General features: G+C 39.0%; 3 protein-coding genes across 8 annotated transcripts; 1 reads left to right on the top strand and 2 right to left on the bottom strand.

The window, feature by feature from the left end:
* Positions 1-37,649: 37,649 nt before the first annotated feature.
* On the bottom strand, positions 37,650-85,545 carry SH3YL1 (SH3 and SYLF domain containing 1). Of its 5 annotated transcripts, none has more exons than XM_032104556.1 (10): positions 85,443-85,545; positions 72,180-72,290; positions 71,004-71,117; positions 70,433-70,497; positions 67,738-67,850; positions 64,464-64,592; positions 63,588-63,750; positions 62,848-62,920; positions 62,072-62,128; positions 37,650-38,242 (listed from the first exon to the last, which is right to left on the bottom strand). In XM_032104556.1, coding segments are annotated over exons 1-10 (1,026 nt in total). In that variant the 5' UTR covers positions 85,444-85,545; the 3' UTR covers positions 37,650-38,042. The 5 variants fall into 5 exon arrangements, with proteins under 5 accessions (XP_031960447.1, XP_031960450.1, XP_031960449.1 ...); XM_032104559.1 differs by having other exon boundaries at positions 63,606-63,750; XM_032104558.1 differs by having other exon boundaries at positions 85,420-85,509.
* Positions 85,546-85,746: 201 nt separating this feature from the next.
* Positions 85,747-107,608, top strand: ACP1 (acid phosphatase 1). Of its 2 annotated transcripts, none has more exons than XM_032104563.1 (6): positions 85,747-85,853; positions 96,816-96,889; positions 97,162-97,275; positions 102,094-102,155; positions 104,386-104,491; positions 105,381-107,608. In XM_032104563.1, the coding sequence occupies exons 1-6, from the start codon at positions 85,811-85,813 to the stop codon at positions 105,456-105,458; spliced, it is 477 nt and encodes a 158-aa protein (XP_031960454.1). In that variant the 5' UTR covers positions 85,747-85,810; the 3' UTR covers positions 105,459-107,608. The 2 variants fall into 2 exon arrangements, with proteins under 2 accessions (XP_031960454.1, XP_031960453.1); XM_032104562.1 differs by lacking the exon at positions 97,162-97,275 and adding an exon at positions 96,993-97,106.
* Positions 107,609-109,970: 2,362 nt separating this feature from the next.
* On the bottom strand, positions 109,971-123,725 carry ALKAL2 (ALK and LTK ligand 2). The gene is made up of 6 exons (XM_032104564.1): positions 123,440-123,725; positions 122,230-122,553; positions 119,799-119,852; positions 119,609-119,689; positions 117,147-117,213; positions 109,971-110,642 (listed from the first exon to the last, which is right to left on the bottom strand). The coding sequence occupies exons 2-5, from the start codon at positions 122,486-122,488 to the stop codon at positions 117,149-117,151; spliced, it is 459 nt and encodes a 152-aa protein (XP_031960455.1). The 5' UTR covers positions 122,489-122,553; positions 123,440-123,725; the 3' UTR covers positions 109,971-110,642; positions 117,147-117,148.
* Between the last annotated feature and the right edge of the window lie 20,454 nt (positions 123,726-144,179).

Genomic DNA, 144,179 nt, shown 5'->3' with positions numbered 1-144,179 from the left:
ATTAATATCACAAAGGGAGAAGTAGCCTCTCCACAAAAAGCAGAAGATATTACTGCAACAGAAATATTTAAGGCCAAACTATGCACTTAGTTACTCTTTCGTAGGTTTATTACAGATTTGTGCTGATAAATGATATGTGAAAAATGGCTCATTTTGGTTAAATAGCACTGGCCTGATTTTCAGAGGTGATTTTCAGCTGTGGGCATTTAATACTTCTGCAAAGAAATGTCCAATTTCTCCATAGTATCCTTTCATTTGGAGTTGTATTTTTTTTTCTTATACATTTTTTCCCCCCAAATTCTCTTTTCCTTTGAAGCTTGTTACATGGAAAAAACAAAGCTGCTTTATGACATTTTTATTATGATGTTGCCCTTTGCATGGTGAATTTGGGACTGAAAGACAAATCTAATATGTCAGTGCAGCAATCAGGTGTAAAGGAACTACATTGTTGTGTCTTTGATCCCAGATCATCTGCAGTCTCAAAGTGGCATGGATGATTTTACCTATAAAATGACAGTTTAGATCTGAGGATTTGCAGTCCAGCATTAAGTGCAGTGCCTCATGTGCAGTGAAGCTGCAGCACTGGCAGAGCCAGGTGGTGAAGAGTAAGAAAGACAACAGTTGTAAGGGATACGGTGTGGGCGCTTGTTGGGTTTTGATTGTTTTTTTAAAATGATGGAATATATATAACACTCTAGTTTTTGCACAGTGCTTTTAAGGTGATGATTTAGTAAGGCTTTAGTAAAATGCATGTCAAATTGAGAAGAAAAGCAGCCACTACAGATAGAAGCAAACTGCAGTTAAGATCAGTTTCCTTCAGATTGAAATATTTTCTCTTTAAATATAGAGGTGGTATCAAGTTATTATGAGATTTGAAGTGAAATGTGAAAACAATTTAAATTTACAATTATTTGACATCATTAAATCACAGAATCATAATTACTAGACTTGAAAGGGACTGGAGGAGGTCATCTAGTCTATCCACCTCTCCTCATGGATATTTCCATCAAGCCACCTCTAATCATGCAGGCTTCACAAACATCTACATAATCATTGCTTCACTACTGTGATGATTAGAAAAAGAAATTCCTAACGGTAAATGTAATTTTTTCTTGCTGCCTCTTCAGCACATTATAGAAGCATAAACTCATAAAATGGTTTGGGTTGGAAGGACCTTAAAGACCATCTAACTCCAACCCTTCTGCCATGGGCAGGGACACCTTCCACTAGACCAGGTTGCTCAAAGCCCCATCCAACCTGGCCTTGAACATGTCCAGGTATGGGGCATCCATAACTACTCTGGGCAACCTCAGTGCCTCACCACCCTCACTGTAAAAAAATTCTGTCCAATATCTAATCTAAACCTGTCCTCTTTCAGCTTGAAGCCATCCATTACCTGCCCTTGTGAAAAGTCCCTCTCCATCTCTCTTGTACACCCTCTCCAGTACCCTTTTGGTGCTGGAAAGTGCTCTAAGGTCTTCCCAGAGTCTTCTCTTCTCCAGGCTGAACAACCCCAACCATCTCAGCCTGTCTACATAAGAGAGGTGCTCTAGCCCTGTGGTCGTCTTTGAGAACCTCCTCTGGTCTTTCTCCAACAGGTCCACATTGTTCTTACATCTTCTATGTTTGGGATCCCAGAGATGGATGCAGTGCTCCAGGTGGGGTCTCATGAGAGCAGAGTAGAGGGGCAGAATCCCCTCCTTTGACCTAACGATTACACTTCTTCTTTACAACAATTTTTTGCATCTTCTTATCTCAAGTATTCCATTTTTTTTTTTCCACAGGGCATAAGTTTCCAGACTTTTCATCATTCTCACTGCTTTTCTCTCAGCCATCTTCATGGAAGGCACAGCTCCAAGTGCAACAGTCAAAATTCTAGATGGGGCCTTAATGTACATTGGATTCTTTGGAGGCCAAACTCTTGTTCAAACAGGAGTTTGCCTCTCCTGCAATGGCAAGACACCACTGTTTCAGCCTGTGAGCTGCTAAAGACCCTGTTCTGCTTTTTCTGGACTGCTACACATTGCCCCATTTGTAGGGCTGGTTATTTCTGCCTCAGTTAAGGACCTGAAATTTGTCATCAGAATTTACACAAACACTTTTCAGATGGTACAGGTCCTCAGGGCTGGATGCTTAGTTCACAGGCAGCATTATTCCCAGAGCCACAAAAATTTGGAAATTGCTTTTTGAAAAATGCTCATTACATCTGTTGGTGAAGGGCAGAAAGGAGGCAATGCCAATATCTGTAACAACACAAACTTGTGCTTCTTCCTTTATTCAGCTGAAATGTCAAGATTCCTCCCTGAAATACTACTCAGGTCTAACAGTACCTCCTCGTCCTTGGTGGGTTTTCACGCATACCACAGCACAAGGTATGTGGTATTTCACCTCACTCTGAGCATGCTTAAGTGAAGTGTTTACTGTAAGGTAATGTAGGAAACAACGTTTGTGCTAAAATAAGGCAACCTGAGCAGTACTTTGGCTTGTATGGGCAACCACTGCAAGCATCCTCTGCCACCACAGCTTTTGTTAGGGTAATGGGAAATGAGATGCCACAGGAACTCCATAAGTCAGAGGCAGAAACGACACAGGGCTTTCTGTGAGCAAACAGCTGGAAAACCAGTCTGTTTGCTGTATAGTCAAGAGGTATGATTTTCCCCATTTTTTACTCTTTTACCTTACCATTTTCACTTACATTGTATAGACCAAGATAATTTTATATTGGTGTCCAAGATAACGAAAAGTATGTCTACTGCTGACTTGGTAGCTGTTCTCATGTGATTATTCTTATCTATAGATACTAAAAAACCATAAAGTTGCCTAAGTGAAACAAGGTTTTCTGTTCTAATAACACCCTATTAAAATAACCCTTAATTTTGTAGAATTTTTTCTTCCTTTTACGCCTTCTTTCATTAAATAACTATACAATAATTGACTGCATACATTTTTTATCAGTGTACTATGTATGCTTTATATGCCACAACTCTGCTGCATTGCTCTCTATTTTTTCATTGTACTGCCTATTTAAAATATCAAATACACTTTTTTAAATGTACGACCAGAAAACTTTTGGGACAAAATACTTGAATCATTGCATCCTGAATTCTGTGCAAGAGATCAACAAAATAAGACAGAATGAAAGAACAAGGTCTGAACCTGTTCATTGATTCAAAATAAATACAATTTTTTTCAGTAAGTAGAAGACTGAGGAGTTCTGGGGAGGAGCAGAAATCCTCCACCTGTGTTCAAGTGTCTGTGACTAGCTGTTGTCAGAGAACTGGATGTAACCATGACAGAGTGACAACTGCAAATACCTGGTGATCTTTTCAAACCACTCTCCAGGAGCTGGCAACAATCGCCAGTTGATGAGTGCATCTCAGACTTCTCATATAGTCCCATTTTTAAAGTGTGTACACAAAAATAATTTCCAGTAATCTCCCTCATTAACATAAATGTGTGTTGGAGACTCGAGAATTTTACTTCTCTGCTCTGGAGCCTTTCATGCCTGCCCAAACTCAAAACACAGGTCTCTTCATACCTCCTGGGAATATATAGATGTTGAAATCAGTACAGCCCAACCCACACACTCCCTGCATATGCATTCCTCCATCTTCTCTCTTCGTGATTGGGAACTCATCTTCCCTATCATTCAGGCCCATAACACTTAATTTCTTTTACTACTTTGGATCCATATATTCATACTGAGCTTGTCCCTGAATTCTTGTGACTGTCTGCATCTGTTGAAGTAGACATTTTCTGTCCATCCAGCCAGACAAGTTTTCATTCAGGTTTCCACTATCTCTCAGTAATGGCAACATTGTCATCTCTAATGCATTAGTGACATATTTCCATAGCCTTCCTTACTCAGCCAAAAATTATAGTCTCAATTATCTGATCTTTGTATTTTAAACACTTTCTTTCTCCTGTGATGCCAGGAGATCCCACAATACCAGGACTCCCTAGAAACACCCTCAAACTTTCCCTGTTGCTCATTAGACACCTCCTGAGCGTTGCCACAGGGACAATGGGTGACCTGCCAGTGTAACCCACAGCAGAATATGCAGCTGTGGTGCTGAGACCTTGAAGGCTTCAAAGGTTATTGGGTGAAACTGGCATTCTGTCATCTGTTTGTAGAGCACTTAGAGCAGCTAGGTCCACTTTTGTGGTTGAGTTCTATTACAGCACCAAAAATTCACTATTTTTAATAATTACAGTGTCCAAAGGTAGTGATGGCACAAGAGCTGTAGAACAGAGTCATGCTTTGTGTATACTCTTGCACTGCTGATGTTTACAATGAATCCACACCTATGGAAGGGAGTAGCTTTGATTTCCTATGGTTCACCCCATGCCTGCTTCCTCCCAGACATCTACTGTATTGTTTTATTTCCATTTGATACATAAATAATACAACTATATTAAATTGCTCTAATTTTGTCTACCTAGACTCAAACTTGTCAGAGAAAAACTAAAAGCTTTGCTCCAGGAGTGCTAAATACATACAAGCAGAGGTAGCAGAATTACCAGTGAGGGGTAAGGAAGGCAAGTTAAAAGGGAGCCAAACTTGTGCCATTCCAGTAGACTGAACAGACCACTGAAGTTGTCAAGACTGTATTGGTTCAGGTATGATTTAATGTACTCTGCAGAAAGTTCCCAGATTTCCTAACCTTGTGTCTTAGAGTGACTTTATGATGTGTATCCCCTATCGCTGCCCTATGCCCAGAAATTAATTTTGTGCCTTTTTGTGCCTTTAAACAGAGCCTGAGAGGGGGAAGAGAAAAAACTGAGCAAAACTTTTCAAAGCAGTTTGTTTCAAGGACACAGAGAGAGAGACGGCTCTCTGCGTTCAGCTGTGGCAGCAGAGCGAAAGTGGAGGAAGCACCCTGCTTGCTCTTCAGCCAGCTTTCCGCCCTTTTTCTCTGGAGGGAGACAGAGAGTTGAACTTTGTTTTCCTGGGACTTCGAGTTTTCCCTTCTTCTTTTCTGGACTGTTTCAACATCAGAACACATCGGGAGGATTTTTTTTATCAAGACCCCGGAGGAGGGCTCACCCTGTCCCAGCTCTGAGGAGGAGGAGAGAGGCTACCTACGGAAGGACTCTGAAATTTTCCCAGGTTTCCTCTCCACAGCGAGAGGTTTTATTATTCAGAATTATTATCCTTTTCCTGTGTGTTTGTTGAAGAAATAGTTTTTACCTCTTTCACTTTCCTCCGAGGAAAAAAATTATTCTTTTCCAGAACCTGGTGGGGGAAGAATGGTTGTAACCTGCCTTCTATCCAAGGATATTTTTCCTCCAAATTTGTTCAAACCGGCACACCTTGTAAAATAAATCTTGTGACTCAGCTGTTTTTCTGGCAGAGAAGGCAGTGCTGTTTGACTAAGAGGAAGCCTGCAGTAGCAACCGCAAGACCTACCTGGATTTACTGGTGGAGCATGTTTCTGGTTTGCAACCTCTCTTCTGTAAGCACAAACATTATGAGACCTTTTTTGTTGTTGTTGCTTTTCTTTCTTACTTTAAATGTAGTCTGTTCTCACTTTCCATTTTAAATTGAACCTCTTTTCCACTTGGGAGGGTTTTAAATGTTTGCAAGTATTTTTCATTTTTATAAGGAAAAAGCCACTTGACTAACACAGTCCATGCCAAAAAAAGATTCCTCCTTTTAGGGCTGCTTTGGGAGTCCAAGGAAATACTAGACATCAATGTGTAGATGACACCAGTTTTTATATAGCACAGTTTACAGTATTGCAATATAAAGGCAAATGATCAAAAATATTACCTGTCACATTTACCTTTGACAATCTTCCCCACAGGCCTTCTGTTTGGCAAAGGCAGCATCTTAGCTGAAGTTCTTGCTATGAGGGGCAGTACTCTGCTTTCTTGTAAGACCTCTTTAAGTACTGGAATGTGCTCTAAGGTTGGCCTGGAACCTTCCCTTCTCCAGGCTGAAGAACCCCAGTTCTCCCAGCCAATGTTCATAGGGAATGTTGTACTATAATGGTGATACTCATTAGGCAGCCATGGCACTGAAGAGGCTGTGTTGATCTCACCTGAACTGGTTTCAGAAGGTAAGAACAGACCAGCTCCCACAGTCACCACCCCAAGAAACTAAGACAAAATTCAGACTAGATTTAAAACTGAACACAGCTGCTGGGCAGGGCCACGGCTGGTGGCCCTGGCTGCTGCTCCACACTGTGCTCAGCCCTAGGGACTCTTATGGGACCAAGTGCCTTTGATGAGTAAAGGAGAGCAAGAGGTATAGGCAAGTTTCTGTGGAAAAGTAATTTCATACAAGAAAGACAAACGGAGGGATTTTCAGCAGGACTAAAGGAACAGGAGTTTTCCCTCCTAAGGCCAATCCCTGCTGGATGGGCCCTAAGTCACCTCCAAAAGGGACACAAACCACCTGGCAGGTCTGATGTAGCTCAGGAGCAAACCTAGCACTGGTGCCTGAGCAGCTCATTATGCTCCAAGTTTCCTAAATTTTAATGTGGAATTATTTCACCACTGAAATTGAAGGACTGAATGTATAAAGATTTTTTTTTGAAAGCCATAATTTTCTAGCTAGCAGAAATACACCGTGTCTCTAGCATGAGAAGGACGTGCCCGGTGTAAATTGTCTTGGTTTGTATTTAAACCAGCCGTGGTGTTCAGTGACATCTAGGGACTGCCTTCAAGAATTGCATTGCCTGGAAACGACATCCTCTCCAGAGTCTCCTTCAAACAGCAACCAGGAGTTTGAACCCTAAACCATCGCTTCCAGCTGCAGTGGGCATTGCTGTATGAAGACATTTCCATCTTCACAGTGACTGAGGAATGCAATGTCATGACCTGTGGAAACAGATAAATTATGAAGCACGACTTTATATTTTCAATGAAACATTCTGAGCTACTTAAATATTGCATGTTTTTTAATCTGAATATAAAGTTTGTGCTCACCCCTCCACAAGGCCCCATGGCCAGGGGGAGATTTGTTTACTCAATACATAGCAAATATAGAGGGGTGCAAGCAGTGTGTTTTTGGTCACATTTTAGAGTATCTAAGTTATGAACTAAGTTACAGTATTATTAGTTAAGAAACAAGATTCTCGTTGATTAATTTATCCCTTTCCCCCCCCCCCCCATTCAACAACTGTAAGTGAATAAACATCACTTCCTTCTTAAGCAGCATTTCTCCTCTTTCAATCCCAATTTCGAGAGCCAGGAAAGCTATTTTTAATTCAATTTACTTTTCAAATCCTTGTTGTTGGTATTTCTAGGCATCAACTGACTTGGAGGAACAGGGTGCCAGCTGTGCTTGGCATAGGAGTGCAGGAGCAGCAGGGCATGGGTACCACAGGTGCTGGGGGCTGTCAGTGCCTTCCTGAAACAGGCTGCTGAGGGAGACAACAGGAATAGGGCAAAGTATGTTCAAACTAAAGCAACTCTACTAAAAATTCTTCCCTTTCTTCCACCAAACCTGCTTGGGATTACAGAAATGAATGGGAAAAACCCAGATACCAAAGGGGTCATACTGTTCTGCACAAAAAATGCTCTGGGATTTAGTTCTCATGACAGGATTCGCTCAAACTCAGGATTTCTTGCGAAGAAGCCAGCTGGGCTATAAAGGCAAACAAGTCCATGCTTGGTGGACTGAACCGCAGCATGAGCCGTGGTGGAGTTATGGGATTTTACGCCGTCACTGTCATTGTGTTGCCAGCACCTGCAAACCCTGTTAACTGCATCCAAGGCTGTTCCAGCTAGGAAGTCCACTAGTTAAATAGAGAGAAGGGCACTAAAGGGCCTTGTAATCTCAGGTCCCAGAGCAGGCTCTATGTAAGAGCAGTAGACCTCTTCTATCTATTCCCCTTCTCAATTTATTGAGGAATGTCAGAGCATTCCAGTGGTTTCCAGCTATCTCAGCTGTGGAAGAGTCCCCTCCAGAACATGGCTTGGGTATGTTGTGGACAGCCTTTCCTCTGGGTGTCAAAGGAACTCAGATGAGATGATGTGTAAACAGGTACCTTGATCTCCAAAAAAATGGTGGTGAACTTTGACCTACATTTCTGTCCTGGCAACCTCAACCAGCTCTGTTGGCAGCTCATTTCTCAGTAAGAGATTACGTTCTGAGGAGTGGTGGAGTGTGACATGCTTACTTGTTTATTTGCCTTATTTTTAAACTCAGATACATTTTTTGAATATTGCCTGTAACAGTACGCTGCTGGGAGGGATCCCAGTGCCCTTCATTCCTTGAGGTTTTTGGATCTGTGGTTACTCTGCTGGTTGCTGGAAAGCATTTACTGCATGTCCTTATGACAAGGAAGCCATTTGTGCTGTTACAAACATATTGCTAATTAAATAACCCTGTTCTGTTTTGACTTCCATGTTGCACGTCTTCACAGGGATACCCCTGGTTTCAGCACACTCCAGGCAGCCCTGGCGATGCTGCCCACCCCTGGAGCACCCAGCTGAGCACTGCTTACACCACAGGTCCATGCATTGTCACTCCCTTTGCTGTCCTGCTGCTCCTCTGACAGTCTCACCAAGAGAGTGGCTATGTCACAACAGCCCATGCTCCACACAGACGTGGCTCCTGCGCCTTCCTGAGTGAAGCAGCTTTTTCCTGATTGACCTTGGGTGGGGGTGGAAAGGGCATGAGGCTGCAGACACCAGTCCATGTGCCCTTGTCCTTCTGTGTGGTGGTCACTTGAGGTTCCAGCTCTTCACCTTTCTGCCATCTGTTTCATATAGGCCTTTCTCATGTTAATTACTAACCTACTTATTTGCTTATGAATAGGATAAATCATGTTTCTCCCTGGAGAAATCAAATGCTCCCAATCTACAGTTCCTTCAGAGAGAAACCTGTGCCTAGGCTCAACAGAAATAATTGCCTTTGCCCCAGCGTAATGACAAAGAGATAAGCAGTCTCTGTGGCCCAGCAGTTTAGTGAATCCATCTAACAGCTGGATTAGAGGCTTTGTGCTCCCAGGCTCTGCAATAGTTTCCATCTCTCAGAGAATACAAATAATTGCTAAGAACAAACCATGCTATCACAGTTGTCATATATTTCTTGGTTGAGTTATCAGCAACAACTTATCTATTATCCAGGGTTTATTGTTTTGGCACCTTTGGGAGACATACATGAAGCACAATGAATATAAATCACATTGCATTTTGACAGTATCTTAAGATTTATGGAGAAACTAAAGAGAAAACAGAACTATTTTGTATGTGGAAAAGATGGGAAAATTATTGATTCAAGACGTGGTTAGAATGGTCTCAGTCTAGTAAGACAATGGGAGATAAGTTTACCTTCAGATCTATGGAATAGTGACAGTGACCTGAAAATAGTAAAGGGTTTTTAAGCAGCTTCACTGAAGTCAATGGGGGGCAGGGACAGAAGCATTTTTTATTTCCAAAGTCATGAGTAGACTGACAGAGAATGCTTTTGAAAATCCTGCCAATAATTTGTACTGTTTATAGCAACTTTACAGTGACAAGAATGTCTTTTCTATTTGATTTTAGAGGAAAAATGTTTGCCACCATAACAGCAGGAACGGATAAAATACAGGGAAGCCCTATTACAACCACAGATCTCTGTTTGACCCAGAGAACCTGCAGATGTAACACCACTAACATTTTCCATGAAAAACACTTGATTTCTAGTCTCTCTTGTACAGATTCTTTATTTCCTCCTGGGTTCTGTAATATGCTTCTAACCATTAAGGTGATTCTCAGAGCATGGAAGTGAGTGAGCTAACTTGTTATCAACTTTATTCAGCCCACCTGGGTCCTAGGCAAATCTTTCCATTTCAAATCAGATGGAAAATGCCTTGTGGCAGAAGGTTCTACTTCTGTTGTCCCAAGAGAAAAAGGACAAGTTGGCTGTCAGTCCTGCCCCTGGCTGCTCTCACAGCTCCAGACATTGGTCTCAGGAAACCATCTCTGATGGCAGCACAAATCTGCACCCTCAGGAAGACACGATTTATTCTTCCATTGTTGCCCCAGTAAGGTGTCACCTAGAATACCAGGATGATGTATTTTGATGAATTAAAATTTGATTCCCACTGAAAAAATGCCATTGTGATAAAACCTAGTTTGAAGCAAATTAAATTGCTTTGAGTTGGATTAATGCCTGGCTTGATCAAAAGTGGTCTTTAAAAAAAGAAAATATTTCCATCTCAAAATTGGTAATTTTATTAGGCCAACCGTAAACTTTCATTAACCTATATTTTAGAGGTCAGCAAGTTATTAATTATGCACATAGACATAATTCCTAATTTCTAAAATAGTGGCAAAATAGAGTTTAATGTAAAAAGCAAAATGAAGAGAGATTGATTAGGAAATTACTAGCAAAACAAAATCAGTAGAAAAAAATGTCTTAAAGAGGTGATTATCACAGAAAAACATAGTCCCAAAGAAAGAATACTGATGAAGTTTTAAGCATATACACTTCTACTTTCTGTCCTCTTCAATAATACTGATGATCAACAACAGAAAAAGTAGCATTAGGGATTTCTGACTGAACTCATGTGGAAGCAGAAGCAATACCAAGTACAGGACATCAAGCCCCAGGATAACAACTTGCCCAAAGGTTTTTGTGCTGCATGAAGCAAGTAGTTTAGAAACACAAGACTTTAAAAAGTGATGGTGACTGATGGTTCTTTTAGAGCACTATGCAACCAGACCTTTGATCATCATTAACAGAAGACTTCTAAAGGGCAGATTTAAGCATCAAATATCACTTTGCCTACTCAATGGCAGTTCTATTTACGAGATTATTCCCATTATTTTCACTATTTTATAATCTTCAGGTGTTATAGGAACTAAGATCTAGGCTCCCCTTGTCATGAAAGATAGGATCAGATGAGCTTTCAAGGTCTTTTCCAGCCTGGGGTCTTCTGTGATTCTGTTATTCTATATTTCTTTTTTTTTTTTTTTCTTATATTTTAAGAGGTTCAGTTTATATGTACTATTAAAATAGTGAAATTCTTCCAAAAAGATTTAAAGATCCTGGCTGTGTGTCTGCACAGGTGAAACAAACATAGCATATGGAATAAATAACCCTTCTTTGTGTCTGAGGTAGATGAAGCAAATGTGAAGTTAAGGAAGGTCAAGAACAGACTAAGAAAGGCTGAGAACAGAACAACGGCTCTGAGTTCAATGTAATTGTTTTAATAAATGAGACAATTTGAAAAAAGGAGTAAAGTGGTAAAGGATTTAGAAGAGGACAGAGATCATTAGTCCTAGTGGAATAAAAAGAAAGAGATTTGTGGAAGAGAAAGGTTAAAATGAAGGTTTTCTATTGTCTATAAAGCAAGTGGAATTATGAATTTTAAAGTTCAACTTTTAAAGGGGAACACGGCTCAGAGCTCAAATTTTATGAAAATGATTTTCCCAGTGCTAACCTGATCTTTATGTATTTTAGTGAGGGTGTGTTCACCTTGCTGTCTGCAGCTTGGTTAGTTTTGTCCTGATAGCACTATTCTCTACTTGATGTCAGGATGAGGCGCAGGACATTCAGAAGAGGACCTAGAAGAGGACAGTCTATACTTTCCTTTAGCTCTGTTGGCAAGTGACACTTACTGTGATGGCTGCAGAATGGTGTTGACTGATTCTAGCACTTAACAGGCATCACTGTGCATCTCAAAATACAGTATATTTTCCTACAGGCTTTGTCTTTCCCATGTCTCCAGTTTGCTAGGGATGTAACAATACACAAAAAAACTTAAACCAAAAAAACCCTCTACTCAACCAACCAAAAACCCCAAATGAGAATAAGATATTTGGTGTTTTATCCTAAAGAGAGCAAATACACGTATTTTCAGATACAGCCACCAACTTATGGTCCTTCTCTCTCACACAGGCACAGTGAAATGTTATTTCTCCTATATATTGGACTTCTTTAGCTTTTGGCACAGTTACATGAAACTGTGGGAGTTTTCTGGCTTGCTTTACAGCTTGAAATGTGGGCACACGACCTCCTTCTCATATATAACTGACACTCTTAGCAGCAGCAGAAGCCCTACTGAGAAACTTGCTCTCAGAGGCTGCCACACTGTGCTGGTGGTGACTAAAGCTCTGAAATATGTTTCAGGTGTGGTTCAGCGGGGTAAAAACTGCTTCTTGTCTTGTGCTGACCTTCTGAAAAAATTTTTCGCTGTTTAAATCCATCTGACAGTCTTGTCTAGTGGAATCAATTGTGCATCATCTCTACTAAAGCCAAAAATAGGCATCAATGTCTGCAGAGTGCCTGTGTTAAACACCTCTTATAGTCAGCCCTTATATCTTAAACTGAGGTCATCAAATATTTCACCCTGCACAGATGTAGCTCCAGCTTTATGTGCTCCCTTTATCTCTGCCCCTCAGTGTAAAAAGAGCTCAGGCACTGGGTAGCAGCCACTGATGTTACACTGTGTTGTCTCTGCAGCCCCAGTCCTGGAGGGTTTGCTGCAGGTGAGTGCCATCTCCAGCCATTCAGTCCCTCCTTTTCTTCACCCAGGTCACCGTAGCCTTAGGCACCTTGGAGAAAAAGAAATGGATGGCAGCCTTTGGCAGGTGTTGTCAGGCTCATCAGCATCTCACTACATCATTGAGGCGTTGCAAAGAGGACACAGAAGGAACTTGGATCTATCCTTACACATTTGGCTTGTTGCTAGAGAATAAAATAGCTAAAGTAATTAAAAACAAACCTTGATCTAAGACAACCCCATAAATTATCTTTTTTTTTTTTTTTTAGAGGAAAAGCATATTTGTAACCCTTTTGATCAACAGTTTTAGCTACAATGACTTCATGGCCATTTGCTAAACTCAACATAATCTGTGCATCCCATAGAGACTGGGCACCTGTTTGAATAACCAAATCTTTCCTTTTTTTCCCACTAAACAGTACTAGGGATCTATGCAAAATTTGAGAGAAATGGAAACTAAGACCTATAAGAAAATTACAAACTTTTCTTAGATTTTAAAAAGAAGAGTTTCTCAGAGGGTAAAAATCCCAACCAAACTTAAGCAGCATTTTTCAGGGTCAGCTATGAACTTCTGACACAAACACTGCCCACTTGCTTGTTCATCACATCAGAAAATCTTCTTTGTGGTGCAAACACTATATTTTTTAAGAAGTTGATGCCTTTTATTTACCCATGCCTGCACTAAAGAGATTTTTCAGTCTTTTTCAAGCATTTACTTACATTACATTCAAGCATTACTTACATGGTCTCGATTAATTCTCCTTAATTTTAGGGTATCAACTGAATTAAGAACCTAATGGCTTGAGATGCTGTGAGACTGCTAAAACTGTCCTCCAGATATTTTAATTTTCTTGTGAGGCCATGGAGGGGTCTTGGATGCCTCAGACACAAGCCCAAGCAAATCTGGAGGACCCCGGTTCAGTGTTGAAGGTACAGGGAGGAAGGAATGGGGGTTGAATGTTTTTGCTCTTCTTCAATAACCTTTTCCTTTGAGACTCCTGATTAACTCGGTCATTGATAGCAGACAGTGTTTTGCTTCTGTCACTGATTAAAGCAACCAATGTCATGCGGCCCTGGAGGAACAACCAACACATAAACATTTGTTCTCCTTTGTTACCTCTCTAAAAACGGGACTTTTCATGTCTGCTGGAAAGGAACATGGAATAGGGAGAAAGGGGGCGAAATTCAAGTGGATGCAGTATTCTAGAGACTTGTTATGTTCCTTGTAACTTGAGTCTCTTCAGATTAAATAAAAGAGCTGGTAAGGCTACAATCTCATGTTGAATGTCGTGCATACCAGCCTGAAAACTTGTAACCTTTATTCAGGCTATGAATCAGATTGCGAAAGCGATGTTCTCATAACTAAACATTTTCCAAGATGAATGCCATCCGTGGCTGCTGCCTGCCTCAGCTTGCTGTGCTGGAGGCGATATTCATAGCACTGACCCCAGGGGGGGCTTGGAGGAAAGATACTCCCTAGCAGCTGAGGAATAGCAATAAGAGAATTTCATGGCATGCAATGTAATGTTGGAGCCTCAGGCCTCTGAAAGGAGGAAACTGTGGGGAATTTCTGTAATATTGGGTCCACTATCATTCTTTGTTGCCTGCATTTCCTTCCAATTATAAAAATTACCCAAGAATGGAATATCAGTAGAGAATTTCTGTAGCTTTCCTTCTGGTATGGGAAGGTTTGGGTCTCCTTGCCCATAATCTCATGTTCTGGGGGCAGTGCTCTTGTGCCTCAGGAGCTGTTAGCAAAGCCTTACCAGAAATATGCAGGATTCAAGCATGTGATACAAGATTGCAAATGCAGTCCTGATGCTTTGGGGCTTCTTTGTGTCTGTTGTTTCTGCATACTCCCAAATGTTAGGATGCTCTTTGTTCACATTCCCTGTTCTTGTTGAGAGGGCAGGATGCAAGTACTTGGGGTGCAGTTGACTGCCTGAACTATGCTTAAACAGAGGTCATTTGAGTTAGAGCTAGGTAAACAAACTGGCTGAGGCTGCTAAAATGTCCTTAAAATATTTGTTTACTTACTGCATTCCGATGGTGTGGCTTACACACTATCACATCTACTTTTGTCAGTACAGGAAGAAAAGAAAACCATTCTCCTCTGCGCTGAGAGTCTGGAAGCCAAGTATCTGTCTGGAACAGTCTTGAGTGGCCGATTTATAGACATCCAGAAATACACATTTATTAAGAAGAGGCAGAGGGTCCCATACATAAAAGTGGGGATTGCCACAGTGCCTTAAAAAGCAGAAACACAACACAAAACAAAATCATCTAGAAGACATTAATAGTAAGGTTTTAATCTGTTCTCTTAGAATTAATTGTTTTCCTTAAATAAAAAAAGGGTAAGGAAGATTCAATGTCTTACTAGGTATCAAGTTTACCTGTCTGAACACTATTTTCCTAATATTTGTGTTAGGATTTACATATCCTTCCAAGTACAACTATTTTTCTCCCAAAAGTGCAGTCTTTTGGCAGCAATCTCACACAATTTCATGAGACAGTGTATGTGAACATAAATTCTTCTCTTAAAATGAAGTGGCTCATCATCTTTCAATGGGAAGTTATGGTAGAAAACAATAAGAACTGATCTATGCATATGAACATTACTGACTACAAGATGGCAGACAGTCTTAAATAGTTCACCACAGTTCAGCCAGAGGGAACAGATGATCCCAGAACACTGAGAGAACTGGCACACAGAGGTAGAAGTCTAGTAGAAACCATTATAAATACACCCATCATGTTGACTGTGGTAGCTTTTGACTAGAGAATAACAAACTTCCGAGCTATGTTTAATGAAAGAAAAATATATGGCAGGCATCTACTGAGCCATTTGTCAGTATTCATGATTTCTGAACAATTTTGAAGAAAAACATAAGTAGAGATGTGGAAGAAATGCAACAATACTTACCAAATATGGATTGTGAGAGGCTTATCTGGCAATATTTGTGCTAAGCTATTCCTGGGTAAGGGGAACGAACCAGAGCCAAACCATCCGGACTTGTCTAAAACATGCCTTTGGTATGGTATGGTAACTGAACTGAGATGGAGAAGATGGGGAAACTGGAAAGCAATCATCAGGAAATACTTCATCAGGAAAAAATGGGGTGTTGCTTCGAGTGGCTATCTATGGGGCTGAAAAGTGCTTTTTTATTTTACAGATATTGGTCATGAGATGGGGCTGATTTAACATTTTAGTTGATGGTCTTCCCACACAAAATGGGTGCTCACAAACTTTGCTAAAAACAGCAGGGAGTAGAGGTAGAATTACCTTCAGAAATAACATGTTTTAAAGATTAGGCACTGGGAGGTCCCCAGTGTTCTGATGGCAAAGTTTATGACTTTGAAAAGTCCAAATGCATGTTTTCTTTCTTGCCAAACTGTTCTCAAAAATGTAGTTTTGCTGAATAAGCTTGAGTTCCATGATACGTTTACCTGCTCTTCTGCTTTCCTTCTTCAGCACTGAATTTTTCTTTTTCTCAGCTTCTGAGCGTTTTGAAGTGATTTTCATTACAATCATTGGAAAGGAAGACAAAAAAACCCATAAAGAAATAAGAGGAAAAGCTCTTGTGTTTCAAGATAGTGACAAAAATGGTAGCTGGCTCACTGAATTTTCCTTCACTTTTTGGCAGGATTATGGAAACTTTTTAAGAGTTAAGGCAGATTCCTGCAGGAAAAGGGAGCTCCTACACAGGGTTTCAGTTAGCTTGAGAGGATAATGTGTTCTCACTGATGCTATGCAAAAAACCCTCAACGTGTATCAGTAGCAGATACATGCCCTTGTTTGAAGGGAAAGGGTGCCAGTGAGCTCTGCTGCAAACATTCAGCTTGCACAGGGCCTTCGCAGCAGCTTGTGCTTGAGGAGAGCTTGGGGCGGGGGGGGGGGTATCTTGCCACATCATCCAGCTCTCATGTAACACAGTTCCTGGACCTCAGCTGTGGGAAAACTAGTCTTTGGGGGTACCCACAGGCAGTCAGGAGGATTACACTAATCAGTGCCGGTGCAGGGGACAGGATCTGAGTCTCTTATTGAAGAACATGCTCAGGAAGAATCAAGGGGGTGTGTTTTCTGACTGGGATTTTTTAAGGGCAATTCGCCAAGCATTTCAGCAGCTAATTATATTGGGAGTTTATTTTTTGAAGTGTTTATAAGTGATCCAAAAAGAGGGAGGTTTGATTCTTCCACTTGACATGTGCCAAATATAATTGGAATGATCACACACTGGTCAGTCTGTGAACAAATTGGATTTGCAATTTTGGCAATCACTCGGCTTTTGAAATGCACTCTGGAAATCAGGATGGTTTGTTTCATGCAATGCTGACAGTTCGTGCACAAAAACGAATAGAAAAACAAGCACTTTCTTGCTAAACAAATAAGATCGAGGATGAAATTTGAATCTTCTGAAGTTGATGGCAAAATTCCCGTTGGCCACAATTTACCCCAAGTCTGTCAGCAGTGAACCTAGTAGTTCCTAGATTTGCAGAAAAAATGCTATGAAAAGTAATCTGGTAAGTTACCTGCTCTCCTTGCAAAAATTACCGTGTATAATCAAATTGACATTGTTCTTCTATAAAACCCCCCCTTACAGAAATTAGGAATCGAGGGAAGTCAGTGTTTTCTTTAGGTCAATAACATAATGGCAAAGGAAATGTCTAAAAGTGCTTAAAACAAAGGCTGAGGACTTCTTCTGTTGTATCTTAAACATTCTTGAATCTAGTCCCTTAATTTTATCAGCCTGTCATTCTGAAAATCTGGCTCAAGGTCAGTTTTTTCTAGTAAATTCCTTACTTTTACTCCTTATGCACTCTCCCAAATTGTCCTTGTCCTTCCGTTTTAAAGTCTGTGGGGATTGCTATTTAAAAAGCTAAAAGAAGAAATGAGGAAATAAGCAATAATTTCTTGGTTTTAATATTGACATTTCATCTGTTGCACTTATTTATAATTTTAATTGATATATTTTTATTAATTATTTTTAATTTGATGATTCTTAAAATATATTAATTAGCGATTAAAAAACTGCAAGACTAAAATCTTGGGGGGAGGGGTGGTTAAATGATTTACTTTGGCCCCTAGTTCCACAAAGAAACCCAATTCCCCATTAAGTGTAAACTTTTATTGAAGTCCAGTGTGACTTCAACATCTTATATGTATTTCTCAATAAAAATGGAGTATATAACTAGATCTTTCACCTATAGAGCATCAGACTCTGAATTTTAGATTGCCACTGCCCTTATCAAGTAACATTTACTCTAGGTTTTTCTATTATCAGCACTTTTGACTTTACTGGCAGCAAAATACATTGCTTTAGATACTTCTCTCTGTGTCAGATTCTTTCTAATTCAGACTTTCAGTTTCAACGATTATAAGTTTTTTTCAATGTAAAAGTGGATAAAAATTGCTTTCAAAACAGTTTATTAACCCAAATGGCTAAGAAAAACCTCCATCTTTCAAAAGCCAAGTTAGCTATTGCTTGGTTGCTGCCACTGACCAAGTTTAGCTTGTCTCAGAGCAAGACTCCCACTGAAATGGACTGAGCCATCAGAGTTCTGAATTTTTGAATGTCAGCCAAACTATACTCAAAATGTACTTCTTTCATTAATACTCTCCCTACTGTATATTATGTCCTCAGTAAATTTTATTCCATAATATGAAGTACAGATGCTCACTTAATAAAACATAAAAATGTAAAAGCATATTAAAATCTGTGGAACTCATACTAATGTTAGCATTTGAACCTCACATAAATTTGCAGAAAGGACCACCAGGTCATGTAAATAAACAAATTATGTTGATTTTCTGTATTTATAGAATCACTTGAGATGTCAAGATTTTCTTTGTGCTTCTTTGCAAAAAAATCTGGGAAGCTCGGTGCAGCCCCTGTATCATAGTAGTGATGTGCCACGCAAACATCTACGAAGAAAAGTATCAATGACCATCTTTGTCCCTTTCTTGCCTGTGTACTGGATTTTGTATTGAGCTAAAAAGTGTATTTTTCTTTGATTCTGCTGAGTTGATGCTCAAAAGCAAGGGGGAAAACAAAAATTCCAGGAGAGTGAATGAAAATAAATAGGTGCTTTCACTTGTTTCTGTGGATTTTGGAAATCACATGCATCGGGGATAGGTGTGCAGAGGCCAAAAGGAGAACTGCTTCATTGAGCATGGTCCACTGCTGCTCACCACTGAATGCCTCTGACTGCTGTTGCTGCTGCCATTCCTGCTGCAGGCTCACCCTGCCCAGCACTCGGGGTGGGTCTTAACAATCCACAGAAAGGAAAGTTCTGCTACCAAAAATTACAAACAGCTTTGCCTGTGACACCATTTTTCTTGAGAGGGCTTTCAAGTTTTAACCGTATTTCTGGCTTCACAGACCAACACTTCACAGGTCTCTGTGCAACCCTTCTGGGGGGCCTCGCTAATGTTTGTTCTGTGCCAATGTTAGGCTTTTGGGTTTATCGGAAGAGAATAAGGAGAAATAAAAGGATGTTTAATATAATTTGGAATTCAAAAGAACAACAGACATCTCTTGCATTAATCCTTAGTTTATGGGAACAAATGGATTGTTCAGTTCTTCTGCCATCTTCCTCCAAATTTGCTAAAGCTGACTCCCAAAATAAAATGAGGCTGACGCATGAACCACAAAACATTTGGATTAATTAATTGGTGGTACCAGTCTTCTGATAGAAACCTTTTTTCACCCTCTATTCTACAGCTTCTTCCCAAGTTCATGCCTTTCCTTCCTTTTACTTGTCTAACCTCTCATTTTCTCACACATTCCAGTGTTGTCTGGCAGTGCCACTGCAGTTCCTCTTCACTGAAGCAGACTGATGAGACCATGTTAACTAGTTACATATTTATAAACCCTCTGTATTTATCTGGAATCACAAGATCTTCTTCCAGGACTTACCTATCCCTTGCTCCTTTCTCTATGTCCAACAAGACTTGGGCTTTGACTCTTCCTGCTCTGTATGCATAAGAAACTATCTGGGCAGTAATGACTTGTATGTCTCACAAACACTTACCAAGAAGCCTTGGTAAGCTTTTCATACTGTCCCAAGGACATTAATTTCATTTAGAATGTACAAAGTTTCAGGGAAAAAACCCTAAAAAATAAGAGGATGGCAAACACAGATACTTTTGAGCAAATAGAGAGCCCATTGCTGTTCTTGCTGATGGTTTCTTTTAATCTGTAATTTCCTTGGGGCTGTGGCTGCTATAACCCTATGGCTGTTGACACATTAGCCAGTAGCTCTGTAATTCAAATGCCCTTTACTTTATTCTAAACTCTTCAAATATGTTCAATGAAGCAGCTAATTTCTTAAAAGAAGAATGTCCTTAGGCATTCAATATAAAGCTCTCTAAAGTTAATTCCTATTGATTTCAAGAGCAATTGGATCAAACCTTTTTAGCATAGAAGGTATTTTAATGTAGGTTCCTTTTTGTTTTGTTTTCATTTTAGCATTTACTAAAGGACCACAATGGAAAAGCAGGAAAAATGAGCCTTTTTTTCTTGTATTTTCTTTTATTGGCAACAAGAACCTTCGATTCTGTATTTGTTATTCACGTGATATTTCTTTCCCCGGATATTTCAAATTAGATAGGATATGTAGCATCTGTGTACTCTCACCAGCAAACAGCCAGCACCCAAACTTGCTGAACAAGAAGGTGCATTTGCTTGGCCTGGTCTCCTGTTGGCTTTGGACCTAGTAAGCACAAACTGTGGCCATTTTTAATGTCCCTAAGAGAGACCTAGTTGCTGTCTGTTTGCTTTAGCGTAAGTCAGGCAGGTGATTAGGCAACAGTGCCTTTCTGAAAAAAACTGGCATGTTAGCAACAGAACCTTGCACAGAATGAGGGAGAGCTGCTGCATTTACCACTCTTCCCCCACCCTGTTCCCACAGTAAGGATGCTTATTTTTAACCTTTTTTTTTCCCTTTCCCATGTTCTTACTTCTTTTTGATAACATACGTATAATTGTGAAAATATAAAGGGGTCAAAGGTTTGCTTTTGGAGTGGTAGATGCCCAGGACAACTGGGGTTCATCCAAGACAGCAAGTCTTTAGGATACAGCTTCAATTATTGTGTGGGCACATACCAATATTACAAATAATTTGCTTTTACTTTCTTTAACACCATGGAGACCACAGGAAGCTCAGCCTGTTACCATGCTGTCCCTTTAAGTAAGGGAGTAGTCCAAAACCACTGTTCATAAGCAGTAAATTGAGTAGGCTGCCAAGGTACCAACGCAGAGAATCTAACAGGAGTGGTTTAGAAATAGACTTTCTTCTCTCAAACCTGCTCATGTTCAGTTCCTTCCATTTATTAGTCCTTGCAGTGTTTTAAATACGGGTGATCCTCACCTTGCACATGGAAAAGTGGTAAGGCTGGCTCAACCAAGAAATTGCATACAGCAAGTGGCAGACTGGGGAGCTGGATGGACACAAATGCCCAGCTTCTTTTGTCTTTGTCTGCTGCTTTGCCATTTTCTCAGCCTGGCAGCCTGGTCCTTGATAACTTATGTTTGCAAAAGAGTGAACCCAAAACTTCATGTTCCTTTTTAGTGAGATGATGCTTAATTCTGTACCACGTCTCTAACATGAAAGCTGCATATGACTTCTGAATTTGGGAGTATAAAAGACAAGGTTTTCAGACTTCGAGAACAAACTTAACTATGTTTGCCTAGAGAAGGCATAATTTTAGCAATTTACATTGCCTTAGAAAATCATTTTATTCTTACTCATATGAATTTTTCTCTGCTGGTTCACTCCTTGGCCTCCTTCTGAGTACACAGATCTGGAAGTTTGTTTCATATTCAGGGACAAAATATACTTTTACAATAGAAAGCAACATTATTTGCATTGGTTCTGTTTTGGTTTCATGGGGTAACACTAGTGAAGGATATACACCCAGGCACTCAAGTTAAATCAGGCCTACATCATATCTGTACCCTGAGTTATATTTGGCAATGTACAAATATGTTGAAAGTCATGGGAAGTGAACAGACCTTGAAAAAATATGGACCCTCCAAATGTTGATATCATTGCTGTAAACTTTTTCATTGCTCTGGTATTTGGAGTACTCTACACTGTTTAATTTGAGCTATTAACATTCCAAATGAAAGTAGCAAGAACTCCACCATAAGTTTATCTTTCTTTGACTAATCTTAACATGCACCCAAGTGTCTGTCTCGCTTTCCAAGAACCACATGGTACGGTTATATTTCAGAAGCATGTTATCTATGCTGTCTGCTTTAGCCATTTTACTGACACTGCCTAAGTGGCCCCCCTGCAAGCACTTACCTCTCTCCAGTGACTATATAGGGAGTTTGCTCTTCTAATTTTTCTCTTCTGAATCAGAGCAAAATTAGATCTTACAGTAGACTTAACCAAACTATGCCAATAAGTCCACCAGTATCAAGTTATAGTTTTGATCCCTTAAATCTTATTCATGCAAGTAAATCAGCAGTGCTGTTTGTGGAGTGGAAGAGTAGCAAAGCTATGTTATTAAAGGTCACGAGACCAGAACTTCAGAACTTCTATGGCTTTTGCTCCACTTAGCCTTAAAATTCCCATGCTCAGCCCCGTCCCTCCATTGCTGTAGTTTAGCCAATTTTTAAGTAATATTCCCAGTACAATATAATCCTGAACTTCAAAGAAGGCTCTTTTTTTTTTTTTTTACAGCTATAGTGAAGTGAAAGCAGAGTTATGAAAATAAGCATAAGCTAATAATATAATAATGATGGAAAGGGCAAGACACAATATAATCCAATCAAAGAGGTTCACTCCGGCATTACTTCTTCACTAAAGACCACATATGGATACACACACTTGCAGAGGCACTCACTGAACTTCTACACAGAATCTACCCCTAGCTTACCCAGTCCCTCCACTTTATTACTGACTGATACACTAAAGCCTTTTGGCATTAATCTAAAAAAATTCAATGAGTATTTATAAAGAGATACTGAAGAACAGGATTTGAAAGAATCTTCTTTCTCTGCAACCACAGTTTCAGGTGGCTTCCATGTGTTTTCCTTTAACATTCAAATCTGACATATCAGTGCATTTTCTTTACTACAGACAATCACTAGACTGATGTATTGTTCGTGTAAGAAAAATAATGCCAGGTGAAGGAAAAAGGGAAGTACTATGATTATAAAGCACCCATTTACAGCTTACAGTATCTCTGATGCACAATTCTACTGCAGGGATTTCAATCCCTTTTTATTTCAGTAGTTAAGTTTGTTTTCTTTGAAAGACCATGAAATGCACAAACACAAACCCAAGGGCAATATGTATGAAAATTACTGAAACACTGTGGGGTGAAAAACTGTGGGGAACAGCAGAAGAAAAGTCTCAGGGGGCTGGAACACCTGAAAAACACTTGAAAAAAAAATTATTCTTGTCAATCTAAATACTTCCTATTTCAAAGAGTTTTAAAAATGGGCAATTCTTGTGGAAAGGAGTGTTTTGTGGAAAATTCCATTCTGTTGAAAAAATGACTTTTGGCAAAAACAAAATCCACATCTATGATTTAAAGGAGCAGAGGATACCACATATCAAGAAGAGCATCTTCCCCTTTCAGTACCCAGAAACTGGGATACTGGCCTCCATATGCTTCTCAATAGTTATGCAAGGACAGTGCCTTGCTGTCATCATTTCATTTATGTAGGTCTTCACATGATATGTATAGCTGTTTGTCTGGGGTGGTGCTTAGTAGAATGTAATACGGGGAAAGGTATGCACCTCCTGAAGCATGTGTGGGATGAAGACTCATCTAGCTCAGGTGCTCAGAGTATCTGCTGGCCTCACCTGCTGAACTAAAAATCTGTTTAAAATATACCATCATTTCAAATAAAGTTAATTCTGACACAAAGTATGCAACATTCCCGTAATACTTTATATTTATATAATTCATTATCTCAGTTTGAGTTGGTCACCAAACTCCTTTTAGCAGTAGAAAGTAGAGGGACACTCACAGTATTTTTCACATTTATGCAAACTGAAAAGTTTTGTAGTGAGAAAAAGATAAAGACAACTATAGACAACTTTAGAGAGTTAAATACAAATATTAGGTTTTAAAGGCAAGATGTTTTTTCAGGATGCCAGCCATGTTATACAGGTGTTTCTCTAAGATAAGAACACAAGGCTCAAGAGGACTGTACAAAATCCCCTGGGGAAGGGTGAAGTGAATACTTGGTGGCTGCTTGAGAGGACATGGGGAGCACACTGAAAGAAGGGAGAAAGGAAAAACTGAAGCCAGGCAATCTGACAAGCACACAGACAACACTATACACAGACTTTGCAGGACATACAAGCAAAGAATAAAGACTTGGGTAGGAGAGAGGAATAAATATTTCTTTGTATTTTAACCCTTCTCTGCATGTATCTCTGAATGATAAGGGATTGTTTGAAGAAAGTCAATTTCGCATGACTGGTCATAGGTTCTTAGATGAAGGAATATTTTTTTTTCTGTGTAAAATACAGTTGAGTTTATCTTGCCGTGTCATCTGGCAGCAACAAAGTGCAACCATGGGATTCAGTTCATTAATTCATATTAAAATGTGATATTCCTTGCTAGAAAAGGATGAGAGTTCAGATTCACCATGGAACCCTGGTTGCTTTCAAAAACTTTCATTTATCATACATCGTTTCCTTAGATTTTTAGGTTTCAAGTAACATTCCAGAGGAAGAATTCCCTTTTCTTTCCTTCTTCCAAAAATTACTGAAGTGTGTAATACATATCGAGAAGCCAAGGCACCCGGAGGCATTAACCACATTGTTCATGCTTTCTATTGACTCTACTTACTGCGCCATGTAAGCAAGTATAAGTATGGGTTGCAAAAAATGATTCTATCATGGAAGGTAGAATATTCAGTTCCCCAGGCACAAGAAGATATTGCATAATAAGAAGAGATCTCTCTAGTTCAGTAAAGAGTGAATTTGTCTAGTTTTTGAGCAGTGCACAGCACCATTACAGAAAGCAGGCATGGACCCTGATGACCCATTTCCAGGAGGAAGTGTGAAAATGGTCCTGAGAAGGACCTGGAAATTTTACTTTCTTCCAGGAAATTAGTTACAAAAATCTTCAACAATTTCGGAAATAAATTCTGATGTGTTGCACTGTCCAAAATCATCTTTCCACTGAAGCCAATGGCAATGTTCTTGTGGATTTGAGTGGCTACCAGATAAAGGTGTGACTGTTGATACAGAAGATAGTACTACATAATTCATTTTGAGCAAAGAGATGTCAGACCAGATTTGTTACGATGTTTGAATTGCTCAGATGCCATTGAACTAAGTAGTGGCAGACAGTGCTGTAACACTCTTCTCAAATAGCTGAATCAGATTAGTTGACTTAAGTCTTAAAGCCATTATATAAATCCTTGTGATCAACTAATACTTTAGATCACTTAAACTGATCATGTTTCTATGTTTAATTGAAGCAGTAGCCTCTCATGTACAACGATTTTTTCATCCAAGGTTACATGTTTGCCATCTATTAACATCGACGATTGTTGGTGTAGCTTTTGCTACCCGCAGAAAACTTTGAAAAACTGTCATGGTTTAGCATAGTTTGAGTTTCCAGTTAAGGAGGGCTCCATCAGCCACGGAAGTGATTCTTTTGCCAAGAGGTGCTTACACCTTCCTCTAGACTCGACAGAACCAATCAACTGGCTAGTTTGAATATTGGCAACTTTCTAAGCCACTTAAGAAGCTTGACAGGCCTCTGTGATCCACATTTAAGAATGAACAAACCCCAGGAAAGCTCTTTTGCTTCCGGCTTTTGGACAGGTAACTGCGGGGCCTGCGGTGCGGCCCAGCGGGGCCGGGCCGGGCTCTGCTCGGCGTGGCCCGGCCGGGTCAGCTGCAGTGCAGCTTGGCTGAGATCTCAGCCACTTCTGCTCGCTGGACACCCAGCGCAGCCCCCTCAGTGCAGGCCGGGCCCGCCGGGAGACAGCCACCCCGGAGCTGTGCGGCCCTGTTCCATCCGCAGCCCTGCTCCGTGCAGGCGGCCCCGCGGCTCAGCCAGGCCGGCCCTCACCCAGTGCGGCCGAAATTCATCTGAGGCCGCTGCCCGGCAAAGAGCATGTGAGCAACAGCGATAAGCGAATTCCAGCTGCAAGGCCCGGGTGAGATTAACCCTTTTAGTGCTGTAAGATTCTCCAGAACAGACGAAGCCTGCAGACATCAATCCTCTCCCGCGTCAGAGGAAGAGGAAAGGTGAAGGCACGTGAAGAAAACACCACAGAGACACCAAAGTCAGTGAAGAAGGAAGAGCTGAAACCCCGAGAGAGGAGAAAGAGGAGATGCTTCAAACCTAGAAGCTGAAATCCTGTTGTAAAGCTATGATGATGGACTACGATACCTCAGAGTACCCGTTGTAATTTCATGAAAGTATGGGGGGTGGAGCATTCAAATTGCAATTGTGAGCAAAAGTACCTGTGCTGAAATAAGCAAATGTTGAAGTAGCTGTGATTTGATGAGAAGCTTGAACAGAGAGATGAAAGTGATGAAGACCCTTGCTCCCAGGGAAGGGGGAGGGCCTCTGTTCCTGGAGATGAAGATGCTCCCATAGATAGGTGAAGAGAACCTTTGCTACTGAACAGCTCATCCTTAAAATGGTACCCCAGTAGCTCAAGATTGGACCCTTGAAAGCAGTTGTGGGAAAAGCTGTAAGACAAGGGAAGGGACTCTCACATGCGAGCAGAGAACCAACCCAGGCGGCTGTCTTGTTGTGACATTGAAGCCATGAGAGAACTTCTTGTGGAGATGTCTCCGTAACATGAGCAAGAGAGACTCCTCTCCCTAAGTGAACTGAAAAAGATTATTATAGAGGTGGTAAACTGATTGAAAATCTCAAGGGTTGTCTTTTTACGTTGTCAGTGGGAGAAGGGAGAAAGGTGGGGGGAAGAGAAGTGTTCTGAAGGTTTAGTCTGACCTTTTTCCTTCTTTTAGGTCTGTTAATAAACTTCTTTATATTCTTTTAAGTTTTGTGCCTGCTTTGCTTTCTCCTAATTCTTATCTCACAGAAGGAAAATAAGTAAGTAATGAGTATTTTGAACTAAACCACTGCACTTAATTGGTGTTTCCACCCGGTTTACGAACTGAACCCGCTACAAAAACATACAGAATCTATGGAAATTATGCATTTATTTAGGCGTCAGAATTTTAAGGCTTATTACTCTGCTGATTCCATTAACCTTTACTTACCTCATGGACTACACTGTTCAGATACCTTTTCTGGTATCTGCAGCTTATAGGATACTTTCACTAAAATGCAGAAAGAACTCTCCATCTATCTTGGAGGTGCAGGACTTGCTTTAAAAACACCCTGGGATTTGCAAGGGAAGAATGACTTTTTTTATCTCTGTGACAGAAATCCCAGCTGACAGCCCTGTTTACACTACAGAAAATAATGACTGCTGACAGTCTCAAGGACCACCCGGTGGGTTATTTACATTTGAAACATTTGAAATCAACTCTGTTTAGATAATGTTTCAGTTTTGACTCTGGTTTGCCTGCACATGTTGCTTGTAGGCTTTATTAAAGCTAGCACATCTCATTGGAACTGTAATCAATAATGTCCTGGTTTCATACTGTCATCCAGGATCTATTAACGTGGAACTGCTGCATTTCGTGTTAAACAATTGTTAATTTGGATTTTGGACCCCATTTGTTAACAGCAAACTCTTCATGTTTAAGAAAACTGGCATTTTTTAAATGTAAATGAATTAGTCTTTTTATTCTAACATTGTTCTTAGGAGAAGAATATAAATATAAATTTCTTATATTATAGCATGTAACAAGAAAGATATTCCAGATTACCTGAGTTTCTTAGGCTTGGAATATACACTGTTGTTAGATATCATCAACAAGTAGTATTGTTAAATTAAGAAAACTCATTTTGCAATGTATGATTTAAAGAGTTTTAATAAATAACAACTTTTCATGAGATCTGTATTATCTTCAGTTCAGGAAGTTCTCTTTCCAGCTCTTTGTTTTGCCAGGAATATTTCAAAATTGATCAAAGAAGAATAACTTGAAAGGTATTAGATTAATCTAACCCAGTTCTCTGAATACAAAGTTAGATAGATACATATTTTTAACCAGCATTTGTCTTAGTACCAAAAAAGGCAATGATGAAATAAGCAGATAGCTTGAGTGTGACAAAATTAGCAACTAAGATTAATATTCCATATTAATTCCTATTACCAAAGTAGATATGAACTTCTGTTGCTGTTAACGATACCTCTGCCTTTCTTAGAGTTTTCATTCTTCATTCCCAGTGGCAGTGATCCATAGCTTCAGTTCACATTCCAGTTTGCAAACATTGGTTAATAGGATTAGAAATTATGTCTCCTTCCTTAATTTAGCAGGTCATGGAGAAAAAAATCATAGTTATTTTTGAAATGCAAGTATAAAGGATTTGTAAACAGAGTTCATCCTGAGGGGTTCACTACGAAATGACATTAGGATGGCAGTTTCACGGAACAAGTTAATCTTCTGCGCTGCAGACTCCAGAAAGCACTCTAGAAGGCACTTCATGCAACCTACCTCTTTTAACTGACTGCTTTGGAAAAACAGACATCCAACCTGGGAGGGCTCCTAAACATTTATGAACAGGTACCTGGAAGTCAATGGCACAAATCTAGGTGTGTTTTGAAAAATAAAAGTGCTCTTTGAATGACATGTTGGTTGGTGTGGAATACGCTTCCCCTCTACTTCAAGGCCAAGTGCAAGATCCTGCACCTGGGTCAGGGAAATCCCAAGCACAAGGACAGGTTGGGCAAAGAATGACTCGAGAGTAGCTGTGGGGAAGAGGATTTGGGGGTGTTGGTGAATAAAAAGCTCAATGTGACCAAGCAATGTCACTTGCAGCCATGGGGAACTAAGGCATCCTGGGTTGCATCACAAGCAGCATGGACAGCAGTTTTTGAGATCTGGTTCTGTCCCTTTACTCTGCTCTTGTGAGACCCCACCTGGAAGACTGTGGCCAGCTCTGGGGCCCCAACATATGAAAGACATGGACTTGCTGGAGAAAGTCCGAAGGAGAGCCACTAATATGATCAGGGCTGGAGAATCTCTCCTAGAAAGACAGGCTTTGAGAGAGTTGGGGTTGTTCTGCCTGGAGAAGGCTCCAGGGAGATCTTAGAGCACCTTCCAGTGCCTAAAAGGGGTCTGCAAGAGAACTGGAGAGGAGCTTTTTTACAGGGGCATGCAGTGATAGAACAAAGGGAAATGGCCTTAAGCTGAAGGAGGGTAGGTTTAGATTAGGTATTAGCAATAAATTCTTTACTGTGAGGGTGGTGAGGCACTGGAACAGGTTGCCCAGAGGAGTTTGGGTGTCCCATCCCTGGAAGTGTTCAAAGACAGATTAGATGGAGCTTTGAGCAATCTGGTCTAGTGGAAGCTATCCCTGCCTATGGCAGGGGTTTGGAACTGGATAGTATTTAAGGTCTCTTCCAACCCAGGCCATTCTATGATTCTGATTCCACTTTTGTTTTTTAGCATTTATCAGCCGTGCAGAAACGAATTCTACTCTATAGAAGGGTACCTCTCTGTATCAGAAGATAAAGCCGTGCTACAAGAGGAAGTTCTTTACATCATGAAATACTCCAATTTAAGCTAAGGTAGTGTTCCAAACCTTGAGAAGGCAAAACAAGGAGGTAGCTGTAGGATTTTACTTTTTGTATAGTAAATTCTTTTTTTTATGCAATCAAAAGAGCAATTGTGACTAGGAATCTTCAAAAAGAAACTCTCTTTCCTTTGGCTGCCATGTTCATGACCAGACTCTAAGGGATCTATAGGAAAAGATGCTGCCACTCTGCACAGTAATCTGCCAAGCTCAGGGGTGCTTCAGACCTTAAGTTGTAACAGGCTTTAAATATGTGAGATGGCTTTTTAAAGGACAGAAGTAACTGACCAGAAGAACACACAGATGGTACACAGCAAAAAAATTCTTAGCATGGACTGATGCAAAGCAAGTATCCTTACTGTTAAGAATGTGAGCTACTGGAAACCTACATTAAGAGAACACATTGCTTGAGAGTGTGATGGCCACAGAGAAAATACTGATTGGATTGTTTTCAGAGTCTTATAAATACATCAATAATCTCTGTTTTACACTGCAATTTGATCACCAGTATGGCTCCTAGGAAAGCCAGGAGAGTAATGTAGATTTTAACATTTAATATACCTCAAGCTACCAAAAGAATCTCACAGATGTAAAATCAGCTGGAACAGGCCCAAGTATTTTCAGCATTCCCAGAAGGAAATAAGGGGTTAGTCTGAAAAGCGTGAAATCAGATATGCAGAAGGAGTGATCCAAAACACATCAAATAAAATCTTCAGCTGCAAAATCTTAAGACAGCTTGTCCTGGTTCACATTTGTAAGAATCTGATGGCTGACATGAAACCAATTAGAATAAGAGACTGATGTTTTGAATTTCTGGTTTAACTGTGGCCTTAATTTTGACATCAGGTATGACAGAAGGAAATTGGGAAAATTAAAATACAAGACACACTCAAGGGAATACAAGGCTGAGAGCAAGTAATAGCCTGAGCCAGGTTTTAAAAGGTATTGGGCAGATCTAGTTTCTACAAAAAATGAGCACCACAGAATGTTTGAGATAAATTAGACCCAGTATTTTAACAGACATCACCTCTGCTTCAAAATAGTTCATTTTGAACCAAATTTCTGCAGTTGATAAAATATTACAGAATGGCACCTATTTAAGCAACTCAATACTTTAATAATCAAAAATGTCTCCCAAGCAGCTGGAACTGTCAATCTGTGACAATACATTTGCATCCAGGTGCTTTATTTATTTCCCTCAAGAGCATCATCTAAATTTATTGTGAGGCAATAAACTCACATTTAGTTGTCATTAAATGAGAATCTAAAAAGATTTTTAAACTCTTGGAGAAAAGGTTTTGACCAGCATTTGCATTTGGAAAATAAAATGTCTGAAAGCATAAAAGGCACTGCAATTTTGTGAAAACAGAATGTTCAGAAACTCAGAAGTCTAATCATGTTTGTTGTGAGACCATATATCTGGTTTGACAGAACAAGTTTAATTTACAGGAATGATATGAGAATTATGCTGCTAAAGCCACGTAACCAGTCTTTCCCCCCCCGCCAGACTAACTGTGTGGTACAGCAGTTAGCATTACTGAGGTGTTTAGAGGGAGGCCACAGGAAGGTTAGGTTTAATTGCTTTGGACACTGTCAAACAGAGTCCTCGGGCATTCAGCAAGTCAGATTCTAATTTGGCCACACATAGCACAGGAATAGCACAAGACTGGAGAAGGATACACAGGTGGAAGAGAAGAAGGAAGAAGAAGAAACTTTTTGCTTCAAAATGTCTTAAACCATAAAATTAACTATGATTATTGCTTTTGTGAATGGAATTAATTGTATTCAAGTAGTCCATGGAAACACTTCATATAGCTAGAATGCCCTTCAGGCTTATATTATCACTACAGACAATGTCCTCAGGTTGGACAAACAAAGCAGCTCCTCATTCTTCAGCGAGGCAGATCTTCCTTGTAGCAGACAGCCACACTCAGCTCCTCCAGGCCCTGCCCAGGCTGCTTTCTCTGCCTGGAACAGACACTCCTGTATAAAACAAATTCTCAAGCCAAAGGCTAGAAATAGGCTTATAAGCATGTTAGGAGTATTTGCCTCTTCCAGAATGTCAAATGGAATGTGAACTTTTCCAGGTAAAGGCTCAAGAACCATTGAAGAGAACTCCAAAGTGGTGCTACCTATAAGCTTTATAAAGGCAGATGCAATGGCTCAGCAACGCAGATGGCAGAATTCCTCTGCAGTCTACAATTACCATAATTTTTAGTTTTACTGTCAAAAACCAAATGTAGGTAAATAATTACAAAATGGAAAGCAGATATAGAATATGTGGATATTGATCTAGCACAAGGACTAGCACACATTAGTTTATACACTCCTGACATTTAAGGAACTATTTGCACTTAATATTAGATGAAATTAACTAAAAATCGTTTCCAAAGACTGAAGCTTACCATTTCTTTCTATTTATTTTTCTTACATTAGTTATGGCATGGGAAAAGCCCAAGAGATTTTCTTTGTAGTATTTCTAATTCAATTAAGAGCAAGAACCAATTAAAAAGTCAAATGGTTTCCCATGAACTTTTAGACTGAAGTGTTGAATAAATTTAGATTACCAATAAAAAATAATTTGATTTCAAAATGTTCTGGCCAAGTGTATTTTAGAAATGGATGCTTATAGGTAGGATGCTGTGTTTATATTTTTAGGTAATACAGATGAAAGGTCAGAATTTAAAAAGTTCTGTGCATCTAAGTACCCTCAATAAATCAACACGAACAGTTGAAGTTTAGCTCCCTTTAGATCAGACAATTCTTTTAAAGATAGATTGCAAACATGAACAACTTCTTTTGTCTTTCTTATGATCCTATAAGCATAGGCTATGCATAGAATTGACAGAAATGTATGGATTTAAGTCTCTAAAAATTGATTTGATCTGTAAAAATCTGGCTTCAAAATTTATACAAACATAATTACAGGTACTGTAGAAATATCTTGAGTTTTTAAAGGAGAAACATAGTCATTTTTCAGGGATATGCCAGTACTCATTCAGGAATTCTGCCTGCCATCCTACTCCCAATTTATTAAGGCAAACCTCATTGAGGAAGACATGCAGTTAGACTGGGCTTGTCCTTATCCAAACATAGATCCAAAATAACCACCCAGTGTGTGTGTGTGCGCATACAGAAAGAGTGAAACAGAACACTTGATCAAGAAAGACCAGCCTGAAAAGTTTTTGTGAAAGGCCTAACAGGAGTGTTAGGCCTGATATGAGAAGGGAGAGTGGGATTACATGTTTACTTGTTGCTGAAGACCTGGAGATATTGGCCATGATGGAACTTTACACCTGCACATAACAGAAATATTTTTTGGTCTGCAATGGTCTGCAAGAAAAAGAAACAAATGGAGGTGAAAAGTTTTGCAGTTATATCTTTTACCAAAGTAACTTTTAAAATCATGAGTTAAAGCTAAATTACTACTAAATGAACAGATTTAAATGTATCATAAAGAATAGAATCTGAACACTGTGTAGTTATGGTTTTGGCCATATATTTAAAGTATCACAAACAAGCATAAAGGGACAAAAATTATGTAAGCTGCCAAAGATATGTTAGGAATCCCAGAATCACAGACTGGGTCAGGTTGGACCCAGTCTCACCACAGTGAGTCCTCTGTTCAGCCTGGAAAAGAGCAGACTGACGGGAGACCTCATTGCAGTTACAACTTCCTCATGAGGGGAAGAGGAGGGGCAGGCACTGATCTCTTCTTTGTGGTGGCAAGTCACAGAACCTGAGGGAATTGCCTGAAGCTGTGTCAGGGGAGGTTTAGGTTGGATAATAGAAAAAGATTCTTCCCCCAGAGGGTGGTTGGGCACTGGAATGGGCTTCCCAGGGAAGTGGTCACAGCACCAAGCCTGACAGAGCTAAAGAAGCATTTGGACAGTGCTCTCAGGCACATGGTGTGACTCCTGGGGACAGTGCTGTGCAAGGCTGGGAGTTGGAATCGATGATGTTTGTGGGTCCCTTCCAAGTCAGCTGATTCTGTGATTTTGTGATTTGGTCCAAGCTCCCTGCTCAAGCAGGGTCATCCTACAGCACATTGCACAGGATTCCACAGCCTCTCTGGGCAATCTGTTCCAGTGCTCTGTCACCTGCACAATAAAGAAGCTCTTCCTCATGTTCAGGTGGAACTTCTGTGCATCAGTTTCTGTCTGTTGTATCTTGTCCTACTGCTTGGCACCACCAAGCAGAGCCTGGAGACATTGTCTGACATCTCCCTTCAGATACTGACAGACATTGATGAAGTCCCCTCTCAGTCATCTCTTCTGGAGGCTGAAAGGCCCAGCTCCCTCAGCCTTTCCTCATAAAAGAGATGTTCCAGTCCCTTAATCATCTTTGTAGCCCCTCATCAGACCTGCTCCAGATGCTCCATGTCTCTCTTGCGCTGAGGAGCCCCGAACTGGACACACCACTCCAGATGTGCCTCACCAGGGCTGAGTAGAAGGGCAGGATCACTCCCTGCAACCTGCTGGCAAAGCTCTTCCCAATGCACCCCAGGATACCTTTGGCCTTCTTGGCCTCAAGAACACACTGCTGGCTCATGGACAGCTTGTTGGCCACAAGAACACACTGCTGGCTCATGGACAGCTTGTTGGCCACCAGGACCCCCAGGTCCTTCTCCATGGAGCTGCTTCCCAGGAGATCAGCCCCCAGCCTGTACAGGTCCATGGGGTTATTCCTCCCCAGGGGCAGGACCCTGCACTTGCCTTTGTTGAATTTTACAGTTCTTCTCTGCTCATCTCTCCAACCCATCGAGGTCCTTCTGAAGGGCTGCACAGCCCTCTGGGGTGCCAGCCACTCCTCACAGATTTGTGTTGTCAGCATATTTCCCTAGGAGGCACCTGCACCTTCATCCAAACCAGTAACAAGTTTTGGTAAATTAAAAGATACTGAGCCCAGTGTTGAACCTTGGGGGACACCACTAGTGACAGGCCTCCAACTATACCCCATGCCACTAACTACAACTCTTTGGAATCTGGTGTTTAGCCAGTTCTCAATAAACTGAAAAAGATTTTAAAAACAATTTTTTAAATCTCTGAAACCAGAGATACTATTTAAAATAGTTAATTAAAGTGGATGCATTAATTAAAATGGATGTGGAAGAAAGATCTTTTGACAATAGTTACACACTATTTCTGTGCTGAACACAGAGTGCACAGTCCTAACTATGACCCTTCAGGAATCACCTTGCTCAAAATAAAGCCCATGAAGACTGACAGGAAACTGAGCCATGACATATAAATATAATCACAAAATAAATATGGAAAGTACCTGTACTGTATGTATAGTAATTACTGTTGTCTGATTAACTGTGCTTTAACAATAAAAATAGTTGTTTTATATGCTGAAGGTAACTGCTTATAAAAGCAGAATGAATAATTGAACCTGCTCAACACACAGCAGAAGTACTTCACCTCTAATCTCTGTACCTTTTACTAAGTATCTATCTTGGGGTGACTTTATGGTGTGTATCCCCTATTGCCGTTCTATGCCCAGACATGATTCCTGTGCCTTTCTGTGTCTTTAAAACTGGGTGTGAGAGAAGGAAAAAAAGCCAGAAGAACTTTTCAAAGCAGTTTGTGCTCCAAGGACACAGAGATAGCTGCTGCTGCTGCTGCAGGGCGGAGGCAAGCACCTTCCTGCTTTTCCCAGCTCTTGGCTCTTTTTCTTGGAAGAGAGAGAAGGAAACTCCTTTGTTTTCCTGGGACTTCAGTTTCTTCTTCTCTTCTGGACTGTTCAACAATACCAGAACACACTGGGTGACCTTACATCTCTGGCCCAGAGGGGCCTACGGCGAAAACCCAGCTCTGAAGGGGAGACACAACACCCACAGAAAGGACTCTAAAATCTTCCCAGGTTTCTCTCCACAGTGAGAGGTTTTATTATTTAGCATTATTCTTTTCCCATTGTGCATTGTGTCTGTTAAACAAATAGGGTTTTTTTCCTTTCACTTTCCTCCAAGGAAATTTTGTTTTTTTCCTGAACCTGGTGGGGGAGGGATGGCTGCAACCTGCCTTCTATCAGAGGATGTTCATTTTGGACGTTCCTCCAAGTTTGTCTCAAACTGGGACAGTATCCCATTGAGGGAATCCCATGGCTCCATAACTCAATTCTTCTCTTCCAGTACAGATTCCACTGATGCGGTGCTGCAGGCATCTATCATCCCAACTCCCACTAACAGCTGGATACCAGGCACCTCATAACTCATTAAATTATGCCAGAAGCACCATCTTCTTCAGTATTTTTCTTCTGGATCTGGTCAGGCATCCTGTAGCAAAGGAACACATAACATGGATTTTCATTGATGGAATACCTCTCTTATCAGAACACGTTTCATGGGTGACTCTGTGCATCTCTAGGTTTTTGTTCCTAGACCTACTGCTGAGAACCTGAGATACCAGCTTCCTTAGGGATCTCTTAGTTTACTGAAATGTGCAGACTGCCTTTTACTGTAAAGTGTTTTTACTGTAAAAACCCTTTTGGAATTAGCCTAAGCCCACTGATCTGAGCTAATCCAGCCTGTGTCAATGATGTTTGGAATCAGGCAGTAGAGTTCTGTAGTGCTTCAAGGTTTGGTTCTGACAACCAATGCCTTTCTTGAATTAGGCTAATTTGCTGAATATTCTCTTTCCTCTATTACATTTAAATGAAGTAAGACACATTCCAGTTATAAGATATCCTTTCCATTTAATATTTCCTCCTCAAAATGCAGCTTGGATTTAGCAATTAATCAGTGATATCCTGCACAGTCCACAGATATCATGAACACTGAGATTAGACAATCCTCATTTTCCCCAAACAGCTAGGACAATCCAAGAAACTGAATTTATGTAAACAATAAAAAGATTTTACGCTGCAAGTTCATAAATTCCAACAGTTTCATGGAAGAAGACACTTGAGATGAGTTAAGAAGCTTTAACAACTCTACATAAAAGCAAGTACACTGGCTGAAAAAGCAGCAAGCATTCTGGAAATGACTAATGAAGTATTACAGCAGAATACTGCTAGTGGATGCTTCAGCTTAAACTGTGTAGCTACAGTGCAGCAACAGGATATCATAAATGCAGGAGTTATTCTTTGTGAATATGTGACAATATCAAGCTTCTGGGACTATCACACTATTAGAAATCCTGTTCACTGAGTCCTGATAGTGGCTTATTTGGTGTTTTCTGGCTTAGGAAGCAATAGATGCAGTCTGTCAAAGATAGGTAAACACAGAACCTGCTTTCGCACCTCAAACTGGCAGATGCTACAGCAGTCCTTCTAAAAGCATAGTGTGCATTTCCACTGCAGCTACCTGAGGTTGTATAACTCTTTCTCACTAGCTAGAAAATATTTACTAAAAAAACATGTGCAAGCAGTGTGGATCTGTTTGGTGGTGGTATCTATTTGAAGATAGGTCTCTCTCTGATTTTTTGAGGCAAAGCATATGAAGGATTTTCACTGAAAGGCTGTAAACACATCTGACTCTGGTTTCAGTCTCTTCTGTCTCATTTTGAGTTTGTTTATCAAAATGTATTTTGGCTGAAAGAAATCCAGAAACTTTTCCCAATAACTAGAATTCAATAACTTCCTAATGCTAAGTCTTCATCTACACTGGGCTTAGCCTTACCATTACCATTCAGATGAGATAACTTAAACCTAAAGATTACCTGATAGATTAGTGGATCATAACAGATCAACTATGCCTTGGTTGCTGGAAAGATCATACATACTGATTTTCTGGTCCTCATGGCACAGTTAGAAGAAACAAGGACTTAATACATTTTCAAGTGGGGAAAACCTGAGACTGATGGAACATAATTATCATTTTGGCATTAACTCCATATAAGAGGCAAATTCAGGATATTCAGCACTGAGAAGGAAACGAAACTGGTTCTAAAAAACTCAAAATCTCATTCTCACTTCTGCTGTGATTTGTCACATCAATTTTAAAAGCAGTATCTGTATAATAAAGTTGATTTAAAAATATACTCAAAATGAAGTTGAAACCCAAGAATGATGGTGCTATACATTACTATCACATCTATGCTACAGAAATATCTTCCCTATATCATCCCTGTTATAAATGTACTCTACTCACTCTGTAGTTTATGTTGCTCTTTTCTTAAAGATTAAACATTAAAAAAATTTTAAATGGGAAGAAGCAGGAAGGATTCGAGCTCACTTGTGAAGCAGAAATTTCTCTATTTTGTGGATAGAGAGACCTGTGGAACAAGTTCCTACAGGAATCAAGGATAAGCCTGTATGTTTTCTGAGGGACTATTCATGCATTTTACTAAACAAACTTTCAGAAGTGCTTAAATTCTCCAAAGATGAGGGCAAGACAAGCTATCAGAGAAGCTGAACTGCTTAATTGTCACAGAATTGTTTTAAAAAAGATCTTTGTGTGCCTAACAATGAGAAACATTACAGACCAGATCTAAAGTAGTTACTAAGAAACTGCAATATCTAGAGTGATTTTTAAAACCAAGTATGAAGGTGATTTTATCTGCCATACCTGTGAAAAAACATCTGTATTTACCAAGTAAAGAACTCTGACTCAGACATGGTTTGAAGCAAATTTAAGAGCATTTATTACGGAAAGAGACCATAAATAACAATTTAATAGAAATGAACATTTTTTCAGCATGTCTAATTCTAAACCTTTTCCCTCATGTGAAAAATTAATCCATATACTAAGACAGAATTGAAACTACACACAAATCGGATTACTTTTTATAGAGCAACTTGCTCAAAAATAATGCTCTTATAAATTGACTATCACCTACTGTTTACTTAAGAAATAAATTTAGGGGAAAGTTATGGTCATTCAAAGCATTTAATTTTTTTTTTGTTAGAATAGTATTGATCAAAAATCTCATTTTAATAAAATCTGAAAAATTAAAATATATTTTTGAGTGTAAATATATTACTGCCTCAACATTTTATTCTGTACAAATTCAGTTGTTACTTATGGCAACATAATTGGCTGGAAAGATGCCAGTTTTTCCTCCTATTCTTCCTTCCCACCAATCAAATTGGGAATTTGTTTTAGTTGTCACTGTGATTTTGTCTCCGGCTTTGAAAGTCAAGTCACCTGGCTGTTGTCCTTCAAATGAATAAAGTGCAGTCACTTCTACTGGATCACTCCGAGAGTTATCTGAAATTAAAAATATTAAATAAAAAGGAAATTACTAAAAGGAAATTACTAGTGTCAGCACATACACTAAGTTCTTAAGCAGAATATCCTTAAATGACAGTAGAAAAGGGCGACAAAGACACTAAAATAATCTATATGAGCATATAAACCACTAATGAAAAATCCCCTCCATTTCTGCTACATTCTTAGGTAAGAGAAATTTTAATTCCAGCCTAATAGTACAGTCTATTTAATAAAATTAGACTCTGTACAAAATAAAGATCAGCCATTTTTCTGTATGCCTCGTACAGTCAAAGACAGTGGCAACAAAAGTGGTGTGTTGAGGAAAGCATGAGTGTTTCCTGAACGACTCCTATCAGAGCCACTGCTCAGATTTGAGTTTTGTTTGTGTTCTTTGTGACAGCTTCTTCATAGAAAGTACAAAATTCAAAGGAGAAAATTTGATTTTTTAATCAAAACTCAGGATATAAAAATACAAAATATCCACAGCACTTCCCTTCTTGTTCCATAGGTTTTGCAGTACCTGGGATTTTGGTGTATCTCAGACGTTAAAAAGAACACACAAAATGTGCCAGTGGAAGGAACAGATTAAAGTTTGATGTACTGGAAATGACTTGGTTTGTATAGTAGTATTTTTGGCCACATATACAAATGGCTTTTATTTTCTTTACACCAATCTCTTACATAACTCTTCTTGTCCTCAGCTGGGGGTGGAATCATGCCATGAGTCTTCTAAAATAGTTTTAAAATTATGAAAATCTTGGATACTATTATCCATCCTCTATTCCTGTAGAAAATTTTTAGCCAATATCTCAATGTTTATTACCACTGAACTTTTAATCTGAGTATCTTCAATTTAATAATAATTATGTTTTCTCTCAATCCCTTCAACTGTCTGAGTTACAGGAGGTAGTTGCATTAGATTAATGTTGATTTAGAAAACAGTTAAATCTCTCACATGAGTGAATCTAAAAGTGAAAAATGGAAGGTGCAATGGAAGATTAGTTAAGAGGAAATAATGTTTACACAGTCAGGTAGAGAGATTTCAGGATGTATTTCTCATATAGACATGATGGCTGCATAAATGCTCAAGCATGCAAGATTAAAGGCTTTTAGCATTAGCTGCACCTTCTTGCTGTCAAAACTGCTGGAAAAGGGGAAATCCAAGCTCTCATTAGTCTACACATTGCAAGCGCAGAGCTAGAAAGGGTGGTGAGCAAAGCATTTATACAACGTTTGCAGTCTGTCTTCAACAACTGACAGACACAGATCTTTTCTTCTGGTTGCTTTTTTCATTTCAAAAGAAAGAGGAAAAATTCTTTTTCCTTAAGGCTCATAAACACAAACTGTAGCCAAAAGAGGACAGAGAAGAACAATGGACCACAAATGTATGCATAAACAGCACAGGGCTTTTTTCCCCAGCATCTGTCAATATATATGTTCATTCTACAGGCCAGTGCTTTCTCTTCATGATCTGAACTTTTAGCAATCATCAAAGAATAACACAAAATTATTTGGCCATGAGCTGGGAGAGATTTGATTGCAGAGAAGTCAAATGCTGTCTTTCTTGATCACACAATCTCTCTCTCTTGCTATCTATAGTCATGATGTAAAGCCACACAACACTATTTCTTTTGATGTGAAAATAAAACCATGATTATCAGGTCCATATCTCAATCAGTTACTCCTACCAAAAAAGGCAGCAATGCAGCTTTTCTAAATAGCTCTTTTACTGTCACATCTGAAACCCTGATAGACTGAATATTTAGCAATTATATGAATTTCCTCCAAGAATTCAAATATTTGATGTACTTGGGATGATATGATGTGCTCCCGTGCACAGTGTGGTTTGAAGCTAGATATTTTGATTGAGGAAATTGCAGAAAAACCCACAAAAGCAAAAAAATCAACTTTTTACTCCTAGTATTAATTGAAGAATAGTCAGAAAATACTATGGCCCTTTAGGTGGTATGGCATGAAAATAGTTATGACTCAGTTGCATATAAAAAGGAAGAAGGGTATGTTTTACCCCTGTGCCACATTCAGGCAGCACACATGGGTAAAAGTTCCTTTTATACATCACTGTGAATGCAACAAATTCCTATACTTTGAGTTCTTAAACCTATGTGTTTCCATCACCTAAATGAATAGTCACTCAAAGAGAATCGGAGTTACTATATAATTAAAACTTCCCCAAATATATATGGAAAAATTAGATATTTGACAGAGCAAAAGAGAAGACTGAAAGTGCTAAGTGATGTGAGAGCTTCTTCTCATTACATTCAGAAGAAGAGCTGTCAAGACCACTATGATATGCTGGACTCATAGCAATGGTAGTAACTAGTAGTTACCACCTCCATGGCTGAACCTGCAATAATACTGAAATTCCTCTTACACAAACTGCTGAGTATTCTGAAATTGGCTCTGTAAAAGTAGGAAGAAAAATGAAACGAGGCACAAATTAAAGCATGAAAAGGTGGGAAAAAAAGATCCATGTGTGAGATAGCAAAGGGTAGGAAGTATATTCAATGCACCACAACCATGCCTCCAATTATTGTTTGCTCTATCATATGAACAAAATTGTTTTATGTGTTTCTCTTCCCATTTTCTGCCCTTGTACACGTGCATCTTTCCAAACATAGAGAAACCTCAAAGCACGACAGCTGAATATGAACACTCAGTTCCGTGTCCTTGCCCCATTTGCTCCCTGCAATCATTTAAAAGCATTTTTCAGCTTTATTCCTGTCAGCTCTTTCATAGCCATTTCTACTTAATTTTCCCTAGCAGTCTTTTCCTATACTATAGTTTTGTTTGCTTTTATTTCTCATAAATATTCCAATTTCTGTGCTTTAATTATGTAGTCTTGTAGCACAAAGCAGACAGAATGCATATTTCTTGCCTCCAGAGTTCAGCATCCCATGCTTCATACTTATATGGGTCATCCTAACAATGAGGTATCTTAAATGCATGCACTATTATGAAACCTACTGCACAGACTATAACGAGGATCTATTTCATGTTCTCCTTTCCCAATTTCAGTTTTATATGAAAGGGTTTTAAATAAAATTGTTACATTCCACATGAAGATTGCTGAATGCATATACAGAAACCACATTTGCAGCTCACACAAGATGGTGCTACAGTGCTACATACAGCATATGATACTAAAATCATTGAGATTAATGAGTATGCACACTGCAAGAAAAACAAACTACATCGTAGAAAATCCTTATTTGTTATTGGTATTTGAATACACACACCACACTTCCACAAACACGGTGATCAAAACAGAAATATAGAAATTTTGGTTGAAGATCAATTAGCACAGTAGCCAACATATATATTCAATGCTCCAGCATACACAGGCATAGCATACGCTTGACAGCAAACTTCTCTGACCACAATATCCTCTCATTTTATTCATCTTTACATACCAAAATGATTTGAAGATTTTGTGAAGGAACACTGCTACAGATAAAAGACTTGGAGGGGTATAAACTAGAGTGAATTTATGGCCTCTTGGGTGTGCGACAATACAGCCTCAGAGTGAATGAAAGAGCAATAAAACTATTTTTAATTATGGCACATTTATCGCAGAATAAAAGCATTTTCTGTAAAGTCTCTGTAGAACAGATGCACTGTCTACACTTCTCTGACTCAGTTAAGAGGCCAGCTGGCATAGACTGGCCACACACATACCAGTAAACACTGACCAGAGAGAAAAGCCACATGCAAACTGCCTGCTGGTTTCTATACTGGAGTAACAACTGAACCACATCTTGGAATTATTTGTGAAAGTGGAAGGTGAGAATAATGCCAAGGCATTTTCTAACAACACAATCACATAACTAAATGAGTTACAGTGCTTGGGCCCATGCCTTCACACTGTTTAATTTACTAGTAAATAAAATAGCCACTATTCTAATGTGAGCTTATAAAATATTAGTAAAGCCATAGGCTGTTTCTAAGACTAGTTTTCAGAGAAGAACAGTCATTTGTAATCATTTTGGCTTAAGCTTATTAGACTTTCAAAACCCAAATCTGAGTTGGAACACAGAATAGTTGGAACACAGTTCAGCTGTGGGCCCCAAACTTAATTTTACTGGCATAGATGCATATATCCCCCAGCCACCAAATGCCTGATACTGAACAGCTTGCAGAAGATGTGCTGCTTTTGGCCATGGACACAGCAATAAAACTGAAGTAAGTTTCATGTACTTGAGGTTAGTGGTGAGATTGCTAAACGTGCACTTTGCAAGTTTCACTAATTGTCAGTAATTTGAGAACTAGCATGATTTTGTGGGTCATGTGTGCACTGATGTCATGGTTTAATGCCAAATGGTGACTAAGTACCACACACACCTGACTCCCTGTCCCCCCTCAGTGGGATGTGAAAGAGATCTGGAGGGCTATAAGTAAGAAAACTCATGGACTCATGGGTTGAGATAAGAACTCAAGCTGTGTCCCCCCCCCCAACCTCTTGTGCATCCCCAGCCCACTTGCTGACAGTGCAGCATGAGAAGCCATTGAGTCCTTAACTTAGAGTAACCCCTGCTCAGCAACAACTAAAACAGCAGCACATTATCGACATTATTCTCATCCTAAATACAAAACACAACACTACTAGCAATTAACACTACCAGCTAAGAGGAAAATTAACTCTGCCCCAGACAAAACCAGGAAAAACTATATGATAGAAACTATAAGTGAACTAACATAAACTATTACTGCTGGTTTTGGGTTCATCACAACCATATTAAAGAACTTGCAGAAAAGGGCCCTGTGACTCAATTGTCACCACCAACAAGCCTTCTGATCAAGAGGACTGATCACTGCCACTGTGTTCTTGTTGCTGACTGTCCATATATTATGCACTCTTTGTTAAATATCTCCTTTGGTAAATGGACTGCCACAGAATGTTACAAGTCAGATGAGTCTCCAGCAACAGAGATGACAGAAGTTAGTGCAGGCACAAAAGCTCCACCAAAAAGCGCCAGCTTACTGAAAAGCTGTAATACAAGTCTCATTGTTTAAATGGAGACCTAGAAAAATAAGCAACCACATGGACCCTGTTGGTGCAGAAGTAAGAGAAAATCAACAAACAGACAAAATGATGGAAAACAACTAACAGATTAGGCAGGTGAAAAAATCTGTGCTTTTGAAAATAAACATATCAAGTATCAGAAAGGTTTAGTAAACTAATACACTGTTCAGAGGCATTGAAAGGATCAGGTATTGCTCATAGGTTTAGTATGAGAGATGTAAGCAGCAGTAAACAGACAAATATTGGTTCTTTACCCATTATGGGCTTTTGCTTGGAAAGGGTTAGTATTGAGTTTACATTCAGAGTTCAGGAAAGAATCCAAAGTAGGTTAAAGAACTAGGTCAATTACTGGGCCCCATTGCAAATCTGAATAAAAAATGATGGTGCCCTTAACAATGAAGACATGATAGGAAATTTTAATGCCCACCTTAGAAAGTGGTATCTGCTAAGATACCACTGTGAGTGTAAATACTGCGTGTATACATTTATTGGTTACACTAAAATGCCTGAAGGATGTTTGCTCCAAATTGTCATATTGAAAAGGAAGACTGTCATCAGGTTCCAACCAAACTTGTTAAAGAGGAAGACAACCATTAGCTTAACTCAACAACTATAGATGAGGCAATGCAAAGAAGGCAAACAGCATCCCAGGTTGCATTAGGCAAAGTATTGACAACAGGTCAAGGGAAGTGATCTCCTTTACTCAGCACTGGTGTGGTCACACCTGGAGTGCAGAGTCCAGTTCTAAGCTTCTCAGTACAAGAGAAACAAGGACACGCAGGAAAAAATCCAGCAAAGGGCCATGTGGAACCTGAAGGGACTGGAGCATCTCTCTTATGTGGAAAGGCTGAGAGAGCCTAGGGAAGAAAAGGCTTATCTGTACCTATAAATATGTGAAGGAATGGTGAAAATAGGGTGGAGCCAGGCTCTTGCCAGTGATGCCCAGTGACAGAGGCAATGGCTACATACTGAAACACAGGAGGTGCTGTCTGAACATCAGGAAACACTTTTTTGCTCTAAGAGTGACTGAATAGGTTGTCCAGAGAGGTGATGGAGTTTTCATCCAAAAAAAGCTGTCTAGACCCAGTCCTGCTTGAGCAAGGGTGTTGGACCAGATGATATCTAGAGGTCAACCTCAGCCATTGTGCAATTTGGTGAAAAACTTCAAAGAGACTTTTGAAATAAAGTTACCTGAAAGTATAAAAGCAGTATGAAAATTTGTATTGTAGGCAGTTGGGACTGGAACAGCTGTAATCAAAACTCAGTTTGATACCAATGGAAGTCACATTGTCAGCATCATCTGATGGTCAGGCCAGACAGAGCAGACTTCCTGTCAGACACTGACTAGCCTGTATCCAGCTAGGGGAGTGCCAGCATGGAGCCCTCCTAGTAGGAACCCGCATCTCTCTGAGGATGCTTCCTGGCAGGGCCTTCCTGTCAACATATGGCTCAGTGTGTTGTAGGGAGTTGCACTGGCACACAAATCAGTTTAGTCTAGGACTGACAGAGTGACTAGGGTTACTGTTAAGACTTGGATCAGAGTTTAGTAAAATAAGGGGCTGAAGAGAAAGATTCATTGGTGGACAAGCAATACCAGAAATGAGGTGAGGCAGTAAATGGCCAGAGTAAGTATCTTACAGGTATGTCTGCATTTGCTGTGTTCCTCAACTGACAGATCTAGATCTAAGAACTAAAACATAACACTGGCTCCTTGCAAGACAAGTGAAAAATAGAAAAGAGAAAAAATTGTCTTATGGCTTATTCCCAGCTGTATGAGTTACTGCTTTACAGTCAAAGCCAGCTTTTAGGGTGGAACTAAAATAATAATATGGAATCCAGACAGTAACAGTTAGTCAGCTTCTGCACTCAGTTACTAGGGGTCTTACAGTCCCTTCCTGCTTTATAATGCCTTCAAGAAACCTTGAAATGAAGGGTGGATCTGTCAGGGAGTGCTTTTGGTTCTGTTTGAGCTCAAGAAGCCTCAAGGTTTATTGAGCTATATTTCAGGTAGGATTTGAGTAGGGGCTACAGAAACCAGAGAGATACATTTTCTGCTGGATGCAGCATATTATACATTAGAATATGAAAAGCAAGGGTGGGCAAAGGAAATGGCATGTAGTAAATTCTGAAGGCATCAGGGTAACTACTAATGACAGGGATAGCTTTCTGAAGTAGCGTTAGGGCTCATGACAGGAGGAACTAAAGATCTAAAATTCTGACTTGGGCAATGCAGCAGCATTGGGCCATGATGATGCCTAAAGGCAGACAGAGAAATGGTTAAAGTTTAACTTCAAAGTAGGTAGGTGACCACTAAGTTAAACCTGTAATACTAACAAGACTGAGGTGAAAGCTGCATCTGTCAGGGGGTGCTTTAGGTTCTGTCTGAGCTCAAAGACATACTTAACATGAGAGCCAGTGGAGGAATGTAAAAGATGAGCAAAATGATAGGGCAGGAAATTAACTTTGAAGCAAGAACTGAATCTAGATGAACGTAAAGAAATATTGAATTTGCAAAGGTCAGAGAGAAGGATGTTGCAACAATTGAATCATAATAGGACAAAAGTGTGGACAAAAGTGGAGACAGAAAGAAAAGGCTGCATCTTTAAAATGGTATTCAGAGAACATCTATAGGCCTCATTGCTCTTATAGTGAAAGTGAAAACTTCTAAGAAATTCAAGTTGAAGAACATGTGAGCTCTGCAGGGGTCAGCAAGAGGAAGTTCCAGATTCTACTTGACAATTTTTATCTTGAATTCTTAATTAGTTGACAAAAGAATACTTGAGTAAAGGAGAAATAGAAATAGCTCTTTGCAGAAAATGTTATCTAGCAAATTAAAAGGGACAAAGGACAGCTAGCTGGGAAAACTTAGCATAAAAATAGACGGCTGAATAAGGAAGACTTCTCAGTGACACACTCAAAATATAGATGTAAAGGTAATTACAGACACAGCCCAGCAATAGAATTCAGGGATCACAAGTATTACCAAATAAAACAGAAGATGTATATTAATCTAGCAGGTTACATACAGAAGGATGAACTACAATTTCTAATATGTGGTTTTAAACAGGTCTGAGATAACCATGAATGAAGAAATCAGCAAATGAAAAATGGGAGGGAAAGGAGAGCAGAGAGCACTGAAGGAACTGGAAGCCATAGGAAGGTGAAGTACAAGAACAGGAGAAGCATTAGCAATGTAGTAGAGCCACTCTTGTAGCTGAAGGCTGAGCTAAATGTAAAATATGTGATAAAGCTATATAACACAGAGCTAAGGGGTCAAATCCATTTAGAAGAATCTTAATGAAGTTACAGAAACTAATAACAAAGATCAAGAAATTAAGGGAATGTGTACATAATTTAAAGAAACTTAAATACAGAGAGACAGATTTTGAAAATGAATGGATGTATTCCATATCCCAGAACTCTAAACCCAGAACCAAATTCGAATTCAACATAATACAGTACTGAACACAGATATTACTCATTAGTTTGGTAATCATTAATCCACCAAAAAGTCATTGGTTCCATAAACTGCCTTAATATTAATGGGTTTTTTAATATTAGTTATTTTGAGAGAAGCCTATGTGTACAATAATGGAACCTACTTGAAGGTTACAAAAAGAAAAAAAAAAAAAAGGAAACTAGCAAACAGAAGACTAGAGGGATGAAAAGTTTAGAGGGAAGATAAAGATGTCTTTGTGATTAGTGCCTTGATAAATACTAGATAGAAAGACGATAAAAAATACTAGCACATGATGTAAATGGTGCAGCTGTTTCAAAGAGACTAAGGAAACAAGCCTAAAATTTACCTGTTGATATTAATTTAGAAAATAATTAAGAACAGCATTAATCAGGTTGAATTCAAAGCATTAATTATGTACTGAACCACTGATACAGAGAGAGAAACTGGATGGCATGTTGTCTGATACAACGCTAATTCTGTGTTGCTCTTTTCTCTAAAGAATTATGAAGCTGAAACTACTAAAGCCTCAGTGATACAGCACATTTTTTCAAGAATGAGACAAATCCAATCCAACATCTTGGCTATGTATGATCAGTCATACTGGGGAGTATCTACCTTTTACTATATCTAAACTTACCCTCTTGGTTTTCATTATATTTTAAGTCTATTTCTAAACCATTATGTAGAAGAGCAGCTAAGAAAGAGATTTAATTTCTTACGTGAATTGCATCAGGGATAGTCAAAGAAACATTGGAAGGGAACTGAGAAGGAGGTGTGGCAGAAAGATGTAAGGTTTAGTGCTGGGTTTTTGAGGAAACCACTAATCATCCCAACATACCAGTTTCCTGAAAGCTGTTCAGTCCCTTAAAGTTAAGGATCTCACACCTTATCTCACTATTATATTTTGTAATTGCTGTAAAGAGTTTTAAAACAGGAAGGAATACTAGTTTTAAATTCAAAATATATGAATAAATAGTAGTCTTGATCGTAAGTGTAATGAGTCACACTGAATTAGAACAAAGAAACAATTGAAGATACTTTGTTGATATTCTAAAACCAATCTAGAACTGTTGATAATCTGAAAACAGTTGCTTCAGTATCTGAAAGCATACATGCATGCAACTAAATGTGTCTCCTTAGAAACAAAGTAATGGAAACTACTTCATTTATTTTATAACAGTCAAATTTGCACAGAACAGCTCTGGAAACACAGAAAAAGATACTCTCATTTGTAAAGAAATAAAGTTACAAAAGTACAGAATTGTACATTTATTACTACATGCACATATTAAAAAAGTAATCTTTTTTTACAACTAATTTTTCTACTCACGATTTTAGAAAGCAATCAAAATGATGAAAACTGCAACTGAAAACAGTACTCTGTTATTGAAATAGAAAATATATGGTTTGCAATGGATGTGACTACCAGTTTGAATATCTCCTCCAATTTAAAAACCTCTTGCATATATTATGTAAATCTTTTATGAAAAAGGACTGAGTCATTTGCTTCCTGGAATGTAAACAAAGAAAGAAAAATTTCAAAGTCATGAAATATTGAAACAACACTACCTCAAAATGTCCCCTTTATGACCACATGCAATAATAAGAACATGACAGACACAGAATCTCATTCCATATGACTTTTTGAAAACTGGCATCCTGGAGAGTAAGACGTCATTAAGTTCACTGGATACGTATATTTTTAATATTTTATGGATGCAGAAGTTTAATGCAATCATGGTCCATGTTCTCATGATATCTGAATTTGGAGGCTTTACCATTTGTAAGTCGTTTCTAACAAATTTAGGTAATGTCAGCTTTGGCTCAAAGTTGCAGCTCAGAGCCACAAAGGTGATATTGAACTCATGGTCACAGCTAGGAGGCACAAAAGTTAAGTCAAATTACTGAGTTGTCCAAGTTACAATGTCATGATGAGCAGAAATAAACCACATTATAATGTTGAGATTCACTTACTGGGCCCTTATTGGGCAATGTCTATTCTCAGGCTTTATCATTCACTATGTCTAAAGGCCTACATAGGCCTAAAACAGCAGCATCTTGGCAAAGTGGTAAATGATCTGTTTAAAAACTTACAAAGAAAATGAAGTAAGGAAAGTCAGAGAAAGGTTGAAAGAAAGTGCCATATGAATTACTACACAGAGAATAAGAGGGCAGTAAATTAAAAGATTTCATGGCTTTTTTCTCATGAAGACAAAACATCAGCCAGTGAGGGCTGGGGAAAATGGAGTAAAGAAGAACCAGTGTAGTGTATTATCCACTGCGGCTCTGAAGAAATTAACTTTTCAATTCCTATATGAAAACAAAATATTACACATACTAATGGCTATAAGAAAAAGTCTTCAAGCAACTTCCATTTAGAAAGAAAAACAGTAGCCTAACTATATCCTAAATACTAAAAGTCATGAAAATAATTTCAGTTCTTGAATCACACTAGTATACAGACGAGCTCTTTTCTCTACCCAGTATGCTCATTTTCCATATTCTTAGCTCTCACCTCTCATCTTTTATCTTAAGAAAAACGGGGTTTATCTCAACTTCTGGAGCAGAACAGATGTATACTTTCTTACAAATTTAATTTTAGTTGCTTCTGGACAAATAACAAACCAAGTGTTTGTTCAGCCTTACAAGTGAAATCTCAAATGTCCTATTCACATTAAACTATTAATTTCCTTAATGGTCTTTTAAATTTTGTTTTTTAAGCGTAGACTCACCTCAAAAAACCCTCAGCATACACAAAACAACAACCTCAGATCTCACTGAACAGATGTTTGGGAAGGCCTAAATATGCACAGTAGATTTGACATTTTATATCTACAGGTACTAATCTTCTATAATCAGATATATTCTGTACAGATACTTGAAGTATTTCATATGCCATCATTGATCCAAATAATCTCCAATAATGCTCATCTGATCAAAGGTCAGGAGATGTGATATTCAGCAAATCACACTCAGAACAAATAATCTCTTGCCTTAGCTGTTTCTTTGCCAATAATTACGGCTTGTTTTGGGCAAGTAAACAAAATCACTCATTTTTCTCTACTTTCTGAATAAAAGCTTCTTAAGAAACTCAAGTATTTAAATTCAATATTGAAGTCTGCAAATAATTAGTTCTTCAAGACTAAGAAAATGAGGGTGGACTTTTCACATTAAGTGAGCTTCACTGTCACTGGGGTAAAACAGTACTTTTTAAATGCCCCACGAATGCCTATTTGTGCTCAGTTAAACAAACACGCTCTCAGGAGGGAGAGAAGGTGTAAGTTGCATTGCTCTACTCTACATTCACGTATGGGCAAAGAATTGTTCTATACCTAGAACACCTGAAGGCTGTTGTGTTACAGCAGCCATAGATTTAAGGCAATTTCAAAATCAAAGAATCAAAGAATGGCTTGGGTTAGAAGGGACCCAAAATCCAGATAAATGGCATCTGAAGCCCTTCTCTTGTCCACTGATGTAGTTGAGTGGGTTGGTCAGGCAGGACTTGCCCTTCGTGAAGCTGTGCTGCCTCTCAAATGACCTCCCCACCCCCCTGTACTTTAGTATAGCTTGTAGGAGGATCTGTTCTATGATTTTCCCAGGCACAGAGGTGAAACTGACAGGTGTGTAGTTCCTGGAGCCTTCCTTTCCCCTCTTTTAAAAGAGGTATACAATGTTTTCCTTTTTCCAGCGACCTGGAAAATATGTTCAAGGTACATGGATAAAATCAAGGAAGGCCTGTATCATTCCAGGAACTACACTCTTTAATATGTTTCGGTATTAAATATACACCCAAATTCTTGAAAGGAAAGCAAAACCAGATGTTAAGCCCTCTTCCACTTCCATGAGGACTGTCTCAGCAAACCCTATTTTCTGATTTAGTTGCAGTGCTAGATGTTATGTATTACTTAACTGGGTACACTGTCCAGGTTTCCAGTGTTACAAAGCCCTCCAGTTGATTTTCAGAATAACTTTACAACTACCTTCTCTGTTAACAAAGAATGGTGGCTGGAAATAACTATTCAAAGCAAAGTTAGCCATACAAAGTACAAGATCCTCAATTTTGCTACAAAGCCTCAACAGATAAAAAGTTCATCATCAGCTGCAAATCTGTATGCATGGAATGAAGATATTATACACACTTTTGTAAGAGACTCACAAAACCCAGGAAAAGGCTTATGTATTTTTGACCTCTTCTATGTAAGCTAGAAATTGATCATTTCAAAGCAGATTCCATATTACTAACTTGTGTCGTTACTGAACAATGTCATGTCTAGCAAACAAAACTGGTGATTGAAACAGACTTGACTGTATTTAAAGTTTAAGTTACTGTGCAAATTTAGCTCATCAGTATGAAACATATTTCGCTGGTTTTGAGTTTCTGGCCTACTAGGGAACATGCTGGCTCATCATCTTCATCTGCTGATGGAATGCTTTCTATCTTTGTTTCAGCACACTCAGCTTTTGCATTAAAGAAGTGCCTTTTTTGTTAAGCATCTGTGGTTGTATTTGATATTTAGGATATAAAAAACCCCTACCTCCTGCTTGCAAGAGTCAATTCCATAACAGTACTTTTGCTGATTACTTTTTATATTTTTCTGCCTTTTCAAAAAACAATTAGATTTTCATTCAAAGTGAAAAGGTCAAATAAACCATATGGATGTCAAGGGCTTTATCATGCTCAACACTACATTAATGCAAGTAATGTCTGTGCTGCAATCATACTGCAAAAGCTGAGATGCAATGCTAAGCATTGCCTTCATATTATGAAAAGTACAGTTACAAGAACTGAGGTCTGTTTTATTTAGGTCAAACTGATGATTTAGGAATGATCTGGGGCTCTTTTATTTTGACAAGCTTCTCTATGTTCCTCTACACATTACCAAGTTAGCATTTCAATCTCAATACACTGTCTCTGCACTTTGATTCTCAAATCTCTGCATGGTCAGCTCCAAAATTTCTGCCAAGGGTATTATTGGCACATAAGCTGGTTCACTTGATAGAAGCCTTAGCTTTTATGCCAGTCTGGGAAACAATCTACAGTCTCAGGAAAAAAACAAAGAGTAGTAAATACAGTACTTCTATACAGTTTCTGCCAGTTTCTTAAGGTAATGCTTTGTAAAATACTGATTGAAATTATTTTTCAGCCTTGCATGGAGACATATTTCTCTGCACTGGCTAGAAAAATGGTTAAAATAACAAAATTATGTGAGACAAAGAGTATCTCATATGGAAACATACTAAATAATAATATTGTACAAGGCCTCATTTGAAGGTCTGTTCACAATCCTTATCAATGTTTAAAACTGGTTGGGAAAACAGCGGAGCAAGAACAGAAAGCCTGTTTTCAAGGCAAAGTGAAAATGAACTTCATAGAATAAAACAAATGAAAGACGTTACTACTACCAGGCAAAGGAATCAGATAGAAAAGTATTTTTGCTAGAGAACTAGAAAGCATGAGAAAAGAATAATTAATCTTGACAAGAAAAAATATAGATGAAAAGGAGGAAGAGTTTCAAGTCATTGTGAAAGATTCAGAAACTGCTTTCTGTAAAAGGGACAAGTGAGTATCCTGTTTTAATACAAAGTCTAGCACTTCCATGGTAACATTTATACTATATGAACATCTGCAATATATAGAAAACTCTTGTTAACTTTAGCTGCGCTAAGGGACATAAGGTTTGTTGAAATCTATGCTAGGACTTATTCTTGCAACAATTACTAATTCTCGTTGATTTTATGTTTCTTCACCAGCAGTACAGCTATTATTAATTCCACCTATACCACAGGCTCCATCAACTTATAATTTCAAAAGGTATTCAATCAATATTCCCCTCATCTGCCAAATGGTGACCCAAGCAATTGTACTTCCACTTACAGTATCCCATGGCACAATCCTGCAATCATTTGGCCACAGTTTAAACCAGTAGGAGAAAGGTAGATAGCCCTCTTCATTACAGAACAGCTTCAGCAAGAGCTAGAAATGGCACAGAACCATGAACTAGAGCCTTATCTGATCAGTGCAAACTCTGCAACCTGCAACATCCACCATCACATGGATGAAGCATCTTGGACAGCCATTATCACCCATGGTGTGTTCACATTACACTTCCCAGCTAAGCACAACGAAACTTTGTGGAATACTCATTACATCAGCCTAGTCAGTTATGATAAAGCTCTTGAAATGAAAAAGCAAACAGTACCACAATTTTCAGTTGAAATTTATGAATGGTATTAACAGTATTCTTCATACATATGCTTTTAAGTCAAGCAAAATACTGGATTTATAGATACTCTTTCAAAAGAAAACGCTAACAGCAATCACATCCCTTAGTTCAAGCATGAATTCAGGCTTGCAGATGGGATTCAGCCACTGGCTCAAATTTGTCCAATGTGCAATAAATGTGAAAGCAGATTTTTCCCTCAAAAGTATCTCCAAACTTACTCTGCTGCCCCAACCTCAAATTCCGGCTCATCCTTCTGTACTTGCTGATGAAAGGCAGAAATGGCAGGAGTTCAGAAGACACAGTCTGAACCTTATGGCACAGACCAATACTTGAAATTGTGTACCAGAACAAGTTTTCCCATTCTATTTTTTTTACATAGGAGTTTTCTATTTTCCTATTTTTAATCTTCTTTTGACACCTTCCTTGCTAAATAGCAAAGGAGCTGCTAAAAACACAAACATGCACCACTGAGAAAAAAGGGGGAAGAGGGGTGCAAGTCTCACTGTGTACGAAAAAATTAACACTTCCTTTCCACAAGAGTAGAGGTCACTTCTAGCTGAGCTTCTTCAAGAAACAACTGGAAAAAGAATATCTGAAGGTTGCCTAATATGGCAATAAAGTTTTTAATGAGAAAGACAAACCAAATGAAATATAACCAGAGAAGTCTCAATGCAAACCTTGCCAGACCTCCTCATGAAAAGGTAAGAAGTTTCCTGCAACCGTGTCTTTTTGTAGAAGTGAGAACCATTATTACACCATTTCTACAACAGCTATTTGTCATACTAGTTTAGCTTACATTAGTGTCTGTCTTATTGATTTCTTTCTCCATGGCCTCCTATTTCTTATTCAGGGACTGACAGTGTTTCTACCAAAGGTGAATGACCTTCTTGGTACAATCAGCAATATCCAGCTGGCTGACCTGCATGATGTAACACTGAACCAGCACAGCCAAGGTAGATGCAGGACTCCAGGTCCCTCCATGACAGAGAACATACCACTTTTTGGGGAACCGTGGTACCTAATTTTATTGCTCATGGGAAAATACATTTAAAGTGGGTGTTCCATCAGGGTGAAAAGTATTAATTTCCCAGAGAAAGGAAAGTCTTCCCTTAGCATTTACTATAAGGTAGATGTTCTCATCCCTGCTACAAGGATGGATCTGTAAAGCATCAGCCCACCATTACTGCAAAAAGACCTGAATTTCTTACAATAGTGTTAGCTTTTGTCTCAAGTCAGTCAAGCACAGGGCATTTCACCACACTCTGGAGAGAAATCCTGTATATATATCACTTCCTTGAGGAGTCAAAATTTCTGTTTGCCTTCAAGTACTATAAGTGAAGCAGAAGCTCCCATACTCCCAAAGGCTTTTCTGGATAATAGACAGGAAAGCAATTTAAGCTTGCTGTAGTCCTACTGCTTGAAAAACACAGAAGAAAATACTATCTAATGGAGTTCACAGCTTTGAAACAACCTTTTAAGCCAGTATTCCAGAAATATTCCATTAATCTGTGTGTGTTACAATGGCTTCAGACAAGACTTCAATCTATACTATTTAACATTTATATGTTCGTATGAACAACTTCATGTTTTAATTCTGTGAATCAGAATTATCAATTTAGTGGTGCTTTACACTTAAAAAAATAAGCACAGATTGCACTTAAATTTTTCTGTGCTTTAGCTTTAATTTCCCAATTTTTATTCCAAACCATTAAAAAATGCCAAGAAAAAAAATAGTTTGACCCATGCCAGAGTATCTGGTTCATGCTTAGCACTACAGCTCTCTGCCCACGCATGCATACATACATCAGAAAGACCCCAGTTTCATTCTAGCATGTCTGACCTCAATCTTTCTGTGCCTTGTTGTATTTTGAGTTAGCTGATTATGTGCATCTAGTTATTTGTTTCAGTATGACCAGTGAAGGCCTGCATGATGCATATTTTCCTCTCAGCTTGCCACAACATAAGCCATAAGCAGCTTGATTATCTGACTTACCACATTCATGATAGTAATAGTACGATCCTAGTAAAAGTGAATCAGGGATAAAAATAGTCTCAAAAATAATTTCCTGGGATTTCCTGGGTTCGGTTAGTATTAAGAAAGAGCTCATAATAGCAAGAAAATTAATACTGTGGGGGACCACCAGATGGATGTTTTATTTTTCTAGTAACTAAATATAAACATGTCACAAGTCTTGCCATGAAAAACATAAAAATAGACCAAGCTCAGCAAAAACTCTTAAAACAAAAAAAAACCACCTCACATACTTTAGTTTACCAAATTAGTAGACAATGTCATGAAGGATTATGGCAGATATATCATATGTCTCACTTTGTAAAAATTTTCTAAAACGAACACCTATTTGTCACACTGAGCTGTCTTATTGATTTTATAGTTTATAATCTACTAGAGTTTCTCATCAAATTATAGTATTGAAGGAACAGATTACTGCACAGCTTGATGAGGGTTCTTCCTTACTGTAGGAACCCAGAGTGCCGAGAATATTTCTCTGCCTGTTTTTAAGGGTTCTTACCCCCCTGAACAACACTGTTTTAGCTTCAAACCTTGGAAAAAATTACCAACAGTCAGACAACAACCAGAAAATACAGTGGTGTGAATTAGGTGATAGACTACTATGTAAGATTGTCACAGGGTGAAAATTTAGAGGTTTTAGGCCTCTCTTTGTAGTATATAGATAAGAGTAAAAAATATCAAAATGGAGGATTGTTGTTGTTCTCTAAACCTTCTTCTCCTTCTTCTACCACTCCATATTTTGCAGTAAAAGTAGTTTGGATTGATTGAATAGAAAATTCCGCAGTTCCTAGTCGTGTTACTGAATAATTGGTAAGAAAGTAAAAATAATGTACGTTTTTAGTAACTATTGGTTAAAATGTCTTTAAAAGGCTGTGTAAATCTTGATAATTAGGCTTTCTCGCTCTCACTTTGCCTCTTTCCATGCTGTACCTGGGTCACACTAGTGGCTCAGTTTCTCTGGTAAGACTTAATAAACAACTACCTAGAAGCATTGAAACTATAGAAGACGTCTTGCTTTATCTTTTAAACTCCTTGCAAGGACTTTCAGCAAATCCTCTCCCATCAGGAGAGACTCAATTTATGGCACAATAAAGTGTCACTTACCATAGTTCTACTTGATCCTACAGCAAATCTCCTCCTTTCTTGAAAAAGGAGTAATTCATAAACTGAAGAATAAAAAGTAGCTTTTTTTCCAGTTTCAGATACACAGCACATATCTACAACACCTAAAGGAGTATGTACACATCTGATTTTATCACGTTTTCATGGATGATTTAATTTCCAGTTCAAAAGAAAAATGCATTTTTCCCCTCACTGTGAACAGAGTTTTCCTCTGTCCCTAAACACAAGAGGTTCTGGATTCCTTCTCCATTCCAGGTCTATGCAGATATCAGGTACAAAAAACATTTTATGATCTTACTTAACTAAAAGTTAAAAGCTTTTGATTCAGTTGTACTACAACTCAAGTTGGCAAAGGAAAATTCAGAATGATGAAACCATTTAAAATCATCTTGACCCAGAACAGACAGAAAGAAGCAAATAATGAAATATTGACAATGTCCTAGGAAGGCAGACTTACTGTATATGCTTTCTAAAAACAAAGGAAAAGCAAAAATTCAGGTATTACACTGGGAAAAAGTTAGTCTGACACCACAGAGATAGCTGATTTTTTTTGGTCTCAAAACTCATGAAATATTTTTACTTTCCTGCTATGGCTTTTAGTCTTAATTAAAATAAAAATGCCCAAGTAAAAAGTCACTCATCGAGAGGAGATTTGGGCACACTTACATTTCCCTTGTAGCACAGTTGTTAGAATTTTTTTGTCAGTGGGCAATTCTAAACATGGAACTGCACAGTGAATATAGTTGCATGTTAGATTTCCAGTTTAATCTGAGTTGTTTCAAAATAGTACAGGTTTTGTTAAACCTAAATTGAGAAAAAAAAAATATATACATATTTATTTATTTATAGAGGTGATTGCTTCAATACATATTCACCAAAGCAAGCCTGTTTTAAAGTTGCAAGCCCATAGAGTGATGCTCTCTTTCAGCAGTTCTAACTGAAAATTCCATTTTTTCATTATACCGTGCTAAAAAAGCTCTGCACCACACATAAGCAGAGGTACTAATTAATGCAGAGACTGCTAAAACGGTGTCCGTGTTCCAGGTTATATTTTCTTTTCCAAGAAAGAAAATGTTGACCAATGTTATCCTAGAGAGTAGTACCCTTAAAAATAACAAGATAAATAAGTCAGATGGAAACTGAACTGCAGAACAGGTATGAAAGTAAAATAAGTAAAACAAGAGGAGAAGTCACAAGCAAAAAATATTTTTCTAAAGCTTTTTACTTCAGAAGTGGTCTATGATTTCTTAGTCCATATAATTATGTTGTCTTAGTTAACACATTTTAAACTGGCCACAAAAAAATCCACAAGGTACTAACAAAGGCAAATTCACACACAGACCCTCAAGTTTCCTTGACAAAATACACTTCAAGAGGCATGAAAATCTGTCTTGGAATTCTCTTGGGAAGCAGATTTTCACAGATCTACTGAACCATCTGGCATTCATAGATTACCAAAAGAAACACTGAGATCATCTCTGAAATTATAGAGAAGTGGGCCAGGCCTGATTCCTGGAGAACTGTAACCATGAAAAGCAGCATCTCTGATGCATTTACTTAAATAAACTGAATTTATCACCTAATCTAAAAGGGTTGATATTACCTCAACTGCTTTAAACATAGATAAGTAATGCTCTAGAAGGTTAAAATAAATAAATGAATTAATAAATAAATAATAAAAAAGATAAGGACTGGAGTTTAGCGCAAATTCATTAGAGCTTTTAGGAGCCCAAATCTTACTGATCTCGGTGAGCTCACAACTCAGAATTTGCTATTTGTAATATTACTTAGAATTGGAGAGGGAAGAGAAAATGATTTTTGACAAAGAGCTCATCAATCTGTTTGGAAATCAAAAGAAAGATGAAGGAAGACCAAAAAGTGGCTTGATTACAGCATAAGTGTTTCAAAGAGAACAAGAGGAGACCAAAAAAAAAAAGCTCCTCCGGGTAGCAAAGGGCTCTTTAATATAGTGAAGAAAGCCACAACAAATATTGTCTAAAAGCTGCAGACAAATTCATGTAGGAAGGCATGAATTTTTAATAATGAGGTTGACAAATCACTCAAATTGTCATAGAAGGAAGAAGGGGTTTTTTTAGATTCTTAAAGCCAGTGACAATTTTCTCATCTGCCTCCATATCTTCATCAGTAGGCTTGATATAGCACTTCTTTCAGTATGCAAGAATATATATATATGCCTAATGGTACAATAACAATCTGTTAATATTTTATTTTATTTTCAAAGTGAAAGGTTTCTGCTGAATAAAAAATGAGTCAAAATTAATATTTTAAGTTTTTTTAGTTTTACTGTAATCAAGATGGGCTGTGTTGATTTTATGCACAATAATTAAAAAGTTCAATGGCTGCAGGTAATTTACTGCATTCAAAAATCCAAGAAGAGGGCAAATTTTTTCTCAAGATAAAATTTACAAATATTTAGTTCAATACTTGTGGAAGGTATGAAAGACATAGTTTCTGACAGAAGTCTAAAAAAAAAAAATCCTTGAATATTTAGGTTTCACAGCCACAAGTTCCTATGTGTTTCTTGAGCAAATCATATGTCCACTTAAACAATGCAGACAGAATCATTACTTTCTCCAAAATATCATAAAATACTTACACTGTTAGCAAAAGAACTGCTTTTGTCTTTAATATTAGTATTTTGTCTTACAGTATTGTAAGAATTCAAGCACATGGTGAATTTTGATCATTGTGAATGAATAGTGAAAGAACTCTGCTTGGAAGGAAAGAATTTCTTCCATTTTCATCCCCACTTCTGTCTCAAGTCTGTTTCCTGATTGCTTTAGCATCTTGGCAATGCCAAGCGATTCTTTTCCAAACATGTGAAACAGTCCTTTTCTGATTAGCTGAGCTGAAGAAAAAGTGAAAAATATCTGACTTCTGATTTGAACAAACTGCCTGTTATTGATTCAGTTCTCACCAACATTCACCTCAACCCAGGTCCAACTTTTACTAGCAGATCACTACTCCTGCTGCTACCAGTTCAACTGGGAAACCACATCACTGTAACATTTTCAGAAATGTATACTATTCAGCAAACTGTTAGGAGGGTAGGCAGGTAAGTAACCATTTATCTACATTTTTTGGTTACTTGCTGCTCCATGGCAGAACCCCAAGCAGAAAAAGAAAATCATAGAAATCATAACACTAATGAAATCTAATATCTAGGGTTAGATATTCCAGTGTGACAAACTATGAACTTAATGTATCTAAAAAAATTGTCCAAATGAAATAAACTCCTGAGTCTACAATGTCCAAGTAGTCACTGAAGAATCATGGGGTTTTTGTATTACAGATGTGGTACAGAAGTCCAAAGAATCATTCATCTAGAAAAAGAAAAGCTAGATTGTGGTGACAAATTTTGGAAGGGCAGTCAGCCCTTTTAGTAGATTTTACAACAAAGAGGGGACAAGTAGAAAAATGAAGAAGCAAATGCCTAATTCTAGTAAAGGAGAACGCATGAACTTTCATACTCATAAGCAAATCAAATTTCTTTATTTAATGAGTCTTCAGAAAAATCTCTGCTAGTGTAGAAACTTCATACTTCACTGAATCACAATAACTGTATCAGCTGTTAGTTTGTTGCGGTTTTTTGCTGTGGTTGTTTTGGGGTTTTACTTCCCAGAATTGTAAAAGGCCTGTGCAATTTTTAAACTGCATCTAAATAAAATGTGTGGTATTCCCAAGCTTCTGGAAACATTTAAAACAGTACTGAAGCTCATTTTACAACTAAATATATTACCTTAAGCATTATTCAGTTACATGAAAACAATCTCTTTGCATCTGAGTTCAAGTATCATGTTGTCAGTTTAGAGAATCATGTTTTTCATTTATCTTTCTTCTTGCATTTGAAGTAGGTTATATTACATTACTTATCTACATAATTCAAGTACACAGAAAATAATTAAAAATGTTTCATCCACAAGTCTAGCTCTTCTTTCATCTAATGAGAAGAATTAATATTTCAGCCTTTCTACTGCTTGTATAACTATTGCAAAACCAAATGCTGGTAACACAATGCCAGGTTGCCCCTTCCCCAACCAAAGGCAAGTCCTTATTACTTGCAACCCAGACAAGCTTGTTGTTCAACATCAAAACCTAACTCCACACCAGCCATTATACCTAACATGTAGCTTCCTAAAGATAAGATTCATTCACTCTTCTATTGATTATCTATATATATTTTTAAAATTAGAAAGACACAAAAAATTTTGAATATGTTTTTTACAGATCACTGTAGAAGAATATCCGTAACAGCAACTACTCCTGCAATAAAGATCGACTAGTACGTGCTATAGCTGCTAGGTAGCTCTGTTGAAATAATTTGGACTATAAATAGGCAGAAACAGATTATTGACAGGAGGTATGGCCTTATGGCTCTTTCTAGTTCATTCCCCAGCATTAACACACACCTTGTGAAAGGGACTGCAACTCTTTTCCAGCCTCCCATCAACATGCACATAGGCTACGGTAGTTGAAACACTCAGGCAAACTGACTTCGACCTTGATTGTTCCCAGTAATAGGAAAAAACCTTTAGCCTAGAAACACTGAGTATTTCTGTGGATTCAGAAAGCATTTGAACTGTTACCTATGGAAATATAATCTGCAACACAAAGAAAGGTATACCATGCCATCATTTGGACAAGATCCTACTGCCCCTCGCATTCCTCAAAGATAAACTTGTATATTTCTAGAAATTGCTAGAAATCCCCAGTAGCAGACTGATTGAATCTGTATTTTGATTTCAAGGAATCTTGAAAGCCATTCAACAGATGGGTCTGGAATATTTTTACCTTGTCACTTTCACCTGAATAGAAGAGCACTCCCTTCAATACAGCAAATGTGTGCAAGCTTTATAAACCTGTTCTAAGCTGGTCAGGGCTTTTGTAAGTCTGGGAAAGCTTAGTTTTAATGGCCAGAAGACCAAATCTTCTCTCTTGGATGACAGCTATCGAGTAGAGACCACTAGAGTCATCCTTCTTTTCCTCATAAAAATCCTACAATACAATAACAAATTTGGATTCTCAGGAAGTCTCTGATCTGCAGAAGTCACATCGACATCTCAGCTTAAGATACTCCTATGTTGGCCCCTTCAACAGACACACATATCAAGAATGTGTATGAAGAGAAGATATGAAAAAGAATGTAAAAACAATGACACATAATTTATCTTAATTTTTAGTGAAAAGCTCTAATTACTCTTTGCCTGAAATAGACTTTTCACTGTGATCTATTAGCAAGCTCAATTTTAGCTCTATTTGCAGAAGTAAAAAAGAGATATACTGTTTAATTTTATTTTCAAGTGGAGCATGCCATACGTGAAAATATAAGTACATATTAATATATGTATATATATGTAATATGGAATGCAAATACTGGATCGTAAGATTCTCCTGTTAGAGCTGAAAGTGCTTTAAACATAAGAGAATCAATGGAACAACAAACAAGTTGTATAACGCGGAGTTATTTCAATATAAAAATCTGAAGAAGCAATGTAAATCTGTGTTTATGCCAGCATTATCAGGTATGATCTGTGGAAGCACTTTTAAAATTAAAACAGGAACTACAGTACATTGCATAAGGACTTGGATAGAAGCTTGTTGTATCAGCTTTCTTTTTAATTTCATTTAGGTGGTAACATAAACCAATTTTACTATTTCAAGTGCATTTTTCAAGCTCACAGAATAAAATAGAAGAACTTGGGCTGCTCAGAAAAGAACATCATCGTTAGAATGCAAAGCCAGGGAATAAGATTAATGTTTATGAAATATTTTCAGGAGAGCATACAAGACGTGAATCTCTTTTTAACACATGGACAATAAAGCAAAATATCAGTGGCCAGATATTTTTACATATCTTTCAAAGTACTTTTAGGGCTTCTCAGATTCTACACTGTATTAATAAAATAAGTGTAAGCTTAGTACTTACCCACAGATGCATAATCATTGGGAAGTTCAGGATAAAGTTTGTTTGTATTCTTTTTAGCTGAAAGAGACAATAAAGTAGCAGCTTATATGACATGCTCACATATATTGTTATATCTTGTATACAGCTCCTCTAATACAAGTTCAACAGTTATTAAATGATTGTAGTTAACTAAAGAGCAGTGCAGAAGAAAGAAATATGGACTTTTCCTCATATCCTTCACTAGAGAATTAAGTTAACAAGAGGAGCTGCACAGTAAAGCCTCACTTTGAATGAAAGCACTTTGTTAAGACAAACTGTCAAAGAACCAAAATTCTGCCTCTTCTGCTCTACTGTAAAATCTCTAATGATTAAAAGATAATGACAACCTTAGAAGAAACTATGATTTCTAGAAACCAAAAGTTTCTAGAACTAGGACTAGCAGTTTCTAGTAGGACTGTTCTGTTTACTAAGAAGTTTCATTGTACTATGGGGCTTCTATGTGTCCAGTAAAATAAATATTTCCTTCGAATTATTACATGATTTTGTAACTAGAAAAACACTGTTTCCATAGCAAATCTGTCAGAGAGAAAAGGTTTATTAATATAAAACAAACAAACAAATCCTTTACTCTTTATCACTCATGGCACTGTATCAACAGGCTTTCAGTGTTTGTCCAAGGAAGAGCATTTAAAAAACATTTTATAGAGGCAGCTGCTATAATAACTGTATAGTACTAATTAGCTTTAATGCTCTGATTTTATGAAGAGAATTAATTAGTCATTGTCAAAAATTTTCACCTGGTGGTGTAGGTCTAACAGTGGGTTTAGGTGGCTCTGGTCTGGATGATGGTCTAGCAGGTGGGTCATTTACCTAAATACACAAATTTTTTAAAAACATTGCATCACATGTGGACCTAGATTGTGACTTCATAGCCTAGAAGTATGTCAAGTTACACTGAAAAAAAATTTTAATTACACTTTCTCCGCGGAACTTGTAGGAACCCAAGAAGCATACTAAACACTAGTGACATACACATGACACTGAAGTAAATCACAACGGGTTTAACAAAGCTTAAAGTAAATGCTTTGTCTATCAGTAAGATTAACATCTGTAAGAAAGCATCTTCTGCAGTCCAAGTATTACATTATAAATGTGATTGTTTGAATGGAAGACAGAAAAAGTAGAAAAACTAAGAGTATCCAATTTGCAATTAACTTGATTAAAAATACTTGATCAAACATTCCTAATCATCTCCTCAGATTTGATAACAATTACACAACAGTTACACGGCACAATTACAAAACAAGTGTATACTTTGTTATTCTGGAAGATGCAAAGCAAACCCAGCAACATTCTTGTCCACAAGACCCTAGCAGGGAAATACTTGAACAAATGTTCCACATGCAGTAACTGACATGTGCTATGCCTTCAGTCATCCAGTAGAGAAGCTAAAAATGCCACATGAACACGAGCATTAACACTGACTAGGAACAGCTCAGGAACAGAGAAACCCTATATGAAAAAGAAGTGCACAAACCCTTCTTTGTTCCCTTACAGATTTTCCTGGATTATTTTTTTGCTCTTCATTTTCATACACTTCAGTGAAGGATGCTAGAATTTCATAAAGATCATTTGCTTGAGCAGGGAAAGGCACGTCACCAAGCAGGATGGCACTAGCACGAATGTCCTGCCCATAAAACCTGGAACAAAAAAATAAAGATGGCAGGTATTTGACTATTATTCCATTTAAGTTCTAGATAAATTCACTTTGTGCAAATGCTCCCTTATCTCCATCCCTGGCCCTGCCTTTTTCCTACTGATCATATTTTGAGAAATGACAGAACTAGTTCAAAGCTGTAAATTTGGAATACTGACCACAGCCCCCATTTTCCTGCACCACTTGGGAGGAGGAGGTAGAGAAGCTGTGATTGAAGTTGAGCCCAGTAAGATGGAAAGTGTGGGGGGGAAAGGTGTTGCTTTCTAGATTTGTTCTTATTTCTCATTATCCTATTCTCTTATTAACTGAAAATAACTAATTTCCCCTTGATGAAGTTGGAGTTTTTCTCACTGAAATAGCAATTGGTAAGTGATCTCACTGCCTTTATCCCAACTTATGAGCTTGTAATCATACTTTTTCTCCTCTCATCCTGTTGAGGAGGGGGAGTGACAAAGCAACTGGGCTGGCATGTGGTGGCTAGCTAAGGGCAACCTGCCACAGATAAATAATCCCTAAACATTTAGTATCATCTGAACACCCATTTCAAGATGTCTAAATTGAAGAAACCCTTGTCCCTCAAGAAATTCTAAACTGAGTATAGTATGTTTTCACAAAAACATCTTTTTCTAAAGTGAATGTGTCTTAGTTAATTCTTCACTATGCTTTCACTGAATCTTCTAGATTTTAAGAGCTTACTTGCGATTTGTTTCTTTCCTTTCAATTAAACAGGTCCCTTCCAGAGATACACCTGCAAACAGTCCTCGAGATTTGCAGTATGTATAGACAGCAGCAGAGCTTCTTAGGGCAACGTCCCCTTCTAAGTTTCTAGAAGGAAAAAGTTTTGGTTGATATTCTTCAAAATGGTTTTGTAGCATGAACAGCAATTGTCTTTTAATTCTTCATTTTATTTTAACCCTGTTTTAAGACAGAAGCACAGAACAACATTGTCTCATAGGAATGCTCCCCATTAGGTCTCCGAGAGACTGGACTGTTCATGGTTTATGACTCAGAACAATCAAGGAGGCTCCAGGGTGATTTGCTGAGGCCAGGTTTGCATCCTTCGAGGGTAGGTGAGTTTTGGTGTGCAGTGAGATTCACTCAGGACAGAAGGGGAGGCTGCAAGCTGGGCTTTCAGGCTGAAAAGAGGCAAATCCTGCAAGGTGGGTTGGCACCTTTTATCACGGTAATTGTTCTCCCTTACACAACTCCCAGTCCCTCCCCCGGGGAAGGTCTGATGGGACATAACTGACTCAATGCACTGACAAGAGAGGCAGCTGTCACGTCTGAGAAGGGATCATAAATCATCAAAGACTCCCAAAGCACCCTCAGACTGATTCCTGAGGCCTTGCACCAGAGGACTGAATGCCATGCAAAGGGATACAACAGATCCAGAGCCTGTGGCAAGAGATGGTGTCAAACTTCCCAACCAGGGGAGGTACCTGGGTGTTCTCAACTAGCCTGAACATGTATTAATCCACTGAACTCTAAGCTTCATGGAACCCTCACCACCGAGAAGACCAGAAGAAGATCAACAGGACATTGTTGGGATCCACAGAGTGGTGATATTTTCTACTCAGTCTGTCTCTCTGTCACTCTTTCTCTGCCCTCTTCCTCTTTTTCTATTTCTCTCTCTCTCCCCCCCCCTCCCATTTACTGTTAAATAAAATCCATACCATTGACTTCAGCATATGGTCTCATTTGCACCTTATTTGGGCAGAAGCATCTCTGTAATAATTTTAATAACTGGATCTTAACAGCCTCCTCTGAAAACTATTAAGCCACACTTTAATCACATTTTAAAATGATCCAATTATGTTTGGACTGGTGACTGAAACCCTGTTCAATATTTCCAAATCCTCCTAGACTTTATGGTCAGCACAAAACTCTTCAAGTAAGCCCTTATTGGACCTCAATAGATTTGGGAGATTACAGTATTTTTCCTTCACAGGATCACATAATATTTTAGGTTTAAAGACACATCAGGCAGTCATTTCAAAAAGGATATAACATCAAATTGAGAGCAAGTTGCTCTGGACTTTGTCCAGCCAGTTTTTGAACAATTCTAAGGATATAATTCCACAGACACTCTGAGTAACCTGTATCAGCACTCAATTTTATTCATGTCAATTTTTTTTTCCTCATATCCAGTCAGAACCTTCCTTGTTTCAATATATGACCACTACCTCTCATTATCGTGCCATGCACCTCTATAATGAACTGAGATCTGTCTTCTTGGTCATGCCCTCTTGGGAATGCAGCCTCTCATCTAGGTTCAATAAGCTGAGCTCCCCCAGCCTCATCGTTCACACACTGCATTTCCCTGGCCATTTGGGTAGCTGTTCACTGCACACATTCAGGTTTATAAACAGCTTTCTGCAGGGCTAAAACTCAACACAGTATTCTAGGCACAGTCTATGAAATGTCAAGCAAAGGAGAATAATCACTTTCCCTATCGACTGGTTACAGTCCCGTTGATGCAACCCCCTACACTGTTCACTGCCTTTTCTGTCAGGAATCAACTGCTGGCTTAGCCCCACTGCCCACCAGGATCCCAGCACCTTCTCTATAGGGCAGCTGCTCAGCCCTATAGAGAAGGCAGGGGGTTCATCCAAGGAACTTCTCCTAGGAGTGCAGAACTTTGTGCTTGTCCTTGCTTAATTTCATGGAGTTGGATCTTTGCTCTACACACTCTAGGTCCATTGCTCTGAATGGTGGCCCTACCCTGAAGTGCATTGGCTGCAACCCCTGGTTTGGAGTTGTCCACAAACTTGAAGAATATATTTTGCAACTGCTCCTCTAGGTTACTGATAAAAATACCAAACAGAAGAGGTTCTAGAAGAGTCTCCTGAGGAATTCCAAAGAAATCTGGCTTCAGACTTCAACATGAACCATTTACCAGTGCTCTTCTAACCTGATGATCTGGTTCTTCACCTGTTTGCTAGTCTCCCCATCCTGACACCTATGTCCCAGCTTGGACACAGAGATGTTGCAGGACAGTGTACTAAATGTCTTTGCAGGGAAACATGACATTCACTGCTTTCCCTGATCCACAGATCTCTCTCTCTTCTGTGGAATAAGTATCATCCTTTTATTGTGTTAGAAAAGATTAAAAACCATCAGTAAAAACTTCATCATCATTAAAAAAAACAGCCATAAGGAGGCACATATTCCATAAGCAGAGTCTGAGGTAGCTGTGCTTGGTAAGCCTGGAGAAGACTTGGGGCAAACCTAACAGCAGGCTTCAAGTATCTATGGAGAGGTAATCAAGAGTATGAAGCCAGGTTCTTTACGGTATGGTGGAAGAATAAAAGGCTATTGATGTAAATAGAAAGAAGAAATGCTTTGACTGGATGTAAGGCAGGATAACTGAACAGTAGAGCAGGTTGCCCAGAGAACCAAGCAGTCTCCATCACTGGGGATTTTCAAGACCCTACTGGAAAAAAGGACTGAGCAACCTGATCTAAAGTTGTAACAGATCTCCTGCTTTGAGCAGGAGGTTGGAGTAGCAGTCTTGCAAGGTTTGTTTCCAAGTTAAATTATTCAGTGGTTATTTCACCTTAACTACAGAAAAGGTTTAAAAGAAATTATTTGGTGTAGTTTTTATTTACTGCTGGGCAGATCTGTGGTGACCAAAAAGCACAGACCCCTATGTTACTAAAAATCATAGTTCTATCAGGCACAGAAGCACCTGTGCTCTTCATTGAGCCTAGCCAAGCAGTCTCCTGCAAAAAGAGAGCAAATCTCAGAACACTTTCCTTCTATCACTAAATGACTTAATAGAAAAGAAAAGAAAAGAAAAGAAAAGAAAAGAAAAGAAAAGAAGAAAAGGAGTGATTGGCAAGAACAATATGGTCCAGTCAGCATACAGGTTGCCCAGGTTGTTCTGTAACATATAAAAAAAATGCCACATCAATGTGGCTTTTAATAATTATCTTCCATATATACCTTATTCTGAAAGCATTTTACCCACCTCCCCAGAGGTCCAATTGCCACAGTAAGGTTTCCTCCAAGTGTAAGATTCCCTCCTTTGGCAAAAGCTTCTACTGCTCTTTCATGATTCAGTATGATCACTAAGTCTGAGACCTATAAAATATCAAATAAAAGTACTACGCTTTTTAAGAAGAAAGAACAGCACAGAAGAACTTTCTTTCTTTTAAAGGATTATTTTGAAACAGCTTTCATGACAAAGTTGATTCTTTTTCTGCAAGGTATTTTGAAATGAAAAATCCTTTCAACTACTTTTTTAATCAAATTTGACTGATTTTTTTCAGAGTGCTGATATGGTCAGTATGTGATAAACAACAGCTATAACACAAACTCTATCTTAATTCAAAACTCTTAATTGACAATTTCTTAGTTTCTATGGCTTATACAAACAATTATGAAGGCATTTTCAGATGTGAATCATTTTGATTCTTCTGTAATTATATTAATAAAGGCAAGACAGAACTTACTAAACAAAAATTCCTGTCCAAAGAATAAAAACCAAAAAGGGTACAGATGCTATTGATAAAACTTTATTTTCATGACAGGAGTTTTATATATCTGTGTGTGGGGGTGTGTGTGTATGAATTAACTTTTTAAGACTTGAATATGAGATGTACTCAGTTGCTTCAAGAACCTATTAAACCTAATAACTGAAGAGATAGCAATGCACCCAAGGACTACTGCACCTGATCTTTCATCTGATGGACTTGACTGAAAGCCAGGCTCAGAAAAAAACTTTCAACTTACCCCAAATTCCAAACAGTGACAGCAGGGAATACAAGAGGAAATACCAGATTATTTGCAAAACAAGGCTGTCCTAGAAGTATTACACACAGCATAAGAGAGGTATTTGTTATTAGCCCCCTGGTAACCTCCACCCCATCCCAAACAAAAGATGGCTACAGGAGCAGTTTCTGAATGATCCAGGGATGAAGGGAGAATGTTTTTTCAGGATACTGCTTCCTCCTATGAATCCGTTGTTAAAGATAAGAAAATCCAGAGTGAGAAAACCTTCAAGGAAAGCATTTATATGAATTTTAAAACGGGTCTTTAATTTGAGGTACCGAGTCACTGACTTCTGAAGTTTGTGATTTCCTTCTTGTTATTTAAAACTGTCCATACATATCACTACAGCCATGTCAACTATAATCTCTCCTACAGAAATAAATTTCACCTAGTTTCTAAAACATTTAAGTTTATGTAGGACTAGAAGAATGCTGAAATTGGACTCTGGGCTCCTAAGTCACTCCAGTATTTCTGAATAACATACATTTTCTACAAGAAATAAAAAATATTGTGTTATAATAATGCCAGTAAGGAAACAGCATTTTTTAAGCTGACTAAAATTTCAAATGAAGGGCACAGTATTACTCAGAGAAAAAGCCCTCTCACAAATAGCTTCTGTATTATTTGTTTAAGTATCAATAGGAAATGTCTATGTTATCTAAAATATCAGATGGGGATGATTGAAAGAAAATTTCATAGATTAATCAAAACACATGAAGAAGCTTAAAAGAAAAGATAAAACCAAACAAACCCCACAACAAAACTCTGGGGCTCAAACTGAACACTTCATAATGCATTCAGATCCTGTAGACCAAAGAAAATCCAACAACCAAAGAAAATCCCTTACAAAAATTAATGATTTTGTATTCACATCATTCTTTAAAAAGTGCATGCAATAATGCCTGAGATCACACAGTGAACAATGAGGAGAGAATAAAATATTGATCTGTTGCTCATTACGCGAGTGCTGGCTGACTGGCTGTCAGGACAGGGATAGCTGGTTAGCTGTAGAGGTACTGGGGGCTCACATGGATCACCCAGATCAGCTATACATGGATTCTTCTGAAGAGCAGAATGCCCATTGCAAGAGAGCTTGTTGGCAGCATACTGTTACTCTGATTTTCTTTGGGAATCAGCAGAAAAGAAGCTAAGCTGAGAAAAAGAGAAGGATGAGTCTGGAGGCTAGGGTGGGGAAGCAGGGGAAAGATGAAAACATACGAGTGTGAAGGAGCTGTGAGGAAGAAGAAATGGGAAGCAGAGGCAGAACGCTGTCAGGGCTCAGCTCACCAGGGCTTCTTTGAATATGTTGGCAGTCCTTTACTTAAGCATTTCTGCTGGCTGGAAACTGGCTCCTTTTCTATAGCATTCCTTCAGAAGAGGCATCACCAGTTCTGGTGCTTTCAAACTGAAGGGTCGTATCAGTAACCACAAGTGTGAGTGGGAAATGTGTGAAGTACAGTAACATTAAGTGGAGTCCATTTTACTCCAGCTTCAGTTCTTTACACTGTTTCTTGCCAGATGGGAGTCCCTGCGCTCTTTAGCAAAGCATTTGACACAGTATCAAGTATAGGATACTGTTTCAATTAACTTCAATTGTCTTATATGTGAACACTGACAGGAAGCTTTCAATAAGTGAAAAATTCAGTCTGCTAGAGGTCAGAAATCAAGGAAATAATTGCCATGTCACTTCTTTTCATCTAAATGTCTCCTAACAATTTGACTGATAGGATCAAAACTCCTCTTTTGTTTGTCTTGCATAAATGGATTTCATAATAATTTTTTTGTACATAAAAGTAGATTCTACTATCTCACTAACATTTAGACCTTTGTCAATGAATTTTAATTTCTTGCAAAAAAAGTTACCAACAAGTATTTTAAATGCAAAATCATACCTCAATTCCAATTTCAAATCCACCACCAAGGCCAGCAATTCCTATTGCAGAAGGAGCAGACCAGGCTGTTGTGTAAAACAAGATAAATTTACAGAATTTTAACCATATATTACAAGAAATACTCATTTTATTATTACACTTAAAAAATACTGACAAATTCTCTATTTAAAACTATGTTCAAAACCACCACAATAGATTCATAACTATAATGCTTCATCCTACAAGAAAGGATTTAAGAAATACAAACCCCCACGATCTAAACAATTCCTTGTTACAAATTATTTATCATACACTTGTTTATAATCAGATATAATACATTTTTTAAATTAATTCTATACTATGTACTTTTATATTTCATCCTTTTCCACAAAGATACTGAAAGCATTTACATTTAGTCAAACAAATGTACAAAGATTTGAAAACAGCCTTCACACCAAACATTGTCACCTGTCACCTACTTGCCTGACTCATCACACATCTCCTGTTTAATACTGTGAAAAGAATAGTGAAAAAAAATATTTTTATCTCTTTTAATTCTCTCATGAAGTACAAAAGGAAAATATCCACTTACTTCCATTAGGAAGCCGAGCTAATACAATTCCACTTCCACCTCGAGCAGTCACCAAAAATCCAGCTTTGATAACAGACAAAACTGCAAGGCCTTTGGCTTTAGCTATTACGTGAGCTGAAACAGCAAAACCATTTATTCAAGACCTTGTAAGAGAAGTTCTAAGAGAAGGGGAAAATAAAACTCAACAGTTAATAAATTTGAACATATAAGAGTCAAATAATCGAAGCAAAAGTTTAAAGAAAACTTTTTAAAGTTAAAAAAAAAAAATTGAACTGATAATGACACCTCCACCACAGAGAACCACAAATCTAGCTGCAGGTCACATTAGCCTGTGGCAATCTATAGACTGCCACAACTGCTTCACCTGTCCTGATTAGCATGCATAGAATTAATTTGTATAGTGCCACACACATTGTGTGTGAGTACTCTTGGCAAGATAAACAGAAAACAGGCAGTGTGTATATGAATTAACTTTTTAAGACTTGAATATGAGATGTAGTCTCCACAAATTTTTGGAGGAGTCCAAACTTAAATCGCAACAACACAGAGCAGCCTAAGAAGTTTGTATCATTAGACAGTGTTTGTGGCAAAGACAGCATCATCATCCTGCAAATCTTATTGCAGACCTTCCAGAACATAACAGTTATGGATTCAAAACCACAACCAGCAACACTGGATGGAGGAAGACGCTAGAAGAAACACGGAGTAACAAGTGCAAAAATAAAGAGGCCAGCAGCAAGTAAGAGTGCTAAACTAGTATCAAAGGGAAAATGCACCCTCAATCTCTTTGCTTCAAGTGATTTTCATCTAGCTCATTCTAATCAACACAGATATTCAAGAGCTAGAGCTACTATTCCAGGTTCTCTCTTAAGAAGATACATTTACAGGGTTGAGCATGAGACAGTCCATCCATCCCAGAGGGAAGCCCTCCAGTGCAGGTACCTTGTAGTGGTAAATATTCAAAAGATCTCTCCCAGTAAGTAACATCTCCCAAGAATATAGCAAACTGAAACCCTTTACTTTCAAAATATTTTCAAAGAAGTTATAGCACCCAAAATCTTCATTCATCTCTAAGTTGTGGTCAGTGAAAACAGAGGGAATTGGTAAAGACAGCATGACTGCAGCACATGGGAGTCCTGAAGGTTTTAGCTGAATCAAAGCATTTTCTTTACTCACGTGGTATAATTTTATCTGGTCCATTTCTGGAAGTTATTTCTGTAAATTCTCGTAGTATTTTAGCTGCCTTTTTAGCTTCTGACTTCAGGTTGGAAGGTATAGGGTTGTTCACTGTAAAACATGAAAGAAATAAATTATGGTCAGTTTAGGATATCTCATATGAAAAAAACAGTATCATCTGTATGGGAAAAGTGGTTCTTTACAAATAAAGAGTAAATCAAACAAACATGGCAAGCAAATACAAGAATTATCTTCTGGATCCACATTTTGTTTCTGACAATTTTAACTGAAGACACCACTTAGGAAAACACACAAGCCTGATTCTTTTATGCAATCTCTTTCTCTTGTACTTGTTCAGAATCCACACTGGTAACAGCAGGGGTGTTGGACACACATCCTCAGCTGTTCCTGTCACTATTTATTTATGGGTTTATTGCATATGAATTTGTCTAATGCCTTTTCAAACCTGCTGATACTCTGCCTTCGGAATTCCTGCAGCAGCCGTTCACCTCCTACTTAAAGAAATACGTGCTCTGTTTTAAATTAATCACCTAGTTACAGTGAATGCCTGCTAGCTCAAGTATCACAAGATCTGGTAAATACCTAATGCATTCAACTTATCTACTACCTTCATGCTTTTATAAATAGTCAAAGCCCCCAGCCTTCTCCACTCTTTCAGGAGTCTCGGCCTTCTTAGTCTCTCCTCAAGGCAGTTGCTCCATCACTGACCACTCTAACTGCTCTTCTCCATATCACCATCAACTCTGCTGTCCTTCAAACAGCAGAGCAACTTGCAACTGGTGACTCAAGAACACTAAAAGTTTCACACCTCTTCAGGACACTTGTATTACAGACATAAACATGTGGCATGTTCTGAAAGTGAAAAAAAATCTGTTTCAGACCAAGAAATTTCCTTTAGAAATCTACATCCTGTTGAAGGTCTTATCAATATTTCTTTCCAATGTGATCTAACATAAGCCCCTCATGTATTTCAACTGAGGAAAAAGTACAGATTAGAGGTAAGTTATGTTTATTTTATAAAGCTGCAGAGTACAGTAGCAAACACACAAAATCTTGAATGCTATCCTCCAAACCACTGAGGTCGTAAAGTCTACAGAAATGTCTTTATTCCATTTTTATCCACCAGATCTGCTGCCACTAGTCAATGACTGGACAGAATCAAGTATTATAAAATATTAGTATTCTGCAACATTATAAATACATTTTATGTATGAATGTTTCACCTGTAGATTTGCAAAAAGAAGCCTTAGTGCAGTTAAAGAGATAGGAGTTAGTCTTGATAGTTACATCTACTAAAATCCCCCATAGTTATCACTTAAATCATTCTTGTTTTCCTGTCTGGACATAACAACACTCACTACTCCCAAGTTTATCAGCAACAAACCATCCAGCTAACACATGAATATATTGCCAGACCAAAGATGCATCCAGTCTCACGTCACATCTCTGAAAAAAACTAGCCACAGCATTTCTGTAAAATTCTACTGTTCCTAAATTCACAAACACATAAAAAAGACTGTGCATAGAGAAACAACATGCAGTCAAAAGTGGACTATTTTATAAATTGGCATTCCCTGAATATTCATTCATCTCTTCACTCTGGGCAACATTCCTGCACAAAACCAAGGCGAGGACTAAATACATTTTGAGATTACATCAATGAAGCTTAGAGAGCGATTCAGCTCAGGCCAAGGGAAGCGCATAGGAGCAAGTCAGCCAAGTTTCTATTCAGGCTCCATTGACTAGAACATGATACACCTCCACTTTTCAATGAGAATATTCCTCTAGTATGTTCTCCAGGCAAGAAGGAAGAATAAGAGAGATTTTGACAGCTGAATGTCTGGATTAGCATCCCTGAGACAGCTTGCAGCAACATTTGGCTTTGGTGAAGATGCAGCAGGTATAACCTTGGAGAGTTTGAAGGGACATCAGTCATCAGAAGGCTGTGCAGAAATATCAGCCTCTCTGGAAACAAAACGAAATGCATAGAATGCAACAGACTCTAAACCTCACCACAGTATCAGAGTATAAATATTAATTCTATCTCCTAATCATTCCTTCTCTTTTCAGAAAATTAAGCTAGGCAAGACCTTGAGCGCGAAAGGATAGGAAAAGGTGAAGCTCTAAGAGCTCAGGATATTGTGAAAAGTTCTTGGCAGATGAATTTTTTCTGATGGTTACGGTACTAAAATTGTCAAACTGCTTGCAGGAGTTTTGAACATGCATTTCTGCTGTGATTGGAAGGCTTCCCCAGGCTGGAACCTGGCTACATGGCAAAAAGAGAGGCCAATGTAGCCCAAATAAAACATGAACTCACAATTGCTTTCGGTAGAATAACAAACTGGGGTGGAGCAAATGTCTCCATTACTTCTGCTGTTTGTACTTCACTCTGCATCTTCAAGGTCAGAGGGCAAACATGACCAGCATATTGTAAGAGAAAAATAAGATTTCTGCTTTTGTATGGAGATACATTGAGGCAGTCCCAAAAAGCATATTGCAACACCATTCTTCTCAAGCACGCACGAAGAATAAACCTAGCATATTATAATTTGTAACTAATAATTAACATTGTAATACACAGCGCATGTCCATTTGCAAAATCAGGTGAACACTCCTACATGTAGGTTTTCACTTAAGATACTTTGCAAGTCTTGAGGTCTTGAGTCTGGGAAGGGTCACCTACCCAGTCTACCCAAAATACACATTTCATGGTACTTAATTATTCTTATGGTTCAGTAAGATTAAACTGTGTTAAATGGACAGTTATGTGCCTGACCATGCAGGACTTCTAGCAAAGTGATCAACACAATGAAAATAAGATGTGTACACTGGAGATAAAAACCACTGGGAACATGAAAATATTGGGGAGTTAAAAAACATTACTGAGTAAAAGCAAGCATTATCCAGCTTCTAGATTAGAGAAATTAAATTAATTTCTGTTCTCTTCTCAAACTCTTCTTCCTTGTCTTCACATGCATTCCTTCCTCCCCTTCACTTCTCTTAGGCAAATCTCAGAATCTGGAGAAACATCTCCAATTATTCTTCCTACTACTAAAAAAAAAAAAAAATCCCTTAGCTGAATCCATTGAGAAAACATGAGGTATTTTCAGACCTAAAAGTCTGCAAACAGGAAGAATAGAGTGGGGAAAAAAATAAAATCACTTTACAGTTTTTGTAAGCATTTTCAGATTCAGAATTGCTTCAGAAAGATTTGATGGTTACCAGAAAACACTGTGTGCATGGCACTGTGCACGTAGGAGCTACTATTTAATTGAAGACAACTCAAAGCTAAACTTCAGGAGTCAGCAAAGGTAATGCTGTTACTACCTCACTGTCCCTTCACTCTCAATACATAACTGGTTGCTCTGAGCAACCTGCTCTAATCAAAGTTGTCCCTGCCTATTGCAGGAGGGGATGGATTAGATGTCCTTTTCCCTTCCAACCCAAACCATTCTATGTCTTACCTGCACTATGATTCCAAAAACTTTATTTTAAAATACAAACTTTGCACAGAAAAATAGCATTATTTAAGCAAATTGAAAATTAGGTATTTCCACTCCAACCTTTCTAAAAAGGTGGGGTTTTTTTGGTGCCACATAGTGTGGGGTACCTTTATTACCACGGAACGGAGAAACTGGAGAGACATTCATCTAGCTGTACACTACAACAGCAAGCACAGAAAAGCTTAACTTCCCATCCTCAAACTAACACCAGAAACTTCACTTTCTCCCTGTATCACTTGTTTCCTGCATCATTATTTCTTCTGCATTCCTCGGGTAGCCACAGGAATCCACTCCTCCATTATCCCTTGTTTTTTCCCTTCTTGCTACAGACTGAAGTAATGCAGGATTATTTTTCTGGACTAAGACACAGCAGGTGAATTTGACAACAACATTCTGCCAGTTAATTTGCATGTGGCTAGACTTGTGCACTTTCAGAAGCTAAGAAATGGGTGATATTTCTAAAGCACAACAGAGGTACAGAAAGGGGAAAAGGAAAGGAAAAAAGAAAGAGGTTGAACACTCTACCAACTGAAAGCTATACCTTGTAGAGAAGGGCTGTAAGTAAGACTTTAATTTAGACAGTAGCAGGCATGAAAATGAAAGTGACATTAACTGGCATTCAAACATAGCACAGAGAGGTTTTAACAACAGGCAGGATGAATAAGCGACCTGATTAAACACTTTCATGCTGAAAACCAACACAGTTACTCAAAGTGGTAACCATATGATTCTTTCCCCAGTGGCTCACTTTGAGTTCCTTTACTTACTTCCATAACGTTGTGTAGATACTAAGGAACTGGCAGGATGCCTACAGGAGCCTTGAGGAACCGATGACTTGTTTAAAAAAAAAACCAAGCAAATCCACACCCTGACCTTAATTATGTATAATATGATGCCTGATAAGGCCTGGCTAGACTCCCATTTTGGTGATAGAACCACAGCAGAAGAAATATAGTATTTTTATCACTGAGGAAAGGGGGAAGTTTGGCTCTCCCTCTTGGGCTATGCCACACTCAAGATTTTGTTGACAGAGTTCAGGATTATATAAGGACAGAGTCAACAATCAACACTAAAAAGGCAAAGTTTAATGGTTTGATATATAGTGTATATATAGCACGGCTGAGGCCTGACTCTTACAATTAAATTTTAGATCAATCAATTTCATAAAAATTTGTCCTAAAGCAAAGAAAATTACTGGTTTTTCAGTAAAAAAAACCCCTATTAAATCAAAAATAACACAAATATGTCAGACAATTCAAAACTAGTTATTCACTTAAAAAAAAAAGACATGAAGGTTTGCATTACAAAATGGTGGCATCTGTCCCTAAATAAAATAGAAATAAAATAAATAAATATTATAGTGAAGGTAGAGAAGTAAATTCGTGCTTCTATGTATTTTAATCACTCTATAAACAGACCAAATTGTAACTGGGATTTCTGTGACCTCAAAAATTATTTCAACTTCTGTTCATCTATCAAACTGTCTTTCTCTCCCTCAAGCTTACCTTAGAATTTGAACTGTAAAATTAGTTCCTTAGAAACTCATTTAATGTCGGAAGTCTATGGAAAAAATCATTTAGATGTATCGGCTTTTTAACAAAAATACTGTATGAAATATTTAGACAAAAGCAGAATTTCCGTGTTCAGTTTATCCCATCAATAACATGCGTAATAATCCTATAGCACTGTCTTCACTATTAGCTTTAAGTATGCATACCTAATTGTCTGTTTTGTATTCCAGCACTGCTCAGGAAAGAGGTAACCAGGAGCAATAAGACAATAATATCTATCAGGAAGATACACTGACTGATGGATTTGGAATGCCGTGACCAGAGAATGCTCAGCTGGGAGCAAGCTTCATTTGCACTCCTGCTTGTTGTTGAAAGGAGCAGATATTGAGTGTATGTGAGTCAGCAACACAAACCCCATGGGGGAATATCACACAAAAATTGATTAACTCCTTAATTTGTAAGGTGATGAGGCAAGTGCGTCAGCCTCTAATTTACATTCTGACTAACAGTAATAATTTGCTGGCTGAACGTTTGGTGAAATTATCTGAGCAAGGTGCATTAAAGAATAAATAAAGCCTTCTTAAAAGCTGTAACTAATTCTGATCCAATCAAAATTATGCTGAATATGAACAGATGAAATAAAGCATAGTGGCATTACGAGAACCAAACTTCAAAAGTACAGTTTCAAAGAATGGATGACAAAGGGGAGACAAAGACTTGCATGCAGATTTCACACATATGTTTCCCATGTATGTTTGAGCTTTGAAGCATTTGGTGAAAAGTGGTTTTGTGGGGTTTTTTGGCTACAAAAAGAAGAAAAAACAATGACAAATACCTCTATAAGCCTCATATAGTTATTCAGTCTTTACTTTCACTTCACTAAAAAGTTCAGAAGCAGCACAAGAATACATTAAGGCATAGCTGATTTGCAAATACCTGTGGTTACATCAGGAACATCAATGCTAAAAGGCTTGTATGAACAGAGAACATTCAAAATTATGAACATTGATAAACATGAAAACTAGCACAGTCAAGAAAAGTCAAAGAACAACAATCTAATGGGAAGGAGAAACCTGAAGAACAAGACTGTGCAGCACTGGAAAAGGGCCTAAAGAAGAGATTGCAATTTGGCATTACAATTAAAGAGATTAATGCAATTTTGGTTTTGCAAATGTGTAACAACACGATACTGTGGTAGCCAGCTCCAGCCTTGGGATTCATCTGGTACTTGAAATTCCTTGAACAGCATGCCAGACATGCATTGTAAGCATTTTGCCCAGCCTAAGAAAAAGTGTTGCAATACAGAGCTGTAGATGACAAAGAGCAGCCTATGCTAAACATGTCTTTATGACTCTCTCTCCATTTATGACTTCCAACACTTGAAGCCAATGACTGAAAGCAAAGAAGCCAGGTTAATGAAATGTCAAGAGAAGATCTGTTGAGTTCAAAGAAATAGTTCAATAAGTTGAAAATGATGTTAAAATTAAAGGCAGTAACAACCCTCTTTAGCTGAAATCCAGCAGACATACTGTTGTCAGAGCCTGAGCTCCTTATTCCTGGTTTTGGAACCAACAGCAACAAGCAGATACTGTTTCCTCCCGATTCCAAGGACCATGAACAAGGAAAGGCTCAGAACATATGCTTTGATCATCTTGCTACAAAGGACTAATGGTATAGGAAAGGAGTCTACGAAGCACTAACAGGAATGACAAAGCATTACTGACACACTGGTTATGCCAACTGGCAAGGTTGTACAATTCTGACATAGGCACCTCGAGAACAGCAAGGGAGACAGGAGACAACAGATAATACATCAGCGTAAGGCAGTGGAAGCAGAGCTTAAAAGTAGAAAACAGGGTCTCTGTACAGTGAAGTTTTGCACTAAGCTCATATATTTCTACCATGATCTTTATAACTTGGATTCCTGAAGTTTTACCAACTTCCACGCTTGCTTCACTGTTCATCAGCAACACTGGTGTGAGAAGTTAGTGACATGTCAGTGACAATACAAGTTATGGCAGGGTACAAGTACTACAGCAAGCACTACGTGGCCTTGCAGAGTGTCAGCTGAGCTGCACTGGAAGACTCTAACGTGCACTTTCACAACCCTAATGGTTTTCTTACTGTGAATTAATGTAACTACACTTTCCTCCTTCCCCACCCTGGATAACAAGTGGTTTACTGGATGGTATTGCATTAAGCTGGCGCTGGTAGTGGTGAGAGAAGCAGACAAGAAAGGTCTGCTGAACATGCAGCTAACAGCATACAGAAATCAAGGTTTACCTAAGAGAGATGGAAATATATTCTGTCCAAACACTCCAGTGAAAGGAAGTAAAAAAGTGCTTAAAAATAAAGTTCAAAATGAAAAAAAATAAACAACCACTCTTATCCATGTTAAAACCAGCCTGTTTTTCTTTGGTTTACCTGCAATAACCTGCTAAAGTTAGCTGTTGATGACAGCCTGTGCCCAGGAAAACCTCATGAGCATACTGAAGCTACAACTAAATTCAGCCTTCAAGAACTCAAATATGCAAAAGGAATGACACATAACAGAAGACAGTACCTTCTCTAAAAGGAAAACAGCCCAACAATTCTATATGTCAAAGAGGAGAATCTCACAGACATTTCTATCAATATAGGAAGCTGAGATATTTACAGTGTTTTGAACAATTTTTTAATGGAGAGCATTATAATAAGAAACTATTATAGAATTTGTGAAGCTTCTATTTCCACAATTACATATATTTATACATTTAAATCACAGTAATTTGTGTGAAGGGAGGAATAACAAAAGCCATTAAGATTAATACTTCTGAAAACCTTTACGCAAACTTGCATCACATCTGTATGGTTATTGCAAGACAGCTAAGAAGTCAGACAATGAGAAGAAACACAGGCATCCACATTTGGATTTTGGCATGCAAATACACAGTAGGGAATCAACCCAAAATATAAAGAATCACAAGTCTTTATTGAAAAAAGAACCATTTCAAACACAGAAGGCCTTTCCTTGCTAGAAATTAAGTAATGGAGATAGATGAGCAGATTTCTTCCTTTGTTCTCATCTCTGGAAGTCTGTAGTTCTGAGTTTTGGGGGTTTTTTGTGTGTGTTTAGGGTTTTTTTTAATATATTACTATGAGTTATAGAAACCAAAATACTTCTGAAGATAACTCAAAGGAAGCCAGAATTATCAGAGGCACGTAAATGTGGCAGCCCTAAACCTGGAGAGGCAAACTGCCTCACACCAACCTGCACGTGCACTATGTCTATCATTAGCTGGTACTCTAAGGTGAGTAACTCTTCACAGCCTTTATCAGAGAATCATTGAATGGTTTGTGTTGGAACGGAGCTGAAAGATCATCCAGTTCCAGTCCCCTGTAATGGGCAGGGACACCTTCCCCTAGACCAGGTTGCTCAAAGTCCCACTCAGTGTGGCCATGAACACTTTCACAGATGAGGTATCCACAACTCCTCGGGCAAGCTGTTCCCAGTGCCTCACCACCCTCGCAGTAAAGAATGTATTCCTAATATCTAATTTAAATCTCCCCTCTTTTAGTTTAAAATGTTACCCCTGGTTGTATCACTATCTGCCTATGTAAAAAGTCCCCTTTTAGGCATCACATCTACCTCTTTTTATAGGTCCCCTTTCAAGTACCAGAAGGCCACAATGACATCTCCCTGGAGTTGTCTCTTCTCCATGCTGAACAAACACAGCTTTCTCAGCCTGTCTCCATAGGAGAGGTGCTTCATCCCTTTGATCATCTCTGTTGCCCTCCTCCGAATTTGCTCCAACAGGCCCCCATTTGTCTTGTGCTAAGAACTCCAGAGTTGGATGCAGCACTCCAGGTGGGGTCGCACGAGAGCAGAGTAGAGGGGCAGAATCCCATCACTTACTCTGCTGCCCATGCTGTTTTGGATGCAGCCCAGGTTGCAGTTGGTTTTCTGGGCTGCAAGTGCACATTGCCAACTCATGTCCAGCATTTGTCCATCAGAACCTCCAAGTCCTTCTCAGCAGTGCTGCTCTCAGTTCCTCTTCCAATCCGTACCTGGATCTGGGATTGCCTTGACCCAGGTGCAGCACCTTGTACTTGGACTTGTTGAACTTCATGCAGTTCTCATGGTACCACTTCTCAAGCTTGTCCAGGTCCCTCCCTCTCCATGGCATCCCATCCTTCTGTTGTATCAATGGCACTGCTCAGCTTTGTGCCATCAGCAAACTTGCTGAGGATACACACTGAATGTAGGTTTAAGGCTTTCTGCTATGACTTTTTAAAAGGAGTAAGTAAACTTCTTCATGGTCAAGTTTTTATGCTGGTGTCCTCTAAGCAGAGGCATTTTGTAAACTCAGGATTACAGAGATAGAAATTGAGATGTTAGCTGACAACCTTTTGAAAGCAAAGCAAAATTTATTTGAAAGGCAACAATTATACACATCCAAAATAAGCTTAGGCTCTGCACAGGCTATCTGATATAAATTAAATTATATGAAGTGTGATAAAAGTAATAATGCCTGTTAGCTGTATCAGTGTGACTGTTGTCATGTATGGTGTTCAAAAGCATAAAAGATTTTTGGTCGGCTCTAGTGTTTGCAAGCTGCCTTTTCAAATCTTGCTACCAATTATGTATGCAGTTCTAGACCACAGGAACTCAATATTTTTCCCATGAAATATCCATTTTGTTAATGCTAAAATAACCCTACAATATGTAAAAACCCCATGCCCCGTTTCATAGTGGCATAATTTTTATTACTTTTCTCCACAAAGAGGAAAGAACTTAACTAATAGAAACACCAAGTTGATCACTTTGTAACTTTATTTGGTATCAGTTCTCAGCCCAACTTTGAATTAACTATTTCCTTGAGACAAGTCAAGGAAAAAAAAGCCCTGTAACACAGAGTCTCCTGCGTTATCAAAAGCATTTGATGAGTTGGATTCCCAGCAGTTTTTGTACTGAAGTCAGGTTGGAGAAAATTCTAATTAGAGATGCTGAATTTCCTCTCATCTCCTTTTCTGAAGACAGCTGGAATACATGAGGGTAAAATGATAGTGACAAAGCTGTACAATGTACGTTAAAGAAAAATGTGTTCCCCTTGTATATGCAAGATGTTTCAACTAAGTGATGAACTAAGTGATGTTCCTTATTTCTAAGGAACTGTGGCATGTGAAGACAGTTGATACCTGCCTGAGGCACAGAGGATTTGTTCCAAAAAGCACATTAGACAACTGTTCAGCTGCACAGGAGGCAGAATAGTGGAACACCTGTAGCTAAAAGTCTTCAAAAATTCTTGTAACCTTTAGCAATTACAAGAATACTAAAATCCCAAGTCCACAGTTCTACAACCAAGTTGTAGCCTTTGCACTAAAAGAAAGGATAAACACAAGCAGCACAGGGATGAAATCACTCAATTTGTGCAAAAAGAACCAGAAAACAGCATTTTCAAGAATATAGAGACAGTGATGTGCTCTAAAACAAGCACAAAAAGCAGAGTTATCCTGGGGGTTGTCTGAGACTCACATGTGAGGCTCTAGCAAGAATTTGTACTACAAGAATTGCAGGCTTTGGCTCAAAACATGCCATCACACCTATCCTCCCTACACCCATGCCCCAGGAAACTGTCTACTTGAAACCCTTTTAGTAAGTCTTTCATATACACTTATTATAATATGTTGGATGTGTAAACAATTGGCACCAAAGGGGTGCTACCCACCAAGCAAGATAAGTAGCATGACTGAAGCCAAGTCATAGCTACAAATTCAGTTCTACCTGTCTTGTCTCATCTTAATACAAGAGTTGGTATGATATGTTAAATTTAGACAGGGGAGTAAGGGGAAAATCCTAGAGAGAACACCAATTTTGACTCGTTAACTCTATTTCAATCCTCAAGAATAAACTTCAAGGCAACCCAAGCAGATTAACAAGTACATTATTACCCTTTGCACATGAAAGTTTTAACTAAAACAAGGCTGTTTGTATACAACAATTCTAAACAAACATCTTGTTTATCTTCTCACCAGGGCCAGAGGTACAGAGAGAACAAAAATGTAACACATGAAACCCAGATGAGCATTACACAATAGCCCTCTATGCTACCATGAAAAAATATTAACTACCTTAACAAATACAGGCTCTGCTTATCTCCCAATGAAAGTACTTAACATTTCTGTCAAGGAAACTGTCACCATCATTCTGATCCTCTCATTTCCACATTTCATAGATGTCCCAATTCACTATGTGCATGAATCAAATCTAAGAAGTCACCAATTCCCACAGCTAATTAATTCCTACAATTAATCACACAAGAAACATTTCTTCGAGCTAAAAGGAATAAACATTTAAAAAGTGAAGATGCTTGATATTTATTAATCAAGAATTTGAAGAGCTCTAGTTCTGCCTAAATTCTTAGATTATCTTATTCACAAAAGCATTTCTTCTCCACTAAGTCATACAGGCTCTTCTACAACGATGCAACAGCTGTTTCAAAAGCCCCCAAAATATGGCGAGCTTATTACATCAGAAATAGTACATCAGTAATTCTTAATGGTGAGAAACCATGACACAATGCAAAGAACAACAGTGAATTCTGTCACAGTTCATTTCAAAGGTATGAAGTTGCCATTAGCTGAAGAAGGCACAAACTGTATCTCTCTTCCAATGCTGAGGGCTGAAAATGACAGAATAATTTAGGTTGGAAAACTCCTCTGAGATCATCAAGTCCAACCTTTGACCAAACACCACTTTGTCAATTAGACCACGGCCCTAAGTGCCACGTCCAGTTGTTCCTTAAACACCTTCAGGGATGGTGACTCCACCACCTCCTTGGGCAGCCTGTTTCAATGCTTGACAACTCCTTCAATGAAGAATGCAGGACAACACTTTAGATAAGGATCCTCCCCAGTCCCCTCCCCAAGACACTGAAATATGAAAGACTTTGTCCCAAAATTAGAGCTAGGTGTGTGCGTATGACATACACAGATACAAACACCGGGTTTTATAGGAACTCCAGGATGGCCTTTCAAAGCACTCACTTCTATACAGAGCCTCATCCTCCCCCAACCCACAGACATAGGAAGGGTGCAGGGGGGGAATCTGCTTCCAATGTCGATACCTCAAGGGACTTCACTTGACAGAAAGCAGGACTAAAGGCACTCTGCACTGCTCACTTATGTAATATGGCAGAGCCACACGTGAGAATGCTACAGCTGACTCATCTCGCTCTCCTTTGCCAAGGCCATGTCTGACAAGCGAGCAGAGCCCTGGCCCCTGCCTGGCTCCACCACCTCGCGCTCCCGACACCTGTGAGCTGGCCTGATAACAGCAGGATGCTGCAGGCGCCGGGGGCAGAAACCACACTGCTGATTACCAATCACTTCCACTGCAAAGTAAAATAACTAGATAATTTTAAAAAATGTGGTTGTACAACTGTATTTACAAAAGAAGTAGCATATGCAGGACAGCATTTCAAGCTGCATAAAAGGAAATGTGCAGTTTGTTCCATTCCACAGCAAACGTTATATAAGCTCTTCAGCTTTCATTTGAAAGTCACAGATCAGGCAGAAAATTAAGAATCTGGCATTTTTTATTTAACCTCCAAAGCGCTGCATTTTGACCAAAAGACCAGCCAAACAAGTCTTTAAAAAGTAGCAGAGGAATCCAGTCCTGGCCACACCCTGCCGTGGTGGGGCTGTGTCTGCTGTTACAAAACCCAGCCAGGTACGCAGATACAGTGTACAAGATAGCACAGCAGAAAAAAATAAATACTTAAAAAAAGTTTTTAAAAGTATATAATTAAATATAAATAAAATATATACATATATAAATATATATAGCTTACAATATATAGTAGGTATATACAGTCTATCTATATCATATAGATATAAAACACAACTAAATAAAACGAACCAAAAAACAGACACTCGAGGCTTGGCTGGAAAGCCAAGCGCCCGTGTGCCCAATTTCACCAGCAGCCTGGCGGGGCCAAAGCCGCATTCGACGCTTCTCAAATTTCTACGCGGAGGATGCAGCACATGCTGCGACCCCGGGGAGAAGGGGATGCGATGTGCCGGCGCGGCCCTGCCCGCCGCGCACGAGCGCCTTCGCTCCGCCCGCGGGGGTGCGGGGGCGGCTCCGTGCCCGCTGCGGCTGCCCCGCTGAGGAGCCCACCTGCCCCCGCTGGGTACCCACTCCTGCCCCCGCGGGATCCCCACTCCTGCCCCCGCTGGGTACTCACTCCTGCCCGGGCCGGGGCACCCCCGCTCCCCCTCGCTGCCTCTCCTCCTGCCGCCGCCGCAGCCTCACTGGGCGGCGCCGGGGCACCGGGGCAGCCCCACCGAGCCGCGCACCTGCCGCAGGTGAGGCGGGCGGGGCCGGGGCGGCTGCGGAGCGCCCGCTCCCTTTCCCGCCAGCGGCTCCACGGCGGCATCGGTACCGCCCGGTGCCATCCCGTTCCTCCCTCCATTCCCGCTGTCCCGGGCACGTTCCACTCTGCGCTCCTTTTTCTCCCCCCAAAACAGGCAAACCCCGTAGCCGCCTATAATAGCCGGTGCCGTAAAGCGAGGCGTGGGCGGAGTGACAGTCGCGAGGTCCTCTGCAGCGAAGATGGCGGCGGGGGAGGCGAAGTCGGTGCTGTTCGTGTGCTTGGGTGAGCGGGGCGAGGGGCGGCCGCTCCCGCTCTGCGCTCGCCGCTTCTCGGCCTAGGGCACCGGCGGGGTTGGGTGGGAACGCGGTGAGGCGAGGGCCGGAACCGGGGGAAGTGTGGCAGGCCCACCGCGGTGCTGTAGGCGTCCCGCCCTCGTATGGTTCCGCGGGTTTCCCTTATGTAGGAGGGCCGGAGTGGTAGCCAGGAGGGGAGGCAGAAAGCGGAATCCACCTGCGCCCTTTTCGTCATAGGAATAACGAGGAAGAGCTTAGCGTTGAGGGTGGCAGAGCACTAGAAGAGGTTGCCCGGGGTGGTCGTGGAGTCTCCCTCTCTAGAGACATTCCAAACCCACCTGGACGCGTTCCTGTGTAATTTGCTCTAGCTGACCCTAGAGTCCAGGGGGATTGGACTAGTTAATGTCCAGAGGTCTGTTCCAACCCTAATAGTTCTGTGATTCTGTGAAATCAGTAGGAAATGGTGAAGGAAGTAAAATCCAGTGTTGACAAACGCGAAGCTTGTGTGTGGGGAAGAGCAACACCTAAATAGGCATAAACCAGCTCTGACCTAAGGCTGTTGCTTGGGGGCAGCACGGTGAGGTGGCTTTGAACAGCTTTCTGAGATGGGTTGTGCAGCACTTGGCTTCTGGAAGAGCGGGATGGGAACGGGGAGCCTGCCCACAGGTTTGCTGTTGGGAACACCTGACATGGGAAAGGGAGAGAAAATCACAACAAGAACCACTGAAGTTAATGTAACAGCCACTGTAAAAAGAGGGAAAGAAGGTTAGGACTTTAAGTAAGAAAAAGAACTTGGTGGGGACTGATCTCTTATGATCTAATAATGAAATCTGCAGTCTGTTATGAAAATGAGTGAAAAGAGTAAGATTTTTTTGAAAGGCTACCAAAGTGAAGAAATAGGAAACTTTCTTTTACTGATACTCTGTATGTTTAAGTTATAAATCCTGTCATGCAAAGTCACAGAAAATAGAAGTGTAGATGGGATCAGAAATCACTTGAATGCTTTTCTGAAGCTTAGGACAATTAATTACTGGTAAACAAGATAATGACAACTAGCAAATAGCTAACGTAACTACATAGATTACAGAGCCATACCCCATTTTGTATATGCTTTCTCTAAACTTCTGGTTTCTTCAGGGGATAACAAGCTGGATGACTCTCTGCTCTGATATAGGAGGGCTGTTAACAGTATCTGCTTCCTAGCCCCTATAATCTTACCTATGTGCTATGACTCCCTGGCATTTTGCCACATTTATTACAAAACCATTAGTTAATCTTTGGGCTTTTCACTGGGTTTTTTTTGTTGTTGTAATAGGAGACATGCAGATTAATTGAATAGCAAACCAAGAGTTTAGTTTTGGAAATATGTTCTGATGTTTACTTTAGAGTAAAATCAACCCCTAATAATAATCCAGGGAAAACATCCTGTAGTAAGGGATTATCAGTTGCTGTGTGTTTGGAAGCTAGTGGTCTATACAGATATTTTTGTATAAAAACATCTTAATTAATATGAATCCTTCTTCTCAAACATGATGTTCTGAAGACAGTGGTAATCACCGTCGCTGTGTGCTGAAGGGTGAGCCAGCGTGGAAGAAGACTGGCCTGGCTGAACAGGGAGCTCTGGCTGGAACTGAAGGAAGAAAGGAAAGATTATGAGCTTTGGAAGAACGGGCAGGCAACTCAGGAGGACTAAAGGATGTCATGAGGTTATGCAGGGAGAAAAATTAGAGGGTCCAAAACGCAGCTAGAACTTAAAGTGGTTACTGCCATAAAAGACAAAAGAAAATATTTCTGTAAATACATCAGCAGCAAAAGGAGGGCTGAGTAGAATCTCCATCCTTTATTGGATGCAGGGGGAAACAATGACAAAGGATGAGGAAAAGGCCGAGGTATTTAATGTCTTCTTTGCCTCAGTCCTGAACACTAAGACCAGCCCCTGGAGCTCGAAAACAGGGATGGGGAGCAGATTCATAGAATAGAATCAGATTCACTAAGGTTGGAAAAGACTTCCAAGATCATCAGATCCAACCTTTGAGCAAGCACCAATCTGTCAACTAAACCATAGCACTAAGTGCCACATCCAGTTAGTTCTTGAGCACTTCAGGGACAAGGACTCCCTCACCCTGCTGGGCAGTTCCCTTTCAATTCTTAACCACCCTTTCAGTGAAAAAAATCCTCCTGATATCCAATCTGAACCTCCCCTGCTGCAGCTTGAGTCCATTTCCTCGTCTCCTATTGTGAATGGCCTGGGAAGAGACCAGCTCCCACCTGTCTACAGTCTCCAGGCAGTTGTAGAGAGCAGTATGGTCTCCCTGAGCCTCCTTTTGTGCAGGTTAAACAACCCCAGCTCCCTCAGCTGCTGCTCACAGGACTTGTGTTCCAGCCTTGTTGCCCTTCTCTGGACATGCTCCAGCCCCTCAGTATCTTGTAGTGAGGGCCCCAGACCTGAATGTAAGATTCAAGGTGTGGCCTCACCAGTGCTGAGTACAGGGGGACAATCACTGCCGTGGTCCTGCTGGCCACACTATTGCTGATACAGGCCAGGGTGTCACTGGCCTTCTTGGTCACCTGGGCACACTGTTGTCAACTGGCTGTCAACCAGCACCTCCAGGTCCTCTTCTGCCAGGCTGCTTTCCAGCCATGTTTCCTGCATTGAGAGAGCTGCTGGAGGTGCTCACCGAGCCACTTTCAATGATTTACCATCAGTGCTGGTCAGCTGGAGAGGTTGACTGGAGGTTGGCAAATGTGGCACTCATCTACAGGAAGGTTTAAAAGAATGATCTGAGGAACTGCAGGGCTGCCAGCCTGATGTTGGTGCCAGGGAAGGTCATGGAGCAGATCATCATGAGTGCCATTATGTGGCACTGGACAACCAGGACATCAGGCCCAGCCAGGCTGGGTTTAGAAAGCGCAGGTCTTGCTTGAACAACCTGATCTTCTGTGACCAAGTGACCTGCCTAGTGGATGAGAGAATGGCTGTGTATGTTGTCTACCTGGACTTCACTATAACCTTGAACACCATTTCCCACATCATTCTCTTGGAGAGACTGGCTCCTTAGGGCTTGGATAGGTGCACTGTTTCCTGGGTAAAAAACTGGATGTGTGGGCCCAAAGTAGCAGTGAATGGATTTACATCCAGTTGGCAGCTGGTTATGAACAGTGGTTCCCTAGGGCTCAGTATTGGGATCAGTCCTGTCTAGTATCTTTATCAATGATCTGGACAAGGGGATTGAGGGGTACTGTAGTCAGTTCACAGACAACACCAAGTTGGGTGGGAGTGTTGAGCTGCTGGAGAGTAGAAAGGCTCTGCAGAGGGATCTGGACAGGCTGAATCGAATCCAATGATAGGAGGTTAAACAAGACCCAAGTGCCAGGTCCAGCTCTTGGATCACAACAACCCCCTGCAGTGCTGCAGGCTGGGGACAGAGTGGCTGGAAAGCTGCCCTGTGGAAAAGGACCTGGGGATGCTGGCTAACCACAGCTAAACATGAGCCAGTGTGTGCCCAGGTGGCCAAGAAGGCCAATGGCATCCTGGCCTGTATCAGCAACAGTGTGGCCAGAAGGACCAAGGCAGCAGCGATTGTCCCGTTGTACTCGGCAGTGGTGAAGCTGCATCTCAAGTGCTGTGTCCAGTTCTGAGCCCCTCAATCAAGAAAGACATTGAGGTGCTGGAGTGTGTCCAGAGAAGGGCAATGGAGCTGGTGAAGGGTCTGGAGTACAAGTCTGATGAGGGGCGGCTATGGGAGCTGGAGTTGTTTAGCCTGGAGAAAAGGAGGTTCAGGAGAGACCTTACCACTCTCTACAATACCTGAAATAAGTTAAAAGAGACGAGAGGAAATGGCCCCAAGTTGCACCAGGGGAGGTTTAAATTGAATGTTAGGAAAAATTTCATCCCAAGAGCATTGGAAGAGGCTCTATAGGTATTTAACAGACACGCAGACATGGTGCTTAAGGACATGGGTTAGTGGTGGACTTGGCAGTACTGGGTTAACAGTTGGACTTGATCTTCAGGGTCTTTTCCAACCTAACCTATACTATGATTTTGTGAAACAATTCATACATGTGGGTTTGTAAGCCCAAAATGGTGATTTGCACTATAACAAGGTTTTAATGCAGGATCTCTTTTTAGTATAACGTAATATAATAGTTTATATAAATTATTAAGCCTGAAGAAAGGGTGGCCAAGTCAGTACCAATGTTAATAGGAAGGATTTTTTTAATCAAATGTTGTAAATAGTTTTTAAATTTCCTCTTCTGTGTTACTGGGTTATAAAAAAAATCTTAGTGATATGTGGTGTGAAAAGCTAATTGACTTGATAAGCACTTCTTTTTTTTCCAATTAAATATACACTCTTTTCAGTTAAATTTTGGAGGCAACTTGTTTCGTCTTCCTGCTTTAAGTTTGCTTGATTTTTTTTGGTTATTCTTCAAGAGTGATACTTTTTTTTCTCCTAAATTTTATTAGGAATAATAGCTGAGATTATTGCTGAAAAGAGTACTAAACAGATTTCTAGAGCTGCATTTAACTGTAGTATTCTTTGCTAGTTAATGCAGTACATTAATGCTAAAATTTGCCACATCTAGTGAGGATCCCAGAAAGGACAATCCTTCATGAAAAATTACATTTGCTTTCTACATTGTTTTGAAAGAAACCTATTACTGAAATATCTATCGACTGTTCTTTGTTTGTGATGAAATAAGCATATACTCATTACACAACAAAATACAATCTAGTTAATGTGCATAAATACGTTAGCGATAAAGGTTTCTCATCACTGAGAAATAATTGAAATACCCAGCAACATACCTAATTACAGCATATGAAAAGGCACCAGAAAATATTTTTTTTTTCATTTAAGCAAAGAAATAATTAAAAGTGGAGGTGAATCAAAATGCAGTTTGCTCATTTTACACGTACGTAGCTCATGTAATTAATAGTTCAGCTCCAGAAATGAGCTTAATATGATGCTGTGTTACATAAATCAGTCTCTTTTTCTCTGATGACTTCTCCAGTATAACACAACAAGCTGAATAGGCATCTTAGAGCAGGCACTGGCTTACTGATCTCCTCCATAGATAGAGGAACAGTTGTAAGATGGGTGTACTGTTGAGCAAAGTGGGTTTGGCTGGGTCTTCAGCAGATTAATGCTTGTTGTGAATCACTGATTTTGAGTCTTCTCCCTGGGGACCCAGACTGCATAGAATAATTTCTGAAATGGCAACTAACTTAGTGGGTATGAGGGCACTAGACAAAGTTACAGAGTGATTTGAGTTTCCCAGTTCAGTTCTCATGATTCATCATATGTGTTTAGATATAGCCAAATACTAGGTTTCATGGGACAAAATGCTATTTATAGCTGCAGAATGGGACAGCAATAGGTTGGGTAAGACATTGAAGAAGTCACGAAAAACAATTGCTGTAATGAGGATTCTTGGCAAGTTGGCATAAAGAAATTGTCTTTTTTTACAAAGAAGAGAATGTTAGATAAGTGTAAGGAAAATTTATCTTTCTTCTATGCAGTATTGGTAATAAAGCTGTAAGAATACAGTGTCTTATTTAATCTGTGTTTAGAAATGATGCAGAAGTACTAGAGAGTTGAAAGCATGGTTGTAAAAGTAATCTTGGAATTGAAAAACAAGATACATGCTTAAAACATGTTAAGGTCTGCTTGTTGCAACTAGGTGCTTATGTGTTGAAAACTTGTGTTTTCCTGATGAACCTTTGGGTTGATTAGAAAAGCATAATGTACCAGCAGTTAAATAATTCAGGATAATTATTCTTGCTGCAAGGGAAGTTTTTTGAGACGCACACACATACACACACACGAATGCAAAGACCAGAGAATCTGAACTAAAATCAGTGTCTTGAATGGTTCCTCACAAAAGTAATTGAATGCTGTGACAAGATGGAAAGAACTAGGACTTGTGATGAAGTTCTGACAGGAATTTGAGTACAGAATGGAATAAAGTGACTGGTCGGTTTTAAATGCTTGTGAAGGGGACCTGATGAATGATGCAGATGATGCTGGGAAACATTATTCCAGTCACTTGGATAAGTGACCATTCATGGAAAGATATGCAGAATAAAAATCAGGTTTGTACATGTGAGAGGATGAAAACTAGCAAAGCTTTAGTTATTAACAGCAGACAGAAAAATAAAGGAACAAGAGAAAAGCATTTGTTTGCATTTGGGGAAGGTCTGAGAGATGTAGGGAGCTGAATAAGGAACAGTTAAGATACAAAAACAATTGAGAGAATAGATGATTGGATCAACATACCCAGAGATGGGCAATGGACCTGAGCATCAAATGGATCCAAGTTATCTTTCCTATCAGTAGAAGCAGAGCTTCCCTTTCTGTCTGGGAATGGGTCAAAGATTAGTGCAGAGACTGGAGTAAGAACTCAAGAAACTAAGCATTAGCTTAGATCACTGTCACTGGAGGCCTTGTGTTTAGAAAATGAGTGAGAAAATGGTTCCAATACTGATTCTGTGATTGAAATCCCTTGTCCTTGAATCACTGTATTTGGAGATGTTTGTAGGATTAATTTCAGTGGATTGACTCTAGGTACCTTGGGCACTAGTTTTGTATGATAGAAAATGTCACTACAGCTTAAAGAACTTGAAATGCAAAAAAATGAAGGGAGAAGATAGAGATTTTGAGAACTTGAATACTGCTAGCTTCTACATAAAGCCAGCATGATCAGATCACTTGGAAATACAACAAAGAAGAAAGGAACACCAGGGGAGGTTAGGTAGTGAAGTTAAGGTGTAGATAACATTTAACGAAAATAATGGTTAAAGTCCAAGGAGGAAGGTAAGTGCCCTACGACTCTTTTTGTGAAATTTCCCCTTTCACTCTCCAAATATGTCTGTCAATCCATAACTTAGGAAATGCTGTACATCTATGAGGAACCTCAGCAAAACCTCGGAAGACCAATGCGGGATGTAAAACTGGGTCTGAAATGGACAGAAGTTAGTGAGAAAAGTGACTTGAAAACAAGGATTAAGTTTGCATATGTCAGTGGGATAAGATAGGGCTTTACATCAATCTTAAGATGAATGACAGCAGTTGCAAGGAGTAGCATGGGTAAAAGTTGGTTAGGATGAAAATAATATGGCACAGTATGTGGGGAAAAGAGCTTCTGTTAAGTCAGTTCTGTGATTCTGTCCATAGTTCCCAAGAATAGATTTGAATGCTGATTGCAGTTCCGTAACAGTGTTAATACCTCTGTTAATATCTGAAATGTGTCATCAGGGAGGATATTATTTTTCAAGTCACAAACTGGGTTAAGTGTTTGTTTCAAAAATGATACAACTGGAGTTTATAGTTACTGCTAGAAGTGGTAGTTAATATGTTAAATCAAGGGTGATCATGGTGCTGATGGATAAAATCATTATGGTATTTTATATGATCTAATTAAAGCTTGTATTTATGACATTTATTTTAAGAAGTGGGCAAACTATAGAAGAGTGAAAATTTGGAGCAATTCAATCCATACAAAGCAGGAGGTTAAACAAATGGAAAAAGCCATGAGGGATTTATTTCAAAAACACCATTTTGAAATTTGGGAGCTAGTTAATGAATGACTAGGACCAAGAGTATTAATCATTGGTTTTTACTGAAATGTTGACTGTAGTAATGAAAGTTACTGTTCATACACAGTTCTGTGGGATCATTCATACAGAGAAAAAACTTGGTACAGGAAGAAATGGATGGCCTCAACGGCTGGTGTGATGGGAACAGAACATAATAGTTTAGAAACAAGACTCAAAGATCACCTATTTGAAACAACAAAGCAAGAGAGGGAAGGGACAAATTAGAAGGAGGGGTTTATAATCATAAATTTGATACTCATGAATGAATCAAAGGTGATTGTAGAAGTTCTCTGGTTATTTTCAAAAGAACCTATTACAGACTTATGTTTTTATTTAAAAAATTGGAACAAACTTTTCCTGTAGTGTAGTCAGTCATTTTGCTTGTCAGTATTCAGGAAAAGTAAATTCAAACTAGAAGAAGTCCAGATCTGACTTTACTGGAGTGATTAGATAAGGTCAGTTAATTTCATGAGGAGATTGAGAGCTTGGTTTGGTTAGTTTAGCACAGTTATGCTTGGCAAGGGTTCTGTATCTGTTGAAGGAAAGACAGAGACTGATGTTAACCAAGATCAGATGAGCAGAGACTTCCAGGAATAAATACTAAGTTGAAACTGGAAGGTCTTATGCTACCACATGAAATTAGTATCTGGAATAGCCTTTTAAAATAATGATGCTTTTTAAAATGGAACTTGATGTAAGAGGAGCGGTGCTGTATATGCTTGCAATATCAAAGGATTGGGTTCATTGATATGAAGGTTATTTTCTGTCTTGTGCTGTATGTTTCCATGTTTTGAAATTGTATTGTTTAATGCTTAACTCACTCAAGAAATGAGATTTTTTTTTTTACTTTATTACCATATTTTAAAGACTTTCATAATTAGTAGTACTAACCTGTTTTCTCATTTAACCACAAAAGGAACCCCAAAATTTTTCTGCTTTATTTTTCTCCCAAGACTGATTTAATTTCTGTGCATGGAATAAACTAATTCAAATAGTATTAGTATGTTTTCTCCTGGAAGAAGATATACTGACATCACTTAATATTTCAGCAAGATCAGTTTTTCAATGGTTAGCCCGTTCCCTTTGCCATTTAGTGATTTGATGTTCTCTAAATCTTTGACAGTCAATTTGTGTTGCTTCAGACCTTCACTTCCCTCTGTGATTTTTATAGTTGACATGAGTGTGGTAGCAAGTTATTAAATGCCCAGGTCAAAGTACCTTCTCTCTTTAGCAGTGAAGTACCTACCTTGGTGTTTTGTTTGAAAATGATATTAACTGCCTCATGTGAAAATTTCTTTTTGCTGATGGAAATTTAGCTTTGTTCATGGGCATTTCTTTCTTTCTTTTTACTGTTTGAGATTTGGAAAGAATTTAATCAGTAGTAGGAGAGTGATTTATTTAAGGGTACAGAGATGAGTTTTGCCATTTCTGGTTTTTATACTTACCTGCTCAAAAGTTAGAGATGAGCAAAGTTACACATTTTGTTTGATGGAAAGTGAAGATTTGTTTGTATGAGTTACTGCCATCTGGGTGATATATCAAGTATTATGAGTATCCATCTAGTTACTGAAAATTTCTGAAGGATAAAAAGGTAGAAAGAGTTAAAGTAATAGTTGAATAGGCTTTTTATTTTTGTTGAGACACTTCATTCTTTTTCAAATATGAATTTCTGTATGCATTTTAAGAGGTCTACCATAGATTGTTACAGTTGTAGTTACAGTTTCAGAACAAATATGCTGTAGATCCATTATTTTTAGTTTTTAATGGGGCTGTAATACATTGTTGAAATAGGTTATTTTTGAAATAAGGTCAGATCAAGTGGCTAGTGCAGTTGGAGGCCATTGGAAGGAAAGACTGATTATGTATTTGTACAAATACCTTAACTGTTTGCTGGCTGATTGACAGCACTTAAGCTTTAACATATGTTTGGTTTTGTTCCTAATCCTATGTATTTTGGACAAAAAAAGTTGGGAATTTTTTTTCTGTGATATTTTTAGAGCCTGTGTAATTGTATTCAATTTTTGGGGGTTAGAATTAGTTTCTAGATGCTGCTCTTGATGAGGGCTCAGTTAATCTGTAGTGACTTGATTTCAGTGACCAAGAGTATTTTTACTACAGGTTGTTCAGCCATTTCACTATGTTCTCACAATGGTGGTGGCTGTGTTTTGGAGTTGTCCAAAAGGTTTTGCTCATAGTGAGGTAGTAATGTAGTAAAGTATTCAGGCAAATATTCATGATTCTCCATGCATTACTTGAAGGTGGTATTAGTTGAAATTTGGCAGTGTGTAGGAAGATTCAAAGATAAAAGTAATATGCTGCCATTTAAATTCTGTAGTTTTGCTGCCATTTAAATTCTATGGTTTTGTCTTCTGTGATCGCATATCCCTTATAAAGGAGAAGAGAGTGATGTGCTTACACAGCATTCGTCCTATTTATTTTAATAAGTTATATCTTTTCTTATAATAATACGCATTTCAAGAGACCAGTGGATAGTATAGAATCCTAGAATGAGTTGGGTGGGAGAGGATTATCAGCTAGATCATCTCATCTAGTTCCAGCCCCCTGCCATAAGCAGGGATGCCTTGCACTAGACCAGGTTGCTCTAAGCCTCATCCAAGGCTGGCTTTTTACATTTCCAGGGATGGAGCACTGCAGCTTCTCTGGGAAACCTGTTCCAATGTCTCACCACCCTCACTGTAAAAAAAAAAAAAAAATTCTTGTTTATGTCCAATACAAGTTTTCTCCATTTCTTTCTGTTTAAAGCTGTTGTCCCTTGTCCTGTCACTACACCCCCCCTTTATATATAGAAAGGTTGCAGTAAGATCTGATCTCCCCAGTTCTTCTTCAGGCTGCACAACCTTAGTTCCCACTCAGAGGTGCTCAGCTGTCTGATCATCTTTGTGGCCCTCCTTTGGACCCACCCCAACAGCTCCATGTTTCGCCTGTCCTGGGTGTCCCAGAACTGGCTGCACTAGTCCAGGTGGGGTCTCATGAGAGCTGAGTAGAGGGGCAGAATCCCCTCCCTAGACCTGCTGACCATGCTGCTTGTGATACAGCCAAGCATATGATTGGCTTTCTGGGCTTCAGGTGCACGCTGCTGGTTCTTATCCAACCTCTTACCCACCAGTGTCCCCAGGTGCTCCACTGGGCCCCTCTCAGTCCCTTCATGCCACAGTCTGTACTGATATTGGAGATTGCCCCAACCCAGGCACAGGACGCCGGGTTTTTACAAAGTCTGCATTCTATCTAAGTAAATAAAAATCTTTAGTCTGATCTGGGCTGAAAAATCTGCACAATTACTGGTTTTTTGTTTTCAATAGTCTGAAAATTCACTTGAATCTCTTGTTTCCATAGGAAACATCTGTCGCTCTCCAATAGCTGAAGCAGTTTTCAGAAAACTTGTAGCTGATGAAAAGCTTGAACATAAGGTAAGCTATTTATTTCTGTTCCAAGAAATAACTGTCTCGTAGCCAGTTAGAAATATAAGCAGTGAGGAAAGAAACATAAAAATATAAATTTGTTTTTCTGTAGTGGAGGATAGACAGTGCAGCGACATCTGCCTATGAAATAGGAAGCCCTCCTGACTATCGAGGACAGAATTGCATGAAGAAGCATGGCATTACCATGAATCATATTGCCAGGCAGGTACTGTACCTTAATTTTCTTTAAATCTGTGTATATATTTGTTTTGTTGTTACAGTGGAGGACAGACAGTGCTGCTGTTTCAGACTGGAACGTGGGGCGCTCCCCAGATTCAAGGGCTTTAAGCTGTCTAAGAAATCATGGCATTGAGACAGCACATAAAGCACGACAGGTAGAAGAGAGCATATTTTCTTTCTTATTCATACCCATGCCCTAACCATTGCAGTCACAGAAGTCATTTGAGCAGGGCATAAGCATCAAGTAATAAATACTCTCTGCAGTTTTTTAAAGGACTCCAAAGTGGCCTAACTCTTCTAGTTGAGCTTCAGGAGTTTTTTGTTATTAAGGTTCATTGGAAGTATAATGGGAAAGCATTGAACCAGTTTCTTCATTATAGAAAAATCCTGCCTCCAAATGTTTAGTATTTTGAGCATTTTTAAAATACTTTTAAAAATTAAGTTACTCTAGTAATCTGTGATGCATCCTTCAGCAAGGAGTTGTATATTTATATACAAAGAAGTAGAATACCTGTTCATCCATCACAAAAAGCTTCTGCACTCGCATGAAGATCTTTTAAAAATATCTGGAGTGCTAAATTAGAATGAAAGCACTCAAACCCAAGATAAGTAGCACAGCTGGTGGTAACTTCAGAGGAAAACATATCCTTGAAGCATTCTTAAGTCAAAGGCAGGTTTGCCACTTAGTGAAATCCTTTAAGTTTTACCTAAAATTGTATCTGTTAACAAAAGAACATGTATTTCCATACTGCATTCCAGAGAGATTGGAAGTAAATGTGTCTGCATCTATTTAAATCATTCAGACACTCATATAAATGCAGATAATTTACTTCAGTTAACTATTCTCTGGATATAAGATATTCCTTTAGGGCTTGACCTTTACTTAGTTTGAGTTTACGCCACTAGTTTTTGTATTGACAAAAAGATCAAGCAGTCTTGTTATTATCTTACATTTCTGTTCCCTTCAGAATTTTTCTAGACCTCACTGAGGTCATATTTACTTTCTTCACTTTTCAAAGACTACATGTTTAGTTTTTTGACTTTCAAAAATAAATTTTCTCAATTAGTCAATTGCCCTCTGCTGACCTCTCCTGATGTTAATCTCTGTTTATATGATAAACAGAATTAAGCCCAGCACCATTTCACATTTTTCAGTAATTTACTATTAGAATAGTTACTAAAAAAGTCTGTTGTGGTCTTTTCTTGTGACAACGTCCGGATTTACTGTTTATCAGTGCTTACAAACATCATTATTTGTCAATATACAAGCTAAATGGTTCTGAAACTATTCAATCAGTGTTTCAGTCATCACAGTAGTGTGACATGTTTGTCTTCTTAGAAGATATGCCTTGGAAACTTGAGAACTGTTCTTGGGTATTCCTAGAGTGGTTTATGAGCAGTTAAATTAAAGCAAAGGACCCAAAACAAGTTGATCCTCTGTCTTGAAGCAGATCTTTGTATCCTTCTTTGGCAGAGAAGGAATGAAAACACTTTAATGTTGCTTATACATTCTGGCAAATGAAGAGATTTTTCAATCAGAAGACTCTAAAATGTTACACAGACAGGGAGAGAAAAATTAAAAAATGAGGTAATAAAATGTAAGACTTAACAGGATGAAAATTTGTCTAAATCATCCCAGTACACATAGTTTGTTTTGTAAAGAAAATCTTAAAATCCCTGAACTACAGCTAACTGTTCATTTTGCACTGATGTTAACTATGTAGCTCCAAATTTTTTTTTCCAAATTTCTGTCATATGGTCTCTGCTGATTCTCTGAACTGCATACCTGTTATGGTCTTGTAGTACTTCTGAAAAAAGAGGTACTTGACAGTGTAGAATAGGACTTTTCAGAGTGGTCAGGTTAGTACAAGTGGAAGTGTATTTGTTTCACTATTAGAGACAAACTTAAGGATAGACTTTTGTGTGACACTTGTTTCAGAACAGATTAAGGAAGATTTAATACAGAAGCTGCAGAAATAGAGAGTAGGGATTTACCTTCTGTTGCCTTCGAAGTATTGTCATAAGATAAGTACCTTGTACAATTATCCTCTTCAGTCCTGTGGAAAACTGTTATCCACCCAGTGAAAGGCACCTTCTCTCATGTAATTTTTTGCATAATTATGATAATAATGTAATTTAGCATTTCTTTTTTATTCAATACTACAAGAATGGTTTGTCAAAGAGAATATTAAATTGGTTGTGTCCTACCATCACATACAGTGATGTTAAAAGTGAATTATACTTCTAAGTTAAAAGTGAAGTATAAAAATAAATGTATATATTTATATATAAAATAAAGTTGTTAACATTTTAGTTAATGGTGGGTTGCTGTATGAAATTCTCTAAGCTCTTATTCTTCATGCACAAACCTGAGAGGTTTTAATCAGTTTCACTTTTATTCATGCTGAGGCCAAAATTGATTTTGGTATGACTCATACCATCCATTTGCTTTAAATATGAAATTGAGATTAGAAGAAGGTTGTATTAAACACTGTTTCACAACTGAATAAATTTGAGGATTACTGCCTCTCTGTGCGTTTTAGACAGAGAAAATGAGATTTCCCTTCTGTAAATAAAGGGAAATGTTTCACTAATGAATTAATAATTGTTATATGCATTTTTTAAATGTAAAGTTATTGTTATCTGTGTAGTTTCATCCCAAGTTGACTACTTGAACTCTCCACTTCTCAAAATGTTCATCAATTTTTACATCCTCAATTTCATCCCCCAAAGTACTAGTTTTCATAGTTTTGAGGAGTACCTTCAGTTACTGGGGTTTGCTCAATGAAAGTTTTTTTTTATCTGACACTGTGTTAGGGCTTAAAAGTACAAGTGAAATGGTAACCTTGGTTTTAGGGCTGCATTTGCAACTGGTTTAGTGGTGGTCATAGGGTAATAACTGCCACATTGTCAAGTGATCCTAGTTTATTCTTACATTTGTCTGTACAACAAAGAAATCCGTGCCCTCAGATTTTCACAGGGGCAAGTGTTCAGCTGTGTAGAGCAATCAGAAGCAGCTTGTAGAAGATTTGCCAGGAAAACAGAGCTATTTCCGCTGCAAAAATACTTTTTCATAGGTCAGAGGCACTGCATGAATACAGCAAATATTTTTACAGTAAAAATAAACAAGTCTGTATTAGTTTTCATTATTAACCCTTTCTTTTCATGTTCACTCCTGACACACCTCACTCCTTCAATTCTCTTTGTGTGTAATGTTTCATTTATGGTTTTATTCTGGTGATAATTTCTGTCTGTCTTTTCTTACTCCCTTTTATGGGAGCTTAATCAGTATCTATTTGCTGTTTGCACTGATGCCATGATGATTTTTTATCTTTTCTTTTATACTCCTGTTGCACCTTTTTACAACTTCTGTATTCTTAGTGCTTTTTGCCTACATTCTTGGACTTGTTTGTTCAGCTCGGAGACTAAACATTTTAGAAGCTTTGTAGTTAGGGGTCAGTGTGCCCCAGACCCCAAGGTCCTCTCCAGAACACATTCTGCAAACTAAGATAGAACCATCCAGGGGAAGGTTCCTTGGGGAGGGGGGGTCATTCAAGCCTCTCATTGGGGAATTTTTGATAGCTATGCTAATTAGTAAAACCTATAATGTTGTACCAGATCTTTTGAGGGTGAGCATTGTGGTGTGCATTTCGATGCATTCGACGTGGATGCGTGCACCTAAGGATCCTTAAAATAAATACAGAGGTAAAACCCCTTTTCCCCTTCTAACCATGTTTGACTCTTGATTTTAAGACCAGGAAAAGGCATCAGCACAAAAAAAAAAAAAAAAAAAAAAGTGTCTGCTTTGCCATCTAAACCTTTTTTTTTAAATACATAAATAATTTTTACAGGTTAAAACTCTGCCTTGCAGGATAATGTGTTTTGCCTTTTGGCTGTTTACTTGCTTACTCACTTCTCTAGCCCATTGTTTTTAGAGATGCCTGCCAGAAAACCCTGTTCTGAACAACCTTCCCAAGTTTCTCGGCTATGGTGCTTCACACAGGACTGTGCAGTCTTAAAGTGAACTCTAATATTAGAGATTTTATTCCATTTCTTCATCCTCGTTATGGACACCTGGTTCAGATATCTTATCCCAGCATTCTGGGCAGGGTCCAGGAAGATTTTTCCCTAAGCTAGGCTTAAATGTAATGTGAAATAAAATGACAACTGGCAAATATCTGCAGCCATCCTTATAACAATAAGATGACATTAATATTTAAGCCAGCAGTTTATCTGCTATGTTTGCCTACATGACTGAACTCAGATCGCTGAATTTAATTTATATTCATGTTTAGAAGTCAATAAATTACAAGAAAGGAAAAAGAATAGATGATATGATGGTAGGAAGATGTACAATAGATCCCAGATTTTTTCACATCATACTACAAATTTTGTGAATTTACATGGGCTAAAATACTGTGGATGCATTTGTTTTTAAGAGATTAACTCATACCCTCATACTTCATCTTTAAGTTTCACTTGGTATCTTTTCCTGTGCAGTGGCAAATTTCTAGATTGGAAGTACTGCAACTGATTCCAGGTTACCTACATTTTTGTTGTCCTATCAAAAAAGTAATTTTTCTATTTTATTTCTAACCATTTTTATTGCATGGTTCCCATGATTGGAAATTGCTTTAGTGCTACTAGTTGAAAAGTACTAGAAATGTTGCTTTTAATGATGTTCTAAGTTGATGCATGAAATGTGAAAAAAAAAAAAATAGAAAAGGCCTGTTAAATAGCTGACTTGGATTGTTTGTTTTCTTGTGGAATACTTGCAGAAATGGATAAATAATCATGGTAGAGTATATTTAAAATGTTGTAGGTTATTGTAAAATTTGATGAAGGTGCAGTTCTATTCTTTCCACCTGTGTCTTTTTTAATAAATCAGAGCTACAGAATTTGAAAACACTTCTTTCCCCCTTTTTATTAATCAAAGGCAGTTTGTAGGCTAAAGCACCTGTTTTTACTTCTAGATTACTAAAGAGGATTTCCAGACCTTTGATCATATACTTTGTATGGATGAGAGCAATCTAAGGTAATGTATGAAGAAATGGAACAAATTCATATGGATTATTTGCAGTGATGTCTCACAAGTTACTTTGAAGACAGATGTCACATTTTACTGCTTAGCTTGTGTTGGGGTTTCTTTGTTTGGGTTTTATTTTTTTTACATGTATGTGAATGATGTGCTAATGGATGGATTCTTCACTTCTAGTAAGTTTAATTAGAGTCAGAATTCAATGGTTTATTTGTGTGATACATGCCACTCAAGGATTAAGGACATGGAAATTTAGTTACTTTGTGCTATATACAGCTGATGCCTGTATAATTAAGAATGAGGATGTACTTACTGTCTTGATTGAAGTGATCTGTTTTTCTAATTGCATGGCAGTTAAAAGACAAATTGGGAACTTGGAAGGGATTAAATATGGTGCAGGTTTTTTTTACTTTTTTATAGAAATAGAGGGAACTCTGAAATAAGCAAGGTTGTTAGCTTGGGGAAACATTGTTTTATTGTTAGCTGTGCTCTAGTTAAGCATACTTTAGAAAGATCTGTTTAAGTAGTTTCCTAGTGTAAAAATTTGGGTATCAGTAGCAAAATTTCTACTCAATTGCATACATATTGAGGATTAAGGAGCTGAATTTGAATAAACTACAGGTGCCAAAGTGCTTGTAAGGGCTATTGGAAAGTTAGTTTAAGAAGGCCCAGACCAAACCACCACAACCAACAACAAAACCTAAATAAAGACCCTATTAGTAGCACATAAAGTCTTATAGAAGCAGCACCACTTAACTGAAATAAGAATGATTTTGTTGAGTTTTCCAGAATGTCTTGAATAAGCTCTCTTCCACAGTCTTCATGAATGAAGGGTATGTAACACTGGGCTTGATTGCAGCATCTCAAGCAATGACGTGACAAGGCTTCTGTCTATTTTCACTTGAATTCTTAAACAGAAATTTGAATTAACAATTTATATGATATGTGCTCTAGGGCAGAAGAAACGTCAGAACTGTGACAGGAATATTGCTACTGCTGTGCTAAAGTTTTGCCTTTAACTTGCACTGAGTTCAGCCATTTTGCCTAGGAATGCCTATTTGTAGCTCTAGGAGGGCAGGCTGATTCCAGGTGTTGGTGGAATGCCTTGTCATATCAGAAAAGGAAGATTTGGGACATGTCTTTTCTTTAGTACCAGACCCATCTGACCCTCTTCTGTTCATTAAGTGGTATGCCAAAAGCCTTTAAGAAGATAGTCTGACATTTTTTTAATAATAAAAGGTTAGAGAATTTACTGAAAAATCTGTAAATTGAAACAATAACTTGATAGAGGAGCTCTGATTTTTCTTCAAGCAAAAACAGTACTGTGGTCTCACTGCTATTTCTAAACTATCTGAAATTAATTTCTTAATCAGAATTAATAATTAAAATTTAATTTCTTAGAACTGATATGGTTATGACTAAGTATTCACAAGAGGGGTTTTTGCCTTTTTTAATGGTGAGTAAGTAAAATGATGATTTGGTATGGAGATGTATAATGTTAAAATAATTTAGTATGTTCTGGGAGTTCATTGTGAAAATGGTAGTACTGAGCTGCCTTTAATCTGAAGATGATGAGAGGTGCATTTTAAGTGCCTTTGGGATAACGGATGACCATTTTTAAGCAAATAGGGAAAATGCCATCTCAAAATGAGACGCGGTGTAGAGGGAAGAGGATGTGACAACTGATGAAATGTTACAGTATATCAGAAGGAAAACAGGTGTAGCTCACTGATTTACCATTTTCTGTTAACTGAATGTGGTAAGATGTCACATGAGATAGAAGTAGTATTGAGAGAAGTTGTAGCATACCAGTCTAAAACACTGGCTTTGAGCAGATAGGAGAATCTTACTTGTACTTCTGGGAAAATACCTGGATAATTTCCATTGTTTTTTGTTCAGTACAAGCTAAGGGTGGGTGTTGAAAGTACTAATGATTGATTTGAGGAAGAACCCAATGAACTGACTGTTACAAAGTTTTTTTAAGCTGTGGGTCAAGTGCCTGACTGCTTGTTTATTCTCTGAATTCAGTTTATGTCCTCCTTACTCAATTAAAAAAGACCCCACACAACAAGAAAAACAAAAACAAGCAGCAGCATAGAGTCCACAGGATTGACAGAGTCCAGACATGTTATTTTCCTATTTGTCTAGAAAAGATCATGAACATCTTGTGCTGATGCCAAAACTCTGAAGGAAAATTCAGGGGAAAATTTTATTTTCTCTTCTACAGAGATTTGAACAGGAAAAGCAACCAAGTTAAAGACTGCAAGGCCAAAATTGAGCTACTTGGAACTTACGATCCACAGAAACAGCTTATTATTGAAGATCCATACTATGTATGTGTAAGAAATTCTTTGGATGGCTTGATAAAAATTGTGTTTGTGTAGTATATAATCTTCCCAGATCCCACAGTTGGTGTATGATATATAATCTGATGTTATACAAAGTTGAAATGTTAACATTTTTAAAATGGCTTAAGAAAACTATATATTTAATGGGATTGGAAAGGAAAATGTTATTATGCTTATAACAGTTACTAAATTTAAATAATGCAGTGCACCTATCTTTTTAATATTGAGTGAAGCCCTGTTTGATCAGCCTCCTTGCAAAGAGGATGTGATCAGGAAAGATAAAGACATGGACACAGGTGGTCAAAAAAGTTGGTTAGTACCAGCCAAGAGCAAACAATTAGACTAATATTCTTCAGTTTAGGAAACAGAAGTGGATGAAGATGCAGTACGGTTCTATAAAATCTTGATATGAAAAGCTGCATAAGGAATTGCTATTCATTACCCAGGAGGTAGAGAGTATCAAATGGTATTAGTGGGGAGCAGGTTCAAAATAAAAAGATGGGGGGTTTTTTTGTTTGTTTTTTTTTTTCCCCACACAGTGCTTCATTAAACTGTGAAGCTCAACATGACAGGTTAGTGTGAGCATAAAAAAGGAAAATAGTTAAAAGGGCTCAAAAGTGAGTGGAAGAAATATGTGAAGGAAAGTCATGCAGGATTGTTAAATACAAAGTCACAGAGTTTGTCTGTGGAAATTCCTGAGTTCGTACTAGAGAGATCTACACAAAAGCTGCCACCAAGTATTTGCACTGTTTTTATTTTTTCCTAATGTCTGTTGTTTGCCATTACTGACAGCGGAAAAACCAGTCTGCAATTTGTACTTTCTCTTTAGCCAGTATTGTTATTCTTACAGTCTTTTTCCTCTCTTCTTTTTTAGGGGAACGAAAAGGACTTTGAAACTGTTTATGAGCAGTGTCTTAGATGCTGTAAAGCATTTTTGGAGAAGTATCATTAATGCTTCATCATACAATTTCTAAAAGAAATAATTAGCTTCTCCTGAAATATGTAAAGTTTACTTGATTGATGTATTTAAATTGTAAAATTATGCCTCTACATTCAATACTTACTCAGTTTAATTTTCTATTTTAGCTGTTCTGTCATCTAATGAAAAAATACAGAAAGGTTTTAATTGGATTACATGATCAACCATTTTGTCACACATCAGTGTAGTAATAAAGTATATAATTTAGGATAAATTTATCTGTAAACTCTTCCAGTGCTTTCTCACAAGCACTGCAAAAGTAACACCTTGCTTCCTTATATGCTATGCTGACTGAACTGAGGTCTTGTCATTGTGTCCACAGTGAGTTAATTTCAGTCAACTTTCAATGGTTATCAGTGAGATAATAATTGATGTATGACCTTGGTGTGTCATCCCAGTATCATTAGGCAGCCTTTGGATGGAAGGTGTTTCATGTGGAGCCTGCTAGACTAAAAGATCTGCTGCCTTATAGAACCAGCTAAGTCTTCCTTTGGTCTTCTGGTCAGTTCCTACCACACTGACACAAGCACATGTAACACAGCATTTACTTTGGGGGAAGACATACCAGCATAAAAGCTGAAATGTGAAATCACGTTTTATATCTCAAAGTAGTAAAATACTCAAGTCCATGCAATATAATGGAATATTTCATGTAATCCCAGTTCCTACATGAGGGTCAGACAGTATTCCCAGATTTACTCAGGAGGTCGTACAGCCTGTCAAAAGTGTTCTTTGAGAGTACAGTCCAGCGTAAAGACAGTCCATCTGTAATACAGTACTAAGTTAGCAGAAGGCCAGTAAGTAGAGAGTTCTGCTCTTGGATGAAATTTGAATGCTTTGTAAAAATCTTATCTCCTGCTTGTCTGAACATCACCTTTCCTGTCTGCCTTAGACATGTAAATGTACTGAGATCAGTAATGTAAGCGATACCATGATGATTTTCCTGTTTTGAATATTCTCAGCATTGGTATGAACTAGTATTACCACTGTCTGTAAAACTGGATCTATAAAATTTGTTTTCTTACTTATTTAGCCTTGTTTTTGTCTCTTGCTGCCTTCCAAACTTGTAGTCTCTCTGCTTGTCACCTGCTCAGTGTTCTGGGAGAGAGATGGATTTCAACAGAAGATTGTGTTATTCTTGGGGAGTTTGGAATCCTGGTGTCACTCTGTGTGTATTGCAGACTTCACAATGGCGATTAAGTTTCTTGGGACTTCTGCTGTAGAATAGATGTGTTTGTGTTAGTGAGGTTTCTGTTTTGTGCTAAAATTTCAATCAGACATAAAACTTCAGAACCTGCTTAGAAAAGGCAGATGGTAGAGGGAATACTTAAATACAGAAATCAGAATCTTTGTGCATTATTGCATTACCATCAGTTTTGACTTCTAAAAAACAAACTAGGAATTGCAAGCTAATAGCTGTTTCACTTTTCAGGGACAAAGAGTAATACAGTGTTTCAGATCCGATTGAGTACTGACTCTGGAAAAATTCTTTTCAATTTCTTTTATGAACGTTTTGACAAGGTAAATGGGGGAAGATAACAGGCAGTTAGGGACTAAATATCCTAAATGTGGTGGAAATACTTAGGCATAATCTAATGTTACTCCTTGCCAGAATGACCATTTCAAATATTCCAGTGAAAGTAAAATAACTCAAAAGATAGACAACATGATGGTTTGTGTTTTCCCATTCATCGCTGTGTAGGAATTCAGCCTATGGTTTCTTGCATATTAAAGCTAAGATTGAAAGGTCTTAAATCTTTATCTTTGAGCTGCTGGGGTAACAAAGGAAATAAGAGGATATGGTTGTTTACCTTCACTAAGCTTAGGAATCTTCCTGTAAAGTGATACTTGGTCAAAGCTCTTTGTGTTAAATTCAGTTCAGGTTTTAAAAGTTTCAGCCTTGAGACAGATTTTCAGCAAGTAATCTATTGACTAAAGAATTCACCACCTCTACTCAGAGGAATAAGCTGGTTGATTTATTTTTATAATTAGTAGTTTTTTATGGAAGAGGGGAGGGAGCACTATGGTATTTTATACAAATTTGTTGAAGCCCAGAATACAGAACAGGGATTGCCTTCGGGAAGGACAGTTGCACAGAACCATTATTTGGGTTCAAAGAGAAACAGTGAATACAAATCATGTATCATACAGATGACTAACGCTCACACATCCAAAATACCACTCATGAAAAATGTAATTTTGAATGAAAAAAGAACCAACTTCTATCTCCCTCCCCACCCCCACAGCTTGTTATATTTTAGGTAGTAAAGTTAAGACTAAAAAAAAAAAAAAAAAAAAAAACCTGCTATAGTATAAGTGTATTTTGTCAGAGCATGCTGACTTCTGCTAAATCTAGAGAAAACTTATATGGGTTTAATTTATTTATATTAATTGCTTAAATCATTAAATAAGTTGGTATTTCCCTTTTACAAGGAAATTTTCTAGAAGGTTTTTTTCAGCCAGATTTTGGGTATCCTACTAGAAAAAGAAAGCTTTACAATATTTTAAACTCCCATGTTAAGTATTGGGCTGTGATCTGGTCAGTGGAACCACAGTGAAGCAGAGTTCCACCCACATGTTTACCCTCATGTAGATGAGCAGCTTTAGTGAATCCCGTAGAAGTTGATTCCTTTAACAACCAAGTTTTCTGCAGGCATGTATTACATCCATTGAGATGTGGAACTTCAGCATTCAGTCATCATTGAAAGCAAATAAAAATATGTACTTCTCCCCTGCTAAATACAGCTATGTTCCAGGATGGGATTTTGTACTTCTGCCGTTTTCTCTTTTCTTCTAAACAGTTAGATGCTGAAGGCTCTGAAGTGTCAGTTTTCAGAATCTCAGCTCCAGTAGTTCTAAGGGTGCGGATGGTTGTGTTTGGTTTTGGTTTTACATTTTGTGGTTCAAATTGAGGATAGAATGGAAACTATGAATGCCAGCATTCAGATAAAAGTAGCTGTGGTTCATTGTAGTGGGGTGACCCTGGCTGGATGCCAGGCACCCCCCAAACTCTCTCTTGCTCCCCTCTGCAACTGGACAGGGGAGAGAAAATACAACGAAGGGTTCATGAGCAGAGATAAGAACTGGGAGAGATCATTCATCAAATGCCATCATGGGCAAAACAGATTCAATTTGGGGATATTAAACAAATTTTTTACTAACACATTCAGAGCAGGATGATGAAAGTAAAGTAAGACCTTCATACATTTTCCCCCCCACCCCTCCTTCCCAGCTCTACCTCCTCCCCCAGCAGCACAGGGAGATGGGAATGGGGGTTGTTACGGTCAGTTCATCACAGGTTGTTTCTGCCACTACTCAGGGAGAGGAGTCCTTCCCCTGCTCCAGTGTGGGGTCCGTCCCACAAGAGACAGTTCTCTAGTCCATCCTACAGGCAACAGTCCTCCCCAAACTGCTGCAGCATGGGTCACTCTTCTATTGGGTGCCTTTCTTCAGGCACAGCCTACTCCAGTGTGGGTCCCCCACAGGCTCACAAGGTCCCTCCAGCAAACCTGCTCCAGTGTGGGCTCCTCTCTCCACAGGTCTGCAGGTCCCTGCCAGGAGCCTGCTCCAGCCTAGGCTTTCCATGGGGTCATAGCCTCCTCTCAGGCATCCACCTGCTCAGTCAGGGTGGGTCTCCTCCATGAGCTGCAGGTGGATCTCTGTATCCTCATGGTCGTCCTGCACTGACTTTGGTGTCTGCAGTTGTTCCTCTCAGATGTTCTCACCCTGTTCTTGTCAGGCTGCAATTACAGCTGTGCAATAGCTTTTCCCTTCTGTTATCCCATAGGTGTTACCACCATTTCTGATTGGCCCAGCAGGACCATCCTGGAGCTGTCTGGCATTGGCTCTGCTGGACATGGAGGAAGCTTCTGGTAGCTGCTTACAGAAGCCACCCCTGTAGCGCCCCTGCTACCAAAACCTGGCCATGCAAACCCAGTACATGCATTTGCAGATTGCACATAAAAATTTTCTTCCTTTTTGAGTAATTTTACTGTGGCAACTGGATTTAATTTCAGATTTAAAAAAGAAAGGGAAATGTGTGTCAAGGCTTCTGGAGTAAGTGTTCACTAACTCCTTAAAAATTCTACAATACTAAAATTATTTACTGGACATTTTCTGACTATATTTCTGACTTGCAGTATCGTGATTAGACTACAGATTATTAAAAAAGCAAAAAGCCCCTCCCAAAAAACAAAAACCCCAGAACAACTGTTAGTCTTAAAAAATATTCCATTTTATAATGCTGTAGAGAACTGGAGCAGCCTTGTGGTCTTGGGCATTTTTTGGGTTTGAAACGTACAGATCTGTCCATCCTCACAAATCCAGGGTGTCCAGATTACTGAACTCTGAGGTGAGTACACCTTTCCTTCTTACACTTGTGAACTCTTAGTGGAAAGAGTTTTACGTGTGGATAAATGATGGTAGCTACCAGAAGGTAGTTTGTTTACCTGGATTCAGTGAACAGAAAGCAAACTGAGAACAACATAATACCAAACACTTTATTACTTATGCTTGTTATTTACAGTATTTACATATTGCACGTTTGCTGGAATGTTTCATACATTTATTATATAAAGTAAATTAATGGCAGCTTGTGTTTGTGTACAAAATCCATGCTCCACTGTCCCAAAAAGTATGTCTACTTGGAATTACGTTCCTGTTTGTCATGCAATTTGTACTCCAGGGTACAATGTGACCCCAATGCAAGTTTGTTTTAACCAAACTTTTAAAAAATTGCATAAGCATGAAGGATATCAAGTGACCACAACTACTGTGGAGCAGATCTTTAGTAGTTCTAGATATACAAACAAACATTCCTTAAAACTGTAGAATTAAGCAATAGAACATGAATTTTCTTGGTGAAATATTTGTGTTTACATTATTTTTGGCAGCATTACACATCAATTGTAGTGTGTTTTTAAGAATGGAGCATTAAGTACTACTAGCAGTTATGCTACTGTAAAGAATGTCAATCTGCAAACTGTTGATGACATACAAAACGCATGTTAAAAGAGTTATGGGAAGTAGTCTGTCAATCTGCAAAAATAAATCTCTTGTCCACAATGGAGTTCACTAAAAGGTAGTAAGTTCTATTTCCCTGTTGGTTTCCAAGGCACTTCTCTTGGTTCTTGGTGTTTCTTGTCACGGCAATAACATCTGGTGGATTAAAAGAGAAAAGAAAATTGCCTTTCATCATTTTTATACTCATATATATACGTTTGAGAACGTGTTTATCATAGTGAAAATAGTAAATGAAACTGGAGAAATCAGTAATAACTTTTTCAGTAGTGAATTTCAGATTTAGCTCAGTTCATATCAGCCTGACTGTTAATCAAGGCTGAAATTCTGGAAAGCATCACTTTTTTTGATGGTTCATGTTTGGTAGACAGACTAGGAAAATCCAGTTCTATCTATTCAAAATGTGTTCGTAGTTAAGTCTGGCCTGTTCCAATGACTACATCTGTGAAGTCAAAAAAGTGAATAAACCTCAGGAATAGCATTAACAAAATGCAAAATGCTGTCCAAATGCCTTGGTGTCAGGAGCTGCTGATGGGGTGCCCAGTTTGAAGAATTTAGGAAGGATCTGATGTTTCATTGGGCCCATTTGTGAAGAAACTTGGATTCATATAAACAAGAAACAAATAGAAGTAAATTTTTAAGATTTGGTTGTATAAATATAGCCCCTGGAACATGCCAACACTGAGCCACCACAAACTAAGCAGGAGCTGCAGTGGTTAAATTCACTGCCTGTTCTATCAAGTCTTCCCAAAATAGTTTCTTGGAATGAAATCACAACCATGCATATGACACGGATATCAAAATCACAGACACAAAATTACAGGTTTCCACACTGCTTATGTAGGTATTTTGTCTCTATTCTGGAAATGTTGATTTAAAGGTTGAATGGTGAAGGTTTTCAAAACCCTACTCCCTCACACCTTTAAAGCTTACAAGAAAATGTAGTGTAACTGCATATACACCTATCTAGAAGTCTGTCCTCTTCTAGACAGGTGAGCACTGAATTCTGCAAGTCTGTCTACCCAGTGTCATGTGTTTCTATGCCTGTTATTGTTCTTTTTTAGAAGTAAAAACTGTACAATGTCTTTTTAGTCAGCAGGAACTCCACAGCTGAAAGACTCTTACATGCAAACAGATTCAGCTGAAGCTTTGGTGTCTTACAGCCATCAAAAATTCATGGGAGAGATAAAAACCACTGGTACTCTGATACTAGAATTCTGATGATGATATTTTTCACAGTTAAGCTTTCATATTTTCTGTCTGAACATAGGTAACTGTCTTTCCCATGATCAGTGTGAATTCTCTGATACTCTGAGTTTCTCTACATTTTCTACTGCTTAAGTGTAATTTGTAATAGAATAATTTGTATGCAAAGTCAGTTGGACTTGACATAATCCATTGAAAATCAAGCTATTGGTGCATACAGAAATACTTGTTAGTAGTATTTAAACATTTAGTTTTGCAATTTTTGAAAGCTATTAGGAAATGTAATAATGTTACAGAAAAGCTTAATGTAATCTAGGGTTTTTTTCTGGCTTTGCAGATAGGACAATTACTTTTATTTTTTTTTAATATCCTTCCTTAGAGGAGAAACTGATGTAAATTTTCCTTGTCTTGCATTTTCATGTGGCTTATTTTCTGTATGTATGCTCCTACTGTACTCTATTTAAGCTATGATGCTAAAAAGTGATGTTTAGAAGACAGTAACGTGCTTTTGGTTTGATCAGTGTGTGGTACAATTTACAAGTTAAACAGTGAAAATGTAATAAAAAGTTTTTTCATTACTAACGGGAATATGCAGCTCGCTGGGGGTGAAAAACTGTGGATGCTCATTTGTCATCTCATCTACATCTGCTTTTGTATGGGTAACTTACAGTTTTGTATCAGCTAACTTATAGTTTTCGAAACCCCTGATGTTTTCAGAAACCCTTGAATAGACTCCAGATTTTTAGTACTCATAAATCTGTTGTACTTTTTAAAAAAAGTTTTTATTTCATATAGTCTGTAATATCCATCAGTCTAAGAAAATTGGGCTGGAACTTAGCTGAAGGATGACGGATAGTCTTAGTGGAGATCCTGAATGCAATTTGACTACAGCCTCTATTGAGAACATATGTAATTATACAACTCCCCAACCAATTGTGCTAATTTTTAAAAGCACAAATGAAAGCTATTGTAAAGGCATACTACAGCTTTCCAAATTTCATTCTAGGAAAAAGCTAATCTATATGAGAAGAATTTAGTGGTTTAAATATCAATATAAACTTTAAATACTGTGCCAGTAGGACTTTTGTGGCAGAAACTCCCCATGCTTACATAAAAAAATTCTTTTCCCAAGTGTACACACCCAGGTGAAATTCTGCTGTAATGTTATCACAGAGAGATCCATGCATTGAAGATTATGAAGCTCTTAATGTCCCATCTGTTGCTAGCCACAGACATCCCACAGCAAGGAAAACTATGCTGGACATAATAAACCTGGACAATGCCACACTAGTAACCATATACACTGACTGCCTTTTTAACTCAAAGTAGTAGTTCTGATAAAAGTCTTAAATTAATTAACTTGGGAACCACTTCCTGGCACCAAGAAGAGGTGATTGAACATTGCCTGAGCAGCTGTGTAAGACAGATCACACTATACTTTCTAGAAAAAAAAGACCTTCACTGAATAATACACAACCCCCTCATCTTAATTTCACCTTCACTTTTATGGAATTCAAGTGTCTGATATTTCTTGAATGCACTCAATGTTACTCTGAATAAGCACCAGACTAAGGGAAAATGCAATTAAGGGCTGTTGTTTCCATTGCTAAAAACACTTGAAGCAAAATTCAAGTGCCCAAATACTGTGGTTTAAGAATAATTTGAAAAAATGGATATATAATATGGTGTAAAGGAATGGTATATTTAGTGGGGTATTTCAGTTTTTTTCTTCATGTATTTTAAGTTTCCAACTTTATCTTGTATTTTCAGCATTTGTCACATATAACTAGTATGGTCAATGCATCTTGAGGAGTTTACACAGATTTTTCTGAGTTCCAAAGGAAACGTCAGTTTTAAGCTTATTAGGAATTTTGCAAAGAATATTTGACCTGTATGTGTATCTGCATCTTAAGGAAACAAGCAACTGGTAGGTTTCTTTAATACACTTTTTATAGTATGTAAGTCTCATTTTCTCTGCTTAGCCTGAGACTCCAACTACTTGCACCAGTCTTGTATTTATTAGTGTAAAAGTATGTAATTAGTTTTACTTTGTTTATTTGAAAAAAGTGTAGATGCTTTAAAAAAGTTTTAAAAACCCCATTAATAGTTGTCAGTACAGAAATTAGGGGAAATCTTCAAAACAGAAGTATGTAATATTATGTGATAATGCAGTCCTTAGTCCCTGAACTACTCCTCACAGTACAAGGAGTTGTCAACATAAGTTATGAGATCAGTGCTGGTGTCTAGCAAACACATAAAGAACAGGTAATGGAAAAGGGAGGGCACCAACAGTAGCACCTGCGGTTTTCAAACAAAAGCAGTAAAATCTGTATGATTTTAGCCAAAGTGGCTGTGACAAATGCTGTCAAAGGGATTTTCAGATTCATCACCGTCTGTCACAAGAAATGCTCATGATCTGAACTGTGAACTTTATTTAGGTGAAGACTTTGGGAATTGTGTTCCTGGCATCTCTTACCTACTGTAGATATGGACAATGTAACAGTTGTGGGATGTATCTGCATGGAGTGGAACAAAGCAAGCATGGAATATGGGAAGCTGGCAGAAGAATGAGGCTGAAGACCAGAACAAAAAAAAAAAGGAGCATCAAGGACAGGACTCCAGCATAGCTGTGTTGACCATGAGAAGGGTTACAGAATAAAATTAATCAGAGATGGTGCTGGTGACAGCCAGGGAATACAGCCTGGGTGGCTGACTGGAAAAAAAAATGGTCTACTGAGAGATGTGATAATAGAAATCTGCTGCTCTGGCTTCACTCATGCAATCTCAACAAGTTGAAGGGCTGTTACTGGGTCCCTGCATTGCTCATGTCTGCTCAGGCAGAAAGGGAACATACGCTCTAAAAAAAAGAGAAGATGGAGCTCAGTTACACATGTATAGAATAAATGAGAAAAAGTGACGGCTCCGTAAGACACGTTGTACCATAAATGCACATGTGCCCATTTAGGTGTGTGTTGTGACAGTAACAGATGTCTAATTTCTGTTTTCACATATTATTTTCTTGTTTGATCTTAGCTCTGAGTTTCAATGTCTTGTGTGCTTTAAAGCTGTGCTTGTCCAAAATGCATTTTAAGTACAAATAAAAATAAATTTATCATTTCTTCTTCTCTCCAAATTGATCTCTAAAAATGGGTAGATGTCCACAGATCTGAAAAATCCACCAGAACTACCAGTCTGCCAAAGTAACAGTCCATCTATAGCCCAGCCCACTTAGAAGTCTGAAATGAAGCAAGAATCAGATACTGAACAAAACAGGAAACCTAATTTGTTTCACACAAATTGAACTGATGCAGTGGAAAAGCTTTGAGGAGAAAAGAGGCTTAATCTTATGGAGACACCTGTGCATCTCCAGATGTGTGTAGTAGAGGACAGTCTTCCTTTCTGCTAATCGAGGCTGCTTAAGGAGTCTACCACTACAGATTTGTGTCTGTGTGAATAAGAGGAGAGTTGCTGCTAGCATTGAAACATGCCTGCTAGTTGAGCAAAAGTGTTGTTTGAGAGATGGACATTTTTAAATAGACTCCCAGCTTGAGATGTGAACTACTTTAGTTGCTATTCCTTCATATTACAAATTCGTGTTTACAGGACAGGTTGTTAAGATACAGATAAAATTTTCTAAAGAAAGGGAGAAAAGAATTTCATACTCTGATGTATCTGCTTATTGATATTGGTAATAATATTATTCACCTATTTGCAAAGTTAAACAAATTGTGTCTCATTTATCCAGACTGGATAGAGAGAATGACTTGTAGCAAGTCATTCATTAAATTGAACAGCTCCATCATGTTTTCCTGCAGTCGTGTTTTCTTTAGATTAAATAATCCTAATTCCTGTAACTGTTCTTGTATGCTGAGTTTTCTAGGCCTTTGGTCATTCATGTTGCTCTTCCTTGGACTCTTACAAGAAGAACCCACACGTCTTCAAGTGTGGTACCCTTAATTAAATATAGTATTCCAGTAACAGTAATTATGTCGGGAATTTCATAAACAATTATTCTATTTATAAATTCCAGTATTGTTTGACTTTCTTCAGGTGTAACATTGCTGACTTCCTTAGTTTGTGGTCCACGTCATCCTCCATGTTTTCGACAGCACTATTTAACTATGCACCAAATTCCGTGTATTTCTGCAGTTGAATAATCCTACGTGACTTCATAATTCTGCTCTTTATCTGTTATCCTGGTTTTAGACTATTTGGCCTATTTTCCAAGATTATTTTTAATTTCAAGGTTGTACTGTATCATAGTTGCTTCTCCTATAATACTGAAATACATAAATACAGTATTCTGTCACCCAAGTTATTAATGAAAATATTGAACAATATCAAACCCATAATGAAGCTGTGTGACACTGCTCAATAACATTTTTCCAGTTTTGACAATGAAGTACTAACAACTTATATATCTTTTTCCAGTCACTTTTACATTTATCTTGATCCTATTTCCCCAGCTTGCTTGTGAGAGTGAAGTGCAAAACAGTGTCAATACTTTAAAAAAAATATATAAAATGCCTAATATTTATTACTTTTTGTCACTGATTCTTTCCACAAGATGTGTATTTTGTCCCAGAGTTAAAGCATCTTGGTTTGACAGCATTTGTTACTGACAAATCTACATGGTTATTAGTTCTCCCTCTGTCCAAGATCACATTTGGTCTCAGGTAAAGGCTGAGGACAGAATTTAAATTACTCCTTCTGTACTCTTATGTTACAGTTCTCTAAAAATACAGATAGTTTGGGAGTACTTTTTGGTTCGGTTGATTGGCTTTTGTTTTTATTTTGGTGGGTGATGAAATTTCCCGAGTATTTGTGGGAAATAGAGGCACATCTAGGCAAAACAGGAGGCAATGAACCGATAGACATGAGAGGTGTACACAAGGAAATCCCAAAAAATCCAAATAGCCTGAAGTTAGTTTATCAATGCTCCTATCAATATATTTTAATTGAATTACTATAAAAGCACCTGTGACCTATCTACATTTATAAAGCTCTCATGTGTATAGCTGTGTATACATTAACTCATACTATTGACTACAGCACCGATCTACAGCTGCACACATAAAAGGGCGGCTGCTGCTGCCGATACAGGCAATTGTGTACTGAGTAAACTCTTGAAAAATAAGCCACAGCTGTTGTGTTTTGTTCTGTAGCAACAAATTCACTATCTGCTAAGTGTATGCTGCTATAAATAATTCACAGATTATGCACATGGACATTTATGTAATGACTTCCAGTAGGGGGTACCCTTTCCTTAATGCCAAAATTTGCCAGATTAAGCCAGTTACTTCAACTCCTCTGGGAGGGGAATACCTTATCTACAGGACAGTTGTTATTATACTCCCATGAATTTTCATGTATGAAATACAACATCCACTGCTTTGCTATGCAGTGGAATGTCATTTCTGCTAAAAAAAAGCTTACCTTTATCCTTCCATGCACATAGGGCTTACTGCCAATCGAGTAAGAAGCCTGGCACATCTTTTATAGTCTGTATGAAAAAAAAAGAGCATGACTAGATTACCAGAGAAATCAACTTTGCCTTTAAAAATCAAAATTGGTATCAGTGTGCAAATTAGTGTCATAGTGAAGTTCAACGAATACCTTAGTTTGCAACAGAATAAAAATCAACTCCTTTGACTTAAAAAAGGAGCGCGTAAAAATTGTGTAATAACTGAAAGCCGTGTTTAATGGCACGTTTAACTATGCAACTGAGTTCTGCACATGTTCTATCTGTAAACAAACAGCATGAATGTGCTTGGAGTCTGTCCAAGTGTATGTATGCGTGTATAAAATTTATACATCTGTGCCTCTGCTTCTGTGTGGGATCTAAACATGTGACTGTAGTATTTCCATATTAGAGAAAGAATAAATAGTGCTCAGCCACCTTCGAAATCCAGCCCTCAATGAGCTAGTCTGTCAACTTAATATTAAGTAATGCCACTCTCCAATAGATTTTTTCCTGGGAAAGCTGTTAAATTAGACAAGTAACATCTTCTAGTCATACAAATGTTAAGTCCAGCCCAAGTAGATGACCACATCATAAACATTCATAAGAGTATGAAGTTTTATCTTAAAACTAGTAAAATTGTTTTTTCCACTGTAGTCCTATTGTTAGTTGTTCCTATTTTAGGTACCTTCAACTTTTTGGTGCATTCATAGTAGGAGACAGAAGCAATGCAAAACTAAAGAAATTAATCAAAAGGGGTTTTTTTCATTTACATGAAAAACTGAAAGCAAATATTGTGAAAGTTGGTTATGGACAGATAGAAAAGTAAATTATTTTTCAGGTGCCAATGCTGCCACACTGTACAAAGTGCTACAAAGTATGCCAACACAGTGCTTTTGTACTGGCTACCACCATGCTGCAGCATCACTGACACTTTTAGTTTCTTTGCTGTTTGGCCTTCAGATTTCTACACAGAAGGAACACTATAATTTGAAGTAAGGATGTTATCAAAAAGTAACATCATCCTGTGCATGAAGAATTAAAGCAAGCTGTTCATCTCATTTTCCTAGAAGGAAGTTACTTTAAAGAGATGCTAGTCAATCCAGTCCAGTAACTGATGTTGATTTTTTTTAGGTATTATTTCATTAACGAGTAACTACATTTAATGTTTTCTAGAGATGAAATGTTAGCGATCCCCAACTCACAGCATAGTTATGCTGTAACTGCCACTCATACAAATTATCCTCCATTATCCAGACATTATGTTGGTGGATATGTCACCTGGCAGAAGGAAAAGGCTAATTTAGAGCCTTTAAGGCCAACTAGTCTTTAGCTTCACAGCTTGGAGTACTTGTTAGTGCTGAGCCAAACGATGTTTGTGTTGTGATCCTTATGAAAAAGGTAATATGACTGTTGCTTGTTCAGAACAGACAAATTATGAACAACTTACATCTCCACCCATGTAAACAGAACATGATCTGGCTACCTCTCATCTAGAAATCCTTGTCTTTCCAAGGAATTCCTAATCTGAAGCCTTACAAACAGAGAAAATGTCCACAATTCTTACCAAATATGCCTTTAACATGCACTGGGCTGAAATATTTATTAATACTTGAAACTTGGAATCTGTAACTCTTGTTTCTATTCCCAGCTCTGCTACTGACCCAACTGGTTGACCTCAGACAAGTAAAATAAAGTGTGCTTCCATTCTGAAAAGGCTATGCTAAAATAGCATCTGCTTACTCAACAGGTCCTCCTCAGTGTGAATCTGGAGTCACATCTACTTACTAATAAATGTCAATGTTTGATTTTTATTTAATTCTCTATGCTGCCAACCGTGATGAGGTATCATAAGCTGCATTTGCTTAGTTGTGTCCATCAGCACTTTTCTGTTTTTTCTAAGCCTTATGAAGTTATACTTTTGTAATTCACTGAAGACAAGTGTTGCAAAGATTCACTATCAACATCACTGGTAGATTGGTAGCTGAATAGTCAGAATATAAAATGTCTATAAAATGTGTCCTACATAAATAATCAATGAAAACTAAATAACCCCACCTGGATTTGTGATCCTATCTTGAATTTACAGCACTAGAAACTAAATATGAGATATTTGTGAGGGGAGTTATGTTCCTGTACGAAGCAAACCCTTGGTTTGGAACCCATGAGGCAAATACATCAGTACCTAAGGATGCAGTGTTTAGAGCCATTCTACATAGTGTAGTTGCAGTGAGAAAGTTTTATTTCCATTTTCCTCTCTGTAATGCTGATGCTGTTCTAGCAATGCTGTAGAGGATACTTAGTACATTTCAGAGCACTCCAAATTTTTCTTTGCAGGGAATGTATTCTGAGATTGTATCACTACTGATACTTGATAGAGCTAATAAATTTTAGAGTTTCCCCTTCTTTTAGGGAAGTCTGTGCTTTTGTTACTTACATGCTGGGATGGTGCAGTCCCTTGTATTGTGATAAAGCCGATGAAAGTGTTTGCTACATTTTGGGCTAAAGTAAAGTGGACCTGAAATATAAAGAAAAATAAATTATGAATCAGCACAGCTCACAGGTAGAGTAGTGCAGCTTATGGTATGTATGTGAAATATGGATACCAATGCAAAACTCAAACATACCCGTTAAATGCTTCAAGAACTTGTCTTTCATCCTCAGATCTCTGGGAACTATTTCTGTGGGACAGAAAAAAGAATAGTTACTCTACTGCACTGGAACTATGCTTGCCAAGTACAGTATGAGGACAGAAAACATCACCACTATGTCTTGACAGGTGCACAGAGGGCAAAAGCCCTTCGCATACAGTAGGCTAAATTGCAAGAATTTGCTTTACATAGGGAGACCCTGTAAAATGCTCTGTGAAACACAGTGCTGATGAAACAGTGCCTGTTGGGTGAGAGATCATTTATGACGATGGTTATTAACTAAGAGTCAGATTTTAGTCCTCTATGAACTACATTATCAAGTTTACCTAGGTTTAAATTCTTTCATATTACAAGAGTGGTAAAGACCCAAAGATATATTCAAGTTTGGGGTTGTGTCTTCTAATTCTCTTATGCAAATGTATCCACTATTCTGTGCCAGGTATGTTTGCAGAAGCACTGTTCTGCTCTAATCATGAAACTGGATTGATCTACTTACAGGAATCTTCCCCCCCACCTCCCCCCTTTAGCAGTAAATAAAATTCACAGGAAATGATTCCAAGCAAATTGCTCTCTTCTGGCTCCCTATGTTTGTGGTTTACCGCTTTGTGTTGTGTGTTCAGCAGATGGCAAAATGAAACTGGTTTACTGAAATCCATTTTAGCCCTAACCCCTGCTTGTGACTTCCTGATTTACAACTATCTTTGATTGCTTTCCGTTACAAACACTATGCTGATAGCTTAGTGCTGATTGTGTATGATACACTAGCTTTATTTACTTGACCATAAATGTGTGAGCAGCCTTTTTTCATTCCCCTGGCACCTCTTTATCAGATATAGAGCAGAGAGCATTTCCATCCAGATCTGATCCACTTGTGAATTTAGACACTTCTCGAAAGTCATTCTTCATTTACTTCTAACTTTAGTCAGTGTAAGTAAAATTGACCTTATCCTATTTGACCTAATTATGTCATGAAGAGCATTAAAAACACACATGCTTCACTCAGAAATTTCCCATGGGACAGGCTCTCTAGGAAAGTGATGCAAAAACCAAAATGAAAGACTCTAACTAGTAGTTCCTTTTCAGAGTTTCTGGAAAAACTCCATTATAATACCAGAACGAAAAATTGCTTCAGAATCAATAACAACACTACCAAATAATCTGCTATGAAGCAGGATTATTAATTTCATAGACAACTTTTCCACACAAGCCAGATGTTTTGCACCAGCAGGGTGACCAAAAACTACGCCCACATTCCAAGATGAGATTTAGAGTTGTGCAGATCATGGTTCCCTGCTTAGTCTGGCCTCTTTGACTTTTCAACATTTGTAGAACAAAATGTTCTCTCCTGTGTTGACCTTAAGTAGAACAAAATTGTTGTCTTCTGTACATTCATTAATCATCCAAACGGAGAAGCAATATTTTCATGACAACCACCAATAAATGCAAACTTGTGAAGATACTTGAGTATGAATGAGAATGATGAAAAAGTATAATGAAGCTTTATGAGATCAATAAAGACAAAATAAATAGCATACTATCAAAATGAAAGCAAATTTGGGAAGAGGTGAGTAGACATTTGCTGGAAAATATTCAGAAAGTCACTTTCAGTTGGAGGGGTCAGATGAGCAGCAGTAACGCTGTAGGGGCTTGGGAGTGACAGGGAACACTAAATTAGACACGGCAGCAGGAGAAACTAAATCTAGTTTCAACTGGATGCACAGAAGTACAGCACCAAACTAAGCAGTAACTATCCATCACCATGTGTATTTCTGGACTGCTCTATGCAATCCTGAACATCTCATGAACAAACCTGTGCTTTCACTGGAGGTTAGAGAACAGCTAGTCAAATGAGCAGAAGGATGACTGCAGGAGTGTCCCAAACTGGTCAGAGTGACAGACGAGTACTGTCTCAGTTCCCTAGTATTTCAAGGTGTACTTCTCTCGGTACAAAAGGAACTAACAAGCAGGGTGAACAGTTCAGTGAAACTGAGCTGCAGAGAAGACTATATGTAAGGTTTTAGGACATACCACAATCCTGCAGGAGAATCTCGCTAGGGTCATTTCCAAGAAACACTTAAACCAAGCACGATAATAAGTGGTAACCTTCCAGGAAAAAGCGTTTTTATCCCTTGTTTCTTTGATCTCAGCCCATTTCAGTCTTTTCCCTTATTAATAGGTTTTGTTCAAAACCACAGGAAGTTGACTTTCAGTTGAGTACATTATCCAGAGAGTAAAAGACTGTGAGAAGTGAATGGAAGTTTTCTATCCCAAATTTGCCATCTGTGTCTGCTTCTGATACTAAAGGGAATCTGCAAGTATTTTGAGTGGTGAATTCTTAATACAAAATTAGTAACCTGTTATCTCATTCACCAAGGCATCATAGGGAAAAAAATGGACTATGACTTACCAACTCTCTGTTCATCCTGGTATCCTCCATAGTCAGCCACTTGCCTTCGATCCAAGTTATAGTCATGCTTGGAGAAGTACTGCATCCCACTGTCCTTCTCCAGGTGGTACCTTTTCAGTTCCTGAATGATCTCCATGATGAGATTCAAGAGACTTTGCTTGTCCTTCAAATCTGCGGAGTCCGTTTTCTCTTTGCAGTATCCTGCTGAGAGCATTAAGAGTACCAGCCCCAGCAGCCCAGAAGACCTCAGTCCACTCATTGCAGTCCGACCTGAAGAGTGCGTAAGAGGAAGGATCTGCTGCTATGGGAGGTCTTCCTGTTTCACTGGAAGAGAAAATTGGGGGTGGGTCGAAGGTGGGGAGACTCGTGGGGATGAAATGGGAAACACTGGCGGAGGAAAGAGCGGCGACCGCTTCGCAGGTTACACAAGGCGGGGGCACAGACCGCCCCGGGCTGCCGGGGGCTGGCGGAGCGGGACGGGGCGGGGGGTCCGCGGGGCCCCGCCGCTGCCCCCGCGCCCCGCAGCGCCCGCCCCGCGGGCAGAGCCGTCCCAGCGCCGCGGGTAGCGCCTGCACGGCCTCCCCGCAGCCCGCGCCGGGCCCCGAGGGAGGGCGGGGGCGCAGCCCCGGAGCGGGGCCAGGCTGGGGGTGCCCCGGCGGAGCAGATCCCCGGCGGGGACGGGCGTTCCGCCCCGCCTCTCCCCGCCCGGCCACGGAGCGGAGCAGAGCAGCAGAGGCGAGGGGCGACAACTTTCCCCGAAGTTTCTGCCGGAGAGCCGCGGCAGCTGCGCACCTAGCGGGTCTCCACCCTCAGTTGCGGGGCTCAGCGCCCGGGCTGCGGGCAGGAGCGGCGGGACGGGAGGTGCACGGCTGGAGGGCAACCGGCCGGGGCAGGGAACAGCACAGCCAGTCTCCCGTTTTTCCGTCCCTTTCCCCACTCCCCTTCCCCGCAGGAGCAGCCCGGAGCGGCGGCCAGCATCATGCCTGGAGCCGCTCGCCTTCGGACGGCTGACCGCCCCTCACACACAGCCGCTCCGGGAGGCGGCTCTGCTCTGCCAACTCTGGCGGGGTCCGGCGGCGGCCGCTCCCGCCCGCAGGCTGTCACCCGTCCCACCGCACGCAGCGCTTCGGCCCGGCGGGGCGGGAGGGATGGGGGCGTGGGGAGGGAGACGGAGGGGAAGGAGGTTGCTGGTGCTCGCCGGCTGCTTTACCTGTGTCTCCGTCCCAGAAGCCGAGGTGTCTTCCCCCCGGGAGCCGCTCCCCGGACGGCAGCAGCCAGCGAACGGCAGGGAGTCCGAGTATTCCGCGACTGGCCCGCCCGCCCCCCTCCCGTCCCTGCGCTCCCGCCGTATCCACAAACTACTCCATCGCCGTCAGCCCCAGCGCAGCCGCTTATATAGGCTATAGGATGGACATGAGACGGCAGATAGTATCGACTTGGAAGTGGGTGGAAAACAATAAAAGTCCACTTGGCAACCTCGGGAGCGTCGCTGCTTGCACAAGCCCCCCCTTCCCGCCCTCTCTCCCCTCCCGCCCCGGTTCCCCCCGTCCCTCCCCCTGCTCGGTTTTCCCGGGCAGGGCTCAGTCACTCCTTCGCTGCTCTCCGACGTAAGGAGACGGTCCCAAGTGTGTGTGTTTGGAGTGGGAGGGGGCGGCGGCGGGAAGATGGGGACGGGGGTGGCGCATCGCCTGAGCCTTTAACTAGAACCGCGCTGAGGAGTCACTGAAATATTGATGTCCCTGGCACAGCTCTCGTCAGGCGGGTCCCCGGCCCGTGGCTGCAGCCCCGCGGGGGGCAGGCGGGGAAGCCGCCTGTTTACCGGGAACTCCGGGCCCGGCTGCGGCGGGGAAAGGGAGGTGTTGGGGCGGGGGCGAGCTGCCGGGGAAGGGGAAGGCTGTTTCTGCTCCCGCCGGCCGGGAAGCCCGCGGAGAGGGCGGCTGGAGTGGGTCTGGGCAGAGAGAAGGAGCGGGCGTGCCGCCTCTTCGCCGATTCTTGGCACAGGCGGTCCCGGGTGGCGAGGCGGCTTCCTGGGCTCCCGGCGGGGCCGGGAGAGGAGGAGGAGGAGGAGGAAGAGGAGGAGGACGACGAAGGCAGTGATACCGCCGGGAGCGCCCTGTCCGCTCCGGCAGCTGCCGGCCTCTCGGCAGAGGTGACAGCCCGACCGAAGGGCACCGGCGGCGCGGGGCAGTCTGCGGGGAGCGCCGACCCCCTCGTACGAGAGCCCTTCCCCAGAGCACACACAGGCTGCCGCCCACCCTGCGCAGCCCCTCGGGGCGCGGCAGCGGGAGGCTGAAACCCGACCCGGCGGAACTCTCCGTGTTTACTGTGCCTGTGTGCATGAACCTGTCCCTCGGCAGCGGCGGCGGGCACGCGCGGAGCTGCCCCCGTGTCGGGTGCGCTTCCCCAGCCCTGAGGGACTCGCGCGGGCCCGGGGGCGCCTCTCCGGGGGCCGCGCGCCGCCGGCTCCCCGCGCGCAGCCAGAACAGCGACCCCCAGCGGCCGCCACCCCGCGCGCGCCCGGCGTTGCCGCCGCCCGCCGCCAGGAGGCGCTGAGCGCCCCACGTCCGTGAGCGCTGAGGGCCCGGCCGGGGCCAGAGGCTGCCGGGTCCCGACCCCCGGCCACGGGCAGCGGCACCTTCCACCGCCCCCGGCTGCACCCTCCAGCCTGGCCTGGAACGCTTCCAGAGAGCGGCGTCCACAAATTCATCTTCTGGATTCCTCTGTATTGTATGCAGTTGGGTTCCCTAACTACTTTGTTATTTTAATCGATTTCTCTTCAAAAGCAATATATGAATGGCACACATGTCTCTTACTACAAAAATCTCAGCCCATGCTGTCACAGTGAAGGTACAAAAACATAAAAAAAAAAAAAAAAAAAGAAAAATACACACCACGTGATGAAGAAAGAGACCCAGAGGCAAGACTGAACAAGACTGCTTTGTCAGGTGTCCAGAATCCTTCCTCCTCTTGGCTTCATGGTTTGTTTCCAGTCACCTTAAGACTGAGGGGAAAAAAGAAAGTGAACAATCAGTTCAACAGTGAGAAACAATGTCCCTTTGCATGACATGACTTGGTATGGCTGTATTTACATGTTAGTCATTCCAAATATTGACACATTGAGGTCACCAATTGGAGACAGGGAAGATGGAAAACGAGGCGGGCAGAATACAGCCTGGTGTTCTGTTCTAAGATTACATGGCAAGTATTCCTTCACCCGAAGTAATCTCTTTGGAAAAAGGTAGATACAACTGCAGAACTGAAAGAGGAATTCAGCTAAACACCTGGATGGGTTCTCCCCTTCCTTACAGCTACAATTTCTATGTCATTTTTGATCACCATCCTATAAGGATGTGTTTTGAGTACACACCAATTCAAGTCAGGAATGCTAGGCTGCATCATTTCTACTACCTTAGATGTACCCAGACATGCCTGTTATGTCTGGCATGGAGACCAGCTGTCAAGGAACAACCAGCAAATTGTTGAATAATATGGTTTATGTAGCTCTCTTCCTTTTGAAGAGACAGTGGACCTTAGGAGAAACTGCATTAATCCCTCTTCTGAGGTATCTCCACCATGAGTCTGAGAATGGGGTAGCTGGAACTGCCCTAAGACACACCAAGGACAAGTTAATATCATAAACAATTGAATTCCACTGCTCAGGAATACTCCTTTTAAATTTACTAATATAAACATAGACTTGAAGTACAATGAAGGTATTAGCTGAGATATGAGGTAGATAAACAGTTTGTTGTCTTTTTCTGAGGCAAGGGTCTATTCTGATTTGTTTACATTGAATTATTCAAAGATATATAATAGCTCCCATGACTTCAATAGAGTTAAATTGAAAATCCCACTGATAGGTTTAGGATGGTAATTTAATATTCCAACAGGTTATATTTTCTCAAGTACCTTTTCCTAGGGCTCCATCTAAGCTAGCCATCTAGATGATAACTGCCTATATGCTACCAAGCTCCCACTCTGCATATATATTGTCAAAACTACAATCCCCAAGCCTTCCACCCACGTTCAGTGTGACTCCTGAGGCTTCTAAAGTGAGTAGGTGCACTGTTTGCCATGACTGCTCACAGGATCTTGGACTTCTTCCCTGGATACAGGGAAGCGCCTGACTCTTGTCAACACTAAACAGCCAGGATGGTGAAGAAAGCATTCTTCCAGGAATTACAAGATGTAAGTTTTAATCCTTTCAGGCACAGATGAAAGATGAACACACCTACCCTGCCAGGACAAAAACCTGCTTGCTTTCCTTGAAAGAAGGTGGAGAGGGAGATATGAAACTTAGTCTCAAAATGCAACATGTACCTGAGAGAGCAGATCCCTAGAGGTAATGCTATGCAGTTAGCTTTTTGGCTTGTCCTGGAGGAGTGGTTTTCATTTAAAAGTGATGTGATATTTTGGTCTTATTTTTACAGGACGCCAAGTTAGTTAACTCTTCCACAATCAAAATCTATGCATAGATCGATATACAATGTTATTAAAAATGCCCCGTCTTTAAAGAAAACACTGTGATCCTCAGGATAAGAACCTCATGAAGTAAGCATAGACAAATGAGGAGATCAAATGCAGTGTTTGGTGGATAGTTTTAGCCAGTGTACTGTTCCCTGTTCCCTTGGTTATGAAACAGAGGCACTACATTTGGGATTCAGACCAAATGCCAGGCAGAATTTCTAGCTTTGTTAAATAACACACATTAGTCACTGTTTTCTCCAATTCCATTCTAGTATGCCATTCTAGTATGCCATGCTAAGACAGAAAAGGAAAGACATCTCGACTTCCTTTACTTACATGGTGTACATGAGAACAAGAAAATGTGTTCTCTTTGGTTCTGTTGTCTTAGACTGGTGAAATTTTCATGCTAAGAGCCCTACATTTTCAAGCATGCTCTTGTTTCATCTGATTATAACAGACATAAGGGTTCCTATCTATATTTAATAAAAGCAAGTGCAACATTTTCTAAAGTGATTGCAGAGCAGAGCTGATTGTCTAAATCAGGCTCATAACCTGAACTGTGTGTAAACCTTGAAGAAAATTCCAATGGACATTCATATGAATAGGCTAAAGAAATGCTTCTTGCATTGCTCTTTATTGACCTCAGAACTGAAAAAAATTTTTTTTGAAATACATTTTTTCCCTTAGACATCACATCAACTTACAAAACCCTTGGTTTAAAAAACAGACTTTTCACACCTCACAAAAGAAAAGCAGTATTTAATCTTCAGGTTACATGCCAATCCCACTAGTTAGTATTATAGAATGAGATGGGGCTGGTAGTTCTGTTGGATTGAGTGGGTATCAGTTGGTTGACATGGCAATTCAACTCACAAAATGTTGACCACACATGTGGAATCTGGATGTATGATAGTTACTTTTAAAATCTGTATAGAAAAATATATACACTGCTTCCAACAGATGATACTTTCCAAAATCTCTGTTCCAAGTTAATGAATATGCAGAATGTTTTCAATATAATGTATTGTACATAAGTATAAAATAATATTTATGCACCTGGCTCAGTCATTTCTGTGAGCCTCCAACTCTCAGAGGCAATGTCCAATGACAGCTGCTGGGGAGACTAAAGATGAGGCATTAAGAATTCCTATAGCACTGAAATCAGCCAGAGAACATATATAACGAGAACAAAAACTTCAACAGATGTTAGGGGTATTAAAGCCAATTGAGCATTTTAAGGGCTTTCCCCACTTCCTACCTGATGCAAATGCCAACAAGATTAAAATCCCATTAATCATCACTGCAACCAAAATTGAAGAACTTTGATACAGTTCCCAAATGTTTCATCAGAACTGCAGCCAGGGCCAGCTTGATGTTTGGTAGTAAGTTAAAAACAGAAACCACAACAAAAATTCCCAACCAGATTTTTGGCTAGAACTCTTCTCTGCCTGTAAATTCAAGGCTAAAGACAGCTCTGAGTTGGCGAATGCGTGTTATTGAGCCAGTTTTAAAATTATGTTCGATCAGCTTTGCACTGCTGCAGCAGGGCAACAGTGCTGCACCCACACAAAGCTCCTTTGGAAATCCTACTGAACCAGCAGGACGAAATTCGTGTCTTGAGAGAATAGTCTCACTTTTTTAGATGCTTTTCATGGTCTTCAGGGTACCCCCTGAAGTCTCAGAGACCACTCCTCTGAATTATTCTGTATTTAGGTTTTCAGAGATACTTTAACACAATAAAGATAAATGCCCCAGTGAAGCAAGTCAAGCCTCTCCAACTATAGACTATTGCCTACAGGAATACTCTAACATAGACCAGACCCTGAACTTTTAAGCAGGTAAGTGAGGGTAGGAGTTAATGCCTTCTAAGAAACTACCTTTAACAGCTACTGTGCAGCTGTGAGTCTGCTATATGTGGATTCACTGTGGACTCCTATCTGTTCACTTAGGGTTATATAGCTGCAGCCACAGAAACTCTTTCTACATCAAATTAAGATTACAAGTAAAAGCCCTAGCTGATGTCTCATTAGCTGATAGAGTGCATTACATTTTCTGGCCTACTCTGGTCTTTCTGTGCCAAAGGAAAGAGGATGGCTTCAGTGTACATAAGAACTTAGTAATTTTAGAAGCAGAGTAGCTTCATCTTCCATCACAGCCATGGTTCTTAGCTCAAAGAGACAAGTGGATCACATGGTTTTTAGAGACATGGCTGATAAATGATGACATGTTTTGATAGTGTAATCTAAATCTGAGAATGTTATCTCACATTGTCTTTGTACCATTTCTTTAAAAATTTATGCTGAAAAACAAATGCCATCTCAGGCAACATAAGGATATCCCATATGACTTACCATCAGCATATGAATGCTAAGTACAAGCATCAAGAACTATAAAAAGCAGAGGTACTTGTTTCCTTCTGCAGGTCATCAGTAGGCAGGCACACTGCTAGTTTAGTGAGCAGGTCTCATAACTATCCAGTGGAGAGCTGGATGACTTTTTACAGATCAGATGCAAAGCAGGCCCATTGGCCAGACTGTATTCCAGAGACCTCTTGTAGGCAAGCACACCCTTTGGAAGATCATGTGCCTACAAAAGCTGCTGAGGAAGAAAGAGGGATTAATCCCCTTCTAGGCAGCTATCATTCAGGCCATAAACAGTTCTACAAATACTATGCAGCACTGAGCCCCCTACATGTGTTCACTGTTGACCAGAGGTTATCTTCTTCCAGAAACCAGCACTGCAATTCCAAACTGTACCCAGGCAGCCTCATGACCAGCTTCATAATGGGATTAAGATATGTTCACAGTAAAGCCAGAAAGTTTATTCAACAGCAACAGAAGACTATTCAGAGCTGTCTCTAGATTTCCGAGTTCAACTTTTAGCTTTTCTTGATTCTGCACTTGAAGTGATGCAAAGATATGAAAGTGCAGAATATATTTTCAAATACTGTATTGTACATCCACAAGCCCAGGGTAATGAATATTATCTCTTCTTGTACGGAAGTTTGCTGTCCTTTAGAGGAGAGAAAACATTCTGGTTCAGCTGAACTGCGGGAAGCCGAGGACCTGGAATATGCAGGATACATCTGCAGGAATAAATATAATGCGCTCAAGAGCACTGATAAAGTCTGTGGCACTTAAGCCAGCTGGCACATAGATAGGCCACATCCATTCTGTCCATCCTTCTTACTGCCAGCAAGAGGACAGCCTTACGCAAACTACTCATTAGGAACACTTCCTGGGCTGCCTGGCTTCCCAACAGTACACAGGGATCGATCAGGAGAGTTGTCGCAGACTAACCATGTTCCAGGGACCACCCTAACAATTTCACAGTATTGACAGCTGGGTTCCAGTGCCAGGAAACCTCCCTGGCAGTTTTCACATTTGTCTTCTGGTATAGTCACAACCTGTGGATTCCACCTGTGTTCAAGGGGTAGAGGCAAAAGCTTTGGGGACTCTTACCAGTTTGTAGACTGACATGAGCTTTTTTGCATCATGGCCTAAATGGGAATAAAATAAGCATCAGAATCTGGGAACTGCAGCAGCTTCTAAAAGCAGCCTCAAGACTTGAAATTAGCTTTAAGAAATAGTTCCATGTTTTTATGGTCAGGCAGCTGTACACAGCTTCCACTGGAGGCAGCAAAGAATCAATGCAAGTTGGGCAAAATCACAGTGAAATCAACTTACTTACACAACAGAATAAAAAGTTTTTTTTCTTTTCCCCTCAAATCAACTGTTTTTATAAATGCAAGATCTTTTAGATCTCGTATGGCAATGGGCCAAAATTATCAATATCTTTAGTTTTAGTCCAAAGAAAAAGATTAAAAAATAATTTTATATGACCATTACAATCTGGTCTTTCTCCTAAGACAGAAAATAACTTTGTCCCACATTACACTGTTTTTAAGAAGCTATAACATACCTACTGAATGTTTTGCTATTACGACTGCTCTTTCAACCTCTTTCCTGACCTGATCCCCTCCCCATCCACTGCCAAAATTACTCATATTCTTTAATGGAGAAATTTTCACACATAAAAGAATAATACCATATTGAGACCAGTCAAAACATTTGATTCATTCGAGGGGTCATTTAATAGTAGCATTAGTAGTAGTTGTAGTAGTTGTAGTCGTAATAGTAGTAGTAGTAGTAGTAGTAGTAGTAGTAGTCACTTCCAGTTTTGTCATACTCTAAGCTAAAATGTCAGGTGTGTTCCAGTTTGTCTCAGAACATTAATGCCAAATGGTTCTGAAACTGGAAATTGACTTGAATTTGATACTTATCCCCAAATGGGACCAATATTCAATTTTTATGGGATGTGTTATTGTTGGTGTTGCAGTATCATACTCAGAAAATCACATTATAAAAGTCTCTTTTACAATTTTCACTCTATTTAGCAAAGAACAACAACAACAGACACAGGTATGAGAAGACCTTGTGTTGCTGAATTAGTACATGGTTAACATAAAAGATAAAACTGAATTGATGATTCACTGTTTTATGCCATTGATTTAAATTTTACATTGAGCTCAGCCTAACAGAAGCAGCGCAATTGTTTTCACCTTTTCCAGTTGGCATACTCATCTGGGGAAGTCTTCATCCATTTTTTTAAAGATTTAATGACAAATACCACAAGAGAAGGGCTTCTATCTTAAAATGTTAATTTCTGGTTAACATATTCATTCTCTTATATGTAAATTTTGTAAAACGCTGTTATATACCAAAGAATTTGTCTCTACGATTAAAGGAATGCTGATGGACTTCACAGTCATCAGGTACTGCACATAGATATCAATATTTATGCCCATTTTCTTATTCTGCAGTGCTGGTTTAGTGGAAATACCACTTTGGTAGTGTCAGTTAAGTCACAAGTTGCAGGCAGATGTTTCTGTTAGAAACTGTCACAGAATGAGAATATTCCCTGGGCATTGTCACCCAATGCAACTGTGAGCTCTGCAGTTATTCTATTTGAAAACATTAGATTCAAAATAAAGAAAAAACCCTTGTTTCAGATGGAGCTATTTATCACCTTTTCTTTGTCCATTCCTCACATGTTAGAGGAGCAAGAGAACAATACTCAAAGGAAAAGCATCATGACCACAGTAATAATGATTAGAAGCTAGATGAAATCCAGAACCTCCATTCTCTGAAAAAGTCCAACATTTCAAAATATTTTAGATTTGATATGAGACAATCTCACAAACAAATAAAAAACCTTCAAATATATTGAAAGTAGAGAATAAATATTAAAAGAATTTCAGGCAATCAGAATATCTTGTGATTTTTCCAAAATTAAACAGTGCACACATCTCGTTCAGAAGTGGGAGCATTCTGGGGAATTCCCCAGAATTAGGAATTAGCACAATGAACATGTGGAACAGGATGCCTTGAAGATGTTTCCAGGTTCTTTAAAGCTTGAATATAGATTTCCCAAGGCTGCTGTGTTCTTGGCTCCGTGATGTTCTGCAGTTCCTGACTGTGCCAGGAAACTTGAGATTGGCTGTTCCGTTAAGTGCCCGGCTGCTGGACTCTGAAGAGATCTGTGTAGTGCAACCTACTAGGAAGCAGCATTTGTGATTTGTCAGAGGTTGATAGCAAAATATTTCTGCAGCACTTTAACAAAGTAGTGTTCCTCAAATGAAATATTGCCATGTTTGAAAATATCTTACTTGCTCTCTTCTTGTAGTAGGAAGTTCTCAGTCCGAGAAACTGGATGAAGGAACAGAAATTAAATGAGCATGATCCATTTAGGGCATTTCTTAGTACCAGAACACTAAATATTGCTGCTGTTTGTTTGGGTTTTTTGTTGTTCTGCAGACAAGGTAAAACTCACTGTATTGAACAAGCAAGTCCTTCTGTAGGCAAGCAGATACGTACTGAACAGAAAGACATGAAGACAAGTCAGAAAAAGTTCTGGGGTCTTATATTCATGAAAAAAATCAGTATTTTCATTTTATTAATCTTAATCTATATTCAAGGTGAGATGACCCTGTCAGCAGTGTATCCCACAAGAATGGCAAGCAGTTTTATATAGCATACTTTGGAAAAGAAACATTATTCCAATATTAATAATATATGTGTCCGGAACAAATGGGTGCTTTGATTAGTTGCTCCAGATAATTTTGTTCTGTCTGTTTGTTTGAAAACAGGTACGTTTTTGTTGCCATGAGAGGGAAGTTGAATGATTCCTTCTTATCTTACCCAAAGGAATACATAGAGAAAATCAAACTCTGGTGGTATTTAACTCAGTAAAACCACATTAACCTGGATCCTAATTCTCTCAGTTGATGGAATATCCATATACTTTATGACTCCAGAAAAGGTCTTAATGAAGCCAGCCCAAATAACTATTCAAACATCAGTGGATTAATCATGGGTTAATGGAAGATTACGGAGATAAATTACTGTGTTTGCCTATTTTCACAGATTTTCATTTTATTCAAGGCAAGACCACCTGACTCCTGTTCCAATTTATGTAGAAGGTTTCTTACACTTTCTACAACCCTGAAATTATTCTTATGTTCCCTCTTTTGTGGGACTTCCATGTTTTCCCCTACTACATTTTATAAAAGGAAACATGAAGAGGTCATAGTATGACAGTAACCATTGCTGTATCTAGATTTCCATTTGTGTATCTCTTGTTAGTAAACTAAAGTGCAAACTCATTCAATCATTTTGCTACAGGATGGCATTATGATGTTAGTAGCATGTATTTAATTCCTTAATGATACAGTATCTGTTTGGTTAACAGACTTATGTAAACAAAAATAGACCATCTAAAATATTATCAAAAATATATATTCTTTAAATTATCTATATTATCTGTAGATCTATATTATCTACAAAAATCCATCCCGTCTTGTTTAAAAAAATGTTTGGGTTTTTTAAAATATTTGTTAACTGAGATTAACTAGAATTCTGTATATTAATTATTTATTTATTGATTCTGAAATAATTTTTGATTAATTTTTTTCTGACTGGAATCAGACTAATCAATTAACGCTCCACTTCTTCATCCTGACTGGTGAAAAAAAAAATAGTGTTTTCAGTCTTCTACAGTTTTATTGTCACTGTAATAAATAAATGAAATTCAAATTAGGAGGCCAGATATTTCCTCAGCAAACAATTAAGTGTTACTGGAAACATCTTATGCACCTGTAAGATGCTTATTTGATTGCGATGTTGTCTAATATCTTTCTCAGTTGCTAGTGAATTAAGAATCTTGCCTTTATTCCTATGTGACCCATGTATCTTATCTGGCTTTCTTTTAAAGACAGAACAAAAGTATTAATTGAATAAATGTTCCTTTTCTGCACTATTAATAATTTAACAATCCATGTCTAGTTAAAAGGCCGTTTCATTGCTATGATTCATTTCTTTTGCAGTGCATTAGAATTCCTCACTCTTAGCTGTGCTGCAGATGGATTTTTTTCCATTGTTGTTAGCTTTCCTATGGTCCAGGTGGTTTTAGTTCAGGTGGGTTTTGTGTTGCAATATTATTAAACAAAATTTGCAGAAGGAAGTCATACCTTACAATTCCATAATACCTGTTGTGCTTTTGTCTGAGAAATAAGCATGTATCAGGGAAATCTGACTGATATTGTCAACAAGCTATCTCAGAAGGCTCCTACATAAATAAAGCATCCACTGAGTAAGAACAAAAGTTGTTACACATGTAGATGTGTAGAAAACAGAAAATGGAAACTGGATTAAGCAGTAATTTTTCACTCTCTACAACTGCCTGAAAGGAGGCTGTAGCCAGGTGGGGGTTGGTCTCTTCTCCCAGACAACCAGCAACAGGACAAGAGGACACAGTATTAAGCTGCACCAAGGGAAGTTTAGGCTAGACATTAGAGAAACATTCTTTACAGAAAGAGTGGTTGGGCATTGGAATGGGCTGCCCAGGAAGGTGGTGGAGTCACCATCCCTGGAGGTGTTTAAAAAGAGACTGGATGTGGCATTCAGTGCCATGGTTTAGCTAATAAGGTGGTGTTAGGTCATAGGTTGGACTTGATGATCTCCAAGGTCTTCTCCAACCTAGCTGATTCTGTAAAACTACCAATAAAGCCCTTCAGGAATCTGTCCTACGACTGATAATTTCCAGCATATTCATAAATGAGCCATTCCTTGGGAAATGTGACAGTGTTTACTGATATTAAGTTATTCAGGAAAGCCTGACCATAAAAAAAGTAGGAAAGAGCCGTGTAAGACTGTATGGTCACTGCAATGGCAGGTGAAACTCAGTACAGATACATCTGTTGTTCAGCAAAATGGGGAAAATAATCTAGATTTTACACAGAAAGGAGATTGAATTTATTATTATTATGAATGTCATCTCTGAATTAAAATAGATTGTTATGTTAAAAATATCATCCTGTTGCTCAAAATCAAGTCAATATTAAGTCAAGAGTGCTATTGGTAGAGTAATAAATAGGGAATGCTTGTGCCTTGCAATGAAATGTTTGGGGGCCTTAGATTCAAAACAGATGATAGGAAGCGTTTCTTAGCCTGTGGTTATCTGCAAAACACCCTGACACAAGATGCTCCAAATGGTAAGAGTTTAAATGTATTCAGAAGTGAAACTGTTCTAGACAATGCCATTCTTGCCAATGCTGTTGCTGGAATTTGATCCCAGCTGCGAACTCACAAAACCGGCAGGAGAGGGTATTGGATAAAGAGGAGAAGGCAGGTCTGTGCTTCTTGCAACATCTGGAGAAGTGCTTGTTTTACTGTGGAATTACTCTTGAAGTGGTCATTCAGGAGCCTGGAATAATGTAACCAAACATGGCCATACACAAAATGGACTTGCAGCACATTCATAACATGCAAAAGATTTTTCATGTGAAGATACTGAGCGCTCTGCAAATGGCTTCAATGTCATAATGAATTTGATGAGAACTATGGTGTCGCTGAATATGCTGTAAACTGATTTTGGTTCTGGTGCATCCAGTTTCAAGGCAATTCCATATTCGATGAATAAAAAGGCAGTCTCCCTGGTGCTGAAATGCCTTTCCAGCCTTGTCGGTCGTTGCATTAGCTTTGTGCTTCAGCCTCTTCGTCTCTTCTAAGTGGTATTTCTTTGAACGCTGTTTTTCAGAATTGATTAGAGGCCTCCTTGACCTGAAAGTACCATTTGATAAAGAAAGCACTGGGAAATGATTTGTGATATCTCCTGCTGATCCTTTGACACCCTTTGACAGTTCTATGTGATTTCTTTTCACTTTCCTCTGCATGGTGAGCAAAGGATCCTTGTGGTTGCTCTTGTTCCTGGCAGTGTTATCCATAGGAGGAAGCTTGTCAGTCTTAGTTACATCTGTTTTTGGGCCATCTTGGTTGACTTTGGTGCAGATTGTGCAAAAGACATATATGGCAGTGGCAGGAGCAGCAGATCTTTTTTCTGGGTTTCAGATTAAGCTTTTGGTGGTTTCAGTTTATTGGAGTCTATTAGCTGAAGACTCTTACGATTTTATTCTTTTTCTGACTTCATTTTCTATCATTCTCCTCCTTCTCTTCTCTCTTCCTCTTTCAAAGGGACTCCTCAGGAGTGTCTGTGGCTTTCCTCTTCAAGTCCTGGTTCATTGCACCTGGTAGTTCCTTGGTCTCTGCTCTCTTCTGGTGTCTATCTTTCCTGGGGGATCCAAGGATCTTCCAAGGAGATCCAATAGATCTCCGTCACTTTTGACAGGTGATCATGAGGTGATCACAGGTGGTAGGTCCCTCATTGGCAAGAGCAACTCATAGGCAAGTGCAATTTTTCCATGTGGAAATCCCGATGCCTGTGGCGACTGCCTCACACTGGGCACCCAAGAAGACCAAAATCCCATACTTGTTAAACACAGCTTTCACCCTACTCAACCAAGTATTTGAATTGTACAGCACTTGTCCCAGATCTTTACAGTCCTGAACTCAAGCCCATTTCCAGACAAAACCATTTGCTTAATAGTAATCTAGGATGCCATCACATGCACTGTAATTTATTTTGAGTTATTGAAAACCAACTATATTTCTTATATGATATGATGATCATACTTGCTTCAGAAATAAATGTCATGGCTCCAGACCTACAGGCATCCCTGGACATCTTGAAAATCCCTCTTAAAAATAATTCAGCTGTTTCTGTTGAGAAACCTTAATTGGAAGCAGAACTAACTCTACTGTAGATCAAAGACCCATAACAATTATGATCTCTATAATCTTGTAGATGACTATGCTTTGCTCTTCAGCTCTGGTAGCCTTATAAACCACCTATCAATACTGGCTATAAAATAAAATAAACCCCATTATATGCCTGCTGGTTCCCGGTTTTATCTTAGCCATGTGAGCTTTGCAGCATTCAAGTTTAATTAATTTATTCTTCCTGTTCTGAATACTTTCACTTTACCAGCAATACAGTGATGACTCACAAGAACTAATTTTGTTAGTTCCCTCAAATAGAGTTCATGTGTCTTTTTTTTGAATAGCAAATTGACTGTATTCCATAATAAAATGATACACACAAGCTTGTCAGTTCCTACCTCAGTGAAGGAGTAGAAGAGCTTGCATACCAATTTTTCAAGTATTTGTGGATTTTAACAGTATGGGGCTGCCAGTGTGCGTGTCCTGATTCTTCTGTAATAAGTGAAAAAATGATGTCTACTCAAGGAAGAATGGCTCTGTTGTTGTTGTTCCCTGGCTAGCCTTGCTACATTTGCTTTGTGTTGAAACACTGATCAAGAGTTGTTCATTGGAGTGATACCAGTGATCCTGTGGTGACCGTAGGCAAAGGCAGACCACTCGAGAGGGAGAATGTCTGCAGCAAGGCTGTTACTAGTAGAAATGCAGATTCAGAGATCCTTGGTAAGAAAACCAGGAGGTAGCAGAACACCACCAGCAACAGGTGCAGCAAATGTACCTATAGGTGCAGTTAAAGGGGGCAGCAGCAGACCCAGTAGAAGCTTCGAGAACTGGTGAGCACTTGCAAAAACTTATGGCACAGTAAGAGCAATTGCTCCAGGAGGAACACTAAAACCAAGAGGCTCCAGGACTAAGGAAAAGGATTAAAAGCTGTTGCTCTGATCAGCAGACCACAATAAAAAGAAAACCAGCACACAGGGTAAGTACAATGATGTTGAAACTCACAGGGAATGGTTGTCTCCCAGTAAAATCAGCCTGAGGGTAACCTGGAAGCATTTGTAGAGCTTTCAAGTGGCTTAATGTGATCCAGACATCCTTGGGTTGTCAAACTATCCAGTTTGTGGAAGATAGTTTGGAAAATCCCGGACCTGTTGCAGGAATTCATGTAGGGAATGTAAGGTCACATGTCAAAATATAGTCTAGTATTAACTAAAAGTGAAGGCTAGGTCTTACTAGTTGCTTGATCTAAACATGAAAAGCATTCTCAGGAGCTATTAGGGTATACATGGACCAACACTGTATTTTACTTCTTTAAGAGAGATTAAGTTGTTGATCTTCATGGAATTCTGTGGCATATTGTAAAGGATGACTATAATATACAGGGTCTGGATCTATTACTTTTAGCAAGTTGTTGATGCTTTAGCTGGCACCTGATTTTCAGGAATGAGGCACAGTAACAGACATGAAGATTCTGTCCTCAGGATAAGAGAAAAGATAAGCAGCTGCCTCAGAAGTTTTCAGAGACATTTGTTTTGGGATTAAGGACATGCATGTTTTTGGACACTTCTATACAGTGGTTGCAGAACTTCTGAGTAGGAAGTCTATAGCATAGAGTGAATCAATAGCAAAAGATAGGTGTTAAGAACTTCCATTGTTTCTGGTTAAAACTAGATGTATGCTTTGATATCAGGTTGAGAAGGAAAAAGGATACAGGCATTCCAGAGCTAGCTTTCATCAAATTTTTGCATGTTTATCAAGATCTGGCAATAACGTCAAGAAATCAATCATGCCTATTCTTAAATTTAATCTCAAAACTGGGAGGGGGGGAGACATTTAGAGGTGCTAGGAGAGCAGGTGAAAGCACTGTGGCTATATTCTGAACTTGCTACGATTTCCTCTCCCCAATAGCACTACCAACACCAAAGTCAAATCTTACTCTTAGACTTACCATCAGCCTACAATAACCTAGGAATTAACTGTAAGATACAAGACCTTGCCAGTTCCAGCCCAAGTCCCAGTTTGCCAACTAGCATTCCTTCACAATATAATGAATTTTGCCATAACCACAATCTTTTCCTTTGTCTTTACTGCACAGTAACAGGCCAGGGTGGCCACAGAGCTATCTCCTAGGAGGTACTCCTTAGAGACTCCTTCCTGTAGAAGAGACTACTGTTAACAAGTTTAAAAATAAGGAGGATTATAGTAACAATGGCTACAGAGTTGGGATAATGGCTTTGCCTTTTCTGTGAAATTTGTAGGATCAGACAATTATAGCTCAGTTTAGTCTGAATGAGAAATTTACTTCTGGAAGGGAAGGCAGCATAGTTCACTGAAAAAGCTATAGTCTGGGGCTAATTTTATGGTATGGAGTAGTACTAGGAGCAACAGGGACTAAAGTTTTTAAAAATGTAACTTGAAGAGGCAGAATGAGAGTGTAGTGGTGCAGATGACTGCAGCTACTCTTTCTCCTGAGCAGAACTCAAAGAAGCAGCTGTCCTGGTTAGCAACCCAAGTTTAGCGTGTGACTTTGCATGGTGAGAACCCATGATTCCCTTGTTTTATCTTTTGCATGTTTTCCCCTGATTGGTTAATATTTTGTCGCTCTGTGTTATGTATGAAGTTATGTATATTCATTTTCCTTCTTTAATATGTATTAGTTCTAGAAAGTTCCTTGTTCCTCGACCCCCCCCCCCCATTGGATCCTTCCCTGAGTCCCTCCTATTTTTTGTTCCCATTGATTCCCTTCCTGTCAATCCCACCCACTTGTCTCTATCCCATTGTCTGAGATCCCTTTCCCCACCTATTCTGTACCCAGTATAAGATCCCTGGACCCTCCCACCAATTGGCCTCTTCGTCCCTGTGATTTCTCAGGAATAAACCTGCGTGGCACACATATGGAGAGGCCCCTCTCTTTACTTTGCCTTCGCCTGCGTGCCTGCTGAACAGCGACAGAAGGATCCAGCCCCTTTTGGGTGAGGAGCTCTACCCCTTTTTCATTGTGTGATGGGCACTGAGTGCCGCCTTCCAGAGGGGTTTCAGCGTTGACCTCCAGGCTTCTTTGTGTCAGCACACGAGGGGTAAAACCCCTTCTGCCAGCTCCCAGTGGCTGAAAACCCCTCCAGTGAATGTTGTGAATTATTTCTTTTGAGTCTTTATGATGACTGTGTTGGAGAATTTAATGTTCTAATGAGGTTTAGGAATAGAAGTAGGTGAGAGGATCAGAGAAAGAAATTAAGCTTATTGCAAGACTGAGCAGAACACACAGGACCAAAAGGTTCTGTAAAGGCATTTTTGGGTCCTTAAAGCATAGCTGAGACAAGGGCTACAATTGAAAGCAACGTGTAGGCTCTGTACAAGTGGTGCTGAAAACTGTGGGTTTAATTCTTGCAGAATTAGGGTGATCCCACAACTGGCCTGGATAAATGGTTTTATTTCTTGTTCAAATGTGCTTCACATAAATTTAAGATGGGTGTGTGATTGTAAGGGAGTATAACAGTTCATCAGCAGCTGAAAAAAGTTAATTGGCCCAGTCTGTATAGGCTAAAACAGCTGGTGCGTAAAGGAAAACTGTAGTTAAGACTAGACCAAGGGTGAGTGTCTCAGGAACTAGAAGACATGATACCCAAAATCTAGGTTTATACTGGAACTACAGGTCTCTCAGATCTGGAATAAATATTTAGCAATAGGGATGAGTGAGTTTTCTTTAGGTTTGAAGCATATTTAGACTGTATATTTTATTTAAAGCTGTATTTCTGCTTGTTTCATGGTGCTATAAAGCAAGTGCTCTAGAGCTAAGCTGGTAACAGTATAGTTCAGCATCTTCTAAACCAAGATGCGGGATGGCCTTTGAAAGGCTGTCTAATATTGATGTGGAAATTGACTGTTGTTAAAAAGAAGTTATTTACTGCAGTTAGGATTCTTAAAGACAGGAGGTCAACTACAAGAAATACACAGTTTGCACATCCTGTTTTCTGTCTTTTTGCTGCTTCCAAAAATAGTCTTAGCAATTTAACCCTTTCTGTCCCTGACTCTGTGAGCCTTAGTGGTTACATGTTCCCACATCTTCAGTACATCTTGGCCTGAATCCCTGAACTGAAATGAAATATAAACCAAACAAGAGACTTGCTGGCCAGGTCCATGTCATTCTGACCTATTCGATTCCACTAAACATATCATTTTAGGCCTGTAAATCACACATAACAGACAAATTCAGTTCCTGTTTTCAAAGTTAAACTGCCACACAAAATATAAATTTTATTTGTACTCTGCAGTTGTGCACTATACCATATTGTGTATGTGCCCCACTTCGAGCCTCTGATATTGTGCATTCTAGAGTGCAGAGCTGCAGGAACCTGAAAAAAAAATCTTGTTCACTTTTTCATGTTCTCACGGTTAAATAAAAGCTTTCTTCAGAGATACTTAATTCATACTTGTCATAGGTAGCGTTGCTGGTAAACCGTGCATGTGCTGGTTAGTTCTGATCATATTCCCAGAGCTAAACTTTAACCTTTTGATAACCCAGTTGGTACTGAGAACCCAATAACATCTAGACAATTAACCAAAACCAATTTGCTGCTCTAACACCAAGTCTTTCACAGCCCTTTGTGCTTTTCAAGTGCTGCCAATAACACTATGCTCCTGTATCCCTCCTGGGGTGATCTTACAGCTTTTCTTAAACTAGCAGTTCACATCTGCCTCCAAAGTAAGCAGAAGCCATTGTCTGTTTATATACCCCTGGATTAGCTCTCTAGGCACTGAAGAATCCAGAAATTAACCTAGATCTTCAGCCTTCTCTTCTGAGACACTAAATCTATTTCTAATCCGGCCTTAACCATACTAAGAGGCTGAATTCCCTTCCCTAACTCATTTAATGCTATTTTCTCATGTTCTCTGGTCTCTGTGTTCAGAATCCAAAAATAAAACTAGATCTTCAGTCCAACTATAACTGTAACTCCAAATTTAGGCAAATATCTTAAAAAGATAAGGAGCTAGCTAGAATTATTGTTGGCCTTCACTGTTGTACCAACTTTACAGGCCTTGCAAATGCAAATAAATTAGCTTTTCAGTTTCTTCTCTCTGGGATCTGGAAATGTGTAATAGTAAAGATTTTTCACATCTAATGAAAAATTTATTTAAAATGCACTTTAAGCATTTTTGGTGCTAGCATAAATCTCTGCTGGTACCAAACCTGGCATCAGTGTTAGGAGTTTGCCAGTGCTACTCCAGGGAGTGCAGTGCTAAGCCACGTTTCTGTTCTCAGCCACAGGAGACTTGCCTGATATGTGACCTGTGGTAGGTTTACTTCTGAAGTGCATCACGAGGTTCCCTCCCAGTTTGAGTCTATTTAAGAAAAAAATGTATGAAGCAGGGTTTATCTTATATATACATCTTTATCATATATGTGTATATATCCTCATTACAAAATACACAAATCTCTTTTTCCTCGTGATATGATTGTTTTAAGCTATTCCATGGTCTGAAGTAAAAAGTTCTTACATGCATTAAATAATAGACCTTGCCTGCCCAATTCACTGTTTAAACAAGGTTGCTGCTCACCTTTAGAATAAAAATTCAGCACTCAGTTGCCAAACTTAATTAAAATTGTGTTATGTTTTCTGTATCAGAGTTAATTTTTTATCTTTTCACGGATGCTTCCTTGTATTTTTTATTCATGAGTGAGTTATTTAATAACATAACATGCCCAAGAGACTTCAGAATCCAGAATTGATGCTCACTAAAAACACTTAAATTCTTTTCCTTGCTTATTAAAAAAACCAAAAAAAAGTAACACTAATCTCAGAATTATTGGACAAAATAAAGATGTAGGTTTGGGGTTTTTTACTTTTTTTTTCTATGTGAACTCTGTGAAAATGCTTACAAGATAAAATGTCAAGATGAAGTGCTACCTTTAACTTCACTATGGTACAGTATATACAAATACATTATGTGCTATGATAAAATACTGAGCTTTAAAATACTTCATTACTCTAGACTGTGTAACTAAACCAATTTTGGATTTATTATCTCACAGCTCCAAAAACTCATTGTTTTTGAATAATTGAGAACTCGAGCTTTAGATTCTGAGATGTTAATTTATGTTACCAATATATGTTACATATAAAAAAATTACTGGTGGGTTGAACTAAGTACAAAGTTGCTTGTAGAGCTTATGAAATATTACAAGACTTTATTAACATTTAATTTTCTTCCTCATTTTTTTATTTTAAAATTATTTCAGTTTTAGTGTTTTTCCACCTGCTTTCCCTAAAAGTTACCCTAAACAACAGAACCCAGTTGTAAGAGTGATCTATTTAATATATTAACTTAGTCCTAGCATACTAACAGGTGCTGAAAAGAAAGTCTTCCCAAGACTTTCCCAAAATTTCAGTGTCAATAAACAAATAAAAAAATGTTACTACAAAAATCTGTTAATTCCATACTCTGAAATAATTGCATGTATCATTGAATGCTTTGCTTACAACCGAATAAATTTAGGAAAAAAATTATCATAAACAAAGAATTAAACTGAGAGAGCACAGGAAACCTTAATGTAGCTATTTCCAAGTTGTTGATTGTGTGACTTTGAAACTAAAGTAGGGTTATTTTTTCTGTAGTTCTTTTTAGGTGTCTGAAAGTAAATTATTCATTTGTATTAGATCTTTCTGAATGTTTTAAGTAGTACCAGTAAAACTCATCTTGGGGAGATCCAAGTTCTGTTTTAATATTTACCTTAGACCTCTAAAGCACAGTGGGTTTCTTTATGTCTTTTTGCCTCTGAGTATGATAAAGTTTAATTATAGTTGGGATCTCTTTAATTGTCCCTTACCTACAAACTCTGGATTTGAGAGCATTTAGTAAGTCATGTAGCCCTCAAAAGAAAAAAATGCTCTTTTCCTTTCAAAGCCTATTAAAAAATTCCCTGCTACCTTCAAAATCCCCCTAGACCTGAGAGCTTTTCTTTAAAAATATAAGCATAAAAATGCCTATTAATATTTCTGCCGCACTTGTTTCAAAAAATACTTGGCTTTTTTTAATGCAGATAAATTAATTAAAACTGTCACAGTCTAAATGTGCAGAGCTCTCTACTAGCAGTAGCAACTTTCATAATTAGTCCTTACATGTAAAATACTTGTATTAGCTCTAACAACTGCCCAAACTCTATGCAGACAATTTTACTTCCCAGTGACCCTATCAATTTTTTGTGTTTAAATTCAATAGCTGCCCTCAGTTTCACATTCAGTAGCCTGGTGCCAAAACTTTTTTTTCTTTTAATTTTAGTTTTTTTCAAATATTTTCATGCATTTCTTCATTTAGGAAGACAAAATTTGACAGCTTAAATGCTTAGTTAACATGCAGTCTTCCTTTCCCTAC

Source organism: Corvus moneduloides, chromosome 3 (assembly GCF_009650955.1).
Source record: "Corvus moneduloides isolate bCorMon1 chromosome 3, bCorMon1.pri, whole genome shotgun sequence".
In the NCBI taxonomy this organism is placed as follows: Eukaryota; Metazoa; Chordata; class Aves; order Passeriformes; family Corvidae; genus Corvus; species Corvus moneduloides.
The sequence above is the reverse complement of the archived record's forward strand: the minus strand, read 5'-3'. Positions and strand labels throughout refer to the sequence as shown.

What these genes read in the sequence shown, in the direction of transcription:
- SH3YL1 (XM_032104556.1), bottom strand. An exon ending in CTGTAAGGGAACAAAGAAGG is followed by an intron (nt 62,921 to 63,587) that starts GTTTGTGCACTT and finishes TTGTGTATTTAG; the next exon opens with GTAAATGACCCACCTGCTAG. An exon ending in CAATGATTATGCATCTGTGG is followed by an intron (nt 38,243 to 62,071) that starts GTAAGTACTAAG and finishes TTTTAATTTCAG; the next exon opens with ATAACTCTCGGAGTGATCCA.
- ACP1 (XM_032104563.1), top strand. Translation starts at nt 85,811, where the DNA reads ATGGCGGCGGGGGAGGCGAAGTCGGTGCTGTTCGTGTGCTTGG. An exon ending in ATGGATGAGAGCAATCTAAG is followed by an intron (nt 102,156 to 104,385) that starts GTAATGTATGAA and finishes TCTCTTCTACAG; the next exon opens with AGATTTGAACAGGAAAAGCA. An exon ending in TTATTGAAGATCCATACTAT is followed by an intron (nt 104,492 to 105,380) that starts GTATGTGTAAGA and finishes CTTCTTTTTTAG; the next exon opens with GGGAACGAAAAGGACTTTGA.
- ALKAL2 (XM_032104564.1), bottom strand. Translation starts at nt 122,488, where the DNA reads ATGAGTGGACTGAGGTCTTCTGGGCTGCTGGGGCTGGTACTCTTAATG. An exon ending in CCAGGATGAACAGAGAGTTG is followed by an intron (nt 119,853 to 122,229) that starts GTAAGTCATAGT and finishes TCTGTCCCACAG; the next exon opens with AAATAGTTCCCAGAGATCTG. An exon ending in GGACTGCACCATCCCAGCAT is followed by an intron (nt 117,214 to 119,608) that starts GTAAGTAACAAA and finishes TTTTTCATACAG; the next exon opens with ACTATAAAAGATGTGCCAGG.